At 36.3% G+C, this 136,995-nt stretch overlaps 7 protein-coding genes and 2 long non-coding RNA genes across 25 annotated transcripts; 1 reads left to right on the top strand and 8 right to left on the bottom strand.

Annotated features, from left to right (window-relative positions):
* Positions 1 to 22,221: 22,221 nt before the first annotated feature.
* Positions 22,222 to 23,101, bottom strand: LOC104591403 (uncharacterized). Its single transcript, XR_734253.3, has 2 exons — positions 22,585 to 23,101; positions 22,222 to 22,512 (listed from the first exon to the last, which is right to left on the bottom strand). It is a non-coding gene; the product is annotated as an uncharacterized LOC104591403 (long non-coding RNA).
* A 6,167-nt stretch (positions 23,102 to 29,268) lies between these two features.
* Positions 29,269 to 32,578, bottom strand: LOC104594393 (nuclear transcription factor Y subunit C-6-like). The gene is made up of 7 exons (XM_088900075.1): positions 32,406 to 32,578; positions 32,124 to 32,223; positions 30,621 to 30,688; positions 30,229 to 30,423; positions 29,956 to 30,063; positions 29,715 to 29,804; positions 29,269 to 29,567 (listed from the first exon to the last, which is right to left on the bottom strand). Exons 1-7 carry the CDS (start codon positions 32,520 to 32,522, stop codon positions 29,493 to 29,495), a joined length of 753 nt encoding a protein of 250 aa, XP_088756201.1. The 5' UTR covers positions 32,523 to 32,578; the 3' UTR covers positions 29,269 to 29,492.
* Positions 32,579 to 39,763: 7,185 nt separating this feature from the next.
* Positions 39,764 to 42,379, bottom strand: LOC104591328 (zinc finger CCCH domain-containing protein 14-like). 2 transcript variants are annotated; one of them, XM_010250151.3, is made up of 3 exons: positions 42,257 to 42,379; positions 41,093 to 41,832; positions 39,764 to 40,596 (listed from the first exon to the last, which is right to left on the bottom strand). In XM_010250151.3, the coding sequence occupies exons 2-3, from the start codon at positions 41,810 to 41,812 to the stop codon at positions 40,297 to 40,299; spliced, it is 1,020 nt and encodes a 339-aa protein (XP_010248453.1). In that variant the 5' UTR covers positions 41,813 to 41,832; positions 42,257 to 42,379; the 3' UTR covers positions 39,764 to 40,296. The 2 variants fall into 2 exon arrangements, with proteins under 2 accessions (XP_010248453.1, XP_088757643.1); XM_088901517.1 differs by having other exon boundaries at positions 39,764 to 40,593.
* A 5,414-nt stretch (positions 42,380 to 47,793) lies between these two features.
* On the bottom strand, positions 47,794 to 65,941 carry BBX27 (B-box zinc finger family protein). Of its 5 annotated transcripts, none has more exons than XM_010249976.3 (6): positions 65,801 to 65,941; positions 64,534 to 65,180; positions 62,922 to 63,272; positions 55,900 to 56,127; positions 49,754 to 50,064; positions 47,794 to 48,165 (listed from the first exon to the last, which is right to left on the bottom strand). In XM_010249976.3, the coding sequence occupies exons 2-6, from the start codon at positions 65,011 to 65,013 to the stop codon at positions 48,039 to 48,041; spliced, it is 1,497 nt and encodes a 498-aa protein (XP_010248278.1). In that variant the 5' UTR covers positions 65,014 to 65,180; positions 65,801 to 65,941; the 3' UTR covers positions 47,794 to 48,038. The 5 variants fall into 5 exon arrangements, with proteins under 5 accessions (XP_010248278.1, XP_088758356.1, XP_010247033.1 ...); XM_088902230.1 differs by having other exon boundaries at positions 64,534 to 65,390; positions 65,801 to 65,936; XM_010248731.3 differs by having other exon boundaries at positions 64,534 to 65,382; positions 65,801 to 65,879.
* A 4,654-nt stretch (positions 65,942 to 70,595) lies between these two features.
* On the bottom strand, positions 70,596 to 82,244 carry LOC104588160 (uncharacterized). 7 transcript variants are annotated; one of them, XM_088901842.1, is made up of 6 exons: positions 82,078 to 82,244; positions 81,893 to 81,944; positions 80,111 to 80,265; positions 79,886 to 79,945; positions 79,746 to 79,803; positions 70,596 to 71,048 (listed from the first exon to the last, which is right to left on the bottom strand). In XM_088901842.1, exons 1-4 carry the CDS (start codon positions 82,186 to 82,188, stop codon positions 79,919 to 79,921), a joined length of 345 nt encoding a protein of 114 aa, XP_088757968.1. In that variant the 5' UTR covers positions 82,189 to 82,244; the 3' UTR covers positions 70,596 to 71,048; positions 79,746 to 79,803; positions 79,886 to 79,918. The 7 variants fall into 7 exon arrangements, 3 of the variants coding, with proteins under 3 accessions (XP_088757968.1, XP_088757969.1, XP_088757967.1); XM_088901843.1 differs by having other exon boundaries at positions 80,111 to 80,158; positions 82,078 to 82,234; XM_088901841.1 differs by having other exon boundaries at positions 80,051 to 80,265; positions 82,078 to 82,229.
* An 11,476-nt stretch (positions 82,245 to 93,720) lies between these two features.
* On the top strand, positions 93,721 to 97,482 carry LOC104587367 (putative two-component response regulator-like APRR6). 2 transcript variants are annotated; one of them, XM_010245308.3, is made up of 5 exons: positions 93,721 to 93,940; positions 94,048 to 94,515; positions 94,655 to 94,731; positions 94,960 to 95,865; positions 95,994 to 97,482. In XM_010245308.3, the coding sequence occupies exons 1-5, from the start codon at positions 93,793 to 93,795 to the stop codon at positions 96,000 to 96,002; spliced, it is 1,608 nt and encodes a 535-aa protein (XP_010243610.3). In that variant the 5' UTR covers positions 93,721 to 93,792; the 3' UTR covers positions 96,003 to 97,482. The 2 variants fall into 2 exon arrangements, with proteins under 2 accessions (XP_010243610.3, XP_019054495.2); XM_019198950.2 differs by having other exon boundaries at positions 94,960 to 97,482.
* On the bottom strand, positions 94,127 to 95,100 carry LOC148801044 (uncharacterized). Its single transcript, XR_016083958.1, has 3 exons — positions 94,580 to 95,100; positions 94,341 to 94,478; positions 94,127 to 94,262 (listed from the first exon to the last, which is right to left on the bottom strand). It is a non-coding gene; the product is annotated as an uncharacterized LOC148801044 (long non-coding RNA).
* Positions 97,483 to 97,627: 145 nt separating the features above from the next.
* On the bottom strand, positions 97,628 to 114,475 carry LOC104611973 (amino-acid permease BAT1 homolog). Of its 5 annotated transcripts, none has more exons than XM_010281022.2 (9): positions 114,186 to 114,395; positions 114,041 to 114,082; positions 113,701 to 113,961; positions 100,102 to 100,120; positions 99,750 to 99,969; positions 99,466 to 99,647; positions 98,580 to 98,869; positions 98,336 to 98,465; positions 97,628 to 98,056 (listed from the first exon to the last, which is right to left on the bottom strand). In XM_010281022.2, exons 3-9 carry the CDS (start codon positions 113,805 to 113,807, stop codon positions 97,703 to 97,705), a joined length of 1,302 nt encoding a protein of 433 aa, XP_010279324.1. In that variant the 5' UTR covers positions 113,808 to 113,961; positions 114,041 to 114,082; positions 114,186 to 114,395; the 3' UTR covers positions 97,628 to 97,702. The 5 variants fall into 5 exon arrangements, with proteins under 5 accessions (XP_010279324.1, XP_010241854.1, XP_010241137.1 ...); XM_010243552.2 differs by having other exon boundaries at positions 113,701 to 113,899; positions 114,186 to 114,325; XM_010242835.2 differs by having other exon boundaries at positions 114,045 to 114,082; positions 114,186 to 114,325.
* A 12,327-nt stretch (positions 114,476 to 126,802) lies between these two features.
* Positions 126,803 to 127,207, bottom strand: LOC104594383 (uncharacterized). The gene has a single exon (XM_010254680.1). The coding sequence runs from the start codon at positions 127,205 to 127,207 to the stop codon at positions 126,803 to 126,805; it is 405 nt and encodes a 134-aa protein (XP_010252982.1).
* Between the last annotated feature and the right edge of the window lie 9,788 nt (positions 127,208 to 136,995).

Below are 136,995 nucleotides of genomic sequence, written 5' to 3'. Positions count from 1 at the left end.
GACACAGTAGGGATAATGCATGAAACTGTTCAGAATAGCTATTTTTATTTTTAACCAAAAAATTGTTTTTTTTTTTTAATTTATTGAAAGAAATATTGAAGAAAACTCAAGGGATATTGATGGGACATGATGCCGATGCTTTGATAAACAGTACATTTGTGATTATCCAAAGGATCCATTTTTATGGATGATGTAGATTTACCATGTCAGCCCTCCACGTGGCAGAAAATCATTTATTGAAAATTTGAGTTTGTCTTCTTCTTCTAAAAGTTGAAATGGATTGCCAAGTAAATAACCTCTATTTATTGGTGGGTTGGGAATAGAACCATCTATTTGTAACTAAATAGAAATCAAATCTATGAGATATTGATTTGGGAATATATATGATTAGCTCCTATTGTGTTATTTAAAAGCACTTTTTATTTTTTATTAAAAAATCATTTTTTACTTGCATTAGGGAAGCCCTTCACGTAACCTCCTCGTGCAAGGCATATGGAAGGCCTAGTAACATAATTTATTTATACTCTACCTTTATTTTCTTTTTTAATCCAATGGCAAGTAGCAAGATGTAATAATTTCAAGGAATTTATTCTGCTATATATTTACTTTAAAAGTAGAGATGAAATAGGAAAATAAAAAATATACAAAAAAGAATTAACTACCAAGGTGTTGTAATTTATATAATATATAATAATTCACTTGGGTTGTGTTTGGTTTAAAAGAAAATAAGAGAGAAACGAGGGAAACTTCTTAACTAGATTTTCGAAATTCCTTAATAACTTTTCCTCCACTTTATTTTTGTTTCTCTCTTGTTTTATGTCAAACCAAAGACAGCCTTAGAATGCAAGAATTCACAGAGAAGAATCAAATGTAAAGCTATTAAATGGACGCACAAAATAATTATCCAGAAAATAAGGACCCAAATAAAAAGAATACCAGTTGTAGTAATGGCATAGAAAGAAAGATAAATTCAAAAACATGTACATAAAGCTATTAATTAACTAATTATATTTATTACATTTCCAATCCAAAAACTGGATAAATCGGCCGATTAACCATTCTCTTGTCATCGCCTGAACTGAACTGCACTGCTTGATGCATGCTTCCCCTTAATAATATTTGTGTTAATTAATCTGATTCTAGTCATTAATTAAGCATAGATTATCCTAATAAAATTTGTGTTAATCCCTGAGCTAAAAACAACTGATTCTGGGTTTCCATTGATCACGAAACATGGCAAGTTTTAGGGGTAACCGTATCATCCGAACTTGTTTAGAACAGAATCAGAAGGAGAAATGAGGTTGAAGTTGGAGTTGCTATCGCTCACGTGGAAATTAATTAACGATGATGGAAGATTATTCAGCACTCAACTCGAACTCGATCAAGAGCACAGATGAATGGATGATGAATTGATGACCCACCACAGTCCACAGAGACATATTGTAATAAAGACGTTGGGCACCACCATACTGTACAATTAATAATGGCGATAGAATAGAACCTCTGATGCAATAATGCCATATTCAGGTTAATGCGGACACTTTTTTTGCTGGGAAGGTTAATGTGAACGCTCGAGAGTGCTGAAGTGATAGTTTGATACTTTCAATTTCTCTTCGTGAAAGGTGCAATGAACAACCAGACCTACGCCTACCATATATATATACTTTATTTTTTGATCGTCGAAATGAGACCTTCAGAGAGAGAGAGAGAGAGAGAGAGAGGCTTGCGTCAGAGCTAAGACATGCAAGCATGCAACCAACTAAGGAAGCCAAGAAACATGGAGAGGAAAGAGAGAATGGACCATTGAAGCATCCCCCAACGCACACGCTTTATCCTGTTCATTCACTGATGAAGGGCAAATGGGCGGTGGTGGTCTTGCTATCAGGAATCATCCTCTCCACGTGTCATCACCCTAGAGCTCCATTGTCAGGTGGGCTCCATCCTTTGATTTGAGTGATTTGATGGATGCTCCTGGCGCTTTGCATGGAGATGGTCAGATGGGAGAGATGGAGAGAGAGAGAGAAGATTGATTAATTAATTAATTAATTAAGTAAGTAATGAATGAATGAATAAATGGGGTGTGACTTTCGTAAGCAGCAGTGATGACAGCTAGGTTGTTCCAGATGCGTTCCCTCTGTTTTTCTTGTTATCTGGGGTCTCTGGACTGCACCAAATCATGGACCCCACGTGCCAGCCATGCCATTTTTGGACCAAGAACTTTTGAAAATTGAAAGGTTCCCATTTTCCTTTTATGGGCATTTGGGTACCTCCCATTTACCAACCATCATCTCCCATATGGGTGGGTGGGGGCCTTCTGAAACTGTTTTAATAGCTTAGCCTAGGGCACTGGGCTGGGCATCCTGCTTGATCCTTCTTCCTTCTCCTTCCAATTCTTCTGAATTCTGATTGATTAATCAATTATTTTTTCTGCTGAAAACCCATCCTTTCTTGTCCCTAATCTTTTGCTTTTCCTGGGTCCTGGCTTTGTGATTGGGTTTGGCGCTCAGATTGCCTTTCCGTTATTCCTTCCTTTGTTTACTAATTATTTCTTCGCTTCTGTATATATATGCACTTGTTTATTTATTTTTTCTTGTTCTTACCACCATATCCAGTGCTACGTACAGGTCTCCCTTTTTTGACTCCTTTTCAAATGTTAGAACTTCAATGCAGGCACGTTCTGTAATGCGCACCGTCTTTATTTGTTCTGGGGACCCATCAAAATGGTGACTGGTGAGAATAACAATTCATTTATTTCATCCAGGCTCCAGCTTATAATTAGCAGGGTATTTCTAATAGCTTCTGATCAGAATAACCCAGCCGTTAAATACTACTAGAATTTGGATTTCGTGAAGGGTTGGTTAGCTGCACTTGCCCATCTACTAATAATATAATTAATAAACTTATTGGAGATCTAGAATCAACCCAGCTGGGTTAAATTAAAGGATATATCTCTTATTGAACCTACTACTTAATGGGCACCTTAAATGAGATCTGCGGTTTCTGTTAGCTTAGCTAGAGATTAAACAAAAAACAAGCCATGAACACAACCTTGTAAAGCTCAAAGCAGATCTACAACAGGGCAGATAGGGTTTCCATGCAGCATTTCGTTTGACACAGGATTATAATGTGTTGGGTTCGCCAATTAAACTCATTTTGCTGGCAATGGGCAGATGGTATGCTTTTGGAGTTGATGGGCTTCAGATTTCAAAATGGTTCCCCATAAACTATGTCATGAGATCACGAAACCAAAACTAGAAGAAAAATGGGCTATCTCTGAAACTTCTGATCATCGATCAGTAGTAGGTATGATGGGCTAGCTAGCTGGTAAGGCCGATTCAGACCTATGTAGCTGCCAATAACATGTCACATGACCATTGTGCAGCAATAAGTGGCATGCCATGCATGCATGCCATCATCGAGAGATTATATAGGATTCTTAGACTTCTTGGAGGAGCTGGGTACTGTTTGGATCCATTAGTTAATCTTCTTCATAAGCCACAGCTCGCAAGTCACAAGGGGTCCATGACCATGCATTAGAAGCTAGCAAAAAGTAAAAATGTATTAATTAATGAACCATCTTATTTAATTAACTACACACTAACCTAAGCACTAATGTAATTAGTAATCCACTCATTACATTTGTACAATACTAGCTACACACTAACGTAAGCATCTTCTTCTTCTACTACTACTAATAGAAAATTAATCTCTAAGATACAAATCTTTTAATGATTTGAGAGAAAACAGAAAGAAGAGTATGAGACGATTCAGTAGAGAGGTTAGTGACCCATGCATCAATAACCACCTGTTATTACACATTCAAATACCATATAAACCACTAATTTTTTTTTTACACTTTAAACTGCATTTGGATGCGATGTAAATTAAGAATCGATATAAAATTTATATTAGTTTAGTTTTGTATGCATTTGGAAAGAGGATATAATTATTATCAATATAAAATTATACTTCGATTAAGTTTTATATACATTTGAATGGAGCATAGTTTTACGTTGATAATAAATGTAAAACCTTATTAGTTCTAAAGTTTTACATCGATAATCGATATAAAACTTTATACTCTTCCACTTATTATTATTTTAAAAAAAAACAACAATTACTTTCTGATTCAGTATATATTTACACTGATTCCAAATGCAGTCTTAATTTGTTGATGAACTCTTCTCCAACGTTTATTACATGCATCCAACGCTAAGATATATACCCCACCATGCATAATACCACCTTCGGCCTAAGAGAGTTGATATTGACCCTACCACTTATAGAGTACTGTGGGTCGAGCCTCTTTCCCAATGAGTATTGCCTCATTAATTGCTCAGCCATATCTCCTAGAGCATCTTAAATATTCCTCCTTCCACCCCGTAAGCAAAAGAACAAAAATCTTATCACCCTCTTTCAGAAAAAAAAGGGTATCAACTATCAAAAGTTTATAGATACCTATCATTCATGCATTTTTCCAGGTAAATCATCTAGATGACTTGAGAATATTGGTAGCTTTAGCTAGGGTTTTCATGCTAATTCTCTTTCCACCCCTAGTAGGGCATGTCTCACTCTCACACATGTTAATTAATAGATGACAGATCTAGTCATATTAGTTACATCATCACTTCTGCAGAGGAAAGGAAATTATCACTGTTGAGCCATCTGCAGAGTCGTTGGGATGAAACATTTTCATGATTCAGATAACAGGCAAATAGGGCTAATCAGGTTTTGTTTTTGTAATTAATGCAATTCCATTTGCACTGGTGCAAAAGTATAGGAGTGCAAATGTGTTTACTTTTGTAGGTTTTGTTTGTCTATGAGTGCAAGTATAGTAAATAAAACCTGAAGAAAAGTGAAACTCAAAACAAATAGTAAACCACACTTTGCATTCTTTTCATTTGCATTCCCATGCGTTTGTATTAGTGCAAAGAAAAAAAAAAACGAAAAATTAAGAAAAAGAAAACAAACCTTTACAAGATTTGTAAAGGTTTCCCTACTTTTTCCTTGATTCCATCTTTTTGTTACACCTTTTAAATTATTTGGAGCACAACTTAAAAAAAAAAGTATTATGAGGCCCTCGCATTAATTAATGATACAAATTAACTACTTGCAAAGCAGGTTTCAGTCATCTATTATGAGACGCAGCCAAACAGTGGGTCCTCAGTCTTGAACCTCTTAAAATATATTAAGTTAGGGCTAAATCGTTTTACCTGAGTCTAGATTGAGACCTTAGCTTCTGCTCAAATTTCTGTTGGAGTTTAATCTTATAAGAGATTAAATCTAATGGATTTGATTGGTCAATTACATGGGATGCACCTGCACACTTGATTGAAAAATTAACTTTTTTCTTACAAAACTCTAGTTTTGAATTTGTTTCATATTGGAAAATTATAAGTTTTGTTTTCAGTATTTTAATAGGATCTAATTTACACTCCTTAGAGATAGTAGAGGAGAGTATGGGGGTTTGATACTGCGCAACGCATGTTCACGCGTGTGTGTGACGCAATGAAGCGCTTTAGAGGTGCACTTTGCGCGCACCCGCGTGGCTCGCGAATGGTGGCTTTGGTTTTGGTGCGATGCTGGCCGTTGATCACTGTTGATGAGATCAGATCAACGGTTATGATTCGATCAGGTGTGATCAAGAGGCACAATTCAAAGTTAACAGTCATTAACTGTTAACTACTTTTTAAACAAATTGTGACTGTTCAATGTACATTCTCTGAACTAACACCTACCTTTTCTTCATACCTCTTCATAAACTATTTAAGGAGCATAAATCAGACTCCAAAAACACATATTTTCGAAATTCACTCTCTCTCTCTCAGTCCTGTCTGCTACAGCCTCACAGAAGGTTTCTCCGAAGATTCTTCAACTTTGCTAGTTGCAGATTCTCGCCCAAGGCTCTGTTGTATCCTAGGAACGGATTTGCCTGTAACCCAATAGCGAACTCAATGAAACTGTGTGGGGGCAAATAACGTTCTAAAGACAATGTCTTCAGACGCGCCTCAGAGCTTCTCTCCTCCAAACTTACAGTGACCCCATTTTCCAACAATTTCTACTACTAATTTGAGTGTCAGTTTCTGTTATGTTAAACCTGCTCTTCTATTACTACTTTTCTTCACTTGTTTTTTGTTTTCAATATTACAATAACTTTTTTCTGTTATTTTCGTCGTTTATCCATTTCAATATCTTAATTATATACCTTGAGTGAGCTTACTCAAGGGATATGATGTATTTCCATGGTTCAATTTTGGGCTCCATGAAGTAAAGCAAATCCTACTACGCACACTGGTTTCTACACTTAGGTCGATTTATGACGCTTACACAGCGCTCTCCGTTCAATCAGCTCTATACGATCCTATTAACACATTTTCGTGTTTGACAACAAATGGTAAGACAACGATACCCATACCTGTCTCTATCCTTGTCTGTTCATGCACATGGTATGGTGCAGAATTCCAGGTTTGCAACTTTTGTCAAGCTGGTCCACTGTCTGATGAAAGAGCTCGAGTTCCGAGCAACATGGTGGTGAGGTTTTGGGTGAGCTGGATTTTTATGGGCTCCACCTCCACTCGGTTTAGATTCATCATCATCCCTCTCTCTCTCAAAGCTTTACCTACGTTTTCCCTCTGGAGATCTATTTGATGTTCTGAGTCGACATGGACACAGTCTGTCAGTATGGATGGCTTGGAGTTGGAGCCTTGAGCCTTGGGCTATTGGGTGTGTTGGAATGGTTGAGTTACATATTTTACATTTTTTCAAATGAGGTCAAGTGCTGGTTGGACCGGTTGATCTGACTGGTTAACCAGCTACCCACAGGTTGATGTCCCAACCAGCTTTCAGAACTCTACCTCAATGAGTTTCCACTCAGCATCACTGCCACCTCAAAAACGCTTTGTGTTGTGGCTTTGCCCAACAAACCCTGCTTAAGTAAGTGTTAGCCCAAAAGAGCCCTACATGCTGTTTAATTTCCTAGAGACTCTCTCTATTCACAGTAAATTTTACAGCCCAACAGTTCCTAACACGCTTTAACTTCTAAGACCGAGCCCAACAAAACCAACCACTGGGGGTTTTGCAAAATACAAGGCTACCCTTATGCCAATGTTCCAAGGGTGGACCATAGAACTGATACTAATTGAGAATTATGAATAGTTTCTTTTCCAGTTGAATTAATTAATGTAGTAAAAGGACCATCTCAAATATGGCCTTTTTATTACATGCAAAGTTGTATCTTTTGGTGTCTTCATCTGCCCCAGGTTTTATCTTAATCTTAGGCTATGTTTGATTTAATAGAAAATAAGAGAGAAACAAAAAATGCTTAGGTGAAGTTTTTGAATAGAGTTCTATTTTCTAACATGCCTTTATATGTGAAAGTGAAAAACACAGGCCCATTCATACCTTATGCTGAAATTTTATTAATTATAATAGGAACGATGAGAATCAAATGCTACACCACTTGGTCATACAGACTTTGATACCATCTCCTGTAACACAGTTCAACCTAAAGGCTTAATATGTTAGATAAGATTTCTGAATAGATTTTTACTTTCTAACAAAAGGAAATGCCAATATTAGGGCTACATTTGTTTGTGATGCAAAAGACCAATACATCGTCATAAGTGCGTGCAAATGGGGTTTGAAAACCATGAATGCAATTAAAACTGGTTCGGCCATGCATTGGCATTCGTGTTCATCTTGTTTGTTTGTTTAGCGAGCAAATGTAGGTACTTTTTTTCCGCCCATTTGTTTGTACGAGAGAAATAACAGCAAGAAGACAAAATTTCACCAGAAAATGTCCTCAAGTCATTCGACATTTTTACATCAATCACGCATTTCGAACAAAATGGACACAAAACTAAAGCTAAAGCAGAGTCCATTTTCCCAGTGTTTATATTGCAAATATCACAACCTAAAAATTTTCAAAAAAATTCTGAATTTCCCCTCTACATTGTGTTTCTCTTTTATTTATTATGGCTCAGTTTGTAAAGAGTACAAATATAAATATAAATATGTAGAGTGCAAAATCTTGTATTTTGTATTATTTTTTATGTATTTATTTGTCTTTGTACTCCTTCCAATCAGAGCCTTATTGAAATACACTCTATAATTTGCAACCGCTTTGCTTAATTGATCTTTCTTTGTATTTTCGTTTAGGAACGACCACATGACCTCTTAAAACAAGTAGAAAATATGAAAGAACATGGGCTCAGGTTTACATATTCCAAATATACCCCTAACAGCTCTCATATCAACCTTTTAGAAACAAAACCTGGGAGAAAAATTAATATTTTGCTATTTATTTATTTATTTGTTCAATGAGTCATTAAGGTAAAAGAATGTCATTTCCCACTCCCATCTAAATTATGTTTGTATAGCTGTTATCATCGATCACTGAATTTAACATCTTTCTTGCACAAGCATGCTTTTTTCAGTAAAATCATAAAATTTGAGGCCCAGACCAATCATATATGGGCTTGTCATATGAAAGCTGCATATAGGAGATAAGAAAGATCCAGGAATTGGTTAGTTGGGCTCCTTGATTGTATTTCAGTATTTGTACCTCAAAATCTCAAATCCTTTTGAGTTTTGAGAACATAAATTGATAATAACCAATGTTTTTAACTCGTTGTTGATCCGTCTTGTTGGACTGATCAATCAGTCATAATCCCAACTGGGTAGAAATTAATGAAGATAATAAATACTTTTAGGGTAAATACACTTTTAACCTTAGGTATCAACAATAATTAAGAATGAAATATTCAAATGTATGGTAGTCAAACTAACTTCAGCTTCAGCCATTGACGAAATGTATCCAGCTTGTCACGGCTAATCAGATCAAACCAGCTAGAACTGTGTCCAGCTTGTTTAATAAATCCACTCATCTCGGGTCCGTTCTGGGTATAGGCTTCAATTTTGCAGCCCAATTCCAATCTGAAGTTTTCGAGGTTCAGGTGCCCATCGAGCAAGCCCAACCCATATGTACCAAGAAGGTATATATGTATATATGTACTGTTACTTAGATACATGAACACATGTCTATATCCATATGATATTTGTACATACAAATTGCAAGTTGTTAAGTTGGGTTTGGATTGGACTGGGTTGATCAAGGCCTCATTCTAATCCAACCCGAAGTTAAATTGGATTCAAACTTTTGAACCGGAACCTCAAATCGACCACACCCAACATTTTCGGGTTGGGTTCACGCTAACCCACCCAAATCGCTGCCCTACTCTCCCGTAATAGAGTTTAGCCCTAATGATGCATGCAACGGAATTCTGTGGATCTCCCCCTTTAACAATGTGATTCGGATTAGCTGAACGCCTTACCCGTGTAGGAAGCTGTGGAACCAATGACAACATTCACGCTAGTGATAAAATACATGGGACCCCATGGTGAAATTTGAATGGCTGTAGGCCCTATGTATTAAAAGACTGATGTGAAAAACTATTATTAGTTGAACAGCTATTGCATTCAGCTAATTCTATCTCATAACAATGGAGGAGACTTGCAGAGCTTAGAGTTACCTTTCAAGCCATTTATTCCTAGGTCTGAGTCTGACTGTGAAAATGGCGAAAGTTAATCGTTCTCCCATTTAGAAATTCTTAAATCTTGAAGTTGAATAAATGGAAGTGGAATGAAGAAGTGTGAAAAAAGTTGAATAAAAATAGAAGTAATAAAGGAATTGGGAGCCTGAGAGACTCGTGGAAGTAAACCATGTTTGATTTTCCCATGACATTTAAATGCAAAAAGTTTATAAAAAATAGAGAAGTCATGGGAATGTTAATAAAATTTAAAAGTGAGTTAGTTTCTTGATTAACAATTCATTATTGTTCTTGTTGACAGCCCTAAGATTAAGATGATTCCATTTTAGACCTAGAAAACGCAACTAGAATTAAGAATTCGTTATTGTTTTGATTTAATAATGACCCTTGTTGTCCTTCAACAGAAAGTGCAATATGATTTATTAATGATTAATTAATAAATATTATGAATTAACAATTCATTGTTATTATTATTATTAAAATGGCCACATGTCTAAAATAAACATTCTTGTTTTTTTTTTCTTTTTTATTTGAGAGGGCTGCACGTTTTGATTGATTTGCTTTCAATGATCCTTTTGGGTGCTATAGGTTCCTCCTGTTCAATGACAAGATTCCAACTAAAAGTAAGTTCTTTTCTAGAGGAATGAATTTGAATCCCAAATGTGAATTCTGCAATGAAAATAAAACATCTGAGCATTTGTTTATTATGTGCCCCTTTACTAAGCAGATTTGGTTAAGGGTGGGATCCTTGCTGCCGATCCCAAGTTCTAATGATAATTTGATAAATAACTAGTGGTCCAGTGCTTTGAGAAACCAAGATTCTATTAGTGAACAGTTTGTTAAAGAAAAGTTGACAGTGTTGCTTTGGTTTATTTGGAAGAATAGAGTTGACAATTGCTTTAACAATAATATGCTCATCCCCAAAGTTGGCAGTGTTGACAATTGCTTTGGTTTATTTTCTGGTCCCAATGAGATTTCTAAAGAATGAGATTTTATTAGATGACACAATCCTAATCCTGGGACCATCAAAGTTCATTTTGATGCTTTTTGCATGTCGGATCGTTGGTGTTCCATAGGGTGCATTCTAGGGACCATATGGGTTTTATTTTGGACACTCAAAGCCTATTGTATTGGGATCTCTTCAATTAATCAGGTAAGGCCTGGGCTGCTTGGGAGGCCATCAACACTACCTTGAATTATAAGGATTCCCCTATCATTATTAAAGAAGACTCGAAGCTCGTGGTTGACTGGCTCATGGAAAGAGTAAAGCCTTGTGGAGATTGGAAAGCATCATTAGTGAGTGTTTCTTCCTCGAGACCGAGTTTAGTTCAAGCATCTCCTTCCAGCATACCTATTGCAAAGCAAATTAGGCGACTAATTGGATAGCATGCAATGCCCCTTCCTATCGTCCAGCTACTTTAGGTTCAGTCCCAAAGGATCTCAGTCAGATTTGTTTTTTTTTTTTTTTTGGATTCCTGGGGAAGGGTTACCCCTCGTCTTGTGTAGCCCCTCAACTTTTCCTATCAAGAAAAAAGATTTAAAAAAATTATATGTCACATGGTGTTATATGTGTATGGATTTTAATGAAACATTAATGGACACTAACAGAAGGGCAAAACGTAGAACTAGTCAATTCTCAAAAACAGTAGGAATAGTTTAAGACAGTAGTTATAATTCCCCCCGCGGCACCTAATACAGTTTTTAGAAGAGTGCATGGAGTTGTGACTTGGGGCTATAGCACATCATATTTTATAAAAAGGGCACACCCCCTAGTGAATGAACCAAAGTCCAGAGGTGGTAGTTCAAAATAGCAATCTATAGCACCCATAGGGTATCGCACATAAAAGAGTTTAACCAAGCAATATCCTTGGTGAATTTGAGTGAATTCTTACTTGTTGCTTGTTGGGTATTATGCCATAACTCATAATGTATCTTGGAACAAGGATGAAATAGGAAAATTGTCACTTGGAAAAAGAAATTCATGAATTAGGGTAGGCATAAACCAAACACATGGGTGGCAGAACACACTAGATCCATTTGATTTGTAAAAATAAGAGTCTGGAATCAGAATTAAAATGGTTCAGTCCTGTTTCAGCTGTTTGATTGGGTAGAATGGGATTTCAATTTCCTTTCTTAGTGGAATGGCATTCTCATTTCAGAATCAGAATGCCATTTTGGCCTCTTTTCTTGGGAACAATAACCTCATTTCAGTGCTTAAGAAAAATATATTCACGTGACTTAAAAACCCCCCCAAATCTTATTTCTCTTCACCCAAATACTAATTTTTCTTGGGTTTTGTGCATATCTCATGGAATCTGATTTCAATTCCCATTATCGCAGCTCAGCTTAGTTTCCGGTGGGACCCTTAAAAATCTCAGCCCAATCTAGATCTACAGGAAAAACTAGGCCTGGGCCATCCTGATCCTAAAGTTGGATTGGGTGGACCAGGTCGGGTTGCCATTGCCACCACCTAGTTGACTCCGCATATGATAAAGAAATCCTGTGGCTAACTTTATCAAAGTGTATTTACCCTTTTGTGCTAGGCTAATGATAATTCCAAAGAAGTTCTTTACATCGAAAGGAAAAGATTCCATTTTGATGAACAGTAAAGTATGTCAGACTCAGATATCACTACAACCCCATTTGCCTTTTCCCAGATACTTTCATGAAAAGCTCTCCTGAGTTTTTTTTTTTTTTTCTGGTTCTCCATGGAAGGGTGATGAGATTGAAATGCTGTGTGTCATTTCAAGCAATTGGGGGTTGGTACCATGGTTCCTAGGCTTAGAATTTCAGAATATGCATCCAAAACGGTGATGAGCTCCAAAGCTAGAAGTCTGCTCGGTCTAGAGCTCCTGTTCAAACACTGAGTTCGGTACTTAAGCTAGCAACCTTTGAAGATTTTCATTCTTCAATGTTAACCAAGTAGAAAGAAGAGCAATATCAAAGGAAACTCACTGCTATGGTTACTGCTGGATCTTCCTTAATTTGGCTGAGGCCTCAAGAGTCAAGACAGTGACTGATAGGAGTCTAGGACAAGGCTATTTTGTTGATTACTATAACACCACTGGGCTTTAAGGCCCAGCCCACTGTGACCTAGATTTGGCTAAATTGAGCTTCTAGAACTCATTTCACTACCTGCTCCTAAGTTTATATGTTTAATCCAACAGATTCATCAAAGGTTTAATCCATTTAATAAGGAATGGGCCGGTGTTTCTCCACCATGCATGATTCTTTTTTTCTTTCAGAAATTCAAGAATGTGTTTCTGGTTTCAGTTTTATAAACAAATGAAACACATTAAACAACTATTAATATGTTTTCTTATATCTATTTTAAGAATCAATTTTTTTTTTTCCAAAGCAGGTTTAGAGTGTTTGTTTCAGGAACTAACAGCAAGAGAGAAAACAATTCACATTGGAAAACACCTCAAAAATAAGCAAACCAAGAAGAAAACTAGAGCTAGTTACTGACTACCCAGTCACCATGGAATTGAAGGAATAAAAAGTTTAGACATAATTATGACAGGTAGGCCTCATAACTCCATGAAATTCTATTACTATTATGAGAATCACCATACAAACATCACAGAAGCCAATACCAAAAAGCAAAAAAGCAGAAACTTACAAAGCAAAGCAAACAAGCTAGTTAACATTTTCATCCATGATTCAGAAACAAATACATGATAGGTGTAAGTGATGCATTGCCAGCAGCATTACAACATCAAACCCATTTGAACTCAAGCCCAAGAACCCTCCGACCCCGAGTACAGAACAGAAGAAGCTACCTCGAATGCATCTCTTACATCCCCAGTACAAAGCAAAAACAAGAGAAAGTGGCAAAAAAATGTAAATACGCCTAAAGAGCAAGGTTTAAGGAGGAAAAGTGGAAAAAAAACAAAAGAAAAAGAAAAAGGAAAGAAAAAGAGAAGACCTAATTAATTAAAATCGGACCGTCTACCCTCGATTCCCCGCAATGCAATGTGGCTCTCCCGATTCTGCTCTCAGAATAACACAGGAGAGCGCCACTGCAGAGCCTGTGTTTGCTGTGTTGTTGTTGTTCTTGGTGTTGGAAGGACTTTCGCCCTCAGGCTTCACATGTATTTACAAAAAGAACCCGTCTCCGGCGACGCCGCCTCCGTCTGAACCCACCACCCGAATCAATCAACTCTCGCCGGTGGAAACTGTTGTCGTCAACCTCCATCTCTCGTTTGCTATGTAAAAGGGTTGAAGCTAAAATGAGCCCAAGTCGTGAAGTTGCAGCTAGTAGAAAAACAGAGGAAGAGAGAGTCGGTGAGAGGGGGGAGACATGATGGGCCGTTTATAAAGGCGGAAGTTGAAGCTTTTGGTCTAATCAGAGTGCGATTTGTGTTGCTAAGATTTAAAAGAAAATTCGCTCTCGGTCCAAGTTAGCAACTGGTAGGGGCATGTTTGTCGGGAATGCCAAATCCTCCTCCACTCACTCGAATTCCAATGCCGTCGGAATTTTCTTTCGTAGTCGCACTCGCACAGACTCAAAAGCGATCTTTGATGAGTTTGTTTCGCTTTCGCAGCGTCTTCTTTCTTTCTTTATTTTTAAAGAGGGTACAGCGTTCCTGCTGGGCTGAACTCTGAAGGCAAAAAGTGGGATGACCAGCTTTTGAGTTTCATTTACTAATACTAAATGGGCAGTGGATTTGGGCACATCCCATTTTTGATAAAGCTCACAGCCTTATTTGTTAATAGTTGAATAGATGCATTAAAATACAAAAGCATCTCCATCTTTTTGACTTTTTCTAACTCACAGTGATTTATTTGTCTGTTCACTAAGATGTGTCATATCACATCAAATCAATCCCCAATCCCATTAGCCAATGATCTCAAAAGGTCTGGCATCCAAAGGTTGGACTGTTGGAAATGTAGTACGCTGGCCCTACATGAATTTTGTTCTTATTTTTTTTTTCTCTTTTCTCTTTTTTTTTTTGTTTTTTGGGTTTGAGCGGCATGTCTATTCCAAGTTTTATAAATGTCACACCACAACTGATGTAGGCATACTAATGCTAATTCAAAGACGATACATTATCCTAATTCTCATGGTGTAAGAGTATAGATTTATAAAAACCTATAAGTTGGGTCCAAAGTCCAAACTATGGGCCGGGTAGCTCAATGGGCCAGCTCAGCCTGACCTTTTCTAAGTCGTGCTTAAATATGAGTTTAGGCCCACAGGCTTGGGCTGGGCTCAGGCTTTCTCAAAAAAGCCCAGTACAAGCCCGAGCCTAATGTGATAATATATTATATAAGAGATATATATTATGTTATTTTCTTTGTTTCTCTTTTTTTTTTCAAGGTGTAGTGAGATCTTTCATAATTTTTGGGTTTTGAAGTTTTTTAATATAAATTAAATAATTTTTTATTGAGTAAAAAAAAGAAAAAATCACTTTTCCCAAGTTTTTAGTTGACCTTCAAGTTTTATATGGGGCTTGGGCTCGAACCTGAAAGTTTTATGTTAATATAAAGACAAAGTCCGGCCTGTGAACAAGTCTACAGACAAATAGTTGGCCATGAGCTTGCAAGAAGATTCTAGAAATTATTTAAGAAAAAAACCAAATGGGTGATCCACTTCCAAATGGGGAACCAAGACCCGAAATGATCTCTCTCTCTCTCTTATATATATAAACTCTCTGCTCCATTGAACCACCGCCCTTTGGACTTTTGGAGGCTTGGCCACCACCTCTGTGGAGTCCACTTCTCTTGCACATTGTGTAGGCTGTTGTTGTATTCAAAAATCGATTGATATCGTACGATATGTATGGTATGATTATTTGTGATACATTGAACGTTGCATAAAGGAGAGAAGGAGCATTGATGGGATTCTTGGGGTATGGCCCATCAACTAAGAGTTGCAATACAGATTGCAACAGAATCTACACTGGTGATCAAGTAAGGTAGGCATAAAGTCTGATGATGGGCCCGTCATGGAATCATTCTGTTAGAGACTCTTCGTTTGTAATGCAAGAAAAGAATAAGGTGGGCTTCTTAGTTTCCTTGTCAGTTGAAATCGGATTGCAAACATATCTTGACTTCTAAGAGATGATTAATCTATTAATCCAAGCCTTATCTGGAAGAATTTTTTAATTAATTAGATAGGTAGAATAGAAGTAGAGGCAAAAAGAAAATGGGTGGGTAGATCACTTTACAGTTATAATATATCCATCACCCACAATCAAAAGGAAATAAGGGCAAAGTGAACAAGCCAGTGAGAGGTGAGAGGTGAAGCCTCACAAGTCAAAGCTGTTTGTCATTCCTCTCTCTCTCTCTCTCTCTGAGGGCTCTCGTTTCTTGTTATAAAGTCTATGCTTAAAGTGTTAGAGCAAATTCCCAATACCCAAAGCTTTTTGTTCAGTCTCTGTCATTCATTTTTGGTTGTCTTAATGGTTTCTTCAAATCTACTGGTTAGACCGGTTGGACCACGACCATGTGCTTTGCGTGGTGAAAGGCTCTGGTTTAGAACAATTGAGCCATGCATCCACATGGTCACCCTGCTTTCCGGTTTATTGTATAGGTCCCCGTCCCACTCCTGGAGTCCAATTGATAGAGATCAATTGGTTGTAGCAGACGACTTAGACCTCTTGATGTCACCACTCACCATGGATTCGAAATCCACGTGGCGGTGACATACTAATAGTAATAGAGTGGGACCTTTTTATCTTTGAAAAAATTTGCAAACAGCGGTCAACCCGGGGACTGTACCTTAGTGGGTGCTCGCACTCCTCATCTCCGTTGAATCTTCACCATCCAATGTTGGTACGATTGAGGGTTCTGAGTCGTACATAATTTTCATTCGTATCTTTAAAATCAACCATGTCACAACTACGTTACGTCCACGTCGAAAGATAAGACCTCAATTGGGCTTTTCATTTAGACCCATTATTAGATTAATTAAGCCCACCCACATCCCCATCCAAGAAAAAATAATAGAATAATCAATCATTAGGTACTTGAAGACCCCGTCCGCTTCGTGCAAATCCGCAAAGGTGCCACGTGGAGACAAGATGTCTGGTGATGAGCAGACACAAATCGGCGCGTGAGGCTCGAACTCGTGGCGTGGGTAACACGAGTGGGGTCATTCGTCTCAGTGAGGCGCATTTTAGCCATTTGAAGCCGTCGGTCTCCGGGTCTCGCCTTATACGACGGCGGATGGGGGTTGCCGGAGTGCGGAATACTAGAAGGCACGGCTTTTCATCGGATCCGGTTAGAGCATATCAGCATGTGGGCCCCCGGCTTTTCTTTTTCTTTACGTTAATGTTTGTGTGGGCCTTAGAAAAAGAGGCCCATATGAATATGTGATATGATCGTCTTTTTATTTTATTTAAAAAGTGGCGTGTGTGTGGTCGTCACTCGCCAGAGGATTTATCCAATAGAGTGTGTGAGATGAGTTGGGCGGTCCAAAATGATTGGTGATGGTGAACGTATTCTGGTAGGAGGGCTTTTGCATGAGTATGTGGGTCCCATTTTATTCCTTTCCGACGTCGTAATGCTGCTTGTCATCTTAGGCTTGGCTTATTTGGCAGGCAGGAGGGTAAGCCAGGTTTTTGATGTCTTCTTGTCACGCGCACAGAGAGATGGCGTGGCACACAAAACCAAAAGAAAGGAAAGAAGGAGGGACTCAACCCTCAAGCAGATGGTGGTGGGGTCACCCAAGGGTTGAGGAATTAGGATCTGTCAATTCAATGGGTGTTTCGTGTTTGTTAATGGCTGCTGTTCAATTGAGGGTTTTGGGTCTTTCTTGCTGATGGCTTGCTTGTTCCAAGCTTCATTTTGGTCCAGTCACCAGTGATCAAGTTCAGCCTCAGCCTCATTTTTATCCTCTGAGCTGAAAAACAAGGGGCTATAGCATCACTGCGACTAAGGTTTACGCATATATTAGTTGGGCTACCTAGAGAGAATGGGGGCGTAGATAGGGTATACCAGCTGCATTACTTCGTTTGGAATTGGAGGTGGAGGGCTACCCTAACATCATCCACTTCATGTCAAGATAACCAACTGATAGCAGCTTAATTGGTAGGATTTCTGACTGGTTGTAGCAGAGACCTAAGATCAAATCTTGATGCCACGACAGTTGGGAAGGGTTAAGGGGATAGCCGGACTTGTATAGTTACATCAAAATATGTGAGAAAATTTTAGTTGTCTATATTGGCCGGGGCGGAGCTTGGGGGGACCCAGGGAGCGATTCCCCCCAAACCCCCTATGGTCTAGAAAACCCCACTTGTAATGCTCTTTCATGTAAATTTTCCCCCTTCTCCCTAAGTTCCCACTCCAATGGTTGGCTCCTCTGGCCATCAAAATTTATTTTTTCCCACTCTCTCAATCCACTTTAGGTTTTGGTCCCCCTTATAAAAAACTCCTGACTCTGCACCTGCACATTCAACAGTCTTTATTGTTTTTACAGGGTTCTCTCTATGTGACATGCAATTCATACAGTCCACTGTTACTATTATATCAAGTTCATTCATATAGGCTATGTGTAGCCAAATTTTTAACAGTCATAAAAGCTCGCTTGTAGGGAGGGGCACCTTGACCTGGTGAGTGGTGACCCACCATCTGAGCAAGGGTATTTACACCAGACCTAGCTTCCTCCCTTGAGTACTGATTAATGTTAGCATCTTTCTCTTTACTGGGTAGATTAGTTCCGGTAGTTGGTGTAACACAAAATCCACCACTCATAGAAATGTTAATTAAATTAATGTTAAGGGGGCATTCATTTTTTGGATTTTGAGAGAAGGAAAGTTTGGTTAATGAGATTTTGATTCCCGTTGATCAAGAAACCCATATTCTTTTTTCATATTTATGTGAAGATCAGGGAAAGTTTATTTTCTTGGGCATCACTTACCTGGGCAAGTGATACCCATCTCATAGGTGGGTAAATAACTTTTCCACCTTGGAGGAAAGTTGTCAAATGCCAATACTTGAATGGGTCAATATTGTCATTTTTAATAATGAATTTTTATGATTAAAATGGTTATTATCTTATTTACGTAGAAAATAAAAGAACATGGGTAAGATTCAAGGGCGCTGCATTTGGCATTCCTTATATCAAGGACTTATTTAGTAGCTATTTGTTTTTCCTTTTTATGGGCAAATCGGATGGCTGTTATCATTTGATTCATTCAACTTCAGTATTGAATGGTGACCTGCCCATTCAAAAAAAAAAAAAAAGTGTGGGTGGCCTACGTTGTGAACTGTCCCAGTTGATGAATAGTAACCGTGTAATAATCTATGGTGTGGCAATCCCTGGCAACCGTAGCAGTTAGGGCTGTCAACGAACTCCTAAATTTCTATACCCGATTCAATTGTTTTCGAAATCCGGAATTGATACCATTACAATCTAATTAAAATCCAAATCCAATTATTTTTTTGTATATATTGATTTAATATATAAAATTTGTAAATAAACTCGTTATGTATAAATTAAAAAGTAATTATTTTTTATTTTTTAAAATCTTTTATTTATTTTTAAAAAATATGAAGCACAGTCGGATTAAATCGGGATTTGATCCAAATCCGTTAAGAATCAAAATCTGATCTAAATTTCACAAACCCAATTAACAGCCCTAGTAACAGCTAGAATAAGCACTTACTAGTAACCGCAATAGAATTCACACCTGCACCCACCACAGCATATCCCAACCGTCAATTAGGAACATCTACCACTAACAACATTGGGAGATGCTCCCAATGCATGTTGAGATGTGCGTGTGGGGTGTTTGTGGGACACCATCGGGGCAAAGACTTGGAATCTGCTTCTCATGGAGCATGACTCACACCGACCTCACAGCCACATCCCACCCAGTGTTAAGAACATCTCCCGTAAATAATAAATACAAATACAAGAAATGTTCTCGATGTACGGTCAGGACATGCTGTAAGGTGCACTGTGTGAAGAGCAGATCTAAACTCGGGGGCAGATGTGATCTCACATCAAGAGATGTCTAAGGGCTACCCCGCATGCCCTGGGCTAGCCACTAAACGGGCAGATTGACTTGCATTTCTTGTGTTCTTTTCACTTTTGAATAAAAAACAGGGTAAAAGACTTGAACCTCCCCTGAATTTTCTCTTAAATACTTAAACCTCCCCTCTTGTGCAATGCTGTAATAATTGACAGAATTTGTGAAAAGACTTTTCATTCAAATTTTCAAAGAGAAACATTGAATTTATGTCTGTTGTGCTTTTGGACGGCTTTGTCATCAAATCAGATACCACCAACTTCTAGTTCGTCACCATTAGTCTTGATTGAAGAAACCGAAGTGTTCAATCAGAGCCTGAGCTCAAATGGCAACTCCAGTCTACGTGGCAGATTGAATAAGCTATGATGTATAGGTTCACAGTGCCGAGAATCCAACTTCCACTTCATTGTTCAAATTTTCAAATCATAATAACAATTTTCTAATCAGTAACTAAAATTAGCCACAATGCAGCCATGATGAGCATGTGAATTATCAAGATTCATCAAACCAGTAACTAAATGTCTCCTTGCTTCCAGATCAGCTTCAGTCAATGCAAGGCCTGTTCGAACACCGTTCAAACAGCCTTTTACAGAAGGCCATAAAGGGTATTGGAACGGGCCTTGCACTGACTGAAGCCGAGTTCATTAGTGGGCCCACTACCTAGGAATTAGGATAAGATTTGTGGGTAAGTAAAATCGGGTGAGTAGAAGTGGGATAAATTAAGGGGACACGTTATTAGTAACGTATAGGGGTTAAAATGATTTTCTGTAATTGTATTGTATGTAAAACGGCTGAGTTTAGTGTTTAATGCCTTATTTGTAGGAGGGGTTAGTATTTTCTATAATTATATGTGAAACGGCTGAGTTTAGTGTTTAATGCCTTATTTGTAAGAGGGGTTAGTTAGTTAGAGAATAGAGTCATGTTAATTTGAGAGTTAATTAGAGTCTATATATATATATATATATACATATTCTTGCAAGTATCGTATAAGGATATCAATTGAAGAATTTTATCAAGAACCATTGGGTTTTTATGGGATGTCTCTCGTCTCCCTCGAAGGAGACGAAACTCACGTTATGCCCTGCCCTTAACCGGGGGATTGTGACATTATTCCATCGGCTTAGGATTTTATCAGTCACTGCATATATGATACTATACCTTGCAAGACTTGTTCAGAGGATTATACCGTTATGCGGGCTTCAATAATGATCCTAATGTTAGAATGGGTTGTTGCTTTTATGGAGAAAGATTGTAGCCCAGACAATGGGTTTCGGTGGCCTATATTTGCAATGATACTAGAATCCCTATTGATGTTGCATCAATCTGCAGCTTCCGTTTCTAAGAAAGTTGTTCACCATTACTGCTGGACTGTATTGGCTTTTGCAGCTGAGAGCAATTATCTTTTCAATGAACGGTGCACCACCACCTTCCACCAGTCTAAATCGAAGTTCGAAGCCTTGATGAACAGAGCAATCCTTGGTTTTATCATGGATTGGACGTGGGTGATTTGAATCTCTGGTTCTCTGTAGAAGGTAAATTTGGGTATTGGAAAATTTTCAGTTACGCATAATGTTACAAGTAAACGAATATTGAGAGATTGTTAAGAGGGGGAGGCATGATGCCATCTAATTTACTACTAATTCTCACCACCGGCGTAATAATCGTCACGGGCCCATATAAAGGTGAAAAGGTGGCTGCTATCTGCCCAACCAGTTTCAAAGAAACGTAAACTAAGAGAACTACATGACTCTGAATGTTTGGATTGTTGGTCACTTGGTTGAGTAGTGAGAGATGTGAATGTTTAGGGTGCAGTTAAAATAACCCTATGGAACAACACTAAGCTTTTAACTGCAGAATGCCAATTGTAACCTTAGAGAAGAGGCAGGCCGCAGGGGCGGGGGGATGATCGCTAGGCCTTCCGCATCACGGCATCAGCCGTTTCACCAGTTGCGGAGAAAATGTCCACGTTCTGCATCTGTTAGTTGTGCTATATAAATAGCCCAATGTAGTGGCAGATCAAACTCAAAAGGATAGAAAAAGGGTAAGGAACTCCGCATTCAACAATTTCCTTTCCTTCATTTTAATCAAAGCACACTAATGAAAACTCATAATGTGGGGGTGGTATCTGTTTGGCCAAATTCTCAAACAAGAGTGAATGATGATATTAATGTAGATGGACAAACAGTTCATCCCAGAAACCGGCCACATTCCGGTTCCGTTTACCCTACGCCCATCCTCGGTGAAACAACGTTGAAATATCAATAAATTGTCAAACTGGCTGTTGGTTCGGACGATTGTTCACCTGCTCACGTTTTTAAACCCTAATTAGGGTTTCGACTATAATACCAACAACGCAGCCATAAAAGAAACTAGGGTTCACACTATCATACCACAGAAGCCTACAGCTAAATCAACCAGAATCAGCCGGGAGGTAACCTCTGTTTACGGGTTGATTAGCTGCAAGTCTTTAAGGTATCGTAGCCGAACCCAAGTTAAGTGTTTAACCGTTGTCTGGCCGAATGGTTGTCTTTCCGGTATCATCTTTTCCCCCATTAACTTAATCACACAAAGACGACAGCGGCAGAGACCGCGATCTAAGCTAATTTTTTTCTTTTTCTTTACTTTAATAACAAAAACATACATAGATAAAGGGATTCAATTTCTTCGAGCATGTATGCGCGGGTCCGACTATCAAATAGAATAAAATTTTCACAAATCAGATTCAAAAAGGAATTGCACAAACCAATGGCAATACAATCAGATTTTTATCCCTTCTTATACTTTGAGTTGTAGATTCTATAACGGGAGACAAATATTAAAACATAAAAAAAAACGGCTAGATCTAACTCGTTAACTGATTTACTTTTAACAGTCAGTCTAACGCTAGATATAGCGTAGATCTACAATTTTAAAGCTGCTTTCTACTTCTTCCTCCTCCAGACGAATTGCCCCACAAAAAAATCATCTCAAAGAAACTTACACGAACACTGCAGTAAACAGATAAAAACACTAAATAAGATTTAAGAAAAAAAGCAGATAAAAACGAGAAGCAATGTTACCGTTCAGCCCATCAGGGCGCGGACGACATGAGAAATCAAGGGAAAATTAGATTAGAGAGGAAAGTAGAGGGAGGAACCACGGGAAATCATCGGCATGGGAGGCCTTGGGAAGAAAAGCATAGCAGAAGAAGAGAAAGAGAACGAGAGAAAATGAATTTATCTCGGTCTCTCACTCGCCTCTGCTTCCCAAGGCTCCCATCCCAAAAACTTCCAGCAGCTCCATCTCCCTCTCCCTGCTCTCTGCTTCGCGGGGCTCTCTTCCTCCTGCTTCATCCGCCTTCATCTGCTCACCTACTTACATAAATAGGTGAACGAGGAATTAGGGTTTAACCAAAGCCGCGTTGCACGCCTCTCCGTAATTTTTGCAATTTTCTTTTCCTTCCTTTCTGATCATGCAACGCGTGCAACTTCTTTGTGGTTTCTCATTCCTTATTCCGACGTTAAAAGAATAAAAAATAAAAAAAGGATAATTATCAAAGCGTCATCGACCGTTGAATCAAAAGTTGAAACAGGTGTAAAAGACTGCTAAAGTGGAACAAGTTGAGTCTCGTGCATCAAAAATACACATAAACATGTTCTTAGCTTTTTCTTTTGCTGTCTTCTAGGATCACTAGTAGGGAATCCATGTGATGTACAGAAAAATCTAATGTCTGATTTGCGGGTAAAAATGATCAAAAGCATATATTGAATGTTGGTAAATTTTTAAAAGTATATTTATTAAATTATTGATTTTTTAAATATATTAAATAATTTATTTTCTTTTTTAAACATATTATTTACAAAATTATACTAATTTATTTTTTATTTTTCAATATAAGTTAATTAATAACTTTCTTTTTTAAAACTTTCCAGTGTTATACTAACTTATATTAATAATAGAAATAATTTGTGTAATTATTGGTTCAAATTGACATTTTCCTTTACCAATACTAATTTATCTTTAATAATTTAAAATGAAAATCACACAATTTTTAAATAATTTTCCAAAATCTATCAAATGTAATAAAAATTCCCAAAATATTCCAATAACTTTCAATAATTATTTACTACATTTTAAAGAAAATTTCCAAAATTACATTAATATATATTTTTATTTTCTTCTCCAAAATTTTCCAAAATTATGATATTTTGTTTGCCAATTTGCAAACTCCACCAACTCTTTCCTAGAGCTATAATTGTTGAATTTATTTTTCAATTTTTCAATTTTTAATTAATTATAAATGACACTTATGAAGAAATTATTGGTTGAAAATTTTGTATATTCATTGATTTCTAGTAATTTTTCTGGAAAATAACGCAATTTAATTATTAGTGTAATAAAATTAATTTTAAGAAATTGTAACTATAATAAAACCTTTATTATAATGATTACTCTATTTAATTACTACACCAAAATTCCAATAATAATTATTAGTGTAACAATTATTTTGAAAAAAATAATTAATTTAACTACACTAATAATTATTATTGGAATTACAGTTATTTCAAAATTACTATAATTACAGTATTTTGAAAATAACAAATTTTACTATAATAATTAATGTAACTTAATAAATATTATTACACTAATAATAAAATTATATTAATAAATTTCTAAAAATGTAATAAGATGGAAATATATTTTAATGACAAGGGTATAAATGGAAGAATGAAATCAGGGTCCTTTGACGATAACATATGGCCATTCTTATTTTTATTAATGGGTAAGATTTAATTTAAGAATCCCTATATTTTAGGATAAATTTATTAACATATCCCTACTATTTAGTTATTTGACGAACTATATCCTCATTGCTTAATTATTTTTTTAAAACACCTTTATTTAATTATTTTCTTAAACCACTCTTATGTTTTTTATAACTGATTAGTTCTATTCTTAGCATTCGTTAATATTCTTAGCATATGATACCATATGGCATTTAATTTTTTTTTAAAACTCAATATTACCTTTATCCCCTTCCTCTCAATATAGCAGCATAACATCGACACACACACACTCGCTCACTTCCCATGTTTCATCACCATCGCTGCAAACCAGCAAAGGCAATAACCCCCTCCATGCCTGAAAGTGCATTAAAATAATTGTTACCAACATCAATTCGGATCTTTAAACAACTAGGCTGTTCCTAATCTTGCCAGAAACCAAACCAGAGGAACTAAAACTGCTGCTTGTAGGGGTAATCCCATTGGTAACGAGTCCACCACAAGTCCTCAACGGCAAGACCAGTGAACACAAATTGAGTTCTTTGAAATCTGACTAGTTGTACTCGTAGCACAAGGCATCGCAAAATTGATTGGACAGAGAATCAAGCCCTGCGGCATTTTTCCTGGAGAGATTGATGGAATTTTTCATAAATTGGGTTTTATTTTGAAAATTTTGAAGAATAATAAAGGGTAATTTTGACATTTCATTTTTTTCATTAGCATTTAGCAACAATAAAAATTGCCAAAAATAGTAGGGGTACTTTAAGACAATATATGGACAGTAAGAGTAGAGTTTGTCAATAGCTAAATGATAAGGGTAGTTTAAGAAAATTTCCCTATATTTTAATGTATTTATTAAAACCTACATTCTGGTTTGCATATTATTAAAATACCCCCTTTAGTTGCATAAAAAAATATACCCCTTAAAATGACTCAAAAATGTGAAAAGGCATGAATCCAAGGTTGGCCCGGACCAAAGTCTAGAAAATTTCTCCTTCTTTTTGAATTAAAAAAATTTTTTAATCGATGTCATTTTCAAAACTACCAATTAAAAACTCTACTTTCCCAAAAAAAAAAAAAAACTTCCTAATTCAAGAAGGAATCTATCCTGATCCGAGCCAAACTCGATTCATGAACAAGCATTAATTACAATCGAATTAGTTGGAATGGAATGGAATATATATATATATATATATATATATATATATATATATATATATATATATAATTTTTTTAATCGATGTCATTTTCAAAACTACCAATTAAAAACTTTACTTTCCCAAAAAAAATCTTCCTAAAATCTCTCTCTCTCCCCCCTCCTCACATGTTCCAATAATCTAAATAATCTAATATCCTAAAATTTCTCCTAAACATCCTCCCCCACTGTCCCCAACTTTCTCCTAAGTTACCTCTAATTTACATGGTGTTTGGAAGCGTGGATGCTTTTTGGGACCGATTTTCAAGAAAAAATGCCCATGCTTCCAAGACCCGTTTTCCAAAAAAAAAAAAAACCTTCTACCACGTAGGCAGTGAACCCGATTTTCGAGGCATGCCCAATTTTTTAATAATCAACTGAACCAAACAATGAATACATGGGCGTTTGTTGAAACGCCTATGTGGATCTGACATGGCACCATTTTTTTTGAAAAATGGCCACGGTTCCAAACATTCCCTTAGTAGAGAGTTTCTCTCCTAAATTATCTTCAATTCTTATTTATCTCCCCCCCACTTTTATCTACATCTATCTAAAGAAAGCGTGAATTAAAAAAAAAGAATTATTTAAATATTCTAACAAAATTACATAATAACTTTAAAATATTTATTAAAAAGACAAAAAAATTATAATCGATTTAATAATATTTACATTATTAATAATTATATATTTTTACAAAATTCATCACAAAATTATGTACAAACAATATAAATTATGATTTTATGGATTATTCAATCTAAATGTTATTCAAATCAAGGTTCAAAGTATCGACATGTATCAGGAGCTTCCCGATATGCCCCTACAGGGGATGGACAGACCTTAAACTGGCCCCTCTTAACCATGTTTGAAAAAAGCTAAAAAGGTAAAAAAAAAAGCTATCAATACTGTACGCCTTTACCGACGTATCGATATTTTGAACCTTGATTCAAATAATGAAAATCTAACATTAAAAATGAAATATTGTTTAAATATTTCAATAACTGAATATCTTAAAGAACAAAATATTAAAATTAATATTTTAAATCAATTAACAATATTTTAAATATTTATTAAATAACCTTCAATTATAATAAATAGATTAAGATTTTAAATATTTAGTTAAATAAATAAATATTTTAAATAACAAAGTATTTAACATAACTAGATTTTAAATAGTTAAAATGACAAAATTATGTATTAATAGTACTATGATTTTATGGATTATTAATTTCAACAAGTAATTAATATTTTAAAATTTAAATAATGGTATTATTTCAATAAATAAATAATATTATAAATAACTAATTTCATTTATACCAATTAATAATTTTAAAAATTGAATCTTTATTTATTATATATTTTATTATTTATTATATTTTAGTAATTATTTATTGTTTTTTATAATAAAATGTATTTTCAATAATTATGTATAAATGTACTTTTGTTTTGTTATTTAATAGAAATTTTTCAATAATTATTGGAGTTTAAACTACTATTATTTAGCTTTTAAATTTAATTTATTGTGTAATTTTGCTTTAAATTTTTCATAATTGTTGGAGATTAAAGTATTTTTTAGGGGTTGATTCGGTTCAGTTGTAGGTTGTTTTGGCCAACCAAATCGACCTGGTCAGATTGGGGGGTTGGTCACTCAGGTTATATCTGTTCGGGTCAATTTTTGGTTTGGTTAGTCAGTTCAAAAGATTTCAATTAAAAAAAATACAATGGCATTATTAAAATATAAAATTAAAAATTCAATTTATGATATAAACTATTTTAGCCTAAGAAAAATTGGAATTTCCCACTTTCCTGTATTAAAAAAATATATTTAAAATATGAAATATTAATCTATATCTATGGTCAAGTCGTTCAATTTTAGTCAATGTACAAATGGCCAAATCAAAACTGATCCAACCTAGTCGGGTTGGAAAATTGTTGAACCTAAGCCGATTGGAAATACTAGAAATCGGGTTGGTCAATTTCATTAGTTTGATTCGGAATGGAAACGGGGTGGGGCGGGGATGAGGAGCCTCTCCCCGTCCTTGTCCCCGGGATAATCTCCATTCAAGTCCCCGTTCCCATCCACGCTAACAGGGACAAAGTTATCCCCATCCCCACGGGGACCCCCACTCCATGTGATTCTTTATAATGTCAACCATTATGTTTTTGTTTTTTGTTTTATTTAAAAATAAAAATAAAAATAAAATAATTAAAATTTACAATCTTATTAGAAAAGATTCAAACATATTTTTAAAAATATTGACATATAGACGTAGATGTACATATATACATATATAAATGTATGCGTATATATACCTATATATATTAGTAGGGATCCCATGGGGTAGGGATTGGGGTCCATGCTGGGTGGGGAGTGCTCTCCCCGTCCCCGCACCGTCCCCACCAATGAGGATGAAAATTCCCTATCTTCATCTCCATGGGGGGAAATCATCCCCATCTCTGCCTCATTCAAGGCAGATCCCCACAGGGACCAGGGAAATGGGGAAATTGGCATCCCTAAGTATGGGGAAATTGGCATCCCTAAGTTTGATAAACAATCCTATCTAAAATTAATTAATGTTATTTTTGTACGGTAAAAAAATATTAAAAATAGTATATAAAATATAAATGATTATTAATTATTATATAAAACAATTGCATACTCTTATATGTTTCTATTATTTATTTTTAACTTAATAAATCCTGTGTATCACACGGGTCTAGGTTAGTTTTATAGAAAATGACAATTTTGTATGTACTTGATTCCGTAGGTGTTTATTAACGGTGTATTTATTAGATAAACGCTCATTTGAAAAATGCTACTTAAAATGTTTATTGTTTTTATTGTTTAGTTGAGCGTTTTATGATAGTTTTAAGTAACACCCCATAAAATTATTTTCCTCTTCAACTTAAAGTGAGTCAGAGAAGCATTTCGTTTCAATAAATGCCAAGCCTTGGTGGAAATAAGAATTTGAAATTCTCCAAATGGCTTATGCACATCAATCAAATCATTTCTATTTTTCAATATTTATTTGAAACATTGAAATCAAATAATGATTTCATGCACAATAAACACTAATAACTATACACTGATGTGACAATGTTTTTCTCATAAACGTCCATAGAACCAAATAAACCTCTGTTTTGTTTATTCAGAAATAGACAAGTGGGATCCAATAAGAAGTCATGTCAACTTTGTCTCGTAGTATAAATTTTCATGGAGTCCCGATCATGCTAACACTAAATGCCACAAATACTAATAAAATTAATAAAAATAACTTGAATTTATCAAAAATTTCATTCAATATTCTAAAATTCTGGAAATTTTCACAAAGGATTATGGCCTTATGGGCCCTATATACGTGGCTGCAATTTCTGAAATTTTAAACCTTCGTAGCAAATAGAGCCGGGCTAGCTAGAGCATAAGGATAAGGAAAGGAGGGCCAACTAGAACCTGACGACGATATACAGGTCCTATCTCATCAGATCCCTACTTAGCCTTACTTTAAGCAAAACCTAAATCTTCAAACGTGGGAGAGTAATCATAATTCCTGTTAGGACTCATGTGGTCTAACTAGGTTCAAGCTATACTATACAATTAAAGTTCAAGGATCAAAGTGGCACTAGGCTCAAAATACAGGGTACTAATCGGAAATTTTCTCTAAATAAAACAATTTTTAAATTAGTAAGTGTGAGAATGCGGATTTGAGTTTGAGAGCGGACACTTTGTGTAAATAAAACAACTTTTAGGGTATATAACAGAGACCAACAATGGGGTAATGGGCTTAATGTCTATATATAATTGACTAGGAAGTAATAGGGATATTATTCATTTGTCATGCATCCTTCATTATTTATAGATCTAGAGAGATGAAGTCTCATATGGTCTCTTCTACCAGAGAGAGAGGAGTCCCATATAATCATCTCTTTCACAGAAGATTAATGCCTTTATCTCTTTATTTCATCTTATTTATGAGGGAATCACCCTCTTCCATGTTTGATCTTCCATCTACACTCAAATTCCATCTTTAGAGCCATAACAGAGGTCGATAGCTTCACCTTGCTTCTCACCATTCTTGATATCTCTAGACTGCAAAAATCGGCATCAATTTTCAAAACTGAGTATATAGTTTATACTAATATAACAAATGAAAAAAAAAGCAACAAAAATAAAAAAAAGTAATCTATTATTGCAGCCTAATAACAACCAAAGATACATTGAAAGTTTTGATCTCACCTCAGCAGGAGATTCATAAACGATCCGGGTAGAGGATTCTGGGTGTTGAATCATAAGTCGTTGAGGAACTTGTTCTCCAGCCTTGAACTTCTGAGCAAATTAAAATTGAAAGGCATTCATTAGTTATTGAACTACAAAGACATGTAATTAATAGAGTTTGAATGAATTTTTGATGCATTTCAAAATTAAACTAGATGTAATTCACAATTATTATGATGAGATAAAGTTTTGTTTAACTAACCCCATTAAGATTCTGGTGGAATTTGTTGACATCTATCATGGGAAGAGATACCTCATTGGATGGGAGATCAGAAACAGTTAGACTCTCATCTTTCTCAGCCTGCTCTTCCTAGAAAATTTATCAAATAGTTTAATATATAACAAGGATTTGCACATGATATCAAGGAAAACTGTGCAATTAAATCTCTAACTCTTTGTTACCCCTAGCTAATTAATTACTTCATCTTGAATACCAGGCGGATTAATACATATAGGATGTGTTAAGTCAAAAGACCTTAGTTTCTTCCACTGGAATGACGCCGAGTAAGAAATCAAGAACAGATTCAGTGGTTATAGAATGAGCAATATCACATCTCTGTAGGGTTCGCCGGCCCTGTTCTTCGGTGTGGAGCCATGATCGAAGAGTGAGTTCCAGGATAAAAAGCTCACAAGCTTTTGAGAACAGAATGGGAGCGTCTGCACTTATCTTCTGTTGGTAAAAAATTAAGCAAGGAGATCACAAAAAAAAAGAGGAAACAGCTTATAAGAGGGTAGAATTCTAGTATGCACATGAAATATTCTTGGTCATCTGAATCTCTTTATTACAACAACTACTACAGTACGTATTACATGCATCATGTCTTTGTTACATTGTTTAAGTAAAATATGATGAATTGGTATGCAAACCTTCACTTCTTCATCCGATTTCATAATCCGCTTGATCCTTGCAATTGGAAGCTGATGTTTCTTTATCTCTACAAAAGCAAACTACTGCCTCAATTACTAATGAAATATGAAATATAGTTTTCATATTCAAAAAGAGAAAGCTTTTCCCTACCTCAAGAACAAAGGTTCCTTCTTGTTTCATGCTTTAAATATTAATACCATTATATATGCATTTAAAATGTTAATCCATATATAATAATGTTAATCCTTTTTAGATTTGATCATAGGGTGAGAGTTAGTATGATAGGGTGGTGTCACATTGGATATAAACATTTCATTTAAATGTTTTATGTAAAAAGCCCATACCAAACACAATAAACACAAATATCAAGCAAACAAGTTTTATGTCAAGACATTCGAAATGAAATGCCATTGCATTGCCTCTAGTCTAAACATTTAAGCCTGAAATGGAAATGACACCAAACAAAACCTAACTGATTAATAATTATAGCAAACAAAGAGCTTACTAAGCAAGAAGTGCCAGCACGGAGAGCCATTAATTACTGCTCAACTATTGTGGATAAACGATAACCATCCAGATGCTTCATCAATGTATAAAAGACACAAATTTAGAAAAACAATCCCCATTATTCATGCGCTATTACACAAAAACATGTTGGATGGGTTGTCGTTTAGGAGCATGGATCTATAAGACACCAGCTTAATTTACAAGCATCAGCTTAATTTGCTTCAATGTGCATCTATAAGACACCAGATCTGCTACCAATACACTATAAACACAGCTTCCAATATGATCCATGGCTGCACATCTCAAATATCATTACTGTATCAAAAGTGTAACCCCTATCAATCACAATATACAACTATAAAACATATTTGAAATGTGTGATTATAGACCATGTTGGTAGTTCTGCAGGTAACATCTTGTTGATAGCAAATTGGGGTTATGGCTGAAGAGGCTAAGTTCAAGTATTTTGCTAAATGAAATGCATTAATAGGTTGCTCAATTATCAAAACCATGGTTTTCAAAATTGGACTGGACCGGATGGTCGGATCAGAAAAACCAAGAATCGGTCACCTGACTGATTTCGTTTTTCCCCAAAACTGTTTTTTTCCTCAAAACCATTGATTTTGGTCAATAAACCATTAAATCGGCCGGTTAATCATTTAAACTATTCGAATGATTTTGACCGTTTTTCTTTTTTTAATTTTTTATCAGAACAGGCCGACCGTTTGAGTCGACCGTTTGACCTGATAACTAGACCCCTGACCGGTTTGGTTGCTGGGTTGGTTTTAAAAACCATGATCAAAACCATATCCATTGCTCATGTGTATTTCCCCCATTAGCTGTGCATAGAATTAGCATTCCTCATTCTGAGTATAAGACGAAGGAAATATTGACAACCATTTAAAAAAAGTCATCCCCATTAACAAAAGAATAAGATAGAAGAACAAAATAAAATATATATGCATGCATCATGTATGTATGTGTGTACACAAAACCTGAAATATGATGGATATCGAGTAATTGTTGATGCCAAAATAATCGCAAATTCTGCCTTCGCAATTTTTCAAGGGGAGATTCCATACCCTCTCCTTCCATCTAGGAAATTACAAAGCATGTAGCTCATCATAAATTACAAAGTAACACAAACACATTAGGAAAAAATTCCATTATCTTAGAAGAAATCCAAAAAAAAAAAGGATGGAATAAAATCCATTCAAAAGAATGATAAAAGAAACTTTGAAGGAATGAGTAAAATATGATGTTAGATAGGCCTTCACCTCATGCGATTTCTCTGGGTTGTGAGGCACCATGGGGCGAGGTGCTTGCATTGATGAGTCGCGTACCTGCATAAGTAGGGATGGATTAGTGAATTGTAGTGATTGGTTTAGGTCCATGACTGAACTTCTCCTCACTTTCTTGTTTCTATTTTCTTTGAAACTTGGTTTGAAAGAACATAAGAAGCTTGTCCTCAAATAGACAGAACAAGGTGGAGGGTAATTTAAAAAGTGAAGAGGATTAAATGAAGAGGAGTAATTCATTTGAGCACATCCCATTTTTTATAAATTAAACCAGGTACATCCATGGTGAAAAGACAAAGAAACCCCTATTTGTAAGGATAAAAATCAATTAAAAAAAACTATATATGTTTCTTTCTTTTGCCAGCCACATTTTCTTCTTCACTAATGGTTAAGGGTATGCCTCCGTTTGTGAAAGAATGCGATGTTTCCAAGTCACTCCCCAAAAAAGAAAGTTAACCTGAAGATTCAACATTCATTGTCACAGCAAGATAGAAAGAGTGGTAGAGTACCATGTGAAGTAGGTTTGATCTGAAGAACATAGTTTTTTTTTTTTTTTTCCTTTATAAATGTGTAGCCGTTTTAACTCATTAATTTCTCTAAGAAAAGAACCTGATTCTTTTAGCCACTGTCAGTTTGCCTTAAATGCTAGCTTGTTTGTATCCTTGTGTTCAGTTTTGCCTTCTAACTTATATAAGTAATCACATGGTGCCGACTTAGAAGACTAGGACATGGTGACCAAGAAAATCAGAAGCCCTATGGCCTCTCAGCGTCAAGAATTTGATTTTTAATATTTTTAATTTGGAGCGATGCTAGGAATATAAAGAGTTTAATATCTGTATGTTTAAACCCAAAATTTGAGGTAGTAGAAAGAAAGGGAAAACAAGAGCTTTCAATTTGAAACATCCAACAGAATTGGGAAGAAGAGATGAAAAGAGACGTGACACCCTTTGGGAGATAAACAAAGAGAGAAAAATAGAATACGCACTTAATAGTAGACCAGGTTCCTGCAACTACAATTTATTAAAGAATAACCTTTTATTTCATTAAACTTATAATAAATTACAGGCTCATCATAAGGGCTCCAATATATCTTGATCATAGTTTCCAATGTCAACAAGCTATCTTAAAGTTTTGATCCTTAGTAGAAGCGAAATAATTGTAGCTTCAACGTTCTAAAATTCCAAGGAAAAGAACTCTATATATTAAAACTTTTTTAGATTAATTTGATGATTATTTAATATAATTAACCCTATTGATGTGACATCAACAAACTAAAAATTAATTTTTAAAAACTCAAATTGACCAAAAATTTAAATAAACAAATGTTACAAAATTGTTATTCATACAAGAATCTTGAGAAACTTGATCTCTTCTTTCATGCCAGCCTTTTAATTGGAATGGTTGATAACGCCTACACCAGTGTGTCAATTTGTGACATCCGTCTCATGGGTGCTTTCAAAGAAAGCTTACAGAGAATCATGTCTCACCTATTTCGTCTCTATGAAAGAATCATCTAACCAACCACAAACCATCTACGAAAGAATTTTGGAACTTGTGGATTCAGCATTTGTTCTTTCCCTCAGTCCAATTTACCCAAGTGGTCAATATAATCAGTCAATGTTTCATGTTTTTCAATCCGGATGTGAATGTTTTATATTTTCCTCGGATTAGCAAAAAAAGGTTCTTGAATATGTTTTCCTCAAAACAAAGTGAAAACTTTTCAATTTGGTTCACAAAAGTTAACCTTGTTTCTGAAAAAATAAGTCTTCAAAAACAAGTACATATTTTCACTTCAATAAGGCTGATATATAGGCTACTAGTTGATGTGTGGTATGTAAATGAAATCTCCTATGCATACTCATACAAGTGCTGCTTTAAAACTTATATGCTTCATACCAGTTCCAATTTAAATGTATTTGACAAAAAAATTAAATGAATTTGGATTCAATCTATAAACAAAAATAAATATAACAAAGCTACGCTAATATCCCTTCCATCAGCAGCTCTATCTGAATATTGTGAATATTGTATGTTTTATGAAATATAATATCAAATTACTAGACAAAAACAGTGTTTGAACTTAAGGGTGTCAATGGACCAATTTAAATTAATTTGAATGGATTGAATGGACCAACAGGATATATTGGATTGGACCAATCCAGTCCAAAATTTTTATTAGATTGGATTGGACCTAGTCTGTTTATAATACATTTATATTGGATTGGGTTGGACTAAGCCAATATCTGGTCCATTAATATAAGATAAGAATATAGGTGTCAATAGACCGAGTTTGAGTTGAAAACAATCTAAATTGAAACGAATTTGAATAGATTGGACGATCCAGATGTTGAATTAGACCGGTCCAAAATGGTTCATAATATTTATTAGATTGGACTGGACCTGATATATAATGGACTCACATTGGACTGTATAGGATTGGACCAAATCCAATCCAATTGACACCTCTATTTGAACCCACAAATTCAATAATAAATGGACTCACATTGGACTGGATCGGATTGGACCAAATCCAGTCCAATTGACACCTCTATTTGAACCCACAAATTCAATGTGTTTTTTTTTTTTTTTTTGACGAGATGTGTATTTAGCCACGTTTATGAGTTGGGGTCCTTGTCCCCCCCCCCAAATAAAAATTAAACTTCTTTCTCCAGAGTTTGCTGCTTCGAAGGTCCGATAATCTTAACGTTACTCTGCGAGGGGGTCCCAAGCTTGTTCTTGGGCTACCCAACCCGTCATTTCAGATATCTTTCTGGTGTTGTTGGGTTTCTCCTCTTAGTTTGTGAGTTGTTCTTCAAATGTGGTAGCCCATACTCTGGCTACCAAGTTTTGATTTCTTTAGTGAATAAATTTTCTTTTTCGAAGAAAAAAAGAAAGAAAAATGCTATTTTGAAGATGGGTCATTGGCTCGTTGGGTCCCCTCTAAAAATTTTAATAATGTGTTACTCCTGATTTATTCACAAATTGACTAATTAACAAACTGCAACCAGTCCTATACACAGTTGGATCTCATTATATGCATGTGAGGAACAAACAAACGGGTGCTAGCTGCTAACCCCCTCCGTTAGTAGTTCCCCAAAACACCCGTAAACGTATTTTTCTATCCCATTTTCTTCTCCAAGCAACATTTGTTCGTTTTCGCCCTGCCCCGATGATGCGCTCCTAGCTCGCAGAGCTACATACCGGAAAAAGACACCGCTATAGGTGACTGGTGAATCCTTTAATTAACACAAAAAACTTTCTACTGTTCTCTATTTTTCAAGCATTCTATTGTGAATATAAATTTATTATAACTTTTTTTATTACCTTAAGTCAAAAAAAAAAAAAAATTGTACTTGTAGGAAAGGCAATGGGACGAGTCTGGGGTGGGGATCAAAGTCCCCATATCCATTCTCAATTTCTAAGTATGTAACTCCCCATCCCCATATTCAATTCCTATGGGGAAAAAATGAACCTCCATTCCCGATCTCCAATGAGACAAGTTCCCATCAGAGACCCGAATCCCTGAATTTTTTTCTTTAATAAAAAAATATATGATTAGGAAAAATTATACTTAGGAGGTGTTCTTTTTTCGGATTTTGATAGGGGGGAAAGTTGGTCAATGGGATTTTGGTTCCCATTGAATACGAATCCCATGTTTTTTTTTTCAGATTTATGTGAGGACTAGGAAAAGTTTATTAACCCATCTCTTAGGTGGGTAAATAATTTTCCACCTAGGGGGGAAGTTGCGAACATTTGAATGGGACAAAAATGCCCTTATGGATTTTTATGACTAAAGTGGTCATTGCCTTATTTATATGAGAAATAAAAGAACATGGGTAAATGCACTTACCCGGGTAAGTGTTTCTCAGAAAAAAACTTACCTAAATAACTGCATTTACCCGAATAAATAACTTACCAAAAAACAAACACAGCCTTAAAAAAAAGAAAATAAATCATTAATCTAAATGGGTTTAGCACTTGACTAACATTTATTTGAGTTGAATTGAATACACACAGATATAAACATCGGTTAGAGTAAGGTGAACGATCTCTATGTTCAACCCGATTGGGTTGGAGAGGCTAAATGCCTAGTGGGGTGAGGAAAAGTGCCATCCCTAATAAATTGTGCCCTCAAGAGAAAGTTCCTGACTCTGGCAATGATTTTTTGTTTAAATTTTAGCAACCGCAAATATAGCACACAACCAAAAACATGCTTTTCACCTTATGGGGAATACCTTATTTTGCTCATCCTGAACTGGTGTTTAACCTATTTATTTATTTTCTTCCTTTTTTTTTTCAGTTTGTTACAAGAAGGAAGCTAAACAAGTTTTGGAATTAATCATCCTAGAAGACTTCCAAGATGAACCTAGAAAGTTCCCATGGAAGATGGTTCTCCCAATTCCACTCCATGATTTTAGTTCCGCCCAGATCGGCTAGCATACACTTGGAAGTCGTTAGTAGAAGTCTTCATACACCATGGTTGCTCCGTGTAAATGGTCTCTATAAATGTTTCTAAAGAGAGTTAGCCCTTATTTGATCGATCAAGGCATTGAAATTGATTTTTACTGTACTCCAGTTAAAAGGTTTGCACTAAATAAGTCCAAATATATTGCTATTGGGCCTATCTATTTCAAGAAACCCATTAGAATTAAGGTACTTCACATATCTTTTTTGGGCTTTTGAAGACTGCGGACATACTTCCCTAAAACGCGTAAACATATGTGTTTCTGCGTGTCCTCGTTTAGACCTCCGATTATTTGGACACTTTGTACAAATTTGTAAATTTAATATCCAAATTTTAACAACGGCCACAATTGTGATGATATAGGTGAATAATAAAGTTCTTTCATATGAAAAGAGTTTTGACCAATCAAAATCCAGCCATGAATTTTGATAAATAATACAATTATTCATTATAACGTTTATGATTCCAATTTATTAGTCAGTTGTTTTTTATATATAATATTTTTTCTATGATCTCTTATTTTATAGAGTAAATTGCAGATTAATATTTTATACTTTGGAGTAGTCTCACTTTAATACCTTAATTTTAAAATGTGCTACTGTAATACCTAAATTTCAAAAACTATCAATTTAGTATCTGTCTTTAGCATTTCATCCATTATCTATGTCAGTTACTTGAAATTTTTGAAAATGTTATAACTACCCTTTGAATAATTTTAGAAACAAATTTAATCTACCTTTTCTTTAAAACCAGTAAAACTTTGGGAAAGCTAGGGTTCTTCCCATTTATTTCATTCAAGCTTGTTCTTGCGAGCAACTAAATAAGTTTTTGAACGAGCTATTTCCATTTTTCGTTCACGATTGAACGAGTGCCGGCCGAAAAACCAGGCGTTGCCAGAAACCATCCATCAAGACTGAATTTCATGGTCAATATTGAACCGTCATGGCTGAGATTTAAGCTTGGCATTTAAATCAATATTTTCTTCGAGCTGGAATCAGACAGGGACGTGAGGACTTCTCTGGAATCAAACACTAAGACTCAATTTGGAAGAAGTATAAATGCAAATATATATAAAATAATATAAAATTTAAGGTTTTACTTTCTACATATTTGTATTTGTACCCTTTCATGAACCCTAAGTTTACACAAATCAAGCCACGGAGATGGTAACGAAAGGTAAATTCGTTGTTGTAGATACCCTCACTTGGATTTCCATGAAATCTCCGTTAGACTTAAAAAGTCTATTCATCTCGAGGATTTCAGCTTTATAAGTCTCTCTCTCCCTCTTTCTCCCCGGTGTTCTCTGCAACTCTTTTCCAGGGTTTTTTTTTTTTGTATAGCTTTGCCGGCAAAGTTTGCAGTGTAAAGGGTTTTAATTTAAGGCTATTTTGGCCATTTAGAATTTATGTTTTTCTCGCCTATTCAAACCCAAAAGATATTTGTGTCCTTTCATGTGTCATCTAACATTAACTAATGACTGCATGACACATTTTAAAGTTCAATACTAAAGTGAGACTAACCTCAAAGTTCAGTGTATTAATCTGGCAATTTATCCTATTTTTTATTATCCACCAAAAGAAAAGAAATCCTCTCTTTGCTGAATTAAACACTCATAAGTTTCATTGGTGGAAGAGATACAATCACCACAGGTCCACAGCAAATGTAGAGTTTATGATCAATATCAAAAGCTCAGTTCTTTGTTTTTGGAGTGAACACATTTATATGCTTGTTGTGGTGATTTTATCTCCTCCCACAATGGAACTTTTGAGTGTACATTGGGCCATGTTTGCTGTTATATCATACATGTAGCAAGTGTAAGTCCAACAGTCCTCTACCACATGGCAATAGCCTTGAGGTGGTTGAGTAGGGGAATATATAGGCCTTAATATATACCAAAACATGAAAGGGTTCCATTAGTACATGACTAGAGGTTGAAGGGATCTCACCCTTACCCGTTTTCAAGCCATAATCACAGAACACAATAAATTGGGTATTGGATCAGTGCTTCAACCAAGCTAAGATATCGATGTAACTCATCGATTGAGTGGCATTTTTGGACTGACGTCAAGGTGGAAAATACGTTTTCATTTTTCACATGATTTGTTTTAATGGAAATGTTGTCGACAATTTCATAACTGCATCCAAATTCCAAATAGAGCTGCGGTATCAGTTACATGGAACATCTTTGGACTTTACCCAGTAATTAGCTGGAAATAAACGTTTTAATTAAGGAGACATTAATATAAAAGAACCTACTTGTAACTTATATGCGAGTCAAACCAACCAGTAAAGCGACGACGTGAGAAAGAAATTTGAGTAAGCATTTATATGGTGGGACTTGGGAGTACTAAAAAAATAAGAAACAATCTGCTGCTTAAGAAATACGCTAACCTTCTGCCTGACTCCACTGAGAGGGAAGATAGAGAGATTCCGCTGGCTAGTTTTGGTCGTTTGGATAGAGATTCCCATAACCTACTACATACAAACTTTATTGCAACTATAACCGAATTTGGATGATTCGACCATGGTCCCAATTTTAACAACTCAGATTAATTGTATACCGTGACTTATTACCTAATCACTAAGCCGCATTCAAACGAAGCAATTAAAGCAAATGTAGATCACTAACCAAAAAGCATTATCGCGAAAATACCTCTCACTCAAAACTTTGAAGTAGTCTCCAGCGTTTCACAGTGCGTGGATGGTGAGACGACCCTACCTTTATTTGTACTTGCAGTTACCAAAGTCACCGTGCATCCCCACGTGGTGCAGGGCCTGCAGACAATATTTTCACAATTCATTGTTCACTGATGAAACTTGGAAGCAAGTAATACCACAACAAACAAATATACGAGAGAGAGAGAGAGAGTGTTTGGTCGTGCTCATGACTCATGAATGATAACTCCAAGTCCAATCGAATATTGCGTACAGTGCCGGTATCAAATATCATGATTACAAAATTCCGGTTTGGTTCGTTTGATGATCTCCCAGATATCAAATACGAGAAGAAACGAGCAGCAGCAGATGACGCATCTGGCGTGCCCTGTCAGAAGCAGCTACCAAACCCCTCACCCCCCCCCTAAAAAAAAAAAAAAACAGATAAAAAAAAACTTATTCATCTCCGGTTCATCATTCCGCAACTGATTACCCCCGAGATTGTCCAACCCTGCTCCTCACTGATTATCATACTTATACTTCTTAATACTAATTTTATTGTTATTATTATTATTTAATGGTGTCTTTTATTTTTTATTTTTCTTATTATTATTGAATTGATCTGTATATAGTATATACATCGCAACTTATCCTACGTCCCCTGCTCCCTGTTTTCTATCTCTCCCTCTAAACATTATCATCAAAATAATCTCGGCCGCAGTTGGCAGGCATTGAATCAATCAGTCTTCACTATATGGGACCCATGAACTTCTCGTGGTCAGTGAGTGCATGCCGAAAATGGCAGCGGTGACCGTACGGACATGTATCGCCGGCGAGCACCATCCGGCAGACTTCAGTCTTGTAGCGCGGGTGGCGAATAACCGGGCGGAGTTCACTGATACCGTGAGCAAACTGGCAGTTCTCCCCATACGGACACGTACCAGTCTGCTGCCACTTATTGCAAAGCTCCGTCTTGAACATCCCTTGGTTATAGACCTCGAACTCCAGCGCTTCTTCCTCTTTCTTCTCTCCGGGCACAAAAACACGCTGCTGCATCACGCACATTAACAGAACTCCCCAATTATTAATATATTAGAGTTATAATTTATGAAGTGACAACTGACAAGACCAACCGTTCAATTGTCCCCACCACCACCATTTCCATGTCCTGATATGGTACTTACTTATCTACCAGACTACCACTATGTAGTACATCATTCACGGATCATAATAGATAAGATCTTAAAGGATTAATATTCGACTTTCATCCATTATTCAAGACTTCAGTGATCCTATAATCAGAAAATAACACTGAATCATCTCTGTTTATAGAACACTCGATTATATATATGTAGATAATCAAAGGGTTGGCTAACCCAAACGCAACCAAGGATGAAAATGGAACGAAATACATGTATTCTATCCCTCTAACAGGAAGAAAAATCCGAAACTTCTTCAATAATAAACCTAAAATCATGTAAAAAAAGAAGCCAAACTAATAATGAAATTAAGAACGGGTATTCAATTTATAGGAATTAATATTTACCGTTCCACTGAGGACCGGGCTCGCAACGCGAAGACGATTGGTGCGAGTGGAACCACCGCTGCTCCCGGCAGCGTGATTCATCTTCAAGTAACCACTCGAACGAATGGAGATACTCTTAGGCAATGAAACGCGGTCAGTGCTCATTTCGAATTGATTACTCCCGATAACACTCGTCGGACTAGAATCCGAAATTTCGCCTGAAATGCCACTGTTACGCACGTTATCTCCAACATAGAGACGGCGGAAATCGTCAATGATCGACAGAGATGGAAGAGCAGAGGGAACATATAAATTCTGGAGCGACGCCTGAGTCAAGAGGTTCAAACGCATAGTGAGATCTTTGTTGGTCAATCGAAGTTTGGCATTCTCCTCACGAAGAGCTTCGACTTCATTGGTGATTTCTTGGAGGCGATTGAGACATATGCCGTAGCGATTGACCAGTTGTTGGAATTCTAAGGTGAGACCGGCGAGATAGAGGCGATTTTCTGTGGCGATTGCGTTGTTATTGTTGTCTCCATCGCAGGAGCAACCGGAGGGACTTAGTGGAACCGAGTTCGAGGGAGATGTTTCCGGAGAGAAGATGGAGTAGAGTGAGGTAAGACCACTGCCGTTGGGTTGCTTTTGAGGTGTTGACAATACCTGCTGATCTTGTGATCGGGGAGGCGATGAAACGGCGGCATCCCTGACGCCATCGGCGGCGTACGAGGCGTCTTTCTGCATTTGCCGATGGCTATGTCCGCCTACGAAACATAGAGAGAGTGAGCGAGAGAGAAAATCTCAGTTGCGATTAACACCTATCGAAATTTCATACTTTGTTAGACACATACGAGAAAATTAAAAGAAATTAGATATCTCGATCTTCTTTTTTTGTGTGTTCATTCTTTCTATTGGGAAGATTCAAAGAATACGGAAGAGTTTCGAATGCAGGGCTTTAGAATCCTTGAAGCTTGAAGAATTTATTATATATTCTTAGATTAACTTCAAGAACTCGATATAGATCAATAGAAAAACCTAGGTTAGTAATCAGAGATTAGTGTAAAAAATGGAGAAAACTAATGTTTAGAAAGAATGAGTAACAGCATTGAGACGATTGAGATCTCATATCGGAATGTCTAAACAACGATGGGGCGGTGAAATTAAAGATTGGTGCAGGAAGTAGCTCACCTGAATCGGTGAAGAAGAGAGGGGAGGTAGCCTCCTTGGTTTTCTCAGAGAAGCGAAAGAAACAGAGAATGAAACCGGGAAGGATAGTGGGCGGAGTTGAGAAATGAAGAGGGAAGTGGTTTATATAGAGATCGACTTGGAGAGGAGGAAACAGTGAAGCATGCCTGGTGGCAGGGAGACCAAAGAGCCGCAGCTCAGACCGTTAAACATATTCTAACGGAATGACACTCCCATGCATTGGTTTAACGGTTTGGACATAACAGCGAGATGACGTGGCATAACGGACTCCGTCACTTGTATTGCAGTCTTGCTACTTTGCTTTGCTAGTTGTGACTTGTGAGCTGGACTAAGTTGCTATCCTGTCCTACCAGCTCGGCCCGGGTCTGGATGTCACGGAGCCGGTCCGGGTTGTGTAGCCCGAAATTACTTCTGAGTTCTGTCAATATAGGTTAAGGAGTTATTTTGTGGAGTACTGTCGGGGTAATGTGTAATTTCATAATAATGGTCACATGCACCTTAACCGTTATCATAACAAGACTCACCACGTCCGACGTCCGAGGATCGAAGTCCGTACTTATCAGAAGCAAAATTACCAGCAAATCCTCCTGAGAAGAACCAATTCACGACAAGTGTCCATTTAAGGATTCCAGTCTCCGGACAACCAAATGGGACCCACGTTCACCTCTCATTCTTCCAAATTCTAATCAGAAGATCATCACACGAGGCAGGTCCCACGTGTTGCCGGGGCTGGACTCCCTACCAGATATATGATGTATCCGACCCGAAGCCTAACATCGGGTCAAGGATATGAATACCTGTATCCGGAGCATGCAACTTTTTAAATATCGGATAGACTTTGGATGATCCCACCCATCCAAGAGTAAATAACAATAACATGTAGGGTCCCACTCCAACCCTCTTAGGGAGAGAGAGAGAGAGAATGTAGAATGTATGATGGTTGTGGTTGCGGTTAGAGAGGAGGGTGTTGTGTGGTTACATGGTTGCGTGACTTGGAAGGCCCAAGGGGGGAGTGTGGAGGGTGGTGGTGGTCGTTTGGTGGTTTCGTTTTCTTAGGAAGACTGAAGAGGTGGATTAGGACATACTTAGAAGTTAGAAGTGATTAAAAGAGGGGTGTGATGTTTGGATGGTTGCTTGTTTGTTACAACTATAACTAATTCTCTCTCTATGGCTACATCTCCCCATCAAAGTCTTTATATCAAATGTTTGGTAGGGAGGCATTCACAACCTTTTCAATACTCAATACTTGTCTCTTTTTCTTCATGGTTGTTAAGCTCACCTTAAAATTTCTTTTTTTTTTCTCTCTCTCTTCTCCTTTTTTCTTCCTCTAAATCCCCCTAGTTCATCATTGTAATTAACCTGAGTAGATAGAATTATAAAGTGGCAATTTAAGCTACTATATACTAAAAAGGTATTATACTTACTAGATGGCAATCTGACCACCTCCGCTAGGGCCCCTCACCATTCAAATCGGGGTGGTGGGGGGATCTGGGCCAATGCAAGTTGTTTAGATTGGATTTTAGGTTGGGCTCAAATTGAAACGAGTTATTTTAGACAATACCTCAATCTTAGCCAAGTCAGAAGTTAAATAGGGTTCATATTTTTTAACCCGATCCTTGATAGAAACTTTAAATCAAACTTTTTGAGTTAGATTTTGATGTTGCCCGATTCGAGGTGTCTCGAACCAAGATTGCAACCAGATAATCTTACCAACTAGCGAAGCTGAGGTAGAAGGACAATGCCTTGCAAGAAGATTTAAAACAAGAAAGCGATCAGAGGCCTGAGGAGTTATTCCCCGGATAGGCACTCTGACGCTCAAGTCAGTAATGAGAGATGGATGGTCAGACCGAATAGTTGAGAGAAACATGTTGTTCCGAGCAGAGACAGAATAACAGTATTGAGGCTAGAGAGTCAAAAGTCATTTACCTTGAAAGGGGGTTACCTATTTATAGCTAAAGATCTGTGTCCTATCCGGATGAAGATTCTAGAGTTGTCGAGATAAGATTGTTCGTCACGGTCTTCGGGATAAGTCCTAATCCCCGACAGAGCTGTTCTCCTTATCGGTATAGGGCTCCTCTTCTTGGTTGCGCTTACCCATCCTACGTAGTGCTGACGTGGCCGAAGAGATAAGATGGCCGTAGAGGTGCCACGTGGCACCTAGGGCCAGCTCAACCATAACCTGAACACCACCCTCCTAATTCTGAAGTCGAGGAGTGTAGTGCTCGACCGCGGTGTGGCATGGAAGAGCTATGTGGTTTTCAGCTGAGGAACTCTTTGGTGAAGCTTGTCTTTTCGGCTTGAGAGACCCGAGGTGTAGTCGGTTTTAGGGTGAACCGGTCGGTCCGAGATGGGTTAGTTGGGGCGTCATTTCATTTCCCTGAGGCTACGTGCATGTGAAGGGTGGTGGCGCCGTTTCATCTTCCTAAGTTGTTAGAGAGTGACATCTGATCACCACCGTTGATTTGCCTTGAACTGGCCCCGGGTGCCACGTGACACCTCCGCGGCCATCTTATCTCTTTGAACACGTCGGCACCATGTAGGATGGATAAGATTTGACATGGACAATACTTCCTATAGGTGCACCATAGAAAATTCTTGGCTTTGCCATTGATTGGGGGGATCCTTTTTCCCTATAGGGATGGGGATGTGGCTGAGATTTCCAGCCCCGTTAGGATAAGGGGTGAGATACATGCGTTTGGGGTCAAAGACAAGATATGCAAAAACGAATTCCGCCCCTCTCCTCATTGCAGTTTGGAAGAAGTATAAATACAAATATGTACTGTACAAATATATACAAAATAATACAAAATACAAGGTTTTGAACTCTACATATTTGCATTTGTACACCTTCCAAACTGAGCCACAAGGACGTCAACAGATTGTATTTGCCGGTTCAGTATGGGTTCGGCTCAAAATGAATATGATTTGAATCAACCTCAACCTCAACCTGACCTAGATAAATAAAGAGAGGATGTTAAAACTGTACTCTCAAACCAAGCTTATATTTACAAATATTACAATGCTACAATGTCAATGGGTCAGAGTTTAGAATGGGTTCACGTCAACTCCAACCCAACCCAAGGCCAAAACCCAATTAAGGCTACGATAGGGTTGGATTAAGACATTAAGGCTGTGTTTGGTTGTAGTGCAATTTTATTTGCACTAGTGCAAATGTATGGGAGTATAAATGTAAAAATGCAAATTCTTGTTTAATTTTGTTTTGAATTTTACTTTATTCTGTTGCATGTATTAATTTACTTCATTTGTACTGCAATCAAAATAAACTAAAATTTAAAACAAAAATAGGTTAGAATTTACACTCGAATCATTTGCATTGCCATGGTTTTGCATCAGTACAAATTTATTTGCATTGCAACCAAACACAGCCTAAGTGCAGGTTTACCATATAACTCATCCACGGACATCTTTAGCCAACTAGTATTCATTCAAATAGATGAGAGTTTCTGATTGGTTAAAGTTATTCAGGTATTATATAACACCCTTTTTGCTATCATAGAATGCCTTCTGTTTAATATGTTCTTTAAGAAATTTAAAATGAAAATTTCATGTATTTTATATATAAATATGTCATACGTGTATAAGATATTAAAAATATGTATTTATAAAAAATAATCAATACATTTTTAAAATTTTAAAAATATCTATAAATTTAAAAGTTTCCAAAATTATGATCTCATATTTTGGTCCCGTATTTTTTAAAATCCAAAGCATGTGTATTATTCTTTTATGTGTTTTTTTAAATACACAGTTCAGGATGTTTTGTTAGAAATATATATATATATATATATATATATATATATATATATATATATATATATATATATATATCAATGCACAAACAATACATGTCTTATATGTAAAATTCAACCCTAAAAAGGATAATGAATCCCCGTCAAAGTTTGGAGTCCGATATAACCTTCAGAGAGAATTCTATTTCTTGTTAAGTTTCTGTCTTAATCTGAAACCAACCATCCTTATCTTAATAAGATCACATGATATCAATGTTTACAAATGGTGGTTGTGCAAATATTTTAATCTTTAAATCTAAATCATTAAGTTAAAACATTTAAATAAGCACAGTAAAAATATTTTCAACATCTTAATCTCTTCATCTGTTTATGTTTTATCTACTTATTCTGTGTTTTTCTCTATCATAGCTTGGCTGGTTTGAAACGACAGATAAGGCAGTGTTCACTCAGTGATGTCTCACCCGACCCTCTGAAATCTATGAATATTATTAACAGATATGTCACACAGCCTCCAGTTCAATCGATGATCATCAGTCTCAGTCGGAGGCATCACCCATGGCAACATGAAGTTCTTTGAGGGGATGTAGTAAAGTGTGAGTATGCGTTTCTCTTCCATGACCCCTTCTCAAACTGAGCCAACTTGTAGTCTCTACTCTAGTCTTCGCTGGGAACTGGGAAGGCTTCATATTAGATCGGGTTCCCTTGTACTGAAAATGGGCTTCTCTGAGGCCTTTGCAGAAAAGTGTAACCCAAGTGTAACACTACTAAACTTCACACTAAGCATATTGGATTGGGTTGGGTTGTGTTTCCAAATGGGCAACCGGAATTGACTGTACAATGCATCATTTGGCCACAAGAGGATGTAGTATGTACTATGTAGGGTAGGGATGGATGTCAATGGTTGGATTAGGTACTTAGGTATGGGTTTGCCTCAACCTGAACCCGACCTGACTCAGCTAGATAAGGAGGGAGGTACCAAACCTGCCCCACCCCATCCAATATATAATACACCTATACTCAAGCTACCATATTTCAATGCTGCAATTCCAGTGGGTTTGGTTCAGCACGGATCTACCACAACCCGAACCCTGATTATAACAGACCCGACCCTAATCCAATAGGGTCAGGTTAGTGCAGATTAACCACTTAATCTGACCCACTGACATTCTTAGTAGTATGCATAACACAACTTAGGAGCCATGGAGAAAGGCCTTTTTATGCCCCTTCATTCAGATAAACAAATGCCAGAGTGCAGATTTAAGCTTGAGAAAAGCCAATTTGTGTAAAAAAATGCAGGAGGTTAGGTGTTATCCACTCAACCCATCCCAAATTCCAGATTGCCTTGCCGGGACAAACATTAGGTAATGGCCTTCCTTTATTCAGGCTGAACAAGTTCTGCCAAAGATGTAGACAACTCTCTAATGGTATGTTCATCAGATGATTGTGATAATCACATTATGTGATTTCTAGTCAGGGAGGTAATATATAACCTATCAGTGTGATATAGTTTCATTAATGATGGCAAATATGAGAATCAAATATTTCCATTTTCCAGTATATATTGAAATGACTCCATTTGCAATGTTATTTTCAGCATATACCAACCATTTGGCCACTTTGATGGACAGTTTCACAGTTTCTGGTATTGACAACATCAAAGCATAAGATCTTCTTAAATATCAATGCCATCAAAACTAAACTTGTTTTCAAAAACTGTTGTTTTAATTGCCTAAAACAACATAAGACAAATGCAGAAATCAGGCCATTATTTCTTTGCTAAAGCCAAGAGAGAAAAAAATATTTATGAATACCAAGCTTCTAGCTTTATTGCTTTTTTGCTTCAATAAAACATGACATGGCTCATGCATATGCAAGGCCCAGAGAATGAAATAAACTGAATTAATACAAGTGGTGAATACCAGACAACCTGGTTCCAACTTGTATCAGATTGAATATGTACAAAACCAAGAATGACAGAACAACGAAAAATGTATTCAACAGCTTCTTGTCATATTAATAGTATCAGATTCATATACTTCTGCCTTGACAAATCTTCCTTTGACCCGTTTCCTTACATCAGCTGTAGCTTTTCTAGAAGCATATCGAATTCGTTTCTCATACCTTAGAACAGAGGAAACTTAATTCAGCATTATGTCTTCATAACAGAGCATAATTTGCCAAAAAATAAAAACAGAGACAGTATAATTCCATAAATGTATTTGAAGTTAAGCAGGGATGCATATAGACACCATAATACCAGTAATACAAACTTGGCAGAGTTGAATATATATTATGTATGTATATATGTATTTCCATCCATGATGATCTAGGGTTCTTGCAGTTTCCTGGTTCCAAATGATTGGGTTTGCAATTGAAACTGTTCCTCTGTAAACTGGAGACTGGTTTAGCTTAACCCATGAAAGTTGACTAAGGTCTGGAACATCATGTATCCATTGGTTCTATTCTCCAAGAGATTTTTTCTGGACTTTGCCTGCAAGTTTTCGTGTGCTTCTGATTTTATATGTTAATTTCCTTAGGATAAAGATAATGTACACCCCCCTCCCCACACGTTTGTATGTATGTTGTTGGTGAGGCTCCACAGATATTTCCAGCATTTTTCATTAATTATCCTTGATCAAAAAGACTTCAAACTATGAAGACAATGCTAATTTTGTATTTCCAATTCCATACTAGGTACTCAGGTTGGAGGGGGGGCTAGGCTGAATGCCATGAATGAGCCACCTAGGTGACAAAAAATAAAAATAAAAATAAAGCAGGTGCCTTGTTATAATTTTATTACAAGAGATGCCTTTGTTAGTATTTCTGCTAATATATGTTTTATTTACATTTGAAATATAAGATATCCAGGGGTTCTGAAGAGGGTGAAAGAAAAAGAGGACAAAAGAGGAGTATCCCTTGGTTTTTTTCCTTGTTCTTCTTTTTCTATTAATCCTCTTTCATACATATTAAACAGAATAGGTGCTTCACTGTTTAGAATAGATAATGAATTGGTAATCCACCACCCTTAAATCTTGGGCTGACAAGAATGATCTGGACGAAGTCTGGGAGAGGCCACATTCTTCAGAAGCTCCTAACTTTTAGGTCCATGTTCAGTCCACCCCTCCGCCCAAGACTACCGAATAGCCAGGACAAACTTGGGTCATAAACCTAAAGAATCTATGATTAAAGCAAATTTATTTAGCTTGTACTTATTTTTATGATGTCTTCCATCAAAAAATCAATTCTTGATCAGTATTTCATCCATGTCCATTTATACCAATAGAATAATGTCCATATTTGGTCAATCCCATTCTTGTGGATTTAGGAATAACTGTTATATTTGAAAGTCAAAAATCATTTTCCTCGAGTAAGCTATATGTGAATTGAAACTTCTAAAAAAATCCTGACAACCAAAAATAACACCAAATTCTCAGATCGAAATATTTTTTATGTTATATTTCCAAGAAGTTTTTACATCAGAAATATCAAATAGTTAATTGGATAACATTATAGGTCCAGGTATCCATTAGACATTGTGCTAAGCCAAATGTTTGGTCCATCCAGAACCTTGAACTAACATCAACCAAATTAAAACCTAGGGTAATAGAATAGATAAAGAATTGGTAATCCACCAGTGGTATCAATGGGAGAGTAGTATTGCAGCATATTATTACCAGCTTCAAAAGCATTAGTATAGTAAGATACTTACGTCCGAGCCATTTTCTTCTCTTTGTACCTAATCATGGCATTTTCTTTGGCTTCAGAATGAGTATTCTCCACATCTGGTGAATTCCATGATGCTTGTATAGTGTTGGGAGAAATTCCACTGTCAAGACAATCGGAGGCACTGCTTTCAGCACTGAGCCTTGAAACAGAGAATGGCAAACATGAGTAAGATGGTCGAATTAAATGATGAGAATCCATGCTTCCACCAATTTGATAAGATTGATCAGAGTGTCCAATGCTTTTGTATTGATGAGATGATTGAGAGACATAAACAGATGGAACAACTGAAATATCCTGTCATAATAGAAAGAAGAAAGAAAGAAGTTACACGTTAGAGAAAAAAAAAGGTTATGAGGTCATATAGGGATGTTATACAAAAGATACTGAAAGTGATATCTTTATGAAAATTCTAGTCATCTTTAGTCATCAATCCCAACAGTCATCTGATAGTTGAAATGGTAATGGGAGTTACCACGGTTGTGACCAAAGCATAACTAGATTTATCTATGAAACTTCGTTGGGACAACAAGCCTCTCTCCTACAGGTTACTTCATCTTCAAAAGAAGTGGACCAAATATGTCGAAAATTGATACTTAAGAGTGGCAAAGGCTTTCACCTCCTGTTGCACTTCATCAGAATAGGTTGAGATAGGCTTTCATCACTGCTTATGTCAACAGTCCAACTTCTAGACAGTGATTGCAGACCCAATTTAGATATTGAAGCTTAATAAGTGTAGAGGAAACCATCCAAAACTCAAGCTAATTAGACTATGGAAAGGTTTTCATCAAGGGAGGTTAATATTGCTGGATTTCTAGGACAGTCAACAGTTCGTGTTGACCAAGGGGCTCCACATCTAGGGTTGCCCTGTCATAGCATTTTTGTGATTCAAGTTTCATGTTAATAGGTCCAGTAGTTAGTGCATTACAATTATTTTTATGGTTAGGAAAAAATAGGATAAGTTTTGTTCTTTTTCTTTAAGGGTATTTTGGGAAGTACAATTGGTAAACTCTGATGTCTTTTGGTGGTTCCCGATGACCAAGGGTAGTTTAGGCACATAATATTGATGTCTTATATGGTTTTGGGAGACTATAAAGTCTCCTAGAATTGTTCAAACAAATTGTTCATCTTATCATATTAAACTAATTTTCTGTTTCAGCAATAAAGTCTGCTTTCTTCCTCATTGTTCTCTCTAGTTGACTGATATTGAGAACTGATCTGTTATCATTCTTCTATTAATTTCTGCAATGGATCTTCTCCTATTATTTTGTCTGATATTTTGCAGTTTCCAGTCACTTTATGTTACAGTTCTTCATTTAGGGCCTTTTTAATCCCACAACATCTTTTACAGTTTACAACTGATATGACTACTCACAAAATTTTCATAATCTTGGACAGTTAACTGAATTTAACAAGTGGAAGGACAGGAGATTTCATCAATTCGTCCCAATCCCCCCTACTTATTTCTTGACACTTCTCCTTTCTTCTTTGATGTAGGTATATTTGGTCAACTCACCGGACCCTAACACATGGCATCAGCCAGGGGTACTTCCGTCAATTCACACTCCCCCAAAGGGCAACAGGGTAACTCTCGCCTTGAATGGTTGTGAAGCATTTAATGCAGATGCACGATCCTAGCGCATTTACTCCTGGTTCACTAATGAAGGGGTCATGGTCGACCGACGCCTCTCTAATTCCCCCCTACATGACCGCAATCTACGGGATGGCTACTCATTGTTCATTACTCCTCTCCTGGGCAACCCTAACACAAGGGACTCTAATCCTATAGTCCCTCGGAATGAAGTACTTCTCAGCCAAGGCCCTAATCTGCTTCCTGCCGAGTATGCTATCTAAGTCAGAGCGAGGAGGGCGCTCCAGCCTCATGCAGCGGCCCTTGGCCTCAATCTCCTCTTCACCAGTCAGCCCCTTGGCCTCCTCTCCATCCACCACCATGGGAAGTGCCGGTGCGTTCCCTAGGGTATCTCCCCTCGAAGGCTTGACAGTGGGACACACAGGGACATCACTCCTCAGCCTGGTGGACCCAGTACTCTCATTCACGGAGTCCACCCTTTGATGATCGTGCTTGGCCCCCTGAGTCGTGACTCCTTCCTACAGAACCTCCACACTAGAAGTGTAAGAGGTGCCTTCGGAACTACTATTGCTACTCTCACTCCCACTGATGCTGGGAATAGGGGTACTACTGGGATCACTCCAATTAGGAAGGGAATAGGCCTCACGGCTAGAGTTAGAAGTTGACATAATGGAAGATGAGGCCTTACCAAGAAAAGGTTTACTGAAAAAGGTTAGAAAAGAAGTGACTAAAAGACAAGGTGGTCTGAGAAGCTCCAAGTGAACGCAGCAAGAAAATGGTGGATTCTCCCCCATCTCCTCTCCTTTCTAAAGGAAAATGAATGATTAAGATCCATTCCATCCAACGACTGTAATCGAACTGCCTTAATTGTCCACGTTGATGGCCTCCACATGGCACCAACCTCGAAAGACAGAATGACACTGAGACCCAAAGCTGGCTCGCCCGTCGCCTCCGGCTTAGGATACACTAAACCGGGGCGTCTGCTCGATTGCCCGTCCCAGTCATGACTCCCACGATAGCAGAAGCCAGTGCCCGTCTTGGACATGGCTACCTGATAGTAGAAGTTGGCGCCCATCCCGGACACGGCTATCGAGCAATGGCAGCAGACACCTGTGATGGTCACGGTAATCTGATTGCAACAACATGAATCCGTCCCGGTCACAAACGTCAAATTGAGTATGGGCATGATAGTATCACTCACAAAGTGCTTGTCTATGAACAACTACAAAAAGCACTGCCAAAACTGATGTCTACTCTCATCGGCCGAGGCCGAGCCCTTGGCATAGCCCTTCCAACAGCCTCGACTAAGGCCTCGAGAGTGGGGGGCAAGTGATGTAGGTATATTTGGTCCATTCACTAGACCCCAACATGTGGCATCGGCTAGGGGTACTTCCATCAATTCACACTCCCCCAAAGGGAAATGAGGTAACTCCCGCCCTGAACGGTTGCGAAGCATTTAATGCAGACACATGATCTTGGCACATTTACTCCTGGCTCTCTAATGATGGGGTTGTGGTCGGCTGACGCCTCTCTAACTCCCCCTACGTGACCGCAATCTATGGGATGGTTACTTGTCGTTCATTACTCCTCTCCTGGGCGACTCCGACTATAAAAGGGACACTACAACTAAAGGTACAAACATGCATACTTGAGCTAACACTTACTCTCTTGTGGTGACCTTAGCTTACTCTGAGCCCTTGGTTAACTTGACCGTCAGAGTCCTCACCCCTGGGAACACTCTTGGGGCCTTTGACATCTTTTGACTCTTAGTAGGTGGGACCCGCAGCCCTCGAACCTCAGAAATTACCTCGCTACCCTTGACTCCAAATTTGGCAACAACATTCTCCATCCTCCTCTCCTTTTGCTTTTCATATCTCTTATAATCCAAAACAAGAGCTCATGTTGAATGCAACAATGCAAATTGTATTGAGGATATAAAACCGGAGAAACAAATAGGATGAAGGTCCATTACCAATTATGGTCTTGGCTATCCAGCATCTTGGAGGGGTAAACTGGATATGGACCTTACCATTGGCAACTTTTTACACAAAGTGGTTGTTCTCAGACTTGAACCCATGTTTTCGTGCTTGTCAGCTTGATATTTTACCATTAATCCAAGTAGAAATGAAAATAGTAATATAGTTGTTATTATCTTTATAGTTCTGTTTTAGGTTTAGTTCCATATTGACTAGATTTTTACCCAGATACATAAAATACATGGCTATACAGGTGTCAAACATGAATTTACACCACAATTAAAATATTTGCAGCACCCTCCTACAAGCATCCAGGTATGATAGGCTAGATTTTTTGTTTCTTTCCTTTTTCTTCTGGAGTCCTTCCATGTCTCTATGTAAGAAGGATTCATTCTTTAGCGTCAGATCTGAGACTTCAGGTACCCAGAGACTATAATCTTTTGAAAGATCATTAACACAAAAAAGCCAAAGTTCCCAATAGATGGGTTCAGCTACATGAATCCTGTTTTTCTATTCAGCTCTATTCAGTGCTATATCCAGTGTTAAATTATGGGCCCTCAAATCAATTTCTCACTAACTCAACCCCTGCCTGATTTGGCCTGCCTCTAGTTCTTCTAGGCCCTTTTGAAAGATCATTAATTTGCTAAAATAAGTATTTCCATTTAGTGGGTTTCTGCTTTCAGTTTCATATGTTAATGGGCAGGGGGTTTTGTGTATGTATGCTCTAATGATTGACACGCTATCAGATATTTGCACATTAAAATTAGAAATACACCTACCTGTTTTTTCTCCATCTATTGTCATCCATTAAAAAATTTCCTTCAATCATGCTTAAATTTGAGAGTAATGACAAAAAGAAAAATTATGGCATCTATCAAGAAAAAAGTCAGAACTAATCTATAAGTAGATCCATTTTAATAATTCTTCAGAATAATGTAGTGTTGATTTAAGATTGTGCATATATATCCAATTAAGGTAAGTTCCACCAAATAATATAAATGATGAAAAACCATGTGCCTATTTGTTCTTTTACATTCATAAGATCTGGAAGCTTCAAAAGTTAAACTTGAATTTTATATGCATTTGGGGAAAAAGTGAAAAAAAGACTTGCACAGATTAGAACATAAACAGGTAATAATTTTAAAGAGTTGAAGACATCAACCATATGGAGATACATGGGAGGAAATTCAATTGCAACATTCAACACCTTGAGAACTTCATGGTATTTTCCCCTAAACATTTTACATTTTTCCCATAAAACTGGGGGAAGGATTAAATGGGAATGCCATCATAAGTCCCTAAGACAAGAACAGTTTGGCAGACAGAAAACAAAGTTTTCCGTTTAAGTGTGTTTCCTTAAATATCACTCATATTCTGCAGCAGCCTTGTCAAGAATATTGACCATCTATAAGGTCAGCAATAAAATACAGTAACTAACAATATATAAATAAATAGCTACTACAATTTAATTACGTTTTGAGGCTCTAACCTGTCAATGTGACATGGCATATAACTAATATCCTATAACATCTCCTAACTAATAAATTTATGAGAAATAAACTATATATGATAGAAAACTGGAATGTATTTTCTATATGAATCTACTTATGTATACCTATAGTATGCATATTCTTTGCATGAATTTTCTACATATGCATATCTGACACCATACTTTCTTACATGGTAATTAAAATGTCAAAATTAAAAGGAAATTCCTTGAGAAAGATAATTTTAATATCCTTTTATATACAGACCATTTATACTTAAAGGTTGACATCACAAAGAAATAAAAATGTTGAAGAGACAACATAATTCACCTATAGACTTGTTTCTCCATTTAAATTGAAAGAATAGAAAAAGCAAAAACAGAAGTCCTTTCTATGCTCCATTCTTTAATTTGGTATTGCATGCCAGAACTTATCAGTTCTTCGTACTTTCTGTTTTCCATTTTTAATGGCTAAAGGAGTCTATCTTTCTTTTAGTGTGAAGAAAGATTCATCATGAAATCAAACATTACACTTCTGTATTGTCTTTATACATGTATATTGAAAAATGAAAATTGCACAAACACATACAATGTTCCCAAGAAAATTTATAAAACAATTTTTTATAGAAATTACCTATTACTAATAATTTTTTTACAATGATTATTATTTATTAGAGGGCCAACTTTCTCATCATTCATCACAGGATGAAATGGACAGCCACTGTTTTGAACCATGAAACAGTCACAGAAAAGTAACAAGTAGGAAAATAATATTTTTGGATGCCATACTGATTTTCCATGTTTGGTTTGAGAACAGATTAGCATGGAAGTGACTAATGTTTGATAGGTAACAAAATTTTTCTACAAGAAACTACTTGATAACAAACTACATCATTTGCTTAAAAATTTAATGGAAATTATGCAATCCTTAAACTGTAGAAACTTGTGAAAAAATAACAAAATATGACATAAATCTCAGGGTTTAAACCAATGCATAATTTTAAACCATGCATCAAGTTACTAAACAATAACTTCAGAAAGTTCCCATCATGTTAAGGAGATAGAGATAACAATATAACCTCTATTGCTCTTGAATAGCCATTATCTGATTTTTCAAGGGATATATCCTTGTCCATGGAGGAGAAACCAATGTCCTTCTCACCAAATAACGATCTAATATGATCTTGATCACCACTAAATAGTTCTTCATAATTTTGGAATGTCAGATCAACATCAGGTATATTAAAATCATCATTGCAAACAGTTTCCTCACAAATTTCAAGATCTTCCATAGTTTGAGTCCACAGCTGCAAGAGTTAAGAAAGAAAGAAGTTTTGGATATATTAGCATGGCAGAGAAAGACAAGTGAATGAGAGTATCATAATTTTGTAGCAAGATGAATGAAAATATCATAAATTTCCAGAAAGCGATAACTTTGCAGAGAAGTTCATATGAGATACCATAGCATCATAATGAACTACAAATGATGATGAATCTTTCATCTCCTACCATTACTAACAACCAAAAAGCACAAACCTTTTCATGCAAACCATACCCTTTACCGTCACAAGATTGAGGGTTGGGAGTGAACTCCGCAGCTAGTCCAGCCCAATGTGGTATCTCACCATCCTATACCAAAGTCTATTTTAACATTGCCAACAACTTGATACAGACATTCTTTTCATCATCATAAACAACCTAATCTTTTGAGAGGTCAATAAAGTGATATAGTTGATCGTTAGACAAGTGGATAACAACCAAGCAAGCTAGACCAGGTAAATGTTCATATTACTGTGCAGGAAAAGCTGCAAATGGACATATGGGTGAGATCAACCTGGAACAACTTGAGAGTTGTGGAGTCCCTCATGGATCAGAATTACTCAGTAACCAAGGAGAATCAATCAACCCTTATTTGTAGGAATCATTAAACTTCTGGAGGTGGAACCTTAAGATCTTTAACTAGGAAAGCCTAATAGAGATAAAACCTAAGTTCTTGATTGAAGAACTATAAAAAATTGAGCAAGATTCCTTCAAAAAATGCATTCCATTTCCTTTCATGTATTGACCTTTCTCATATCAAGAGATTACATTAATTGTAAAAATACATTAATGGGTGCCTAAAGAAATAGAACACAAGATTAAGGGGCAGCACCCAATCTTGTGGCCATTTAACTTTTAACAAGAAAAGCATATTAACCAAAAGAGCTAAGCACCTAGATATTTTGGACACCAAGTCCTATAATACATACAGAGAAACTAAAGTGCATAGGCAGAAAAACCCATGTGTAGTTAAAGCACACAACCAATTTCCAAGTACAATAAACAAATCTACATCTAATACAAGCTGTGTTTATAAGGGCAGTTCGGTTGGAAAAACAAGCTTAATGGGGCATGGCCCTGGATTGGTCTACCTTTAAACTGTTTAAAGGAAATTCAGATTACTTAAAGACCTGAGTACCTAGATATTTTGAAGACTAGCTCTAAAAAGTAGAGAAAGCTTATAAGAACATGGTCAAAATGTCAAATTATCTATGTGTGTTTATTTGAGGAAACTGCAAAAAACTACTGAGTACAATAATGGACACTATGTCTCGTATTGGAGTCTTTTTTTGGTGAACCAGTGAGGTCAAATTTGTGGGCTTAACAGCTGAATATGTGTTGATGGTATACAGATATGCATAATTAGGATGAAAGAGGAGCTAGTCATACAGTTTGGTCCCTCGCAAATTGTATCATTTGGCTGGAGGTTCATTGAGGAATTTGGTATTGACATCAATTTTGGGTATCCCCTAGACTTAGAACTAATTTGTTGAGTTTTAGGGAAATAAATAAATAAACTATGAAAGCTAATGAAAATATCATGAATTTGTTCGAAATCTAAAAAACAATAGGAAATAACAAAGCAAGCACCAATAAAGATTCACATAAATCAGTCTTCCATTTAGAATTGTAAATACAATATCTACAATAAGTGGCATAACTCTAATGTATAGACACAAATACTAATGCATGGTCAACACTATGGTGGAAAAGCAACACATTTATCAATGGATAATTGTATATTTATGATACATCTATCACATCCATCTATAGTCAAATTTCTATTATATTTCCTAATTCATTCTTTTCTATTGTTCTCAGTTTTAATTAATATTAGCATCTTTTCACAACTCTGTTATGACAATTACCATATTGTGACTAAAATACACCAAATGCACATTCATTCCTTGATCTCTCTCCCACCTAATTATTTATAGTTACTTTTTAATTATTTAATTTTTTTGATAAATGCTTTTAATTAGTTATTTTTTTAATTGAAATATTAATTATTTTTAAAATCATGCTTCTTGTGAAGAATATGATAGAATACACCATATAGTTCACTCTTCTTTTTTTTCCTTTTTTGATCAGTACTGTATTATTTTATTAGTATTTAATAAAGAATGGTGAGTATATACAATGTGTGTCAAGAACCCTTCATGTGCCTAGAATGTACTGCACTCCCCCTAACAATGTGATTTTCTATTTACAATTTCCACATTGGAAGTCACCCTCTCACCACATAGATTATTCTTTGATCCATATGTATCTTTTGAATTTCATTTTGTGGAGACATTCATATTTTAAACGAATATTAACTCGATAATATTTAATAAATAATAATTCATTATTAAAAAAAGTTTTTGAAACAAAAATATGACTAGAACATATCACAAATATGCACATTTATTGATCCATATGCTACTGAATTTGCTTGGATGTTAGAAAAAAAATGATACTTTCACAATTAACATTGCATTTTCTTACTCCCTTCTTGGACTCATCATTCTAGTTCTATTTATTTAAATGATTTATGTTGACAAAAACAAACATGGTCTGATCTGTACATAATTGTCCAAATTTATCATACATTAATTACAAAATAATAAAATTTAAGTGAATGGAATAAGAGTAAGATATTTTTTGTGTATCCCATCCAAGTGTGAAATGGTGTATAAGTATAACAAGATTGAATACAACTTTACACACAAGTAAGATGCCTTGATCTCCATACAGTATGGAAAACTGACTAGTTTCCATATAAGAGTACAAGAAAGCTAAGGAAAAACAAGGAAAATATATACCAAAAATAAAAGAGCATAGCTTTACATTTATTTGGAAAATGAGCTTCAATAAAAACATTACAGAGTTTCAACAAAGTCTTCTAAATTATTCTATTTGTAGTAGTTGATTATTTTCCTTTTTGTTCTTTTGATACATCTAGGAGAACTAATAATGTGCCAAATTTTCAACCAAATTACTGAAATTTTGCAGCTTTAAAAACGGGCAGATTTCATTTGTTAATTACAGATACTACATGTAAAACAGACTGAACATTTAGACCTCCTAATAACAACGGTATGATAGAATGCTAAATTATTCAATTTGTAGTATTTCAATCAAGGGCAACAAGAATGTGATAAAGTTTCAACTGAATTATTGAAACCTTATCTGGGATTATGCAGCTTTAAACACACAGGCAGGTTTATTTTGCCAACTATAGATATTGCATCCAAAACAGACTGAAATATGTCAAAACATAAAGCTAGGCATCCTAATTAGTAATTAGAAGGAGATGACAGATCCACTTAGTAAATTAGGATCAGGTTTTCTCTCCAGTGGGTCAAGGAGGCCTGGGGTCAGAAGGTTAAAGGTCTTTAACAGTGCTCTTCTTGGTAAATGAATTTGGAGATTTAGGGTAGAGAGGGATAGTTGGTGGAGAGGCTTAATTGCTGCCGAGTATGGTTCGAATAGAGGGGGCTGTTTTGCTAAGGTCCTGGATCTCAGCCACTAAGGGTCTTCAGCAACATAATCTGGTGGCTTAAAGGTCTTTGGGAGCTGTAATCTTGCTGTATTGTATTTTCTTGTCCCTAGCAAGGGACCTTTTCCTTTGGGGCCTGTTGTACTCTGTTTTATCTATTAATAAAAGTTACCTTACCTTTTTCCAAAAAGAAAAAATAGAAGAGGATGACAGTGTTGGGATGCATGTGTGAGTGGTTATGTCCGACGTTGGGAAAGAAAAAGAGGTACAAGGGACTTGTATACAGGATTGGCCCACAACCTAATGGCTTAAGCTTTTGGGTTAAAGGTGGTGTCCAACCAATGTGTAAGCCCTGGCTCATGTATCCCCCTGTTTTAGCAACTCCCCTCACCTTCCCAAACAGTGGTATCAGAGCCAAGTTCAGCTAGGTGCAAGTTTTGACAGATGCATGTGGTGACTCCCGTGGCTCTGCCAGTTTCCATGGTTGAATGGATGGCGAGAGCATTTAGTGAGCGGTTTGATGGATACATATTGTGACTCTTGTGGCTCTAAAAGGGCAGACCAGTGCACATGACTCCCGCCAAAGCAGGGTCTGGGGAGGGACAGATGTACACAGCCATACCCCTGCACATACAGAGAGGCTGTTTCCAAGATTTGAACCTTGGTCATCCAGGTCACAATGGAGCAATGCAACTATTGCACCAAGGCCCACCCTCCTATGGCTCTACCAGTTGTCAAATGGTTGGTGAGAGTAGATAGTGAGTGATTTTCAAGAGCAAGAAATTGATTCGCATGGTTAAGTGTTCTTGAACAGGTAAACAATTGGCAATTCTCATGGCTTGGCCCACCCATGGTTGAATGGTTATGACATTCCATTGGAGGTTGAGTGTGGGCTCCCTATCATTGTGAGCAAAGGTCTGTTGGTTGGTGATATAATATCGGCTTCTATTTGGAGGGGAGTTCTTTGTGTGGATGACAATGGAATCACACGTGGGGGGAGATTGTTGGGATGCACATTTGAGTGATTGTGCCTCACATTGGAAAAGAAAAAGAGGTGCAAGGGACTTATATATAGGACTGGCCCACAGACTAATGGCTTAATATTTTGGATTAAAGGTGGTGTCCAACTCTTCTGTGCATTTTTTGTGCGCTTGTACGAACTCCTTGGTTTTGTCGACCCCTTTCACCTTCCCCAACAAACAGAACCCTACCACAATGTAAAAGGAGTTACACTTTTAAGCAGAAACTCACAACAACTTTGCAGAATTTCAAACCTTTCGTTAATTCAAAAACAGAAACAAAATAGGTAGACATAGATTATTCTAACAGTTCATACTAATTAGATTTAGCAGTTAAAGTCTCTAATTTCATAGAAAATCAGAAAAAAAAATCTTAAAAGTTTTCACCTAAAGATTCTAGGAATTAATATCCAATGCCAACCTAGGAATTAAATAATAGCTAAATAAAATTTATGATATGTTTTAAGATATCAAACTTTAAAGATTTTAATGAGGTTGGTAACATTGTAATAAAGCTTTATGCAATAAAAGAAGATGTCAATTAATTAGGTTACTTCCATCCAATCAATTCATCCAAATCCTGAGCCGATACAACCAGGTGAATGGCCAACCTGATGCCATTGTGTAGGGGTGGAGATTTCTGACCCACCCATTTACTTAACGGGTTCAACCACCCATAGGATCAGCTGCATGAATGATATTACAAAGTCTCTCCCTCTACACAAAACAATCTCTATAATCTTGTTCTCCCTCCACCTACCCATTTCGCTTTGAAGTGCTCTCTCTCTCTCTCTCATTCTCTATTGTTTCTAATCTCTTTAAATTCTCAATTCTATAATTAATTCTAACTGCCATTATCTCATTAATTCCCATTTTTGCTCCATTTAAATTCAACCAATGCATTAACTGACCATAACTAACTGCTGTAATTAATTCCAAGTACTAATTAACTCTATCCATTACACTCAACTTGTGATTAATTTCTACAATTAATTATTAACCCAAACCCAGATCATTTCCATAATTAACTAAAACAACTAATACCCATTAATGCAAACTATCTAATTCCATTTAAATTATGCATGTGAACTGATTTGAACCCAGAACAACTTCATGAAAGACAACCATTCTTTCCATTATTCCATGACATGATAAGTTATTAAGAACAAGATGGTTTTAACACATTTTTATAAAAACTAAAATTAATATTTTTGAGTATCAATATAATTCATATTGATTTCCTAATATGAATGTTTCGATCAATGTTATAAAACTCAAACTGGACATAAAACCAAAAATGTTCATTGGACCAAGGTTTTATTGTTAACCAGGCAGTTATCCCGTCCAAACCGTGAAAACCAAAACCAGGATCCGGAATGGACACCAGGTCACCAGTTCAACCATTCAGTCTGATCCAAGCATTATATCACTGATTTTGATTCTTCTACTATTTTCCACATATACCTGATAGTTCACATTTCACTTAAAGTATGTGTTTCTTATGTATATGTACCATATTTATAGTCATTTAAAACTTATATTTAGCGTTATTGATGTATTTCTTGGATTTATTTGGGGGCCATGGTGTGGGACAGTCTGAGACAAGGACTAGGCCTGGGCTATGACCCTTATCATAGGTGTTAAGCCTGGCCTGGGCTGGCCTATGATCACCCCTAGTGTAAGCCCATAATGACCCAAAACATATGACTTGATGCATTACAGGGTTAATGGGTCGGACAGGTTGGAGTTTCTACCCATTTAATTTTATTTAAATGGGTCATTACTCATTAATGGGTTGGAAGGTTAGATGGATGATTTGAATCTCAACCCAAACCAACCCACCCTAAAACAGAACAAGAAAATAAGAATTCGTTTAAAAATGTTATTTTCAGTCACAGTCTAAAAGTTAGCCTAAGAGCTTACCCATTAGAGGAACTAAAGAAAAAAGAACTTGAAATTAATGCTCTGTATATTTAAAATAAAATACTTGGAAACTAGAAAGAATTAAGAGTATCTTTAATAGAAGTGGTAGTTGAACACGGAAGAAGTACTGGAAACAAAATGAAAAGTATATGATTCTATATTGCTCATTATTTCATTTACAAAAAAAAAAAGAAAATAAGAATTCCAGAATATTTCCACGGGCAATAACTGACCATAAGAGAAATTTCAATGAATAACAGTGGATCACTATGTAGATTAATGAGTGCTGCAATGATATTATGAGTATATGACATATAGACAGCAGATGCCAATATTTTAAATTAACAAATGAACAAACCTGGCTAGTCTGAGCTGGACTCTTGCACTGCCAATATATGTCTCCATGCAAAGGAATTTCAGAACTTGAAGAAGAGTTTAACAGCTCCAGTTGAGAGAAAGGCAAGGGAAAAGGCTGCACTTGTAACTCATGATTCATTCTGTCCATTTGTTGAATATCAATACTAAGACCTTGAGGATTTAAGAAGTTATGATCAAGATCTTCACCGAGTGGGCCTGAATTATTGTTTTTAGATGAGTATATGTCAGCTTGCATTTCTGCACGGATCAAAGAAGAATGACTCTTTCTCTCTGTGAGCTGAAGCCTTTCTAAGTCAAGAATTTGTTGCAGAATGATGCAAGTTTCTCGCTGCTGTTGAATCATCAACTCAGAATGTAGTAAAGATATTTAAATGAAATGTTTGCAAATATATAGAAATTATCACTGTAAGAAAGAATAGAGGAACCAAAACACAGCATAAAATGATAATGTTGTTAACATGAATTATCCTAATCTATTAACATTGACTCGACAATTTTAGGAATGGTAATTGACTTTCAGAATACGCAAGGAAATAACAAAATCATACCCATAAAATTCCACTCTATGTTCCAATACCCCATTTTGTTTAAAGATAATGGACCGGGCCAATGTTTCATAATGCACATAATATCCCTAAATCTTACTAACTAGATGAAACCTCTCACTATGTTGAGTGGAATTTGGATTAGCTGAACACTTTAGCTGTTTAGCAGGCTGTGGAACCAATGATAATGCCCCATTCCTGTGACAAAATACATGGGGCCCACACTGAGAGGCTGAATGGTTGTTACTCCATGTATTTATGACTGGTGTGGAGTGTTATTATTGGTTCCACAGCCTGCTGAACAGCTATTACATTCAGCTAATCCTATCTCTGTTGAGTAAACTAATAATCTGGACCTCAAAAAGCATTTCCTTTAAATAAAACTACTTGACCCAGGCAGTCAATCTGTTCATAGAACTTGTTTTGTATCACTTAAAATAATTAACTAATAACAATCAAAATAAGAACAATAACCTGGTTGTAAAGTGTAGGTGCTGCTATAAATGAGTAGAAAGTGGAGAATGGAGAGAGAAGAGAAAAGAATTTATAGAGCAATCTATCTTGGGCATCCACCCACTTTTCTGTTTATATGTATAAAATAACAGTGGTGAAAAAGATGAGATCGGCTTCAATGCTCACAAGACTGTGCTCACATCGTTCGCACAGCCTTTTACAGCCGTGCATTGGGAATATCTCCGTACTTGTATTTTTCTTCATGGAGAGATATTCCCAATGTGAGGCCGTAAGGGACTGTGCGAACGGTGTGAGGACCAAATCCAAATTCGGAAAAGACATTCCCCTCCCCTCCCCTTTATGTTGTAACTGTATTTACTTGCCTTCAATTAAAGTTTCTAAAATCATCAAAGACAACACACTCCCAGCAATATTACAGGCTATAATATTCTTAAACATAGACTATAGATTTCTTACCAAGTAGAAGATATCAAGAACAGGCTTAGAAGAGTAAGATTGATGAAGTGATAATTCATTTTAAAGCCAACAAGACAATAAACAAACAAATCATGGAAAGAAGCAAGTTCTACCTACCGTGCCTTGTAGACTGTTTGATTCCACTTCCGTCAAAGAAGACACTTCAGTCAATGGGCATAAGTTTCTTGCAATGTCCAAATTTGCCACACTGGGAGATAGAGAACCAGATGAGGCTGAGACAAGCTGATCTTGAAAACCACTGGCACAAAGCTCATTTAAGTCATAACCCCATAAAACTGCAAAATCCCTGGCAGAGGGGCAACCCCTGTAACTACTCATTGCTCGTTTTTTATGCTGGGAATCGATTGCATGAAGCTTCTGGTCACAACCATGACACATGAGCATCCGATGATCCAAGCACCGGGAATATGCCGGATGATTTCTGCAACCATCACAAAGAAGGGCTCGGAAATGCTTCTCAGACAAAGAATTAGCTGAATGAACCCGTGAATCACAAGAAAGGCAAAGATATGCTGCATCAGCCTTGCAGTACACCACAGGCTTGGATTCCGCACAAAATTCACACACTTTCTCCATTTTCTTAGTTTCTAAACCGTTCGCTTAACATAAAGAAATTTCAAATTCTCTGACAATTTCCAACATGAAATTTATCCACGGAACATCAAAATCATATCCAGTGATAAATTCAACATCCCAGACTCTTAGATTGTTGAAGATAAAATCAGTTTCCATGTAAATGTTCCCTGATCAACCAAGGTCCTAGAATCAGAAAAGCTGAAACAACCAATGGAATTTCTCCTGCATTCCTATCAGAAATCCACAATTCTACCCACTTCTCAAATCAAATTATGCAAATTGCAACGAAGCTCTCTACCAGAGAAATTCAAATTAATGACTGATCATAGTTTAAGAAACCCATGCCATAAGCCAATTTTCACCATGCACCTGCCACTCTTAACATGAAAAAATCTAGTCCTTCAGAAGAGAAGTTTCAATCTCTAACCAACTACTCAAACAATAAATCTAGAAACCTAACCAAGATATAAATCCAAACGCCTCCAGTTTGGCGACCAAAGAAGAGAATTTTCTAAAATGAAGGCCAAACGAGTAGCCGTACCTACCATTTAGCTTTCTCGATAAATCCAAAACCAGTTTAAACTAGAAAACAAAAATCCACGGTTCTAATACCAAAGCAGATCAATGCAAAGACATATCTGGTTACATGATAAGAAAAACAATAGCAGGTGTTTTCTACGAAACAAGAAAAAAACTGCAGTCAAGAATATGAATATATGAAACAGAAACTTCCAAAATCCTAACAAAATCAATCAGAACTTCACCATTAACGACCTCTGCGACTCACATTTCTCTGCTGTTTCAGCTTCTCTTTTGGAGTTTCCATCTTCTCTCTCAGACTCTCTTCTCTCTCTCTCTTCAATAGTCTATCCTCGAGGGAACTTTTTAGCCCCACGTGTCCACATTCTGCGGAAACTTTCTGACGTGGACTGGACACGTGGCTACCGCAGGACCCGGGGACGCTGGATGTACGAAGGAGGTCCATCGTGTGATCCAAAAGTTTAGCTGTTTAGACCAATAACATTTTGCCATGTACGAAGGAGTATAAATGACGGCTACGTAGATGGATTGACGCGGGCCCCATTTAGAGATTGGGTCTGAGTGTTGTGCACGGATCTCCTGTTCGACAGTTAGATAAAAAGGCCAAAAAAAGTAACGACGTTTTAAAGAAGGACACACGTGACACATTGAGCTTTGCTGGATTAGACGTTTTTTCTTCTAGAAGCTAGATTCCATACCGTGGACTAGGTCATGCAACGGGTCGGAGCAAACCAGATCCAGATCCACGCTTCAATGTCAGAAAACGGATGTGGAAGCGGGTTCAGATCTTCAATGATCTCATATGGTGGATGTGGATCATAACCAATCCATTTATGCATTAGTATCGGATCACGTAGCATCCAATGGAACGTTAAGAATACTATTAAATTCATGGGAGATGTTTCCAATGTGTTAGATTTCCATGTTCTCGACGTTGGTTGGGTAGTCGTAGCAGATATGTGGATTCGAATTCCGCTATTATCACTTCTCTCTCTGAATTTTCATGTGTTGTGTTAAATATCAAAAAAAAGAAAAAAAGAAAAAAAATCCCTTACTCGTTCATAAATATGTGAGACTCGAGTAGAATAGACACTTGAACAAAGTTCAAATGAAATAGTGGACAAAACTGTGGCTCAATGATGTTTTTAGGCTGAGTTTGGAAGGAGTACAAATGTAAATATGTAGAGTGAAAAATCTTATATTTTGTGATGAGTACAGATTTGGCCCTTCAATGACATCATGGTAATTTGGAACAGTTGGATGACACATGGACACCACCTAAGCAATGACTTGGAGTCTTAGATCACAATTTCTCTTCACCTCAACTTAGTGATCTGCCTTCATCGCCAACCTAGTGACATCAACCACAACTCAGGTCGGCTAGAAGCACTTTGTCTAGGGCCGACCTGTAGCACCTCCTCATTGGTCAAAGTGACCTCAACACGAGGAGCGACCTCCTTCGATGGTGTGCTGGCCTGACTAAGGTCTCGATGGCGACTTGCGAGACATACTTGTCAACAAATTCGGCATGCATATCTCGACACCCCCACGTTTCTCAGAAGTTAGCCCACGTTCCGAGCGTTCTGGAGGATGATCAACGTGCGTGGTGGTTACCTCCAGGGATCTCGGACCGGTTAGGCAACCTCTTGAAAATCTCGGATGCGGTGCGTGAAGCCCACACCAAACAATGCCTATATAAAGGCACCAATCCCAATGACACAGGGGAGAGACGCGATTAAGTACATCCTAGCTCTCATACTTTCTGATTTTTTAGCTCGCGATGTATTACAAGAGTACTAACTTAAGCATCGGAGCAACCTCACCGGGTTAATCGCCTCGGGTCCTTTGACATTGTTTCCTTGTAGGTCTCTTCGAAGAGTTACCCAACTCGGCACCCGAGCAACCTCCTAATTCAATCAAATCAATTCGGCATTCAAGCCTTTATCTAGCAGAAATACTCCTGCTCGACCTCTGAGTCATCGAACATCAAGAAGTAATCAGAACAACAGAATGCTGCCAAAAAACGCTTCATCAGTTTGTATTAATTTGTATGTATTTACATTGTACATATTTGCATTTGTACTCTTTGGATTTTTAACCTGATTTCAATCTGAAAACATCAATGCAAAAAAATTCATCTACTCAATGCTAATACATAACTGAATCTCCTACCCACAAACTCTTCCCACATCCCTATCCACAAAGACATTACCACTGTGTATTGAGAACATTTCCCAGTGTTTCCAATGGGGATGATCAACCACCAGGATTAAAAAAATAAATAAATAAAAATTCTTGACCAATGTCTCAGTGGTGTCTAGGTCTGACCAGATGAAGAATAGTGACAGACAGGTGACTTGATTGCAATTGAATATTGTAATCAAACACCCATATAAATGGGTCCTACAGCACACATCAAGAATCGGATACATTACCCCCATATTAAACGGATTTTAGAAACACTTTTCTTTAACTATATAGGATAATATATGGTATTTGGATTTAATTTTTATGACCTACATAGAATCCAAGACAAGAATCCATAGTATAGATGAATAATGAATTTAATATAATCCATTAGTCATTAAAAATTTAGATAATCAGTAAATGATACATTACAGATTTAAGTGAACTTAATCATAATATACTTTTTTGAAAATGCATGTCTTAAAAAATTAATATGTTATTCTTTATTTTATATTAAATTATTAATTAGTAATTGCAGACAACGTAATCTTAATTTCATAAATGTACTAGATACATGGGAATGGCAGAAGATCCATAAAAGACAAATTATGTCGAAATTGATAAATTTTAGTTACTTAAATTATTATTCTTCGTTTGTTTATTTTTATTTCTATAAATTACCAAAAATTAGGAATTCTAAGTTTTATTGTAGAGAATTTTGGATCTATTGATCTGACGCAGTACCCATAATCCATGGATTCATGGTTTGGTTTATTCCTTCCATGGAAGTTTTGGAAAACATTAAATGGTGTGTTTGGTTTGAAGGAAAAAGCAGGGAAAGGTAAGGAAACCTATACAAAGATTGTAAAGGTTTCCTTATCTTTTCCTTCCTTTTCCTACCTTTTCCTTCAAACCAAACATAACGTAAGGGTTCATTTGTGTGCAGCACAATTTCATTTATACTTGTTTAAGTGCATGAGAGTGCAAATGAGAATAATGCAAGTTTTTGGTTAAGTTTTCATTACCCTTTCTTTCAAACCAAACACAGCCTTACTTATTGTGCAATGCAAGCAAATAAAATAAGGCAAAATCTAAAATGAAAATAAACCAGAACTTGCACTCCTATAATTTTGCAGCAAATGAAATTACACCGCAAACAAACCAGGCCTAAGGGGGAGAAATAAATTCTTTTCAGTTTTTCTTAGAACCATCCAAAAGGCTCCAACCCACATCCCTGCCCAAAAGACACTACAACTACCCATTGGGAACAGTGGGGAAATGTTCCCAATACACAGTGGTAGTGTCTTTGTGGATAGGGACGTGGGAAGAGTTTGTGGGTAGGAGATCGAGTTAGGTATTGAAGAATCAATTTTTGGTTATGTATCAATATTTTGGCTAAGTATCTCGTCATTTGGTCTGCTTCCAAGTGGTCGATGACTCAGAGGCCGAAGTGGAGCTACCTAGGTGCCGAGTTGGATTGATGAGCTTCGTTACTCTTTAAAGACCTGCAAGGAACCAAATGTCAGAGGACCTGTGGTGGCTAACCCGACGAGGTCGCTCCGATGCTTAAGTCAGTACTCTCATAGTAGACTGCGAGCTAAAAATCACAAAGTATGAGAGTTAGAAGTTGCTTACTTGCTTACTTTCTTACTCCTGGGGTTGGTGCCTTTATATAGGCATTGTTTGGCGTGGGCTTCACACACCATATTTGAGATTTCTGCAAGGTCGTCTAAGTGGTCGAGATTCCTAGAGGTAACCGCCATGCACGTTGACCACCCTCCGGATCGTTCGACACGTGGACCAACTTCCAAGGATCGTGGGAGTGTTTGGATATGCATGCCGAATTCGTCGGCGAGCACGTCTTGCAAATCGCCAGGTTGCGCATGTGCCAGGCCGCCAGGTCGCGCCTGTGCCAGGCTGCTAAGTCACACCTAGGCCAAGCCGCCAGGTCGTGCCTGTGCTAGGCTGCCAGCACGCGCCAAGGCCAGGTCGCGCCTAGGCCGCCAAGTGGGACACCATCAACTTGGCTAAGGCAAATTGTTGCCAAAATGGTTCCGGGTATCACCTATTTGTTCCGAGGTGTCATGTGTCACAATATCATTGAAGGGCAAAATCCGCCCTCATCAGATATTAGCATTGAGTAGATGAATTTTTTTGCTTTGCCGAGAAATACTGATGTTTTCAGATTAAAATCAGGTTGAAAAATCCAAGGAATACAATTGCAAATATGTACGGCATAAACACATACAAAATATAAGGTTTTGCACTCTTCATATTTTCATTTGTTCTCCTTCCAAACTCAGCCTAAAAACATCATTTGGTCACAGTTTTGCCCACTATTTCATTTGTTCAATAGTAAAACGGAAAGCTTGTATCGTTTAGGTAAAGAGATCAAAAAGATAACAACTTGAATCAAAAGTTTTTGGCTCTTTTAATTACCGTACCTTTTCTGTACGATAAAAATTGCCATTACCCTCTGATTATCGCTTACTAACTAAAAGTTCGATGACACTTGGGCTTAGTTTGGAAGGAGTTCAAATATAAATATAAAGAGTGCAAAACCTTGTATTTTGTGTTTGTACTCTTTTCAAACTGAGCCTAAGGCTCCATTTGGAAGGGGTACAAATACAAATATGTAAAATGCAAAACATTGTATTTTATATTATTTTGTATGTATTTGTACAGTACATATTTGTATTTGTACTCCCTCCAAACTTTGAAAAGAGTACTAATACAAATATTTAGAGTGCAAAACCTTCTAATTTGTATTATTTTGTATGTATTTGTACTGTACATATTTGTATTTGTACTCCTTCCAAATTGAGCCTTGGCAGAAACTTTCAACACAGACTGAAGGAAATTAAGCCCACAACGATTTGATTGCATGTCTAACAAAAGAAAACTCATGCCACTTCAGATTTTCCAAAGGATTGTCTCGATCTCAACCTTCTAGACTGATTACATTGCCAAAAATCTGCATCTCCTTGTTTGCTTCGAACTTCAAAGGAGCATTCATGCTCTATAACGCAACTTTCTATTTCTTCTGTTTGATAAATAAATAATTTGTGGTCATTCTTTCCTTAAAGCATTCCTCCTTGATTCTCTATTTATTTCTGATGAAAGACAGCATTGTGAATCTTTAATCTTCTCTTCTAAATTGAAAGATGTGGCACCGATATTTGTGCACTTGGTTTTGTTCCTGACTATCTTCTTTTAATCTCAGCCTTTCTTCATCGGAGAGCTAAGATTCAATGTAGCTTTGCCTTCATGATTCGCATCACTGAACTGCCCACTTCAGTACCTGCAGACTGCAGTCATCTTGATCATCAATATTGCACAAAATTGCGAAGACACCTACCAATAGATTATAGGCTTCACCAGCTCATATACATGCATTCCTCTAAACATTTTTTAAGTTGGCAAGGCGTCTAAGCAATTCTGGGTGACAGTGAGGCACCTAGGCAATAAAAATTTCATAAAATAAAAAGCTAAAATCTGCCTAATTCCCTACTTTTATATACCATTCAGCAGCTTATTAATTGAAAAAAATAGCAAATCTCTTTATTAAGAAAGTTAAATTTCCTCCAAAAACGTAACAAATCATCATATCTAGGAAAATAGTATTTCAATACTTTCAAGAATAATACCAATACAATAAGTATTTAATGGAGCAATTTCATATAGATTAGTAATTAAAGAAGGCTATACTTTTAAATGATAAAATTTAAGATAGATAGTAAGAACAAGGATGAGGCTGCTGTTTTATTTAATGTAGGAGGGAGAATTTTAAAACAAAGTGTATATATATATATAGATATTATTTTCCTATTGAAACAACATAAATAAACAAATCAAGATAGAGCCTCAACCAAATTGACAATAATGGATCACTCAAAAAAGGGAGAAAAAAAAAACAGAATAATTCCATGAAAAATGAACATTTGACAACCCCACAAAAATAAATGGCAAGTGCTTTATATGTTAAGACAAATTGTCGGTTTTCTTTTTAACCTAGAAGTGTCATCATACCTATGGTCCCTTTTTCATTTCACAAAGTATGCATGGCTGGAAAATGAAGGGAAGAGAAAAGAAGGATCGGATGTTTCCATATTTAGTTCCTTTTGTTTTTCAAAACAAGGGCAAAAAAAAAAAAAAAAACTAACAATTCTAATGTGGGGGTAAACATAAAGATGTATTAGGCATGAGTTTTCAGCAGAAGGTAGCTACTTCAATAGAATTCCCCAGGGGAAAAAAACCATGGAAAAGAAAGTACTATTGCACATCATGGGTGTCCTTTGAAGGATAAAAATGTTGGATTGTAACATCTAATCCACTGGATATAGTTCACCAAGGATCATAGGCCCATGTACAAATACCTTTACAGTGAAATCTTATATCTATCCATGGATACTACACTGTCAATAGAGGAGCCTCGATATGATTTATCTATCTCAAAGTTCAAAGCTTTCACTTTAACAGTTTAATCCATGGAGGACAGCCTGTGTTGCCCCCCACATCAGGATGACAGGGGCACATTGGACATGGATTTTAACAGAAGAAAACCCATACCTGATACCACTACTTCAATGCAATTACATTATTGAGGCGGTGGACTTTGAAAAGAGTTTGTACTAGGAACGTCTAACCAGAAAGAAAGTAATATTGAACATCACAGGTTCCCCAAAGTATAAAACTGTTCAATTGGAACATCTAATCTTTTAGTTCACCTAGGGATTATAGGTCCATCCGCAAACACCTATGTTTTAAAATCTTACTTTACAATATAGAAGATTATAATACACTTCAGCAGAGGAGAGTCAATATATTGGTTTCATATCATAGATCAAAACTGTTAATCGAGCAGTTTTAGCCTATGGAGAACAGTGTATTATCAACATCAAGAGTACACAATCATATCCCACATGGGATATGAAAATGATTAACCAATTGTGGTAATGATAATGTGATAACAGTTGGTAGGAAAGATACGGTGAATAAAAGCTTACTTAAAAAGAAAATATTGATGAGGGGAGTGGTGAGAGAATGTTCACAGGACCACTCTTGAAAAGAGACTAAACCTAACATATTGAGTGAAGCTTGTCTGATTACAGTAATGCTATGACATATATTACCTAGTGAAATCTTATTTCATAATGGTATTTAATGTAAGGTTTGAGGTTCAATGCTTTTGCACATTATAGCAGGCCTATAAAATGCTCCCTATGAAACCCATTTTTGCAAGTTGATTAGGGGAGTGGTGATCCAACGATCACTCTCTCACTAAGGAAACCACGAGCACCCTACCGTGTTTCTCAGTCATTGACTTGAAAATTCAGACAAAAGTTGTAAACTTTTTCTTTAACTTTTGAACCAATGAGCAACAAACATGGTAAGGTGTGCATTGTTTCCTTGATGAGAGAATGTTCACAGGATCACCACTCTTGATAAGGAACTAAACCTAATGTATTAAACGAGGCTTGTCCAATTATAGTAATTCTATGACATATATGACCTTGTAAAATCTTCTTTCATAATGGTATTAAATATAAGGTTTTAAGTTCAATGCTTTCACACATTCTAGCAGGCCTATAAAAAGCTCCCTATGTAACCCATTTTTGCAAGATGAATAAGGTGAGATGAGGTCTTATATTAGCAATAGGGATATCATTCTTTTTCTTTATGTTGAAAGAATTATAGGCTGCATTCTTCATGGAAAATGTGGGTTGACAATGATGATAGTCCCAATCAATGTCACTGTTCATATCATTTCAATTGAAGACAAGGAGCCGGTAATCCATCTCTCTCTCTCTCTCCCATATGTATACACAACATAAGCACACATATATGCATACAAAAGTATATGTTTGATTGTTTATGGAGACAAGAAATCTTAAGCATGGCAATGTGGCTGGGGTCCCTTCTTGGGCCTCAAATGTCCCTCTTGCTGCCCACTATTTGTGTACAAGTTTCAGCTTAAATCATCATGCCACCTAGCCCAGGTAAATCCTTCTCCAGGCATACTTTGTAAATCAGAATATAGAAACTCTGGCAGGCTATTATGGTTGTAGGGGAGAAAAACCAACAGGCTAGCATATAGGCAGATATGAACAAAGGTACCAAGGAAGGGTGACCCATGGTTAATCTGGAAAGACCTTATCTGATGGATGATTTTGGATTGGCCATAAGATTCCTCCATGTGGTAGGAATATTTAGTGGTTGGCTAGCAAACTCCCCTACTTGCCTGTCATCAGAAACCTTTTTCCATATATCCTTGTGTATGTTTTCTGTATGCATCTATTTTCCTTATTTGTATGCATTAATCTATCTTGTTTTATGCACATATATGTTTTGAACAAAGGAAACCCTCTTTCATAAAATATGTTTAAGTAAAACTACTCAAATAGTCAAATTTCATTTATTGGTTTACAAGAATAAAGGACTTATACTTTGACAGAAAACATATCCTTTTATAAAGAACAATGGTGGGACAGGATTTGTATAGACTGCCCCAAGTAGTTGGGAATAAGGCTTATTTGAGTTGGTTTACAAAGACTATCAATTTTAGGTTGGGCTTAACCTGTTAAAGACTAATACAGAAAACTAAAGAAGGTACGTTTAAAACTTGCTACAATGATCTTAGGGTTGTTGATGGAGGCTATGATGGCTCATGATAGGATCTAATAGAGCACAATCCTAGTTTTATTTTTACTCTAACTTAACAACTTCAGCTAAATGCCAGATGGTCACAGTGTAAGGGCAGCATGTTATGTTGGACCAAAGGATGCTTAAAATTGGGTCAAAAATAATTGAATGGGAAAAGGTTTAGAGGATTAAAGCTGAAATTTCTCTGACAAGAATTAGGTGTTGACATGACTCATTTAATATTTCTTGTAACTCTTTTTTTTAATACTTGAACCTATTTCCCTTTCGTTAATTTTAATGAACTTTTTTTTTTCAGACTATACATTGATATTTGGAGATATTATATAGTAATTCAGAAAGGGCAAAATAACCTCAAGCAATCTAATATCAGATAAAGTGGTAACAAGGTGTCATATTTATAACTCTTTTTTATTTTTGATAGGAAATGGTAACTTTCATTAGAGAATTGAAAAGATTACAGGCTTACAACCCACAAAATGGATGGAAAACAAAAACAAAAACTTACAAGCAGGCCCAAAACAACCTCCTCTTCCTACTATTCCTCCTCATTGTCTTTTTCATCAAATCTCAAAAATAGAGAGACACATTTCCACCAAAACCCAATATGCATTCTTTGGATCATCATCATCATCATCACAGAAAAGCTTGGATTAACATTCATATACGGTAGGGCTGAAGTTTTTCATTTTCTCTTATCATCTATGTATATAATTTTTTTTAGAAAAAGCTAGTTGAACTGATTTGTACATGAGAGTTATTCAATATTCTCTATTTTCCCCATATTACATAATATGTAAAACAAGGTTATCTTATTTTTTTCCCGTTTAACTTGGGTTGTGGTTCTGAAAGACTAGGATCTTGCTTCTATGTTTTAGGTCTAATAAATTGTTCCTGTTTTACTTTATTGCATTTCTCTTTTTCTGTTTCTTGTCTATTTAACTTTTTTATAATTGAAATTTTCCATCTACTTATTAGCTCAATTGAAGTTATAAAGAGTCCACCATTTATTTGGATTTTGCATTTTTAAGGGTACATTACATAAAATTCATAATTGTTTAGATTTCCAATTTAGCAATTAACCTTAAATAGATTTTTATATGGAAAAATTATATGCAAATCGGTTGTATTAGAGTTGATATCTTTCCTAGATGTTCTCACTTTGATGTGAATGAATCATAATATACTCTTCAATTTTTTTTTTTTTTTTTGAAAAATTGTAAGGTAAATTTATTAAATGGAAACAGAGATTACAAAGGAACCCTCTTTAAGAGCAATAGACCAGGCCCAAGGACCATGTTCTATATGTATCATGTATGGAGAATATAATGATACAATCTGTAATCATAATTTTTATGAATTATTTTTTCTTGGTACATTATATGTGTTTGACTCAAATAGATACAAGATTTGTACCCTACCCTTTTGAGCTTTCATAATTGGTATCACAATTGTTACCAAGTTTAGCCATTTATGTCTTAAAACATTGCAATTATTTTTGTAACTCCTAATTCCGATTCAAGCATACAGATTTCATTTTTATGGTTCCCTATCTTTATTATTGAAATGGGTAAAGACAGCCCTTAGTAAAAGTTTTTTTTTTTTTTCTGATTGTTTTCAATATTTGATACTATACCAAATTTAGATAGCTACTTTTACAAGTATTATTTAACTATTTTTTTACACAATCTTTGATATCCTTCCAAAATAAGAAATCATCTTATTGCATGACAAGGGTTATCGAGCTGAAATTGCTATAGCATGAATAGAAGGTTACAATATTATTTATCAAAAAAAAAAAAAAATAGAAGGTTACGATATAACTATGCTGCGATATTTTGGGCCCCTAACCATATCAGTGCTTGGAAAATTCTTGGGTTGTTTGAAATTTCCTAATTCATGTGTCTCCTCAGTAGATGAAGAGAAAAAAGGTTTACTAACTGAGTAGATTAGGCACCATTGGGGCATTGCTTGGTGCAAAGGTAAAATCTCAAATGACAAACATGAAAATGTAGATTCAAGTCTGAATGTGGTTATTTTATGCAAAAAATTCCAAAGATTAAGTCCATATCCGATCCAAACCTTTTAAGATTTCAGAAATATGAGACCAACATTGGGTAATGACCCTTATAGATTAAGCAGCATATCTATTATCTAGATGACCTGTCCAGTTTCTGCCACAGAGAGACAATGTCACTAATCTAGATGGTCTATTACGTAGAGGATGCTCCAAATTTCTGTGCTTTATATTCCCAACCCGCATCAGCTTCATGCCCTTGGGGGTGAGCATTTTTTTGGTTAAAACCAAAATACCGAACCAAAAATTTTGGTTTCGGTTTTTGGATAATTCAGTTCGGTTAATTCAGTTTTTAGGAATTTCGGTTTTGGTTTTTAGAGCTAGAAATTCAGTTAACCGAAAAAACCAAATTAACTGAAATTCATTATATAATATGTAATATATAATATACAATATATAACATTTAATATATAATATGCTATATATTTATATATTTATATATTAATATATTATACATAATGTATTATAATGAAATTCAATTTCATAATATATATTATAGGTTATAATATATAATATTTTATATATTAATTAAATTCGGTTTTTAACCAAAATAACTGAAAACCGAACCGAAATTTTCGATTTCGGTTTTCTTGTAATTCGGTTTCGGTTCAGTTTTCATTTTTATTTCGGTTTATTCAGTTCGGTTTTTAACTGAATAAACCGAATGCTCACCCCTACATTCCCTATGAATTGTTGGCACTTATCAAATAACCATTGAAATTGCCAATTTTTTATTCAAACCATTCCAAAAATAAGGATTTAATTTGAAACTGTGCCAAGTGCAATAGGGCTGAAACTTGCCCATGAATATATATCTACTTTATTGATCTCCATCCCTAGTTGGTCTTGATTTTTATACATCTCTTTCGGCTAATATAGGAGTTGGTCTTGATTTTTATACATCTCTTTTGGCTAATATAGGAAATAAGGTTGATAGACCATGTTAAATTGATTAAGACTTTTAGGTGTTTTTGATCTATCAGTTCTTTAGCATTCTAAATTTTACTTTCTTTGACATTAAGTGGGTTAAGAAAATCACTGCAATGTTTTTGATATATCAGTTCTTTAGCAATCTAAATTTTACTTTCTTTGTCATTAAGTGGGTTAAGAAAATCACTGCAATGTTTCTGCCATTATTAACTAGTATTATCTTTTCTTTGCATACACTCATGTTACTTAAATATATGCAATGTGCATACAATGTTTTATAATTAATTGGTCATATATTTTTCAGAAAGTTTCTAAAACAACATATTAATCAGTTTATTGGCCGTTAAGTATACTTAATTAAACAAGTCCATAGAAGTTCACATTTATTAGATTTTGCAATATCTTTCATGAACTTTCTATTCCCCTAGCATGATCTTCCCAAAGCTTCGATGCAAATGACCTGGATTTTCTTTTCAAAATCTTGATTCAGTTCTATCAATCTTTTATAAACATTTAATATTGATTTTGTTTTGGCTACTTTTCTTCCAGATACCAACTAGCTGTTTGAACATTTTTTTCCTGGTAAAAATGGACCCAAAAGCATCTGATGCTTTGTCCATTCTTCAGGAAAAAATGTCACATTTGACCTCATTATGGCTGAATTTGACATGGCTGACATGGCTGGGTTTAATCTCTTGAAGAGATAGCCTTGGAAATAAATCTCCCTCCAGTTTGTAAGTTTGACCTTCTAATTCAAACATCTCTTTTATTTTTCACTTAAATGTTCTTGACATGTATCCTTACTTATTTCCCCAGTAGAATTTCTATTTTTTTTTAGTTAATCTTTTTTACAGCCATGTCAGATGATATAGGCATGTCTACAGCAATCAGAGCACTTGAAAATGAGGCTTGCTCCTTTCATATGAAGCCCTTGTCCATAAGATGCACTTCAGGGCATATGGCAACACATGCTCATTAAAAGGGTCACTTGATGTAATACACTGAAAACACAACAGGTGCTGGATTTCTGAAGGCATTAGAAGGTATATTGACTGTCAGTCCCTGGTAAAAGAAAGGACCTGGACACAAGGAATATTCAAGAGAAAGATGGAAGAGCATTAAGAAGGCAAAGGCAACAAAAACACTAACAAGGAAGGCTTGAAACAAATTAAGCCAAATGCTTATGCTAAGGAAGAAAATGATAGAGGAAATAACAACACCATCGTTAGGACCAAGAATCCAAAGTTGTGTTTCCTAGGCTAAAGCTTTGGCAAGACAGGATCTTACCAGAAATTATTTGTATTGGGTGGCTACTAATCAGGAAACTTGAATTGTATGTTAGTGTTCAAATGTTAGGGTTAGGTAGCAAGGGACTGCTATTTGGGGTGCTTGGTACATTTTCTTCTCCTTTGTACAAAACTAATTCTTCATCTCAATTAATAAATCTGACAAGATATCAATCCAAAACAAGAAAAGAAAAAAGTCTATTTGACCTGTTTATTGATGCATCCAGAAAATAGGCTTATAAAGTAAAACTCTCTATTTAACCCAGTTTAAAGCTTCAATGCTGAAACTCTATATTTAAAGATTCCTCCACAGCCCTCAATTCAACCAATATTTTCTGTTTCCTATCAGAAAATCCTCCAACTACCTGTCAACCCCTCAAGATCATCCATTGGTGACTCCGTTAAAATCTTTAAAAGTCAAAGGTTCTCACCATGATGAGATCAATTAAGGACTATATGTTTGTTCCTTGTTTTCAAAACTCTTAGCTTTCTCCTCACCCCATATACTCCACAAATGGCTGCTCTAAAGCATTGCCACAATTTTTCTCTTTTTGTATGAAAAAAAAATCAGGTTCGGTAGCAAACAACTCATTAATATCTAAAGGCAGATGTCCCGGAAAAGTAGGACAAAATAGTTCCATACCTGAGAAGCAACCCGGCAAGATAAAACGAGCTAATTGATGGTTTCACCACCCTTAAAGCAGAGGAAAGACAGATGAGAGGGCAAACGGAAAATCTTCCACCTTCACTAGAGCATCTCACAAGTATTGATGATCTTAAGTGCTACCTCCCAACAAAAATCCTTAACCTTAGGTGGAGTTGTCATCCCAAATGAAGCGTATCTTGGTTGATTTGTCAAATTTATAATAGATGGACTAAGACCTGTCTTAAACATGCTTAAATAGTTTTTCCATTTCTAAAGGCAGAAAGTTTATCCGAGAATACACAATGCAAGCATAGCTTACCATATATGTAAATGCATAACGTACCCAGTTAAGGTATACTGGCTTGTAAAGAGACCCAAAAGAATATGCATAGTTTGCTGTAATTACCTTCATTACTGTCCATGTTGAAGTGACTAGTGAGTGAAAATAGCTCTACCCTTCTCCACTGCAATAGTGTAAATGAGAATCACAAGGACAAAAACATCAAGAAATGCTAATACAGGTTAGAGGCCTAAGAGGAAGACTACCTCAAGTTCTGACACTTAAAGATGAAAAGGAAGTTAAAAGGCCAAGGCATTCCATTGTACCTGCAACATTTCATGCAGCAGTCAGTTGTCCAAGAAAGGAAAACCACATAATAGGAAGACCATTTAAGTTTGCAGTGGTAATTTCCCTGTGAAAGCAATAACTACATATCTAGAAGCTTCATGTCCAATGCCATTTGTCATATCCATGTTAAGTAGATTGATTACTTGAATCAGCTGTGCATGTGAAAAATCCACATTTGTTGCAACAGCCCACTGCAAATGTACAAATCGTTCAAGAGATTGGAGTCTCAGACAAACTTGTAATAGATAAGACAACACTGGGGAAAGCATGGCCTTGATGCAGCAATGAAATTTTTTAACTACAAAATGGATGCATTGTCAGATATTCCTGACCAATAATGTTAAACTGAAGTTGTAAAATGCATTTGATAAGCATTAGATGATTCAAAAATTATTACATGCTTTATATACATATTACATTTAGAAAAATATCAAGCTGACAAGCATGAGAACACAGACTCGAGTTTGAAAGTAGCCACTTAATGCAAAAAAAAAAAAATGCCAAAGGTAAGGTCTTTATCCAGTCTGCCCCTCCCAAGACCCCAGATAGCTTGGACCAACAATGGATAATGGCCTTTTTTACAAGCATGAGAATATGGATTCAAGTATGAAAAAGGCTACTGTGTTCCAAAACAACGGAGGTTAGGTCTCTATCCAGTTCACCCTTCCCAAGACCCCGGATAGCTGGGACTGACATTTGGTAATGGCCTTTTTCACAGACATGAGAATGCGAATTCAAAGTCTGAGAGAGGCCACTTCATGCCAAAGTGATGAAGGCTAGCTCTGTATACAGTCCACCCTTCCCAAAACCCAGGTTAGCTAAAGTTTTCCACCAAAGAAAAAAAGAGGTTAGCTGGAACTGGGAATAGACTTTCTAGTCCAGTCAAATTGCTAATGCTCTTTATATGTAATCTCCTAGAACTGGTACTGAGAAAGAATTTAGCTTGATGCAGGACTAGGGATAATTACAAGGTCATGAATCATGATGATGATAATGATGATCTTAATAATACTATTTATTAGATAAAAATGAAATAAATAACAACAAAGATGAGTGAAGGTAAAAGTAATATTTTAATTTTTTATTTACATTTACTGAGGACAGGAAGAAACTGAAGTCATTCATCAGAGGTTTATAACAAATTAAAGGATGGAAAAATGTAGTCCAATAAAAGAGTCTACTACCAGATACAATCAATTCTAAAAATCACAGTCTACATATTTTCAACAAAGATCTTAAAGAGGGTCACGAAAAATATCTTGTGGTTGTTCCTCAGAAGTTCATTGTGATGGCTCATGCAACTCCTACAAAGTTGGTGATATCCATCCAAATTTCATACTACACCATCCATCCTAACAACTACTGATGCACATTCTATTCAAGTGTATTACCATAATATTTTGCATAATCTGCACCATCCAGTGATCAAGTATCCAAAGGGAAGTGAATTATTTCATGAATTGAAGCTTAGTTGTTCAATTTTTCAACTATGAATTAAAATAGAGCAGGGCCTGTGACATGAAAATTGCTCAAGCATCTTGAGTAGATTATAGATATTTATTTAACTGGAGTAGGGGAATGATGTAAAATTTGTATACTGTTCATGTAGATAGTTCCTGAGTTTTAATCAACTGCATCTGTTAAACAGGGACAATAGGGTAGAACAGTGCGAATAGCATAGTCCTGTGTTATGATTATTGTTTCTTAGTACAAGCTACCAAGATCTACTTACCAAGTATTAGTAAAGTTCAGGTAGATTGTAGAAATATCAAGAACGTCAAGAACGAAATTTAAAGAGAAGATTACAAGCTTCCTTGGGGTACTTATCTCTCGACAAATATGGAAGAATAATAAGTAAACTGCAAATGAGTAAGCAAACTGCATAAGTAAATCTAGAAAAATAAACAAGAAAAAAGAATGCATACACGGCATCAATTCTTGGATTAACAGTCCAGCTTGCAATTTGTGAAGAGGCAACTGAAAAACAAAGAAAATGAAAAATAAATGACCAGATTTCAACCATGAACCAAAGGGCACCCAATCTGGGCAAGCAAGCTTGGTGCTCCAGCAGTAGAAAGTAGAGACAACCTGATGCGCGATGGAAGCATACCTCACCCATCAACAACCCAACCGACATGGTGATGAACCGGGTGATTGGATCGGCTGCCCAGAGAGTGCGCCCCACAGCCCATCCCCTCCGTGCACCGGGAACATCTCCCATTTCAAATAAAATAAAGGACAAAATAGTCACAAATGCTTATTAGAGAAAGAAACTATCAAACGCCCAATATAAATAAACACTTATTTTTAGCTTAAACACTCCCAAACATGGCCTAAGTAAGAAATCTTTCAAATGTAATTGCCGGCCCAAAACCAATTAACCAACCCTATTTATATTGGGTTTAGTTCAGATGGGCTTGAGTTAGTATTTTAGAAAAGGGAAAATTCCTGATTAGTACCCCATACTTTGGACCTAGTGCCACTTTAGTCCCTGAACTTTAAAATGCAACAATTCAATACTTGAATTTTCAAAACGTGACAACTTAATACCTACCATTAACTAGCCGTTAAGTGTCATTTGAAAAGAGACAAATGCCCTTCAAGTGTCATCTAAATTTCCTTATCAATCATCCAAGCGTTGGCAAAAAATGAACAGCCTCAAATCCTTGCCTCTTCCATTCAAGAAAGTTGGGATCACATTTCCACGGGCATTCTAATAACCCCAACTTTCTTGAATAGAAGAGGCAAGGATTTGAGATTGTTCATTTTTTGTCAACATTTGGATAGTTGATAAAGAAAATTAGACGACACTTGAAGGGCATTTGTGTCTTTTCAAATGCCACTTAATGGGTTGGTTAATGGCAGGTACTAGATTGGCACGTTTTGAAAGTTTAGGTACAAAATTGTTGCATTTTAAAGTTCGGGGACTAAAGTGGCACTAGGCCCAAAGTACATGTTGCTAATCGGGAATTTTCCCTTTAGAAAATTTAGGCTCAGAAGTGCAAATTGGGCAAGATTATATCGGGTTGAGGCAATGTTTTAAAAAATGACCCAAAAACGGAACCGTTCTGGCCACTGGTTTCCGAGTCAACGGTCCGATCGTCCGGTTCGAATGGACGGCCCATTCTGACAACAAAATTTAAAAATTAAAAAATAATTTAAAAAAGCGGTCAAAAACCGTTGAATGGGTCAACGGGTTTGACTGTTCGGGTCAACGATTTGTTGACTTTTTCAATGGTTTTTGACCAAATTCCGAGTTTGAGATAAAACGGAACCGATTGCCTGAATGATTCCCGGGCTGAACGATCCGACCGTTCGAATCAACGGCGATTCGAAAACGTTGGGTTGAGGCCAACCTAGCCCAACTTGAAATTATAAACCCCCAACCTAGGATCGAGTTGGGCCCAACTTGACCTTATTCCAACCTCTTAAAATCTCATACAATCTCTCAATTTCAGAACTAGACTCAATTTTCATGATATATATTAAATCTATTTTTATATTAGTATTTGTTTTTTTTTTATGTTTGTATTGGTTCTTTTAGAACCAAAGTGAGAAAAATAAATCACTAATGACAATGATCAAACAATAATTTAAATATTTGATGAAGCATATATTAGCCATAATAAAATATTATTATATACCCCTCACATCACATATATAAAAGGCATGCACATAATAGAGTCATATTGAGTAGGGCTGTTCATGAAAAGGGCTAAACTGATTAAACCGGTCCGACTCAAATCGATATGATCAGCTTTTAAAGTATATCCAGTTCAGTTTTGGTTTATAAACATGCATAATCCAATTGACTAAGATAAAATAATCCAAATTGACTAAGATAAAAAAAGGCAAAATATTCAATTTCCAATGTTTAAAATTCTCAATTTTTCAATTTGTCCTCCTTTCTAATTTCAAAAAAAAAAAGTTAGAATTTACATAAAAGTTGTATTTTCTAAAATTTCCTTCCTAGTTTTGAGTGAAGCATTCAAAAGTTCTTTCACTCCTTTTGAGGATTGAGCATTATTACCTAACAGAAAAGACCAGGAAACTTTTAAAAGTCTCACTGTCTAAGAAATAAAACGGTACAGTTTGAACTCTGAAAAATTATTCAAATTGTATTTGTGAATATTCAAACTGAACAGTCTCAAGTTTTTGAAGTCGGCTGGATTTAAATCAACCAAATTGACAAACCCAATTATTCAGACAATAGGTCGGTTTTTATACTCATTCGGTCGGTTTTGGTTGACTGAAACTTTAACCCAAGCAGTTCGGTTCGGTTGAAAAAATATATGCAATCAAACCGAACCGACTCATGTACATCCCTAATAGTCAGGTTGGGTTGGGTTGTTTGAAAGCTCAACCCTGACCCAATCCAAAGTTAAGTCTTTTTGGCATATACCCAAAAGTTAAGTCAGGTTCACAGAGTTCAATCCTGACCTTAACCCGATGATCAGCCTGACCCAATCCAACCCGATTTATTTTGAGTTGGGTTTGGGTTAACCCGTCCAAGTTACGGCCCTACTCGGGGCTCAGGCTTTCGCCTTTGATTGGACCAGGGCTGGGCCCAGACCCAAGCTCAAAAGGTCTGTGTCTTATAGTTGAATAGGGATCTTAGAGGTATAAAGTGGGCCGTGCCGGACCGATACGACACAGCCCGTGGACCTAAAACCTCAGGCCCAGCATGGCATGGATCATCATGCCGGGGCTGGCACGACTTGCGGGCTGTCGTGTCGTGCCGTTCCGGGCCGCGGTTTACACTTTTGTAGTTCACAGTAACCATGTGGCCCATCTATAGCTGAGGAGACAAAACCTTTGATTGTAGATTCCGCCATTCCGGATGGTTTGATGATCCTCCTACTTGGTTAATAGAGGATTTGGCCTTGGATGTTTGTTATAATTTACCAAGCTAGTATTGTATAAAAAAAGAATAGTTTCCAGACTTTTTTACACATATATGTTTGAAGGATTACGTTGTCTCATCAGAAGTTTAGAACAGAAATTAATGAGTTCCACACTTCCACTAGAACCTGAACTAAACTGACTATAATTGATAATTTTTGTAAAGGAAGAAACAACTCAAGAAAAGATAAAAAGGAAAAATAAATCTTTCGATAAACCTGAAAAGCAAGAAAAAAAAATCCATTACCCAATGATTGAGTACTGCTTGTTAATAGGAAGACTTATCTTAAACTCCAAGCTCAATGAAAAAGAAAATGATAATGGTTTTCATGTGTTTTCCTTAGAGTGTCCTCAGTTGGTTGTTATAGAAGATGCATAGCTGAAAAATAAAAGGGAAAAAAAGAAATTAAGCTGCAATGTTTCTTATGTATAGGTCTTTTGATTTTATAAAACATGGGCTAAACATGGAAAAACCCTGGTAAGATGCAGTAGGGATGGGTTTTCCACAGAACTCACCCAATATATATAATTATATATGGTACAATTCCCTTGTTGCAGCAGTGAACTTTGAAAATGATCTAAATTAGGAATTCACCCACCCCCACCCACAGCATTTTTTTTTTCATTGAGAACAACAAGGAAAGAAAGCACTTCTAGAGGTAAGGACCATTTGAGTTCGGATCTCCTGTCCACAAGAACTCTGCCTATGTTTACCCACATAACATCGCAGCCACACATAGGGAACATCTCATCCTCTACATAGTATTATGTACAGAAAGATGTACCGAATGCACGGAGATAGTGTGTTGTGGGTAGACGTGGACAGAATTCTTGTAGACAAGAGATCTGGAGTCGGACCATTTGAATGAAATTTGTAGTCCATGTGATTGATAAATTACATTATGGTTCACAATTAAAGCTTATATGTCATTTACAACTTTCTATTTAAACTTTGGCCCCATTCATAGATTCTGCACCATAGGCAATGGAGCCTCAATACAATGTAAGACGGCTTAGACAGCTTGTGGTGTCAACCCAAATTAAAAAGGAAATTAACACAACCCACATGGAAACAATTAGCCAATTGTGGTAATGACTTGAAGTGTGATAATGGTTGGTAAGACAAATATGGAAAGCATGAACTTAATGAAAAAAAAAAAAAGAATATTGACAAGCCTCATTGTCTCATTGAGGGATTATTAATTACCCATGGATGGATGCCCTATTCTTTTTGTCATTCATTGTTTTGAATATCTATACAGCAAAAGAAAATTTAGTACTTTCGACATAATGAGTGATAAACACAGTGGATTGGCTCACAATTTCTGATAAAGGACTAAAACTTAGCATATGAATCAGGTTTGTCCAACTATAGTAATATCAGATTGTTTATGATCTTCTGAAATCATCTGTTATAATGGTATTCAAAATATATTAGCAGAGTTCAACCTTAGAGCTTTCACTCATTCTAATGGGGCTATAAAGAGTTCTCTATGTAATTCATTTTGCAAAATGAGAGAGGTGAGAAAGCCTTACTACTATTGGTTATAGAGATATTTCTTTTAATATTGTTAGAAACCTAGTAGACTGCACTCTTCAAAGCAAATATGGATTGCAGATGATAGCCCTGTTTTCAATCATGGTTGCCATTCATGCCATTTCAATGAGAGATAATGAGCTGGTAATCTCTCTCTCTCTCACTCTCTACTGTCTTACTAATACCACAAAATCACTGTTGAACTGTATTGTTGCACCTCGAGATCATTGTAAAGAAAACATGCAATACTACAGCATCTTTCACAGTGTGGGTAAAGGAGTAACAACATAGAATTTGCAGTGGAATACAGGTCTGTCAGTCAGGTTGTTTGGTAAAGGAGTAACAACATAGGAGTCTTCCACCTGGCTAAACATTTGGAGTTATCCAGAATGTAAGTCATATGTAACCTTACCACGTAGCTAAACCAAACCTCTCTAGTTCTTTTTTCTTTATAAAAAAAAAAAAAGGAACCAGAAATCTTTCTGGTTCTACTTTTAAACTAGGATAAATTGAAACTCTGGAAAATAAGTTTGTATATATAGTTCCACAAAGCACCAATACAAATGGGGTACTGGCTGATATTTCATGCATGCATAACATATTTAGAGATTTGAAGAATATGTAGCTTTTTTCTTTACTACTCCTGGCCTGTTTTTTGACATTATTTTTAATGAAGTTGGTAATATACCTATTTTGGTTTGTAAATGTTTTTTTTTTTTTTTCTATTAAGATAGCTGCTTGGCACATTTGCCTTAACACCAGGTTCCTTCCCAATTCCCATGCTAATTGGTTCATGGTCCCAAGTAGATACAGTAAACAAGTTTTTCAGTGCTCTTCTGTCCTTCATAAGTTCTTTATTCCCTTAGGCCTTGCCTGTTTGAGGTGTAGTTTCATTTGTACTGGTGCAAATATATGAGTGCACTATACTAACTGAGTGCAAACTCTGCTGGTTTACTTTTATTTTCAGGCTTTACTAATTTGGTTTTTTGTTTGCAGGTGCAGATAAAATAAAGTAAAATATGAAGCAATAATGAATTTGCACTCTTATGCATTTATACAAGCGCAAATACGCGCATTGCAAACAAAAGGAGCCTTAACATTATAATTCTCTCACTCAAAATAGCTTATAAGTAGCCCAAGATGCTACCTGAATAGAACTGTAATTAAGTTGAGTATACTACCAGAGAAAAAGTTGATAAATATTATGTTACAACTCTTACTCAAGAAAGTTGGGTATGCAACCTAAACAAAATCCACTTCTTTCTCTCTCCCTTTCTTTCATCAGATGTTCTATTAGTTAGGATTCTTTTCATTTCCTTTGGTGTGTGCTTAGGAAATTTTGAAAATTTTCTAATAATACAAGTATGCAACTCGTATTAGGTTATGTTTGGTTTGAAGGAAAATGTAAGGAAAGGTAGGGAAACCTTTACAACCCTTGTATTGATTTCCTTGTTAATTGTAATTCGTCAAAAAAATTTTCCCCTTTCTCTGTCCTAAAGTTTGAAACTTCTCGCCCTAATCACCCCCAAATCTCTATTTCTCATGCATTTCAGAAATAATTCACTAAATTTAACAAAATTAATTTTGGTTTCAAATATGGTGAGAGAAATAAAATATGAAAAAAAATTGTGGGTGATGACCAAACGTTTGGAATCCTTTCTGAAGCTTCAGGTTTCTTCTCTCCAAGATTTCGATTTTTGTATAAAATTTCTTGTGAAGCCCGAATGTGAATATTTTTGTAAAATTAATAAAAATAATATAAATATAAAAGTATTATAGGATATCAAAATATTGATATAAATTGGAAACTGTCATAGAAGAATTGTTGAAAATTCTGAAATTAAAAAAGAAATTGTTTTCAAATGACTGAAATTTCCAAATTGTCATAGAAGAATTCTCTAAAGAAGATTCCCCCAATCTCTAGTCATGCTATTATTATTTTTATTGTAAACCTACAATTTTTTTTTTTTTTTTTCATGTGCACCGTATAACCATGCTATGATCATTATCTAAGCTTCACCCAACTATGAGGGGTCATCATCACCTAATACTAGTGATCATAATAAAGCAAAGCATTGATACGGGCATTTTCAAAGTTGTCATCATCATCATCATCCAATCCTTGTCCCAACTATATGGGTGGGGTCAGGTGCATGAATCCTATTTTGCCAATCCGTTCCGTTTAATCCCATATCCATTTGCAAAGTAAATTGACAATTTTTATGTTGACAAAAATGTACGATAAAAGAAGAACTTTGACCAATCAGAACATCCTCCCACTTGTGAAGTTTGATGAATACCAGTTGATTAGTTATCACTTTTATGATACCAGTTGATTGGTTATCACTTTTATGATACCAGTCGATTGGTTATCAGTTTTTTAGGCATCATGTATTTTCGGTATTATAGTCCGACTTTTTTTTTTAATTTAAGGTATTTATTAAAGGATATATAGCTTCTCATTAAATTAATGGTTATCTCAAGGGTCTGATTTGTGCACCCGCTAGCTTTGAATCTTTTGATACACGGAGAATCCCGTCTTTAGTTCTGAACCTAGTGGAGTATATTCCTCTTATTTAGGTAATAGTTCTGTCAAATTCCTTTTTAAGAAAGACTTTTTTTGGAAGTCCAAAAACTACTCTTCATTCATGTTCCATTGTACTCCTTATCCCTTTATATTTTCACTTTCCTATTTTAACGAAATGGATTGATACAATGTATCAGTGTTGTGTGATGTGAGGAATGTCAGTATCAAACACTAATGAAATGTTTCACAATTTTCTCATTCCATTAAAGAAACTAAGAAAGTTGGAAATGGCTGACATGGTAAGTTGATGAAAAGAAGTAAGTACTTAAACGACTTAATGGTAATAGATGGTAAATTAAAAAAATCCAAATAAAGGGAAAGTAATAGGCGGGAAAAGGTTTCCTTTATTGGGTTAACTAGGGAGATCTATGGGAGAAGAAAATCAGTCTGAAACATGATGATGAAGTAAGATTGAAACTAAGGCCAGATGTTTCAAGTAGTATTTGAAGTTAATCCTGAATTTGAGACATCAAACCTCAACTTAAAGCACCCAACTCTAACCAAACCCCAGCTTATAGAATGAAACCCTAATTAAGCATAGCCTCCAACCCAATCTTCAGTCCTTTGCACAAAAGTTCTTAATAAATCATCTAAAAATGCAGGTTGCTTTCAAAGATAATCTTAAACATCCAACCATAGATTCAAAGAAAAGAACTCAATAATTAAATAAAATCAATAAGTACACCTTTATCCAAGAAAGCTTTCAAAGAACTGAAGAAACTTGTCCAATTTTAAAAATTAAGAACCTAAACTCCTTTATCAAGTTGGGGTGGAGGGCTGGCTCCACCCTACTCAATCACCTTTGAGATTTGATCAAAATTTTCAATTTAAAAGCAGATCCTAATTCCTACTGAAACTTTTAGCATCCCTTGCACCATTTATCATATTTTTAACAAGTAGATCACCTTAAGATAATGTGGATTATCAAATCCAAACCTAAGATTTTCATGTTGGGTTGGGTTAAGTTGCATCCATATCTTTTGTCTTAGCATTCTATCTATACACATTACATGTAGAAAGATATTAGGGGCTAAATAACAAGTTCACAACTTTATTTTTTTTCACTGGAAAAATAACCCAGGAAAATCCACTAGCTTACTAAGACGAGTAAAACACTTGTATTTGAATGTGAAAAATGAAATCTTTTAAATGACAGCTCAAAATAGCACTTTTTAAATGATAGCCTCGTAATATGTTATATGTGCTTTAATTCATTAAAATATATTTAATTGTTATTTTAAACTTCTGAAACTTTCAAAAATTTAAAATATTTGTGTGTATGTATATTTGGCTTAATAAGTATTTCTATCTATATTGATTCTTAACAAATTTCAGATTACCCAAATTCCCTATGATTTCTTCCTGTTAATGATAATGAAGAACTTAGTTCAAAAAAGACAAAGGGCCATTTATAGTTGCACAAAGCATCAACCTATCAAATAGAGAAGAGACAGCTATCCTAACTTTTCTAAGGAAAATTTAATATTTCAAATTAATTTTTTCAGAATTATGTCCATAAAATTTAGGTCGAACTTTTTTTTATTTTGCTCATTCCAATTTGTTCAAATGTCTAGTTGCAACTGTAGTAATAAACCCTTTATGAATCACTTATTTTTCTTTCTGTTTTTTTTTTTTAATATTGGATATCACTTCTCTGTATTAATTTTGGTGGACTATTTTTGCATAAATTATACCTTGTTATTTGTAGATATTGTAGAAATTAAATTCAAAAAGTTGGCAAAAAAAATTCTCAAGCTATTAATCTAATACTAGAAAACATGGTAGTGAGGTTCCTTATTTATAGCTCTCTCTACTTATTTCTTACTACAAAGAAGCCGTTTAGAAGTACCATCCTACTAATTTCCATTTTCTTCTTCTTCCTCAACTTATTTTCTTCTTTGTTATTTTCATCCTCCTCTTACTTGCTCCTCCTAATCTTCCTTGTCAACTTTTTCTCTTGTTTTCTCTATAATGGAGAGAGACATTTTCCCCAAAGGGCAATCTGCTTTCTTTCGATCTATTAATATTTTATTGGTGGACTACGACAGTCAACATCTTATTATGGTCAAAGAAAAACTTGAGTCATATTCATATACAGGTACATAGAAAGGATGTATTTTTTTTTCTTTTCTTTTTGTTCAACAACTATATATGTGCATAGTTTATTTTGAGTTATTTAACCAGTTCTACTGATTTAAATGTGAGCTTTCTTTGATTTTGATTTATTATTCTCTCTTTTTCCTTGTCCCATAACTAAGATTGATACTTTACATTATTTTCAATTCCCATTCATTTATGAGGTTGTACTTGGCAATTTTTCTTTTGGTCCTGTAACTAGTATTATGGAGATAAAAGATTAGCACCAGTTTCTTTGTGTTGGGTTAATAAAGTGTTTTCCCTTTTTTCCTTTTATTGTTTTTAATCTTTTTCTGTGTGTTATTTATTTAATTCTTATACTTGAAAAACGTTAACTATCTTAGTATTAGCTCCATTATAGTTATATTTGAAATTGCCATTTGTTCCAATGTTTGCATTTTGTGAAAGTTTTACATGAAAGAGGTAATTGGTTTGTCGTTAAAGCTTCATTTCTAACTTAGTGATTAACCTTAAATTGACTTACCCAAAAATTATTATGCAAAACCAGCTTTTATTAGATCTGATACCTTTCATAGATGTTCTGCAGAGATCTGAGATGTGAATAAATCATGGGATACTCTTAAGTGGTGTTTGGTATTGATGTAGCTTTTCGAAGAAACGGTGCCAGCTCAACATTGGAAATGCGTTTAGCAGAAAAATGCCTAAAAAGTTATTTGGTTGAGCCGGTTATTTGATAAATGGCTCTCTCAAAAATTGCGTGAACCGTTTATTATAAAAACACCAACTTTTACGTTTTTCATTGTCAAGACCAATATTTCATTGTTTGGCTTATATGGCGTCTAATGGCGCCTATTGGCACTGAAATGTAAAAAAATGGTACAAAACGTTTAAAGCAGATTTTCTCGTTTTTCAAAATAAAATCGTACAAAACATTTATCTTATAAACGCCATTGATACCAAACAACCGCTTAGATGTTCTAATATTTTTGTAAAGAATTTAATGATACTGTCTATATTTTATTTCTATGTCTGTGAGTAGAATAAATAAGGTGATTGTCAAGGTTTATAATATTGATACATATTGCATTGTATCGTGTGTACCATATCAAGGGTCCTAGATACGACAAATGCTAAGATTTTGGGCAATTTAATATTGAGGGTCCTGACATGCCTATCTGTAAAATATCATATTGCAAGAGAGAGAGTGTGTCTGTTCAAAACTCACAATACTGAACTTTTTCATATCGTGAGTACCAATACTTTAAACCTTGATAATTGTACCTTAACATGTTGAATATTTGGAAATGTTATGACAATTATCAAAAAGTTTAATGATTTATGTATTAAAACTTTGAAATTACCTATGTGTTTGCCTCACCTAATTTACTTTCAAGCATGCATATTCCATTTTAATAATTTTGGCGCCTTCTATTTTTATTAATAACAGGGGTAAAAACAATTTTCTTCTGGAAAAAAAAAAGTAGTTTTCTGATTGTTTTGAATATTTAAATACCATGCTAAACTTGGAAATGTAGTTTTAAAATTTTGATTTAACTGCTATTTCATAACCTTTGAGCTATCCTTGAAAAAGAAAAGTCTGATTGCATCTTCTATAAGCATGGCAAGGGAGGGTTTTGGGCTGAATTCTGTGACATGAATAGAAGGTGATAAAATGCATTAACAGAGAGAGTGAATCAGCCCTCCACAACGTCCCACAGCACATCCCCTCTTTGTATTGGGAACATCTCCCGATGATGATATCATCATTCCTGGTATTATCATTGGGAGATGTTCCCAATACACAGCAGGGATGTGCTGTGGGACGTTGTGGGGGCCTGATTTGAACTCATTAACAGAACGGAGTGGCAACCCTGTACAATTGGGATAAGGCTTGGATGATGATGATGAATAGAAGGTGATGTAGTGACTTTGTGATGCAGTTCAAGATCATGCATGCCCCCCAAAAACATTGAAAGATTTTAAAAGAAAAAACAAGTGGGCCTATATTTGAACTCGGCAATGGTCTTCCAATAGTCATCTTAGTTAATGGGTTATTAACGGCTACTTTGTTAATGGGCTTCTAAGGGCTAATTTTATTAAATGCCCAAATAGCTAGTTTCTATTCTCTATATAAACCTTGTATTATCAAGGTAGAGGCATCAAGTTATTTCCTTTGTAAATTTCAAAGTTTTCTTTGAAAATTGAGAGAATCCTCTCTTGGGTAAGTGAGTCCCTTCTTCTTTGATTACGTCTTCAACTTGTTGCCTTTTTATTATAATCCATATTATTAATTAAGAATGTTTTATCCAATTTTCTTTTTCTTTCCTATTTCTTTTTTGACCTAATTTATTCTTTTTTTTTTTTGTTATTTGAAGTGCATCAACTAGTATCTGAGTTGCATCTCCTTGTTGGGATGATTTTGGCCCCCGGCAGTGTACCTCGTTCTCTCCTTATTAGATGTAGGAAATTAAATGATTTCATAATTGGATAGATTAATCAGAATATCTAAGATGGTCTATCAGATGGAAAATCGATGCTCCAACTTTATGGATTCAGTTTTTAAAATCTTGTATATATAGAGTATTGCAAGAAACCATTTAGCATTATGAACTTGGGAGTAGTGCTTTTTTTTTTCTTTAATTTGCTTTGGCTTATTTTCTTGGAGATATATTGATCCGTACGTTTGAACATTTTCAGTTACAATGGTTGAAAGAGCCTCTGATGCTTTGTCCATTCTTGAGAAAGGAAATGTCAAATTTGATCTTGTTATGGCTGAGTTTGACATGCCTGATATGGATGGGTTCATACTCCTGAAGCATGTAGCAGTGGATATGGATCTCCCTCTGATTTGTAAGTTCTACCTTAAAATCCAGATATTTATTTCATTTGTTCACTTAAAATTCAGAAACCCTTCCTAGTAGAATTTCTTTTCTGTTTCTAATTTATCCTTTTTACAGTCATGTCAGATAATATAGACATGTCTACAGCAATCAGAGTACTTGAAAATGGAGCCTGTTTCTTTCATATGAAGCCCTTGTCCATGGATGCTCTTTGGGGCATATGGCAACATGTTCTCATCAAGAGGGTTTCTCAGCGTAGGGAAACTGAAGAAGCCGGAAGCATGGAAGATGTGGGATTTTTTAAGGCTTTGGAAGGCATTGACTGTCAATCCCTGGTAAATGGAAGAAGAACCAAATTCAAAAGAATGAGGGAAGAGCATGAAGAAAGCAAAGGCAACCAGAAAACTAACAATGAAGACTTGAAAGAGAAGAAGAAATCCAAAGGAATGGCTCTTGCTGCTGAAGAGGAACAATGTGAGAGCAAAAACACCGTCAGCAGTAGGGCCAAGAAGCCAAAGTTGTGCTGGGAAGATAATGGTCTTCATGACCTGTTCATGGACGTTATTCGGAAAATAGGCTTAGAAAGTAAATCTTTCTATTTAGTTTAATCAAGTCTAAAGATTCAATGCTGAAATCATTTTCCTTTTACCTCATTTGTTATATGCTTTGATATAACTTATGAAAACTGATGGTGTTTGCTTGATTCCTTCTTTCCTTGATCCAGATGCTACCCCAGCAAAGTTACTTAAACTAATGAATGTACCTGGAATAACAGTGCAACAGGTCACCAGTCACTTGCAGGTAAGTTTGCAGCTTGCATGGAACTCAAAAATGGTTATCTGCTTTTTTTTTTTTTTGGTTGATGGGTTTCGGCCATGTACATTCATTATCTGTTTTTTATCTTTTTCTTTGTAAGCTTTGATGCTGTATTTTCAGGAATCAGCTTCTTCGAATTACCACATTTATCTTTCTTTTCTTTGTTTGTTCTTCTTGGCTGACAATGGCATACATTCTCCTTAATGTCTCCAGAGGTTGCGCACCTACGTACGAAGTCGTAATCAACTTGCTGCCACAATGAAGAAACGTGGACGAAAGGACAGATCGATCTTTAATGTGCCCATTGGACCAGCACCCAAGACCAGCCATCCATTCAGTCAATCTGACATTGCTCCGAGAATCGATCTCAGTCAGCAATTATCAAGAAACAGAAGACAGGAAGCAATGTTACATGCGAGATTACCAGCAACAACCCATGAAAACCAAATGCTACCATTTCATGCACAGAGAAGAAATGGCAACCTTTCAGGTATTTTTGATATGATGCTAGCTCAGGATTGGAGAATGGGTGCTTCATCCAGTTGTATTGAGCCTGCAGGACGCAGTGATGCAACGCAGATGATCCATCCACACCTGCAGGTGGAACCGAGAGAGTTGGAAAGCAGAGCAGTTGATGACCAGAGAATGTTGAGTTTGAGTGCTCAGACTCAGAACATTAGCTACCTTGGGCATGTTGGATCATTGGACAGTTCATTCCAGCAACCAAGCATGGAGAACATTCTCAGCTCTCCTGGAGTTCAGATGATGAATAATGTGGAACCCCCTCGTCCCAGCAATTCCTTGAATCGGGACCAACCCACAAGAGCCCCAGTTAATGGAATTCAGAACATATGTCCTTGTCCCAACAGTTCCTTGAATCAGGACCAACCCACAAGGACCCAAGCCGACGGAATTCAGAACGTATGTGATGTGGGTGGTGCTGGCCACTGTCAAAATGCAGAGCTTATGGAGGAGAGTGGTGATACTCTGGATGATCTTGCTGGTAGTTTCTGTCTTGATTTTAATGACTTGATGGAGAGTCCTCCATTTGAAAACAGTACTTCAGTACCTTCGAAACAACTTGATGGGGTTGATTTTGATAAAGTGTTTTCCGACCAGGTCAGTATCTTTATTTCTTTGATTCAAGGTTAGTACCATAGACTTCGTAGTTTCAAGCAAGGTCTAAACAGTTACAGATTTTAGTGTCATCGTAAAGTTCATAACTAACTTGTAGTTTTTCCTTTTAGTCTATGTAGCAGGAACAAAATTTGCTGATTTGCAAAGCAGAAGACCGCATTTATCTGAACGAGAACAGAAATTAAGGAAACATGGTTGGCGTTTAGCAGTGAAAAAATGACCAGTACTAGAAACTGTTTTGGTTCCTAAAAATCTGACGTAGAGGGAGGCAGTTGTTGATTGCTTGGAGAGTTGGAGGTTGAAAGATGACCTGAAGTTGTAAAGTGGCTTGTAATCCTTTTGGTATTCTAATGTGCACACGGGGCACACTGGAACAATGAGGGGAGTCTGCCGATAAGCAGTTTAGAATTAACCCCCGTGGCCAAGACTCCTTTCTGGGAGGGATGCCTTCTGGCAAACTCAACTAGGAATAGATTGGTAAATGACTTTTACTTGTATACTTATGTAACATGTATATAATTGTAATTATTTTTAGAATCAGATCTCAACATTTTTCTAAGGGAACTGTCAAAAAGTAACTTTTCCTTTGAAAATGCCAACAAAAGCATTGTATGTATAATAAGTCCAGAAGGTAATTATAATTTACAAACATGATAAGAAAACCCTCAGAGCAAGTGGAAAATTAATAGTCTCGTGGGAAGTCTGAACTCTGGATTGAGGTAACAGATAAAGTAGTGCAAAACTGCAAATTTGGAAAATAGCATTTTACTCTGAAGTCACTGACATCAGATAATCTTTCACAACAAATTCCACAGAGAGCATTGTTTTGCCTCCTTTTGAAACAGGTCATTTGCATCCAATAAGTGAATGAAGATGGTGAGATTCCAATTACAAGACTTTGATTACTATTCCATGATTACTAAGTGCAGAATGATGCCTCAAATCTAGCAAAAGATTCTCCAAGTAAATTTATATGATGAGTAAAATCAAATTTCTAGTGCAGGTGAAACTTTCCAGCAACCATCAGGTCACCACCCCCACGCTCAAATTGTACCATATCAGTTGATGCATTATGGGTTAAGGGTTCAGATATGGTAGTCATTAGACTCTTCTATCAGATATATTTGCATATTTCTGAAACATCCAAAAGTAAGAAACAGGAAAGGGGAAAAGGTCTGGATCATTAGTTTTGCTATTTTGGGTTTCTATTTATTTATTTATTTATTTTTGTTTAGCAAGAGGCAATTGCTTGTTTTAATAGTAAAACCTTGGGCCAACAAGTATGAGAATGCAAGTTCAAGTCTGACAGTGGCCACTTTGTGCAAAAAATACCAAGGGTTAGGTCCAATTCCAGTCTAACCCTCCCAAGACCCCAGATAGCTTGGATCAACACTAGGTAATGGCCAACGACTACAATTTGAGGTTATTGCTCACAATGTATATAACCTACAGTTTTCAGTTGAACGATTTGAGTGTTTTTCTTCTTTTTGAGAGCAATGACTTATCTCATTTTTTTAGTATTAGAACTCCTATAAAAGTGCAAATCCCATCTCGATCTATAATGAAGCATATTAGAAGCAGTCTCCCTTTGTGGACTAGCAATGCCAAAAATTAGCTTTCAGTGCCCATGGTTCCAAGCTGAACCCCATCATGGCAGATTGAATGGAAAAGTCAAAGATCATGGTTAGCAAGGAGAAAGATCACCAAGACAGAAAAGAGGTTAGTAAGGAGAAACTACAAAAGATGAAAAACAACAGCATCTATTTATATTTAGTTGATTTCAGATCATGACAATTGTGATTTTGACCTGGCAGCATTTTTAAACTGAAATGTCTATGTTGGTTATGGGACCTTTGAACCAGTGCCGAGCACTCAAGATCCACGAAGAAACAGTAAGAATGAGAAGACCACCGACTGCAACAGGAGTGTAGTTTAGAGTATCCTTTGTAACGGGGTATGCTACAGGCAAAGAGAAGAGAACTGTAATGGTTGATACCCAGAGAACTGCAACCCAACCAACAAGGACCCCATAGCGGCCCAAGTTGAATGGTCCTGGAACAAAAGACTTACGAGCCAATGTCACCCTAAAGAATATGGGTAGTGCATATGCAATGTAGAGTCCAATAGTTGCAATTGACACCATAGCCTGAAATGCCACTAGGCTTCCAAGAGACTGCAAGATACATAACAAGAGCTATAATAAGCTACAAAAATGAACAAAATGAGAATTCTGCAATGTACGCATTATTTAGGGCATCAAATAAGGAATGTGAGTCAGAGAATTAGAGATCATAAAAAAATGTGATGATTTCATATGACTTTATCCCAATCCCTGCCCCATTTTGTTGAAGTACATAGGGATAGCTGAAAACTTAAGTTCCATTTCCACTTAAAACCACAAATTAATTATGATATAATAAATCTTGAGAAATCAAGACTGAAATGTACATACCGTCAATGCCATGCAGAACGAAATGAAAGCAGAAAGCCAAACTGCATTTATTGGGACTTCTTGTTTGTTCACTCGATGCCACAATGATGAAAAGGGCATGGCTCCATCTCTTGAGAATGCATATGCCATCCTGAAATTGAACAACCATACACCTAAGTAGCTCTGGAAAGAGGAAAGAAACTGAATCTACCCAAAGAAACACTTTTTAGACATGTGATAGAAATAAGTGAATGGGAGTTTTCACCTGGAGTTGCTCGTTACAGAACTCATACCACAAAAAAATATGGCAACAGAAATTGCTCCCAAGCAAATGATTCCCCCAACTCCATTTCCATATCTACTCTTGAAGACTTGGTAAAACACTTCAGCAATGGCATAACCACCAGCATCATTATCACTGCTCAAAAGGTATGGAATGTTGGTTACTGCAAATGTGATACCAAGTAGGTAACCCCAACCAACAACAATAGATATGCCAATTGCACTTATTATTCCTTTTGGTCCATTCTTATCTGCATTTTTTGTCTCCTCCGTCTGAAAGTATAAATTTTAGAGAAGAGAAAGTTTGGTTTCAGTAACAGGATAAATTTATGCAATTAAGATGAGAACACACTCAGACTAAGATTCTCTGAAAACAAATGATAATTGACTTCCCAAAGATAAATATGTAAATTTAAAAAACTAAGAAATGGAAGGAAAAGATCAGCTAGTATATGACATCTGAATGAAATTTGTAGATGTCTGCAAGTATAAAAATTTCATGACTAACTCTTTAAGTTACTTTAACTATAAGGCCAGGGATTTGTTGGTTCCAAACGTGGAATACCAGGTTCCAGGAAACAAAATAATCCATAACATATATTGTAGAGAGTCTTAGGGCATTTAAAACAATGGACCTGCCAAAATAGCTAAAACCAAAGATTGTTATCCCTATGTACGAGAACAAAACTGTCCAGCTTAAAAAATGATCAACAAACTAAAAGTAATCTTAGCAAGGGTACCAAGACCTATCAAGCACATCTTGGTTGAAAAATTATTTGATACCTTATCTTAGACATAATTTGATAGTTATTCTGCTGTAAGGGTAGTAAGTTTATCTAAGAATACAGGATTATGACATCATTACTTACCATATGTGCAGATGCATCATACCCTGTCAGGGTATATTGGCTCATAAGGAGGCCCAAAACAAATATGTATAATTTGCTATGGATACCTTCCCCATTATCTGTGTTGAAGTGAGTGAAAACAAACTTGGCACTAGCCTTCTCCGTTGCAACAGTAGGAATGAGAATCATAAGGACAAAAACACCTAGAAATGCCACCATAGATTAGTAGTCTAAGAGGAAGGCTACCTCAAGTCTGAACCTCAACAAGATAAAAAAAAAAGCTGAAAAGCCAATGAATTTCATACCTACAATATTCCATGCTGCAGCTAGTTGTCCAAAAAAGGACAACCATGAAATAGGAAGGCTATTTAAGATAGCATGGATGAGAAGAATTGCCCCATGGAAGCAAATAACTACATACTTAGAAGCTTCATATCCACCACCATTTTTCCCACCCGTGCTAAGAAGAATGATCACTTGAATCAGCTGTGCAAGTGAGAAATCCACACTTGTTGTCACAGCCCACTGCAAATGTAGGCCTTTCAAGAGATTAGAATCTCAAATGAACTGGTAATAGATGAAGAATACCCAGAAAATTCATAGCTTCAAAATAGTACTAAAGCTTTTAAACTAACAAATAGATGATCCCAGATATACCTGACCAACAATGTTGAACCTGCAAGGAAAAAGAAAATCAATTGAAAAGAACCATCACTTTTCATGTTTTGGATGCATACTATAGTTAAAAAACAAAGGTAAGTCAAGACAGCTAAGGTTCTAATATCCCAAAAGTATTATATCTAACAATTTGATGAAAAATTTAGCTTGATACAGGACTGAGGATAATTGTAGGAGAATAATCATGATAATGATGTTATTCTTAAAGAAACAAAAAATGAAGCATATAATAACAAAAGCAAATGTAAAAAATAGTAATATTAATGCTAGATATTCTAAATTTTCTTATTCACATTTACCAAGGGTAGGAAGAAGAGAAAGAAATTCAGACGAGGTGTATACAACTCAAAGGATATAAAACTTGGTCCAATTAAACACTCTGCTACTTTCCAGTATAAAAGTCACAGTCACTACATATTTTCAACAATCTATATTAAGGGAGGTCCAGTGTTATAAAAGTACAAGGGACTTTTAGTACCTAAGGCACAAGGAGCAAGGTGAGGCGTGTACCTTTCCCAAGCAAGACGCAAATTTTTACTCTAAAAACAAAAAAAAACTTGAATTTTAAAAGGAATTAAGTGTTTTCAAAAGTCTATTGGCTCAAACTAAAATACAAAAACTGATAAACATAACATATAAAGCATATTCTAAGTGAAAATGTGGACGTGAAAGCAAAAACATTTGGATTGTACCAAAGTGCTTCAAGCACTCAGTAATTCAAGTATGTGAAACTTTCAATCTATTTATTTATCTCCTAGCTGCATTACTTCAAGTATCTGTGGTGTAAAACATCTTGCATTCCCATTACTAGGAGATCAGCCCTCTGTCTCCATAAAGGCCACTAAAGGTAATCCCAAAGGCCCCAAACAAGTCCATGCTGGGGTTTGGGCCCCCCAACCTAAATTTTTGGCCTGTATATATAAAGAGATTAATTTTGTGGTTTTACTTGTGGATCATTCTATTTTAGGATTAAGGATCATATATTAGCTGTATAATTGTTGTTTTCTAGTGGAAATTTTGCTATTGGAGATCCTATTTATGAGAATTAAGGCTTTAAGTATTTGCAAGGTCTTTGTTTTAGTTTATTTTAAAGTTAATAGACCATACTAGTGTACAAATAACAGTAAAAGGAAATCAGAAATTGGTAAACCATTACGTAAGTGTATAACATGAAAGAATCCATAAAAAGGCAATTTTAAAAAGGCATACACCTGTGCTTCATCTACTTTCATCTTTAGCTCTGCTGTAGATGAAGCACAGATGCTTCTCTCTACCTGGTCTAACACCTCTGCTACCACCATTGCAACTGGACTGGTGTTGCCTGCACTGCTAGTGCTACGGCTTCTCTGTCAGTTTCTTCTCTCAACCTTCGAAGTCTCAATCTTTCTGGCAAGACCTCTCCTTCAATCTGCTAACTACCCAACCTCTTCTATCTCAATCTTGCAGACAATATCATCAACCAGCCCATCCCTATTCATCTCTCTCAATGCAGTGCGTTGCAAACATTGAATCTCAGCAACAATCTCACATGGGGAACAATCCCAGATCAGATTTCTCAGTTAAGTTCACTGACGGTGCTTGATTTCAGCAGAGGTCTGGTTTTTATGGGAGGGATTCCTGATTCTTTTTTGGGCTTAAAAGGGTTGGAGGTTCTAGACCTCTCTCAGAACAATTTGACTGGTGGGGTTCCTGAGAAACTCGGGCTTGGTCTTGGGAATTTAGTATCCTTTGATGCTTCACAGAACAGACTATCTAGGCCATTCCCTACTGGTATCTGCCAAGCAAAAGGCCTCATTGAGCCTTCATACGAATCATGCCCTACCTGTTCCACTTTAAGTCTACCCTTCCAAACGTGAAGAGTGTAAATGGGCCTAACGATCCAGTTCTCATTTACACTCTAATAAACTAATGATGCAGAACTCTATGGTGTAAAATTGTATTTACACCGGTTCCAAACGCAGACTAAGTGAAATTGCAATGAAAACAACGAAAGCGCATAGGGGAAACTGAGAAAAGTAGAAAGGTTTAAAAGGAAACTCATTGTTTGCAGGAAATTAATCCTAAAGCGAAGAGTTTAGCTTCAATCAGTGAGGATGGAAACTGAGAAACTAAGAAAAAAAAAAAGAATAAAAAGAAAAACAGAATGAATTACCAGCCCGTCAACCATGAAGCAAAAGGTGCCCAACCCGGGCCAGCAAGCTTGGCGCTCCAGTAGTAGAGACCACCTGATGTTGGATAGGAGGAGCAAATCTCAGCCATCGACAACCCAACAAACATGGTAAAGAAACCGGCGATGAACCAGCCATAAACCATAACAACAGGGCCCCCGAAATTTAGCCCTGTATTGTAAAGGGTCGTTATCCCTGTAAGCACTGATATTATCGAAAATGAAAACGCAAAATTCGATATCACCCTGCAAATTCCGAACAACACCCATGAACTGAACTGCACCACTAACTAAATTGACCCCATTCCCACAATTCATCCAAGGATAAATTGGGAATCAGTCAGCAGAAAGCATCGAAAGAAATAAAAAAAGTGAAAATAAAGAATAATGGTTAAAATCAAAAGAAAAAAAAAAGTTTCAAATGGTTACGAGAGATCGCGCTTCAGTTCCTGCTTATAACCAAGCTCGTGAAGCCGTGCATGGCCTGAATCCTCTGCAGAGTACCCATGTTGAGAATAAGGACGAACGGTGTCTTCATGGTTCCACACCATCTCTCACTGTAATACAACAACAGCGAGACCGAGGTGGATCTACTCTCTCTCCACTCTTTCTAGTTTCTAATATATGTACAATTGGGTGGTGGAAGTCAAACAAAGCGATCCAAACAAACTCTACGATCCTTGCTTTACACGCACACGCAGAGTAGGAAATGAAGCCGATGTGCTTTTTTGTTTACTAGTTGACCAGCTCCTTGATAATTGGAAATGGTAATCTTCACCTCAACTTTCTGTTTTAGCCTAAATCAGATTTTTCTACTCTTCTCCGTTTCGTATTGACCTGAGATTTCTTTTCTCTCTCGGTAAAATATCGTTTTCAGTTTCAGACTTCAATATAAGATTGGTAGTTGGGTGAAGAAACAGAGAAGTATTGGACTGAATATAAGTGTAGTATATGGAATTAATTAACCAAACAAATAGTCGATGATGTCATGGAATCCGCATCTTTTTTTTGACTGGATCGCATCTGGGTTTGGCCGGCTGGTTTGTGAAGACTGAGGAGGATATGGCTTGTTCTGCGTCCATTATTCAAATCACTCTTCAAAAGTCCGATTTCGGCTAGTTATGTTCATATGCAGGTTCAGGGTCATTATCACTTTATCTCCTTTGTATATTTTTGTAAAAGAATACTTTTTTTTTTTTGTAAAAGAAGAGTAATTCATTTAAATCATAAGGAGCAGGGATAGGGCCCCCAGATTCAGAATACAACGACCAACCAATTACAAATTTGCCGGTGATCATTAGGAAATAAAAACCAAAAACCCATTCCCAGAATTTTTTAAGGCAGTTTAGTCGGTGTATATCTGAAGGTTGTTCATTATTGGTTAGTGTTCATTGAATCTCGTGCTTGTCTACGATATATTGCGTTTGAAAATACACTACAATTTATTTGCATCGTTCGGTTCTGGACTATGGTGTGGACCGAATCACAATATCTCGTGAAACAGTAAATATCATATCGCAAAATCTCTTCCACGGGTAAGAATCGTGGATTGTTCCAAGCAACGGTGAAAAACCCTAAGAGTCATTGATTCCCTGCGCTTCGCATCATTATTCCGTTCTAAGAAATAATTGTTGTAGCTCTTTTTTGGAGGAAACCATTATAGTTCTTGCTCTCCCATTAATTGCCTTGGCGTTGGAAGAAGGTGGCCAACACCGGTCAAAGTTACCCCAGTTCATTGAACATCTGTTCATCAACTATTTGAATAGATGGTCATCTGGACTTTTTTTTTTACCACAGATGTTTATTTGGGATTGAACCACAATTATCTTGTTTCAATACATTGAACGATCGACCCATTCTGATAGAAAAAAAAAAAGCGATCAAAACTGTTGAACAGTTAAACCGCATAGGTCAATGATTGGTTGATTAAATCAACGTTTTTTTGCCAAAATTTGGTTTTGGTGAAAAACGGAACCGATCACCTTATTGGTTCCCGGTTTTTCGATCCGACCGTTCAAACCAGACGGTCGACCCGTTCCAATAGAAAAAATAAAAAAAAATAAAAGATAAAAAACAGTCAAAACCGTTGAACGGTTCGAGCAAGGTTCAAAGTGTTGACACGTATTGGCCCATCGGCCAATACATATCGTTCCGGGACCTCTTCGATATACCCCTATAGTGGGTGTATCGGGGGTCTGACCGATTCAAGGGGTGGAGGAGCCCTAAACCGCCCCCCTAACCAGTTTTGAAAAAAAAATAAAAAAGTAAAAAAAAAATGTATTAATTCACCCGATATGCCCCTATTGGCGTATCAAGCGTATTGATATTTTGAACATTGACGATTCAACCGCCCAGGTCAGCGGTTTGCTAACCAAATCAATGTTTTTTGGCCAAAATCCGATTTTGGCAAAAAACGGAACCGGTCACCTAAACGGTTCCCGATTTTCCCAGTCCAACTGTTTGAACCAAATGGTTGGCTCGTTCTGACAGAAAAAAATAAAAAATGGTCAAAACCGTTGAATAGTTCGAACAGCTCAACTGCCCGGGTCAGTGGCTTGCTAACCAAATCAACGTTTTTTGGCCAAAATTCGATTTTGGCGAAAAACAAAACCGGACACCTTACCGATTCCCGGTTTTCCGATTTGACCGTTCGAACCGAACAGTTGACCCGTTCTGACAAAAAAATAATAAAAATTATAGAAAATGATCAAAACCGTTGAACGGTTTGAGCAAGGTTCAAAGTGTCGACACGTATCATTCTAGGACCTCTCTAATATGCCCCTATAGTGGGTGTATCGGGGGTCTGACCGGTTCAAGGGGTGGAGGAGCCCTAAACTGCCCCCCTTGAACCGGTTTTAAAAAAATAAAAAAAAAAGTAAAAGAAAAGGTATTGATTCACCCGTATTGATATTTTGAACCTTGACGGTTCAACCACCCGGGTTAGCGGTTTGTTGACCAAATCAACGTTTTTTTTTTAGCCAAAATCTGGTTTTGGCAAAAAACGGAATCGACCGGCTGACCAATTTTCGGTTTATCTGGTTTGACCGTTCGAACCAAACGGTCAGCCCATTTTGATAGAAAAAATAAAAAATGAAAATTATAAAAAATAGTCAAACCATTCACTTGACTGGTTCGATCGCCCAGGTCAGCGGTTTGTTGACTAAATCAACGTGTTTTAGCCAAAATCCGATTTTGGCAAAAATCGGAACCGGTCCAATCACTTGATTGGTTCCTAGTTCTTCCGGTTCGACCGTCCGGTCCAGTTTGGTAACCATGGAAACAGTAAAAACATTTAATTGGATAAACATATATTTTATTATTTATTATTTTACATAAATAAATAGTGTTAATGTCAAAATGTCAATAACTTCATAAAACAATATTAGTAATATTATTAATATTATTAATAATATTTTTTTAATTAATAAGTTTTAAATATATTTTTTATTAATATTATTAATCATTGTTAATTATTAGTAATTAGTAACAATATTATTAATTATTATCAAATATTATAAATATTATTGTTAATTATTATTAACACTATTTTATTAATCATTAATTATTAATATTGTTTTTTATTAATATTAATATTTATTTTTTAATTATTATTATTACTAATTTTAGTTAATATTAATATCATTATTTGTTATTAAATATTATTAATATTATTGTTAGTATTATTAATTATTATTAATATTATTTTTATTAATTATTAAATTTTTGTAATTTATTTATGTTTTTCTATTATATATATTACTAAAAAATAAAATATTGTGTTTTAATGATTAACAACATAGATAATCTCACATGTTGTAGTTGAGATGCATGGAATCAAATACAAGATGTGGACAGAAATGTGCCACACCTTGCAGAACACCCGTTAAGGTGTGGTATGGATCAGTATACACATTTTTGTTTATGGTGTAGAACAACTATCATGTTGGGGTGTAGATGAAAACACACCACCTAATTTCTCATCTACGTTATAGAATACTCCCTTAATGTGTTAGGAAAACTAAAGTGATGTATGGATAAACTACACATTTGGGATAAGTGGACTGTACTCCCTCTCAGAAATTTGAAATTACAACCACCTCCTAGTCTATTAGTAGCCCCTCTATAAAATGCCTCTTGCCCATGGATTTGGCATCAATCCACGGTCAAGATTCAGTCCACACCTAGAAATCTTAGCTTCACCATTGGGGTGGACTAAACGGTTAAAACCACTAAACTTTTTCAAAGTACTTTCATACTTTTGAATGTTTGAAAGAATAAATACATGATTTCATACTTTGGGTAGACTTCTACTTTTGTGCTTTTAATAGTATCAAAGTATAAAATACAAAAAAATGTTTTTACTTTGGTGTTTTTGCTTTAAAAATCATTTGGGTAAAAAATTTTGTAAAGTATGCTTTTCGGAACAAAAGAACCGTTTCTTATTTGGTAAAAGCACGTTAATCCATGCTTATGGTGGTTTGGTGGCTAAGACCAATGGCGGCGATGTAACTCCAGTAGCGGCAAACAAAGGTGGGGCTGAGAATTGTATCAGAAGGTGGTCACACGTGACCACCCGTTTGCACTAAAACAAAAGTACTATTTCACCAAAAGCATGTAGCATAAAAAGCCTTTGTGCTTTTGGGGTTTTTTTGTACTTTTAAAAAGTATAAAAGCAGAAGCACAAAGTATAAATACAAACACTATATCGTACTTTTTGAATCGTACTTTTGGTACTAAAAGTATGAAAGTATTTTATAAAAGTCTATCCATACAGGGCTTGTGTTTTACACTTTCACTTTCTTATTTTATAAAAGTACAACAAAAAAAAAATCTAGAGACACAAAGTAGACTTTTGATATTTTATATTTTTAGGCCCCCTTAAAATATACTTTCTAAAACATGTGCATCAATTGCATATGGGGTATTTATACCTCCACCATGTGGCTAAATGTAAAGATGTCACAAGGCTCTTGAATGTATCTAGTGATACATATGTATCATGTGGCTATAGATGTTACATGGTACTAGAATATATTTAATAACATGTGTCACGAGACGGTATATATGGATGTCATATGACACCAATGACATGTGTGAACCACATGACAACATATATGGATGTCGTATGGCACTTGAATGTATTCAATAGCATGTGTATTCCAATGTATTCAATAACATGTGTTTCATGTGGGACTTGAGCATATTCATTCACACATGTGTGACACATGGCACTTAAACGTATTTATTGGCGTGTGTTATGTTTTAGCATATATAGATGCGATATGTCATGTGCATGACATATAATGGCATACACTTGGACATATTTAATAATAGGGCAAAGTTCTTAAACTACTCGTATTGTTTAGTTAATTGACAAATTATACCCTTACTGATTAATTATTGTCTTAAACCACCCTTACTATTTTTAACAATTAACTAACTCTACCCCTGCCGTTACCATTCGTTAATGTTCCACCAAAATCCATACACATGTGACACCACGTGACATTTAAATTTTTTAAAACCCAATTTCACCCTTATTCCCTTTATCTCCATGCATCCAATCTCTCTCTCTCTCTATCTTTCTCTTTCTTCCTTTTCTTCTTTTTCTTCTCTTTCTAAAGCAACGAAAGATTTTTGTTTAACACAACTAAAACCAAATCTTCTATGAAAATGAATGTTGAGCCCCTTGTCCTAACGATCATGCTCTTGGATGAGTTCGCATCTCCGCCCCATCACCTGCCACCCCACTAATGCCCCACACAATGCGCAACTACCACATGTCCAATCGCACGCAGTGGAGCGTTCCCATGTACAGGGCTAACAGGACGATCGTTAGCTCGTCTCGTTAGCCCCAAAACAAGCCCAAACCTCCTTTTTCCCATATTCTCGCCCCCTCAACCTCAAACCAACGTTTTAAAAAATGACTCCGAAATGGAATCATTTTAGCCACCGTTTTTCAAGTCGACAATCTGATCGGCCGGTTCAAATGAACAGGCCATTCAGACAAATAAATTAAAAAAATAAAAAATGGTAAAAAACCGTTGAACGGGTCGATCTCTCGGATCAACAAAACTAGTTGCCTGGACAGTTCCTGGGCCAAACAGTCCAACCATCCGGGTCAATGGTGGTTCAAAAACCTTGCATCAAGTCATGTCTGACCCCGTTCTACTCCCCTCTGCCCGAGCTCAGATCCAACTCCATTTTTGGCAACAATGACTGCTCCGGCCAGTTCATCGTTACTAGGTACGCTCCAACCCTCGTATTTTGTTTTGATATTTGTTTTTTTTTTTTTCATTTCAAATCAGAGAAGCACTTGTTTGATACTTTGTTTTTCATTTCAAACCAAAGAAACTTTTTTCCCCTCTTCCAACTCCCTCTCAAGCACCGGCAATCACTCCGACTAGTTCACCGTCACTAGGTACTCTCCAACCCTCGTATTTTGTTTTGATATTTGGTTTCTTCATTTCAAATAAGGGGAGCGCCTTGTTTCTCTTATTTAGAGAGTACCTGGTAACAGTGAACTGGCCGGAGTGATTGCTGGTGCCGGAAAGGGAGTTGAAAGATGGGAAAAAATCTATAGCTTGAAATGAAAAACAACATATCAAACGAGGTTTTTTTTTATTTGAAATGAAAAAATCAAATATCAAAACAAAATGCGAGGGTTGGAGTGTACCTGATGATAGTGAACTAGCTGGAGCAATCAACGGTGCCGGAGATGGAGTTGGATCCGAGCTCGAGCGAAGGATAGTAGAACGGAGTTAGACACGATTTGAGGTTAAGGGGCGGGAATATGGGAGCAAGGTTTTCGAACCGCCGTTGACCTAGACAGTCAGACCGTTCAGCTCGTGAACCGTCCAGGCAATTGGTTCCATTTTACCCCAAACCTGGTATCTAACAAAAAACCATTGAAAAATCAACAACCCGTTAACCCGGGTAGTCGAACCGTCACATCGTTCAATGATTTTTGACCATTTTTATTTTTAATTATTTTTTTCATTTATTTGTCAAAACGGGCCATCTGTTCGAACTGGACGTTAGGACCATTGACCCGAAAACTGGTGGCCAAAACCGTTCCATTTCTGGATTGTTTTTTAAAACATTGTATGGGAGAAAGGAAGTTTGGGCTCATTTTGGGGCTAATGGGATGGCCATTAGCCCCGCATGTAGGAACACTCCACCGTGTGCGACTGGACATGTGGCAGTCGTACATAAGGCCTGTTCATTTGCTTTGAAATCTGAAATCCGAAAGTGTAATAATTACATTAAAAGGTATATTGGTATTGGTGAACTTTTTTTTCCTCTGAATTTTGAATGCAAAGAATGTTGTTCGGAATTCTGAATTCTGAAAACTATCAAATATCTATTTTGACCACATATATGAAAGTTTTTCTTTGCCTTTTTGGGAGTATCATTGAAAAACAATAAATTGTATGATTGCACTTATAAGAGATAAGAGATAAGAAGAAACATCAACCAATTTTCTCTTAAAATTAAAAGATTCATCTTTAAGAGATAAAAGTTAAGAAGAAATAGAAATAGAAACCTTCACAGGGGACAGGGGTTCAACTGCAGAAGACAAAGAAGTGGGTTCGCTTTAGGACGGGGGTTAGATTGTAGAGAAGACGAAGAAGAGGAGAGAGAAAGCCATGTTCAGTTTGTCTTGACGATCCTGCTCTTGGATCTGAGCAGAGGAAAGAAATAGAGACCTTTGGGACAGGGGACATGGGTTCGATTGTAGAGAAGACCAAGAGGAGGAGAGAGAAAGCCCTGTTCGGTTTTGTTCGATTATTGAGAAAACGAAGAAGAGGAGAGAGAGCCCTGTTCGGTTTGTTCACTTGCAGAGAATACGAAGAAGAGGAGAGAGAGAAAGAGAGAGCCTAGCAGAGTTGATTCAGTTTTGTTCGATTGCAAAGAAGACGAAGAAGAGGAGAGAGATAGGAAGAGCCTAGCAGAGTTGGGGCGGGGAAGCACGTTCCCCACCTCGCCTCGCCGCCACATCTCTGGTTCAGTCGGTGATGAGGTTCGAGCATAGTAGTCGATGATGAGATACTACGGTTCGAACACAACAGTCGCCGCCGCCAAACCCTCCCTCCCCCACCTCGCCTCGCTTACCTCATCTCCGGTAGTCGGTGATAAGGTGCTACAGTTTGAACACAGTCGTCGGTGATGAGGTCCGAAACTGGGCTTGCTCAAAGAAACCTCTACAGTACTACGGTCATCAAGGAGGTTGATCGTTGAGAGGGCAAGAGTGGCATCAACGAGGTTGAAGGATGAGGCGATCTCCGACCCTTGAGAAGAAACAATTTGGGAAATTGTTTAAATCTCAGGCAGCTATAATTTCTATTAGGATAACCAGTTGCTACTAACGACGATGCTCACTGGTGAGGGAAAATCGTAGATAATGACGATGTTCCACCGGTGAGGGTGAGGAGAGAATGAAGAGAGAGGGAAAATGGGGTTGGATATTCAAAAGACATAAGGGCAAAAGGGATATTTCAACTTTTCTATTATAATTTACGATGATGGTAATTGTCAAAAATAGTAGGGTAGTGCAAGTCAATAGTTGAACATTAAGGGTATAGTTTTTCAATTAGCTAAATAATAGGGGTAGTTTAAGAAATTTGTCCTTAATAATATGTAGGGGCATCAACGGTATTTGAAAATCCGATTTCGAATTCGATATTCGACATAATTGAATCGAATTAGGATAATTCGAATATCTAATCGATCGAATTCGGATATCCTATTATTATCGAATAGTTAATCGGATTCGCATGCGGATATGACTTGATTCGATTCGATAAATATCCGAATTCAACCAATTATTTAATTCTTATATATAATATATAAAATATCTTATATAATATATATAATAATTAAGCTATATAAATAATTTATATATTTATATATTTTATATTAATAAAATATTTATTTTATATATTTATATATTTTATATTAATAAAATATTTATTTTATATATTTATTAATTATCTAAAATAATTAATTAATATCCGATTTAAATTCGATTTATTTACACCCTAATAATATGTATATGTTACAAGAAGACATATATAAATGTGTATCCAAATACCACGTGTTAATTTTACTTTGAAAAGAATGTTTAAAAAAAAAAAATTCATCCAAATACATATCATAGAAAAATAATGGAATTAGGAGAATAATTTGTATTTTGTACTCAAAGTTCAAAGTATTAACACAAGGCGTATTAGCCTGTATCAATACTTATTTTTCAAAATCATTTCAGAGAGATTGGTTTAAGGTCTGAAACCAGTGTCTAACCTATACAACCCCTGGACTCTCAAAAGTATCTGTACGCCATCAGCACAATACTTTGAACCTTGTTTGTACTTCTATACTCTCAAAAGTACAAAGCATGAAGCCTATCCAAATATCAACTAAGTTAAATGGACAAAGTGATTCTAAAAAATAATGTAAGGGTAATTTCGAATTTCAAAGATGTATAAACCCGCACATGACAATCACACAGGAATGTTCCATGTGGTTAGCTGACAAAATTAAAAGGGTAGAGAGAAAAGTGTTGAAATCCTTATAACTAAGGAAGCAATTTCGATCCTACCTGGTTGGTAGTCACCCAGTGAGGTGGTTTTGTTATCCTTTTGTTTGAAAAATAGATTTTGGGGCAAGACAATATTTGGAATTTTATCCATATAAGTATAAGTAAGGTAGAATATTAGGATAAATCCAACCTTCTATGAGAGAGAGAGAGAAAAGAGAGAGAGACGTGTGTGTAGTGTTTATTACTTTCAAATTGAAATATGATAATAGAAGACAAGATGGGTAAAGAGAGGAAAACTAGATCTAAAGCTTGGGTTGATACAGAGTTTAGGCTGAAACTATAGGCCTAAATCCAACTGAAACAGTAGGAGTTCATTCCAATCAATCTTAAAACTCGGGTTGGATCAAATGTGATTCAATTTGAGCCTAACCAAGTTGCAAGATCCTTACTCTAGCTAAAAATAAAAATAAAACTATTTTATAACAGTTTCTTTCTTGGCAAATAATATAAGGTGTAAAGGTGAAGCTCCATAACATGTGGAGAATGACCATAATGCAAGCAAAACAAATTATCCTAGTGCGAATACATTAAAGAAACTTGAGTGACTTGGACTAGTAGTCCAAATTAATTGCTAATAAATGTTATGTTAATATTAATTTAAATAATTAATAAATTATTTTGGCTACCTATTTAATTAATTATTATTTATGTTATAATTAATTATTTATTAGTTTTAATTGATAATTAATCAAAACATTTATAATTATGTCAAAAAATTCATACATACATACATACATACATAAGACAAATAGACCTTGGCAGTTGACTTGCCTCTCCGACCCAAGCGATGATGACTTGATGAGCTAGTCGACCTTAGGGACACCAACAACAAGCAAAACCGTTGTTATAAGTACCTAAAACCGTTGCTAGAAGAACACAAAATCGACACATCTTCTACCATGGCAATAGATTCTCACAATGGTTTTCTGAAACCGTTGTTAGAGTTATCATTTAGCAACGGACCATGTATGTTGCTTTAATATTACAAAAACCATTGCAAAAGTACCTATAGCAACCGATCATGTCTGTGCCCCTAAAATGCATGGCGATGCACCGCTAGCAATGGTGAGCTTGGTTCCTCCAACTTCTTGGGAAACTCGATAAGGGTCAACGTGACATTGTGTGGGAGTATTCCACAAGTATCGGATGGATAAGGCCCATCACCTCTGGATATGTCGAACATGCTTTGAACAGGCTCCACAATCTATATAAGGGTGATTCCTCACCATCTAACGGTACGCTCACATTCTTATTCTCACTCTCTTACTCTATGCTCTGAATCTCTACCTATTAGCTCTTGCTCTATTAAACAGTTTGGTACTAACTTGAACGTCGGAGCTCCCTCTCGAATCATCCTTTCGAGCTCTCTAATATATTTTTATGTTTTTGAACTGGCCGACCAACCTCATCAATTCGTATATCTATTAAGCAGTTTGGTACTAATTTGAATGTCGGAGCTCCCTCTCGAATCATCCCTTCGAGCTCTCCAATATACTTTTACGTTGTAGAACTGGCCAACCAATCTCATCAATTCGTATATCATCAATTAATAATAATGGCTTTCATTTATAACACTTATTTTTATTTAATATAATAAATAAAATATTAAAAATATATCCAATTTTCTTTTATAAAAATTTAAATTTTTTTATATTTCTATATAATTTAACCACTAATCCACCACCTAACTGACTTTATCTAAACACCATACCCCAGCATACAAAATCAAGTCTACAAAGAAGGCTGCAACGCTTCCAAACAAAATACGCATAATTAAAAAAGTTAAAGCAGACGGCGACGTAGGACGTACCAGCCGGTGAGCCAAGCAGCTAAAGGGCCCCACTCATTCCCGCAAAGCTTGGCACTCCAATAGTAGAGGCCGCCGGAGGTTGGATAAGAAGAGCAAATCTCAGCCATGGAGAGACCCACGATGAGGGTAAAGAAACCGACTATTGGCCATCCGTAGACCAACGTCACCGGTCCTCCGAACGTCAGGCCGGTAGTGTACACTGTCGTCAGACCGGTGATAACCGAAATAATGGAGAAAGTCACAGCAAAGTTAGATATCGCACTGCACAATCATCATCACATCTATCTCGTTAAATAATCAATTAGATCACAATATGATCCAGAACTTATCAACAATTTACCTACAGCCAACGTTATGAGGGATCTAGTTTTATAGAGAAATGCTGAAAAAAAAAGGAAATGATTAATGCTTCAAAAGTCTACCAAATCTATTATTTAAGGGAAATTTAGAAAGAAGACCAAGGACGAAGAAAAGATGGTAATTACTTGAGGCTGCGGCTGAGTTCTTGTTTGTATCCGAGTTGATTCAAGCGAGAGTTATCAGAACTAACGGCTTTCTCGGAATCTTGCAGAGGAAGATATGGAGCTACTGCTTCATCTTCCGAATTCCTAATTCCGGTCTCCATAGCCTTTGCATATATAACTTCTCCGATGAGAGGAAAGGTTTGTCTTCCGTCCTCCTTTTCAAGTTCATTCCTCCATGTTGATGGCAATGAAAAGATTTCATATCCGTCGGTCAAAACTGTTCAAGGGTTTAACAAATTGGGTAATAGCATATAAGGGCAATTTTTGGGGCTTAATATCTATAAAAGTAATATATTTAAAAAAATTTCAAAAATAGATTAACTTTTTTAAATTAATATCAATAAAGGGCAAAAACAATGTTATCTTCTTCTTCTTGTCATTTCTTCACCAGAGCCACCGTCTACCGTCCACTGCCACCACCTCCAACAACTACGCCGGAGGTGGCCGGAGGCAAAGGTGGCGGTGGCGGCACTAATGGTTTCTCTGTCCAACGTCGCCACCTCTGCCTCCACCTACGAAAATGTTGCCGGAGATGGGTGGAGACAAAGGTGGTGGCAGCAGCGGGCAGAGGAATGACCACCAGTGTCGCTGCGGCCACCTCTGGCAACGTTGCCGGAGGCGGAGACGATGGTAGGCAGAGGCAGCAGCGGATGACGGCTCTTGTGAACAAATGACAAGAAGAAGATGAACAGTGTTTTTTCCCTTTATTGATATTATTTTTAAAAACTTAACCTATTTTTTAATTTATTTTAAATATATTACTTTTATGGATATTAAACCCCAAAAGTTGCCCTTATATGCTAGACTGTTGCACTTGAGTTTTATGATAATGAGAATTCATATCTGCACCCACAGAGCGCGCCCCAAAAATGTCTTACAGTACATCCCAACCGTGTATTGATAACATCTCCCAATGATAAATATGATCTTCCAATGACAAATACAAAAGATGCTCTTAATGCACTGAGATGTGCATGTGGGGTGTTTTCGAGACGCATTCAGTGTGGGGCATAAGTGAACTCTAGTAACGAAGCTCTCTTTCACATTTTCTCGAGCTGAAGGAATATGAACAGAACTGGTTAACTGGATACAAAACCGGTAAGGGCTGCCCAAGCCGGGAAAGAACAGTTCTTGAATCTTGTGAGTCTCTTGAGTCTTGTTCAGTTGTCGGCCTTCATCGATTGGACAGATTCGATGAGCCATAAGGCTCAACCGGAAACGAGGGAGTAAATAAATGAACCACTTTCTAGTTTTTTTTTTTTTGAAAAAAGGTAAAGTATCCATATCTATATAAATATATTAAGCTGAAATGTATATGAAGAAAAAGATTGATTGGTTCTAGATAACTTGGACCAACAAATTATTTCTATTTATTTAATCTACTAAATTATTCAATTAGTTAATAATTCATTTTACCAACAAATTATTTCTCTTTCTTCTCGAGCCTAATAACTTAAGGCTATCAATAGGTTAGGTCTGTGTTGGGCAGGAGCGGAGCTAGAATTTTTTTATGAGGGGCCTAAAATCTAAGTGGATTGGGGGGTAGGGGGAATAAATATGATTGGCCAATAGAGGGGCAACCATTGGGATGGGGAGTGGGGGAGTGGGAAAATATACATGAAGAGTGGGGATTTGTTGGGCCATAGGGGAGCCATGGCTCCTTGGGGTCCCCCATCTCCGCCCAGGGTTGGGATCAAACCTATTCATAGGCTATGCTAGACTTTGCCTTTATATCAACAAAACATATTCATATTCAGGCCCAAGCCTGAGCATGACCGGACCACCGGGCCTAGATATTGAGCCCAAGCTCAACCCCCATATAAAGCCCAAAGCCCAATCAAGAAGTTGAGAAAAAAATATTTGTATTCTTTATTTAACAACAAATTTGATTTATTTATATTAAATTGACTTCAAAATTGAAAATTTTATTTATTTATTATTTTATTTTATTAAATTAAATATATTATTATCCATAAATTTTTACTTATTTTAAGTAAATCATTTTCCTAAAAACTATTAATTAAAAATTTTACCTTTTACAAATTTATTTTTTTCCTATACAATAATTTAGCTTTTGCAAGCCCCTACAACACAGGGCCCCTCCGCTGGTGATTTATTAAAAAGAACAAAAAGAGCATAACAAGGTTTATACAAAAGGTAGAGAAAAAAGTGAGAAGCCTAAAGACAACACCTAATGACCATAGGTAAAGCTTACTAATCCTACTACTCTAGTCGTTTCATAGTTTTTTACCTTTTTCTTGTATATTGTAGTGAAAATCATTTTTTTATTATTATCGTTATTATTGTTATCATCATCATCATCATTATCATTATTATTATTATTATTATTCATTTTTATCAATGGCACATGTGGGTCCACGTGGTACTCATTACATGTGGACCCATGTGAATTCTCATGGGTCATAACGTGGTGATGTGACAAGTTTCTTTGAAATGTATAATATAATATGTGAAAATCATTCTTTATATGTGTGGGTGAAATAGGATCTAAAATTGTCATTTATACTAAAATAAGCACTTGTGAGTAAAATAGCTCACCAAACATCCCCACCCCAATAAGTGATTTGGCAAATGAGTCACCAAACAACATTAAGTGATTGTTAAAATAAGTACTTGGAATAAACACTTGCGCAAGAAGCGCTTATTTCTCAAACCGCTTAATCACCAAACATAGCCTAAATTTTTCCTAGGTAAAGACAATATTAAAATGGGCAAATTTGTTCCATTGTGTTTTATAAACTTTCACCTCGTGTGGGAAAGTTACTTACCCACTTGGGAGATGGATAAGCTTTACCCTGGTAAGTGAAGTTGATTTTACCGTGGGGCTCAATACTTAGTGGCAGTGAAGGGGAAAGTTAAGAAAATTGTGTGTTCGGTTCAAGCTGTACAAAGTTAAAAAAGTACAAGAGATATTCCCAATACATGGGGATGGCCAGGCTAATGAGACATGCTCTGTGGAGAGAATGGAGATTTGCTCCTCACATAACACACTTCACAGTCCCATCCCACCGTGTATTGGGAAGATCTCATGAACAACAAATAATACTAGAGATGTTCTTGATGTGCAAACGGGACATGTTGTGAGGTTGGAATGAGCAGCGACATGTGAAGAGCAAATTCGGACTCGACGAGAATCAGGATTTGCTCCTTATAGAGCTCATCTTACACCAACCTCACAGTCCCAGCCCATTATGTATTGGGAACACCTCGCCATGTATAACGACATAAAAATGAGAATCAGGATTTGCTCCTTATAGAGCCCATCTTACACCAACCTCACAGTCCCAACCCACCATGTATTGGGAACACCTCCCCATGTATAACAATACAAAGTATAAGAGATGTTTCCAATATGCAACCGGGATGCATTGTGAGCTTGGTTGGTGTAAGAAGCAGACCCGGACTCCTCTGACAAGTCCATCCGAACTCCTTATGAGATCTTGTCAATTCTCTTCTCCCTCTCTCTCACGCACACAATTTTAAGTGATCTCATATCTGCGATCGTCTCGGTCCCTCCCCCATCTCTCAATTTCCATTTCTTTTTCTATTAATAATCATAAAAAAAATTAAATAATTTTTTATTCAAACCGCAAACCGCTGCCCTAGTCAAATGATTTAGCGGTTCGATCATCTAGGTTAATGGTTATTGACCGTTTCAACGTTTCTTTAAAGCAATCCAGTATAAAATCGAACCTAGAAAGATGACCAGTTCCCAGGGAAAACAGTTCGACTACCCAGTTTAGTCCGATTTTCAAAAAGGTGCTTATAACCAATCAACTGTTATCATAAAAGGGTAACTATTCTGCTGGTATCCATTAAAATTCGTAGGGCTTAGTGTTCTTTCCATACCATAGGTTTTGGGGGCATAATGGATAATTGACTCTTTGATTTGATTGTTTGTAAATTGTAATGCAAATAAGACTTTGCTCGTTTTATTTGGTAAATGAAGGGGGAAATTTGGTCAATGGTAAAGTGGTTTTCATTGACTATGGTTCGGTTAAATGAACCATTGACAATTTTTGCAAATCATGCTGGTACTATCGATTTTTTAATGTCTCCAAACAGAAATCAAATTGGTACCACCTGTTAGTCGGTTCATTGGCTTTGGTTTTGATCGGTTCGATTCTTCAGTTTTTTATATTTATAATATATATTATATGAATATATCTATAACATTATATTATAAATAATAAATGATATATAATATATTATAAATATTGTAAAAATATATTGTATATAATATATTTATAAATAGATTATTATAAATATAATATATGTATGTATATATATATAGAAAATATGTGACATATTTAATATATATATATATAAAATATACATATAAATATATATACTAGTTGGTTCGATTGACTATCGGTTTTTTCTAGGGTAAAAAACAGAACCAGTCCTTTGGTTTTTCAAAAATACCAAACCAAAACCGAACCGGTCGTTTCGGTTAACTACATTTTCTAGTTTGGTTTTCTCAGTTTTTTGGTTTTTTTATGGACACCCCTACTAACAATCCTATTTTTTACTTTTGAGTAAACTATGGATACTACAGTAAATTGCTTTTATTGGGTATCATTCAATGTTTTAAAAACCTATTTAGAGACTGAACTATTTTGGCCTCTGGGTTGTAGGTCACAAGTTCAACTATTTGGGTCAAACAGGTCAAACCGTGTATATATGTATAAACATGTATTGTATCTATAAAAAATGTATAATTACTTTTAGATGTAATATATGTGTATATATAAATATTATTTATGTTTAATTTATATATATTTTTTTATTCTTCTATTTGTAAAAAATGCTAAAATTTGTGATTTGAAGACCAAAAAAGGGTCTTTTGAAAAAAAAGGCAGATAAGGTGCATTCAATTACTTAGGACACATAGATTTCAAAAAGTTACCCAAAAAAAAAAGGATCACCTCAATTATACATCTAAGTGCAAAGTTATGGCCTTTGGAAGTTTGTACATACATTAAGTGTATAACCCAATGTTTTCAACCCGTCATTGACCCGACCGGTTGAACCATTCGAACCGTCACCCAAACAGGATTCTAGGTCTAGTTCAGTCAAGACCTGTCAAACGGTAAAAAACCATTGACTTGGTCAAGAACTGTTTGACCCAGCCAGTTCGACTGTTGACCTATTTGACTCGGTGACTAGGTCACGGGTTGCACACTCAATGCATGCAATCTTTTGGAGGCTATAACTTTGCACTCTAATGTTCGATTAGGGTGATTGTATTTTATTTTTTATTTTGGGTAACTTTTCGAGATTTATGTGTCCTAAGGTGCCATAGGTGCCTTGCCCCTTTATTTTCGTGAAAAAACCCTTTTTTCGGCCTCAAATTGCAATTGTTGATATTTTTTATAAATAAAAAAAATTAAAAAACATAAATTAAATATAAAATAATACATATAACATGTCTAAAACATATTTACACATTATTTATTGTTAAAATATATATTTATACATATATATACACATATATATGTATATAAATGTATATCTATATATACGTAATACATATATGTGCTGATGTGGCATGCTCTGAACCATTCAACCCGGTCAGTCAAACCGGTGATCCGTGACCCAGAGGTAAAAACGGTTCAGCCTCCAGGTCGGTTTTTAAAACATTGGTATAACCCGTGACTCAGTGACGTCAATGGTTCAACTGCCAAGGTTGGATATTTTTTACCAAGTCAATGATTTTTGGCAAAATTGAGGGTTTCATGCAAATTGGATCCAAAATCTTAACTAGGTGATAGTTAAACAGTCAACCGATTAGATCAATGGTGGGTTGAAAGCACTAGTATCATTTAGTATGTATTTGGTTTTGTTGGTGTTTATTAAGTAAATGCTGCCACATAGGCACCCCATCACCAAAGGTCTCATTATGCGCATCCGTACGAATCTATGTTTTCAAATCTGTGTGCCTCTCCCGTTTTAGGAAGTTTCATTTTGGAGCTTCCCCCAATGGGTAGGTGTTTATTGGCACTTTTGCTGATGTGGTGCCTAATGGCACCTATGTGTCATAAACGCCTTCATTAATTGTTCTTCTCGGTTTCGTAGCTACATCAAGTATAAAACGTTTACTCAATAAACACCAATGAAACCAAACACACACTTTACCCAAGTAAATGATACCCATCTCCTAAGTGAATAAGTAATTTTTCCACTTGAGGGAAAGTTGCTTAAATAGTATGAGATAAAATTGCCCCTTCTAATAATTGCATTTTATGGGTAAAAATGATTAAAAGAACACTTACTTGAGAAATGTTCTTGATAAAAAGAACACAGGTTTACCTAGGGCCCCATTTGGTGCATTTTTCCGCGTGATCTGCCAGATATTTAGAAGCCCAGTAGACCGCATTGTGATCTTTTTCCATTTGGTTTACAAGAAATCTAACCACCAAAAGACATTGCGTCGAAAACACGCATGAAGCCCATTTTTTGGGCTATTTTCGAGAAGCTCCAAATGGAGCTTTTCGTTTTTTTTTTCAACTCACCTTCGCGTGGAAAGACATGCCTTAGCCAAATGGTCTTCAGGCTATCAAGATCTTTATACAAAAGCTCACTACATTTTTTGACTGTCAAAGCTTCCAAAATATCTTTCAAAAAAGACTTGTCCAACGGCCCCCTAATTAAATGGTTCACTAAAAAAACAACGGGCCTAAATGTAAACAAAACCTGAAACAAAGTAAAATAAATGTGGATTAGAATTTATTTTTTTATCATTTGCACTCTCATGCATTTGTATTAAACTATTAATGCAAATGAAATTGCACTGCGCACAAAAAAAAATCATCTATTGAAATCATTACCAAAAGGTAATAACTCAAAAAAATAAAAAATGTATGTTGCAAATCATTAGATACAAATTGGCGGGCATCAGTCCCTGATTATATTATATACCACTTCTGTTCCGGGATGCAAGTAGGGGTGGCCACGGGCCAAGCTCTTCATGAGCTACTCAAGCTCGACTCAGTTCGATTTCAACAGAGCTCGAGCCTAATAGAATTTGGCTCATATATATATATATATATATATCTGTGTGTGTGTGTGTGTGTATGTATGTATGTATGTATGTATGTATGTATGTATGTATGTATGTATGTATGTATGTATGTATGTATGTATGTATGTATGTATGTATGTATGTATGTATGTATGTATGTATGTATGTATGTATGTATGTATGTATGTATGTATGTATAAAATAAAATTAAAGAAAATAATATATATAATAAAAATATTATAATTCTTAATTTTTTAAAAATCAAATAAAAAATATTTTTTATATATAATTTTTTATTTTTATAAAATATTTTTTCTCAAATCGAGCTCGAACTCAAGGTTCTAGCTTGAACCAAGCTCAAGCTCGAGCTCGAGCCTTGTACTACACTAGCGAGTTGAGCTCAAACCTCATACTATTCGACTCGGCTCGACTCAAATCCACCCCTAAATGCAATTCAAGTTGCCAAATTTGAAGAATTTAAATCATATTGCCCGATTTAAAAATTTTCATCTACGACTCAATTTATGGTTTAGATTTGGGTCCATTTAAAATTTACAAATTTATGATTTAATCAAAATCATGTTGTACATCTACTTAAATTTAGACTTCACATCCAACTAGCATGCATGCAAAACATCTAGTCAACTTATTTTCCTCTCCTCATTCTCTTTCCTATTTCTTTTCCTTTGGGGCCGTAAATTGAATTAATATTTGGTTTGCATCAGCACTTCAGCAGTAGCTTGGCTGCTGAATGGCCCGAGCCCTCAATTACATAAGGAAAAATTATAGCTGTCACCTGGCAACTCCATAATCAATTACATTGCACTGTATTTGGTTGCAATGCAAATAAATTTGTACTGATGCAAAATCATAACAATACAAATGATTTGAGTGTAAATTTTGACTTATTTTTGTTTCAAATTTTAGTTTATTTTATTTGATTATAATACAAATGAAGTAAATTAAGACTAGGATAAAGTAAAATCCAAAGCAAAATTAAATAAGAATTTGCATTTATTACATTTGCAATCCCATGCATTTGTACTATTACAAATAAAATTGCATTACAACCAAACACAGCCTTGAGAGAAAAACATTAGTTTGTCCTGTCTTTATGTGAATGGCTCTATTTATTTGTGGATTCAATCTAATTCGGATGTAAAATTTATGTCTCGTTAAGTTTTGCATGTATTTGTTTATTTGGTAAAGGGGAACCGGGGGTGGGGCAGATCGAATTTGCATTGGCGCCCCCAACAGGTGCTCCACAATCAATCCCAGCCGTGTTTTGGCGCCCCCAATATATTATGAGAGATGTTCTCAATGGGGGCTGAGATGTGCATGTGGTGCACCAATCTGAATTCGGGTAGATCAGGGAGCACTTAGGTCCACTAGCCATATCACAAATGGGATAGACAAAATTTGTGCTTTTTGTATCATCTACATTATTCTAATCAAGGTTTTTAAGACCGATTTGGAGAACGAATCAGTCAGGGGTCCGGTTCTTAGGTTGAATGGTCTGACTGTTAGAACTAAATGGTTGGCCCGTTTTGACAAAAAAATTAAAAAATTTAAAAATAAAAAACAGTCAAAACTGTTTTAATGGTTAATCGTCCGAGTCAGCAGTTTGCTGATCAAAGTTAACGGCTTTTGGCAAAAATCCGGTTTTGGGGAAAAATGGAACCGATTCCCGGTTTTTCTGATCTAACCGTCCTATTTGGTCCTGTGTTTGAAAATCATGATTCTAATGGTGCGGATTTTGCAAAAAACCTGGCGAAAAATTTGCACCACTTTGCTCTCCTACTTTAATTTTTCCTATATAAAATAGAATCACTCGCATTCCTATATGATGTGGCGTAATCTGGCTGCTCCCTACTGGAGACGATTTGGCTGTCAGCAACGACGAGAACTGGGGTAACCTACAAGAGAGGAGTCAGAGATCCCGGGGTGGCTTACCTAGCGGGGACACTCCGATGGCTAAGTTAGAACATAGTAGCAGTAGTAGAGAGCTTGAAGATGATATTAGTGAGTTTGATAGCTAGAGAGCAAAGATTACGCACACAAAAACATCATACCTTCGCCCCTGGGGGGTGAAGTCTTTATATACTGGAGTCCCCATGGGTTGGTGGAGCGGTTCCTGGATCCTCGTTGTGATGGGATCCGCTTAAGTGTTAGGTGGGTAAAATGCACCAATCGGTAAAATTGCCCTCTCCCGTCTGAACCGGGGAGTGGGTGAGCTAATATAGCCATTATAAGTCATACTCTTGTAAAATGCAGAGTACGGTGGTGAGCTCCTCGGGGTTGTAACGCGGAAGTCGGCCTGACTAGGTAGCGAGCTGCTTGTAAGGTGTCAGGCTACCTGGTGGCGAGCTTCTTGAGCTCGTGCTCTTTAGATCTGATCTGATATGAATACCGAAGTGCCTTGGAACCGAGGTGGTCCTAGTGCGACCTTGCACCGAGGTATACTCATCCCGAGGTAGTCTTGACCGAGGTGGTTCATCTTGTTCAGGTTTGATCAGTAGCGGGCTTGATATCGTTATCTTGGTCGTGATCTGGTACTGAGACGATCTTAGTTCGAGATATTCTTAGTTCGGGGTATCAGGGTACCTGGGGTCACTTTGTAGCCAACTGATCGCGCTGAGCTATCACTTGTGTCAAGTCACGTCCACGTGCCGATCCGATCATGTTGAGTTGTCACGTATGCCGAGTCACGCCCACGTGTCTCCCTGTTACGAGGTCAGGCCAAATTCCCCTCCATCAATTGCTCCCCACTCCTCAAGCTAGGGGTCTTGACCTGGTTTAAGGAGTTCACGATGTGACAAGTGGATTTGGCTCAGAGTCCAGGCCACTCTGCCAGATAGGTCGTGTGCGGTTCACATGCGGATGCCAAAAAACGCGCTAAATTGTTTTCGACCTCGAGCGTCGTGCAATCGGTTTTCTTAGGAGCCATTGGATTGCTTTGGTCTCGACCGTTGTTTCTCCAGTACAGTGGCTATAAATAGGGGGTCCCGAGACTCATTTTCTTCGCCACAAGCTTACTAGCATTCGATCTGAGGTTGCGCTTTAGCTTCTTTAGCTCAGGTTTTCTAGTTCGCCACTTCCTTCCAATTCGATCGCCCTTCTTTGGTGAGTCTTCCTTAGCTTCTTTTCAGTTTAGTTCAATTTCTTAGCTTTTCCTTTTAGTTCGGTTGTCAATGTCTTCCTTTAGCTTTGACAACCTTTTAGATGAGGCCGAGGAGGGTACCTCGGCCCGGGTCAATAGCCGAGACGAGGCTATTTCGAGTCAAGGGGCAGTCCGGGACCTTCCCGAGGCGCAATCACCCCGGGATACGCGGGAGGCTTCGAGCAACCCAGTATCCACTTCTTATCAAGTTCGGGTGCCGGATCACTTTGGCCCCTCCATCATGACTGTGGATAGGCTTCGGGCCTTAGTTCATCGGTACAACCTCCCGGGCGAGCTCTCCTATAGTCTCCCCGCAGGTAACTTCCCTTGGGAACACGATCATAATTTTTTAAGAACAACTTGTGGCTGGTCTTCGTTTACCTTTACATCCCTTGATTATAGAGGTCTTGAAGTTTTTTAACATCACCATAAATCAGTTACACCCGAATTCTATCCGAAATGTAGTAGGAACCCTTTCTCTTTTTTACGAGTACTGTCTACCCCTTGACCTTGACATTTTTTCTTCCATCTTGTCTATCAAGAAGAACTCTTCTTGTGTCCTCCCAAGCATAGGCAGACCTACTACCTGTCTCCTCACCCGAGCTATAAGCTTTTGCACGAACTTCCCAATAGGATCCCGGCCTGGAAACGAAGTTACTTCGTGGTCCGTAATCCCGCGGGGTGGCCGTTCCCTACTCATTGGAGAGTTGCCATTCAGGACTCCGTTGTTAGACTGGACCTGAAGACAAGGGAGACACTCTAGTCTTGGGTGGAGCTCAGTTTCCATTGTAATGACTACCTTGCCAAAGATAAGCTCGTGTAGGCCGACTTGAGTCCTAGTAGGTCGCCTTGGGTTTGATCTTGAGCTTGAGGTTTTTGAAATGGAGATAAATGGCTTTTAGTAACGATTTCCCATAGACGGCGCCAAATGATGTGGCGTAATCCGGCTGCTCCCTGCTGGAGACGATCTGACTGCCAACAACAACGAGAACTAGGGTAACCTGCAAGAGAGGAGTCAGAGATCCCGGGGTGGCTTACCCGGCGGGGACACTCCGATGGCTAAGTTAGCACACAGTAGCAGTAGTAGAGAGTTTGAAGATGATAATAGTCAGTTTGAGAGCTAGAGAGCAAAGATTACACACACAAAAATATCATACCTTTGCCCCTGGGGGGGGATGAAGTCTTTATATACTGGAGTCCCCATTGGTTGGTGGAGCGGTTCCTGGATCCTCGCTGTGATGGGATCTGCTTGCGTGTTAGGTGGGTAAAATGCCACCAACCGGTAAGATTGCCCGCTCCCGTCTGAACCGGGGAGTGGGTGAGCTAATATAGCCGTTATAAGTCATAATCTCGTAAAATGCGAAGTACGGTGGTGAGCTCCTCGGGGTTGTAACGCGGAAGTCGGCCTGACTAGGTAGCGAGCTGCCTGTAAGGTGTCGGGCTGCCTGGTGGCGAGCTTCCTGAGCTTGTTCTCTTTAGATTTGATCTAATATGAATACCGAAGTGCCTTGGGACCGAGGTGGTCCTGGTGCGACCTTGTGCCGAGGTACACTCGTCCCGAGGTGGTTCATCTTGTTCAGGTTCGATTTGTAGCGGGCTTGATATCGTTATCCTGGTTGCGATCTGGTACTGAGACGATCTTAGTTCAGGGTATCAGGGTACCCGGGGTCGCTTTGTAGCGAACTGATCGCGTTGAGCTGTCACTTGTGTCAAGTCATGTCCACGTACCGATCTGATCATGTTGAGTTGTCACGTATGCTGAGTCACGCTCACGTGTCTCCCTGTTACGAGGTCGGGTCAAATTCCCCTATTTGCATGCCATTAACTCCCATTTCCCCTATTTGCATCTCAAACAAAGAAAACAAAGTAAGTTATCGAAAAGAGATAAAAAAAAGGGTAAAACTTAAAGAAAAATGAACCAAAATTTCCATTTCCACGCATTTGCACCACTATAAATTTCATTTACACTAAAAAGACAGGAAACCAAGGACAAGATGCAACACCCAATAAAGCCACAACCAACCTTCTCTCTATTATTTGTAGATAAAAACATGTTAATTCCCTTGAATTGCATTTCCCCGAATATCGGTAGCAGCACTATTACTTAGCCATGAATGTGCTCAGGCCAACTTACAGGAGTCTTTTAGTGGGAAAATAGAGAAATGAAAAGCTAGAGATGTCTGCTAACAAATTAAACCATATAATTCAAATCATTTTATTGGAAAGGAGCCTCCACTGCATGATTTCTACAGCTTTCTTTCAAACACGGATAGAATGAAAGAATAGAAAGAAGGAAAAAAAAAAAAAGATTCAATTGAAGGATAAAAAACGCATGATTAAAATATTTACAGTAGTACTACTAATTAATTCCCTTCAATAGGCAGCTAATTGACGAGAAGCTAAGAGAGACTTGTAGATTTCTAAAACCAGCCTCATCTCAAATTCTTCATTCGAAGAAACTGTTTTCACCTCCCGAGCCTTTGGAATTCTCTTGCTTCCAAAGATGCTATTATTGTTCAGGTACCCAACGTTGCCAGCCAACTTGAGCATCATATCCATATAAGCTTCTCTCAGCCTTACCAAAATCTTGGCTGGCGAACAAATCTTCAGTCGCAACTTTGGTATCGCCCTTATCTTCCAAACCCTCCTAGCGTTCCCTCCGAACCTCACGATTTTCATGTTCTTCCTGCCGGTGACCGTTCCGTCGAGTCGTTGGTATCTTCTTCTCCTCATATACCTCTTCAAGCTCCCGTAAAATGGCACAGAAAAGATCTCCATCTCCTTCTCTTTGTGATTTTTGTTCTGGTTCAGAGAGAGAGATGATAGTGAAACTTTGGATTAGCAAGAGATGGGGTATCAGGTATATGGGTGTGGATAGAAGATGAGTGAAGAAAAGATCAGAGAGTCCGTTTAAATGGGTCTGGTCTATGACTTTCATATATAAGAGTTTATACTTTATACTATAGGTGTCATATTAGAAAATTTACATATAAAATATAGCAAAATAATATGTATGCATGTTATATAAATATGTGGAACTGAGCCCGGGCCAAATCTAAACACAAAACCTAGGCTCAAGCCCAATATTTCTTGACCAGGCTGAAAATGATCACCCCTGCCACCAGGTAAGCTGACTGATTCAAACCAAGATCTGAACCTCCTATAGCTCGCAGTATTGTATAATACATTTTGGAACCCGGCTAAGCCTACATTTGGCATTCCTTATTTTAAGGACTTATCTCCTGTTTGTAGTTAAAAATTCATTGTTCATAGGAACTTTTTAACTGCAAAAAGTAGATAAGTCCTTAAAATAAGAAATGCCAAATACAGCCTGAGGTTGAACTGGAAAAAAAAATAAAAAAAAGGGCCAGCTCAACACAAGACATGACTATTGGACTAACTCGAGATGACAAATTAATTTCTTATAAGTGGTCCTACTTAGTACTTAATGAAGCTGGGTTGGTTAATTCTTCGAAACAGTGTAGGGTGGTTCTAAACTTCTAATGTCAAAGAGCTTAGTGCAATGGTGGCTTGCTTGGTCATATAACCAATTTAATTGTTGGAAGCAAAAAGGATTTTGAATCTTCATTCCATGAAATTTCCACATTTAGTTCAAACTACATGAAAAATAATATTCTGAAGACAAGGATGTTTTGTTGAAGTTTCAGTTCTGGTGAAATTTAAAAACACCATTTGAATTGAAGCTGCAAGTATCCCCTTTTGATATCATGGATTTAGTCAAATGAAATGTAGTTCAGAAAATTTAGTTGAGTAAAGGTTGCGTTTGGTTAAGTATTTTTTTTTTTTTTTTCTTTTTAAAATCACGAAAGCTTCCGGGCTTTGTGCATTGGGGGTAAAAATGTTTTGGCTTCAGATTTTTATATTTTTAAATAAAACTCTTATCAAATGATCAGCGCAAAGCTCAAAAAGCATGATCTTATTCAAATAAACCCTAAGTTATTGAGAGATAATTCAATGTAAATGTAGCTACATTAATTTCTTCAAGAGATAATATGCCTTTATTATCTAATATGTTCTTTTATATGATAATTAGATAGAAAACTCAACATTACACTACTTAAGATGGAGCTCCCTTCCCAAATGCAAAAAATAGGGGATTCTGTAATCAATTCAACTTCATTTTGATTAATAGGCAAGAGAAATAGCCCAAGAAATATTAAAAAAAAAACTATATGAACCCCTTTAGGAATATTTTTTCTAAAACACTTGTATCTCCCTTTTATCACTGAAAATTCCAATCTTTCAACAGAAAATTTTCTAGAGTTTCCATTAGTTTGACGTTCAAATGTTAAAAAGGAAAAAGAAGATATCACACTTATAATTTAAACAAATATAGCAATTTGATGGAAGGGGATACTTTTCTGAATCAGTTAAGGCTCTCATCCTTTGGACAATCTATCATCTACTCCTGTGTGTCGCATTGTATGCTGTTTCCTCGTTGTTATCTTGTTAAACCTCTGACGTCAAAGCTGGGCCATCGCTTGACCTGATGGCTGAGGGCCATGGGCCATTTGATACCAGCTGATGAAGTTACTTAATTGAATGCTTATTATTTCGTATGTATTATAAATATAAATACATAGAGTGCAAAATCTTGTATTTTGTATGTATTTGTATTATACATATTCAAATTTATATTCTTTCCAAACCGAACTAAGGAAATTATAAACAATTCGTGGTTCAAATTGAAGTTGGATATATATAATAAACATGGCTGTTGAGTATTTTATCATTTGATTGTTTTATCCACTAAAAGACAAAGCAATAAGTTTCACTTACTCGCTTCAGCTGTTATCAAAAGACTGTATAAGATAACCCATTGTTATGGCCTAGACGCTTGAATAAGCAGATAATATATACGTAAGAGACTGGGTTCATATGCTTGAATCAGGTAGGTTTTAGCTTACACAAAACCCATAACTATACTATTATAAAAGTGGAATGGGAGCTTGACCGCTTTTAAGCTTTTTCTTAACTAAAGTACCCTTATTATTTTGATCCCTCTCTCTTAAGAGGGAAGAAAACATAGTTTGAATTAGGGGTGCAAATTGGATCGGATTAGATCCTATTTTGTTAAATTCGAATTTTTGGATCGAATAATAGGATCTGATCATATTTCTCTTATCTGGTCTGATATATATATAATATACACACAAACATATACATATGTTATTTATTTATTTATACATATGTTATTTATTTATTTATAAATATGTTACATATATTGCATTTTTGTAAATTTATTATATTATTTATTTTTTTATAAAAACATGTATATATAATCAAAATAGTTGAAAAGATACTTGTATTTTTGTGTTTCTTTATTTAAATTGTTATATTCTATTTTTTTTTTAATAATTTATTTATTTTTTTAGAAAATCAGATCAGATCAAATCCAAAGATCCAACGGTCTCATCGGATTCGAATTCAAATCCATGTTTGTGAGATCCAATCGGATCGGGTCTCCCCTTAACATTGTCATGTCGGATTTGGATATACCCTTATTAAAATCCAATCCGATCCGTTAGCATCCCTAGTTTGAATACATACTTTTTATTTCATCATAACCTGTTTTATTAATTCATATATTTAAGGAATTTATGTTTCTCATCATTAAATTCAACCAATTAAATCTATACCCCATATTTTTAATGCTATAAAACCAATCCGAAAAAAAAATGTTTCTTTTTTAAGTGGTGGGTTGATGCTTCAAAATATAAAATTGAATAAAAAAAGATAGAATACAAAAGTATAGAAAAATATGGGTACATCTTTAATATTATATAATTTATATAAAATAAAAATATTGTGATAAATAAGAATTATTTTTTATCAATGATGAAAAAGAAATACAAAAGAAAAAAATGATTGATATCTAACTTAAAACCTCCCTAACCTTGACTAGTTAAATGGTCCAATCAATTGGATCACTAGATCATTAACAAAATCAAAAATTTTTTAAAAGCAAGTAGTTTGAAGATGAATTCATCCTGGAGTTAGAAAAATTAGAGATATATCTCTAATATTATATATTCATCACCTTAAACATTTTTATGCTAACGATCATAAAAATTAATAATAATAATAAATACATATGTATTATTAAATATATATAATATATTATTATTATTATTTTTAATTTTGATTAATTATTTATAATAATTAATCAATCGATTATTAATTATTTATTTTTTAACTTTTAGAAAGAAATAATATCTAAAAATTTTGAAATAAAATTAATCACCGATCATTCTCTAAGGGTGAAAATGGATCGAATCATTATCCAATTTGAAATCAAATTCAATCCTATTTTGCTTGATTCCGAAACCCTTTTATCAGATTTTTTATCGGATTGGATCAAAAAATAGGATCTATTTAAAATTCAGAATCTCATATTGGATCTAGATATATATTGCATTTTTGTAATTTGATTTTTTATATTATTTATGTTATTTTGTAAAAGGATATGTAAACCCCCTTTTCTTTAAAATATATGTGAGAAAGATGGTTGAAAAAATGCTTGTGTTTTTTTCTTTGTATAGACTATTTGTTCTTTTCCTGCTATAATTATCGGATTGAGTTATATATGGATATCCACATGTCTTTTTTCCTATTATAATTAAATCGAGTCGAATCAGATTTGGATACCCACAAGTCTTTTTTCCTGTTATAATTAGATCGGGTCGAAACATATTTGGATATCCGACATCCTTAGCAAGTCTGAATTAATATTTACAAAATCTGTTGGATTGTCGGATGGGACATAAGATTTACATTATCGGATTGGATTTGGATATAGCTCAATTTGAATTTAATAGAATCTGTGTGCATCCCTATAATTAATAACTCAGTAATAATTATACATGCATTCAGACTTGAGAGTTGGGTGCAAACGAACAGGGACTTAATTAGTTTGGAACAACGAAGACCGATCCCAACCCACTCATAATTGAGAAAACCTAAACCCTTTATATAATTGGGCCAATTCGATTTGGTTCGGGTGGCCTCCCCAGAGTCCCGAAGCCCTGTTCATTAGATCTCTCTTACAACCTTTCCATTGCAGTGTTTACATGAAAAAACTACGTTGATTTGAAGTGTTCAAATCCAAAGCCCAATTAGAATGATCCACAAGACTACAACTGTGGGCCAGGCTAGGCTAAATCCGAAGTGAAAGCCCAAGTTGGTCAAACCAAGCCTAATCAAATCCGGCTAATAGCACGTGTCTCTTGTATACTACAATAGTATAATACCATCAGTCCATTAGTCCAACACTCCAACGGAACGGAGAAACACTCGTGTCTTCTCTCGGTCTTCGCCTCTTATCTCTTCTGTCGATGAATTCTAAGATACCTAACTACATCGATGGAGTTCAAATCCAAAAGACAGACGCTAAGCCCTTCTGGAGAACGAAGAAGAACAAGAAAGAGCGCGGCAAAATGCTCTTCCCTTTCACCGGACTTTTCACAGAAAGCCGCCGGAAAACGGAGGAGTCAATTCTGGGACCCGGAGGCGGAATTGGGATCGGATGCGGCGTTGGTGTGGGGTTCGGTGTAGTTGGTGGAATCGGTTATGGGGGTTGGCCTTGGAGCCATCTTCACATGGTTTTCGGGGTGGGGATGGGCTGCGGCGTTGGTGTTGGCTTTGGCTACGGTCAAGGGCTAGGATTAGGGTTTACTCTGGAGTCTCTGAAATCCTACCTCTCCACAGAAAGCCCACGTGATCCTAATAAACGGATCATCATTCAAATTTGATCTTCTTTTATCAATTTTGAGTTCTTTTCCTTTCAAATTTTCCCCTGAAATGTTATTAGTGAATTGTAACTTTGCAATAATAATCTTCTTGTTGAGATTAAGCATTCGTCGGTAATAACAACTAAATTCCATCATTCCATGAATTTGAGGTATGTGTGAATAGATTGGAATTCAAACCAGGGTTTTGTTACGAATTGGGTCCGGCCATCGGAACCCGTAGCCAGGGTTTTCTCTTCCTTCACCAGGTCTCTAAAAACAGGACCCAACCACCAGATTTCAACCTGTCTGAAAATGAACTTGGTCCAAACCCAAACTCCATTAATTAAATCTGAGCTCAATCCCTCGTTTTGCTGCTTATTTGCTTGGATGCTCATAAATCATCTTCAGCTGTACCCGTTGGTTTTCTTATTGTTGCTGCTTAGATTTCTTTATTTTTTCTGGGTTTTCTGTAGAATTTCTACTACCCCTATGGGTTTTCATGGTTCAAAAACGCTATTGAACCTGTGAACTCAGTCGAGTTTCTAAATTTCTACTTTCGGAACACTGGTTTTGCTTAGGGGTGTTGGCAAATATGTATTATTTTGTTTTGAAAAAAAAAAAAAGAAAATCCTTCATTCCCTAATCCAACTTTATGTCACTAGAATCAAACAAGTGAAAAAACCACGCACTTTCATTAAGTCTCTGTTTGATCATTAATACTTGTTAAAAGAATAATTTATTTTAACAATTTTAGACTTTTTGATAATCACTTTTTTAAATCAGTTATTATATTTTTAAGTACTTATTGGGATGGAAATGTTTGGTAAGCTATTGTCCCATAAATGTTTATATTTATACAATAACAATTTTAGTCCTCACTTCATTCATACATATATACAATATTTTTCACATGTTATATTATACATTTCAAACCCACATAAATTGCCATATGAATCTAATTAATAATAATAATAATAATAATAAAATTATCATAATAATAAATCAAGATGTCATGTTTATAAAGATGATTGATCATCCATTCATCCCTGCCTCGTTCACATTAAAACCTGAAACTAGACCAAGAGAATCAGTTCTGCATATCCACTTACTAGGCATAAAATCCACATCTTTTGATCTGTAACAAGGCAAGGTCTCAAAATGATAGATTTGATATCAGATAGCTTATTAATTAAATTTCTGCGTGACGTCCGGAAACAGGTTTCACATTCAAGTAACACCAAAAATCTATCCAACTATCTAAATATTGCAGTATTTTGATCATTAAACAAGGCAAAATAAATCCTTTCCCATAAAGGTTTGACAAGTTCATTTCATCTGATGAAATCAGAAAACCCATGCACTCCAAAAGAAATTTCAGAGATCTGAGATCAAGCAAAACATTTGCACTATATATCAGTCAATCCATATATCACGAATATTAAAGAGTTGAGTGCCTATACTGTTTCAGATTTATGTTTTAGAGATCTGAGACCGAGCTCTGTTTCAGAGATCTGAGGTCAAGCTATGAGCTATGTTTCAGAGATCTGAGATTGAGTTCTGTTTCGGATTTCAGACTTCTCACAACTAACAATAGATTTCACGATAATAGATCTATGTATAGAGAATTAATCTATTGTCGTTGGTCGTTGTTCGAACAGTAGATTTCACAATAGATCTACAAAGAATAGAGTTCATGTTAGAGAAAAACAAAAAAAGAACGATTAAATGAAAGAAAAAATTCAAAACATAGAGGAAAGAGGCCAAACGGCAGGTCCGCCGGCCATGGTTCCTCACTACCGATCGTCGCCAATGGACCTGCAACTGGTGCGCCACTGCTGCTAGGGTTTGAGGGTTGAATGAGTGGAGAAGGGGGAGGTATAACCTCGTAGGGGTATTTAAGTCATTATACAAATTTGTCAGGGACTAGTTTGTCCTATTATTTTGGAGAAGCATTTCGTCAAGAAGTACTTGAAAAAAGCTAATTTGAAGTCATTTTTTCAAAAAGTACTTTTTTCCCATTTTTTTACTAAACACTCATAAATACTTAAAAATCACTTAATGTGTGGTCCCATATCTTAAAAGAAGTACTTATTAAAAATGTTGTCAAATACTATCGAAAGCACGATAATGTATATATATATAAAAAAAAAAAACACATTGGGTCACTCGCTCATTGCATCTTAGGCCAATCACTCTCGGCTTTTTCGGCTATGGGTGGTTGGCTATGACTCCATTCCCTCGCTCCCATTGAATCAAACATACAAAACTTGATTAGCTAATATGTAAAGTCAAATCAAAAATTAAACCGTTGAATTTATTTCAGAATCGAAACAAATTCTGACTGAAATTGGGTATCGAATAACATTAATGAATTAAACTAAAACTGATAAAAATATCATATAAAATGAAGTGAAGGCTCAGTTTAGAAGGAATACAAATGTAAATATGTACAATGCAAAACCTTGTATTAAGTTATTTACAAATATGTAAAATTGGATTGAATTCAAATTCAAATTTAGACAAATGGGAAGAAATTGCAGTGTAAGAGAAATGACAAATTCAAATTTATCAGACTTAATTTGAGCTTAAATATTGAAACGTACATAGCATGCTAAGTTAAAGACAAGATTGAATTGTCAACTTGAAATGGGCAAGTCATTTATTTGTTGAAGCAATGCCCTTCTTGAAAATTTGAAATAAAATGAAGGATGAAAAACTCAGGTATTAAAGTTTTTTACCCTACATTCTCCACAGAACTACACAACAGGGCATACCCCAAACACAACCCCCACCCCACCCCAACTCAGGTGCAAGTGGAATTCGATCCCAGGCTACAACCAGTAGGAGACTGCTCTGTCCCACCCCTCAATTTAGTTGACTGGTCTAAATTTGGGTTATAGTTACTAAATCCCCAACACTAGAGGAACCTCATTGATTATTCTATACCGAGACTAGTTCCAAAATTTTGATTCTTGTTTACTTTTATTCAATACAACTAGCTCCACTTTTTTATACACTTTAATTTGATAGTAATTAGTCAAATTACTTCAACTACATAAAACAGCTTGTTCTGGTCAAAAAAATGTGTAAATATGTCAAAAATGACATACAAATTCAACTTTAATCAATGAAACCCCCAAATAGTTATCTTTCAAAATTCTATTCACTAATTGTTTTCCAAGATTACCAAACTAATAGTTCCCCAGTTTCTTCCAAATTCTAACTTTTTTTTTTTTTTTGCATCATCTACACAATGGGGGTAGAACAAATTAAAAGTTAAATAACTATTGTTTTCAGAAAATCAAGAATAACTTTAAAATATATCATTTTTGGATTTAATAACTTTAAGAATAATTATGGCCAACAGTAGCAGGATATGCAAATCTTGCAGAACTGAGTTTGTACTTAGAATGCTCACTAGGCTAATGTGTAGGAAGCAAAGTTTTAAAAATCGACTTGGAATTGAATCGGTCTGTTCACTGATTTCAGGGTCGATGGTTCGACTGTCTGGTTCGAATAGATGGCCCGTTCCAATGAAAAAATATAAAAATTAACTAAAATAAAAATTCCAAAAATCATTGAGCGAGTCAAAAGTTCAACCACCCGAATCAGTGGGTCATTGACCAATTCAACAGTTTTTGCTAGAGACTGGATTTAGGGTAAAATGGAATCGATTGCCTAAATGATTCTCAAGACGAACGGTTCAACCATCCAGATAAACAGCGGTTTGAAAACATTGATAGGAAGAATCCTGCATTAGTTGTATGTCCAGGACTACTTAGATCTGCTACCAAGAATACACTACCTACATTGCCTCCAACAACCAACATAATTCATTCTTCTATGTTGTCATTGATGGGGTTGTACCGTGGATACGGAAACAATGTGGGTAACATCTCGTGGGTAACAGATAGACTCACTAGACCCTGGTGACCAAATCACTCAATCACTTAGGCTGTGTTTGATTTGAAGGAAAAAGTAGGGAAAGGAAGGAAAAGGTAGGAAATCATGGTTTTTAAAACCATCTCGTGGGTAACAGATACAAACCTTGTATGGGTTTCCCTACCTTTCCCTTTCTTTCCATACCTTTTCCTTCAAAGCATGGTTTTTAAAAACAACTCAAAGACCGAACCGGTCAGGGGTCCGGTTAACGGGTTGAATGGTCCAACCATTCGAACCAAACAGTTGGCCCGTTCTGACAAAAAAATAAAAAAGACAACACTATTTGAACAGTTCAAACAATTAATCGCCTGGGTCAGCGGTTTGCTGACCAAAATCAACAATTTTGGGTAAATTTCCAATTTTGGGGAAAACCGAAACCGGTCACCTGACCGGTTCCTGATTTTCCGGTCCGGTCCAGTTTTGAAAACCATGCTTCAAACCAAACAGTCTTATTTAACCAACCTACCCTAACCAGTATCAGTTGCACAAAAGAGCATACCTTCATTAGGTACCAAAAATCCATGCTTGGTTAAATGCAAGAAGCAACCTATATTTGAGAAAACGTTGCAAATGTCAACATACTCGCGGAAATGACATTTAAGTGGTATGCATTCTTGGACGAGTAACTACAACTTTATAAGAGTGGGAAAAATGTTCCTCCAACAAGCTTCAGTCCTATTTAATCCCTCTTTAGCTAGACTTACTGATCTGCCCTCCTTTCCTCCTCATTCTCCAATCTTTCCTTTGTGATTCATAAGTCATGATTTTTAATAAGGCTTTTGCTTAATGCATAGTTTTGGTAGGAGAATATGAAGGAATCTCTAATTTCCCAATGCTTGGGATGTTATTTGAGCTTTCTAATTGGGCTAAGCC

The sequence above is a fragment of the Nelumbo nucifera genome, chromosome 3 (genome assembly GCF_055504915.1).
Source record: "Nelumbo nucifera cultivar China Antique chromosome 3, China Antique-T2T, whole genome shotgun sequence".
NCBI lineage: Eukaryota > Viridiplantae > Streptophyta > Magnoliopsida > Proteales > Nelumbonaceae > Nelumbo > Nelumbo nucifera.
This window is presented reverse-complemented; position numbering and strand designations above follow the sequence as displayed.

Coding starts and splice junctions, on each gene's coding strand:
- LOC104594393 (XM_088900075.1), bottom strand. CDS start 32,522: ATGGACCTAAACCAATCACTACAATTCACTAATCCATCCCTACTTATG. Junction 32,224..32,405: donor ACCCAGAGAAATCGCATGAG/GTGAAGGCCTAT, acceptor GTAATTTCCTAG/ATGGAAGGAGAGGGTATGGA. Junction 29,568..29,714: donor TTTATGAATCTCCTGCTGAG/GTGAGATCAAAA, acceptor CGATTTTTGCAG/TCTAGAGATATCAAGAATGG.
- LOC104591328 (XM_010250151.3), bottom strand. CDS start 41,812: ATGCAGAAAGACGCCTCGTACGCCGCCGATGGCGTCAGGGATGCCGCC. Junction 40,597..41,092: donor GCCCGGTCCTCAGTGGAACG/GTAAATATTAAT, acceptor TGCGTGATGCAG/CAGCGTGTTTTTGTGCCCGG.
- BBX27 (XM_010249976.3), bottom strand. CDS start 65,013: ATGGAGAAAGTGTGTGAATTTTGTGCGGAATCCAAGCCTGTGGTGTAC. Junction 63,273..64,533: donor CAAACAGTCTACAAGGCACG/GTAGGTAGAACT, acceptor ATGATTCAACAG/CAGCGAGAAACTTGCATCAT. Junction 50,065..55,899: donor GCTATTCAAGAGCAATAGAG/GTTATATTGTTA, acceptor CTATTATGACAG/GATATTTCAGTTGTTCCATC.
- LOC104588160 (XM_088901841.1), bottom strand. CDS start 82,188: ATGGGAGATGTTCCCGGTGCACGGAGGGGATGGGCTGTGGGGCGCACT. Junction 81,945..82,077: donor TTGGGTTGTTGATGGGTGAG/GTATGCTTCCAT, acceptor TTTGTTTTTCAG/TTGCCTCTTCACAAATTGCA. Junction 80,266..81,892: donor AATCCAAGAATTGATGCCGT/GTATGCATTCTT, acceptor TCCATTTTGTAG/TTAAAAAATTTCATTGCTGC.
- LOC104587367 (XM_019198950.2), top strand. CDS start 93,793: ATGGTTGAAAGAGCCTCTGATGCTTTGTCCATTCTTGAGAAAGGAAAT. Junction 93,941..94,047: donor TATGGATCTCCCTCTGATTT/GTAAGTTCTACC, acceptor TCCTTTTTACAG/TCATGTCAGATAATATAGAC. Junction 94,732..94,959: donor AGGTCACCAGTCACTTGCAG/GTAAGTTTGCAG, acceptor TAATGTCTCCAG/AGGTTGCGCACCTACGTACG.
- LOC104611973 (XM_010279590.3), bottom strand. CDS start 114,325: ATGGAGACCGGAATTAGGAATTCGGAAGATGAAGCAGTAGCTCCATAT. Junction 99,648..99,749: donor TGCAGCATGGAATATTGTAG/GTATGAAATTCA, acceptor TGGCATTTCTAG/GTGTTTTTGTCCTTATGATT. Junction 98,870..99,465: donor ATGATGCATCTGCACATATG/GTAAGTAATGAT, acceptor TTATACTTTCAG/ACGGAGGAGACAAAAAATGC.
- LOC104594383 (XM_010254680.1), bottom strand. CDS start 127,207: ATGGAGATCTTTTCTGTGCCATTTTACGGGAGCTTGAAGAGGTATATG.